At 43.8% G+C, this 137,419-nt stretch overlaps 3 protein-coding genes across 9 annotated transcripts in view; 2 read left to right on the forward strand and 1 right to left on the reverse strand.

The window, feature by feature from the left end:
* Positions 1-11,153: 11,153 nt before the first annotated feature.
* On the reverse strand, positions 11,154-16,709 carry LOC309667863 (uncharacterized protein; the record flags this gene model as incomplete). The annotated part of the gene is made up of 3 exons (XM_082476800.1): positions 11,154-11,590; positions 15,105-16,416; positions 16,577-16,709. 3 exons carry the CDS (start codon positions 16,707-16,709, stop codon positions 11,413-11,415), a joined length of 1,623 nt encoding a protein of 540 aa, XP_082332926.1. The 3' UTR covers positions 11,154-11,412.
* On the forward strand, positions 16,301-121,260 carry KDM2A (lysine demethylase 2A). Of its 7 annotated transcripts, none has more exons than XM_082478202.1 (21): positions 16,301-16,398; positions 18,521-18,644; positions 77,094-77,232; positions 77,996-78,074; positions 78,475-78,521; positions 83,227-83,405; positions 89,029-89,135; positions 89,504-89,597; positions 90,807-90,960; positions 91,820-91,935; positions 95,828-95,954; positions 98,388-98,782; positions 107,643-107,726; positions 109,174-109,443; positions 109,988-110,119; positions 111,700-111,789; positions 113,705-114,417; positions 116,314-116,477; positions 117,072-117,230; positions 117,811-118,026; positions 118,462-121,260. In XM_082478202.1, exons 2-21 carry the CDS (start codon positions 18,603-18,605, stop codon positions 118,641-118,643), a joined length of 3,489 nt encoding a protein of 1,162 aa, XP_082334328.1. In that variant the 5' UTR covers positions 16,301-16,398; positions 18,521-18,602; the 3' UTR covers positions 118,644-121,260. The 7 variants fall into 7 exon arrangements, with proteins under 7 accessions (XP_082334328.1, XP_082334331.1, XP_082334330.1 ...); XM_082478201.1 differs by lacking the exon at positions 16,301-16,398 and adding an exon at positions 16,462-17,295; XM_082478203.1 differs by lacking the exon at positions 16,301-16,398 and adding an exon at positions 16,462-17,295 and having other exon boundaries at positions 18,542-18,644.
* Positions 121,261-131,800: 10,540 nt separating this feature from the next.
* Positions 131,801-137,419, forward strand: part of GRK2 (G protein-coupled receptor kinase 2) — a 19,287-nt gene continuing 13,668 nt past the window's right edge. Inside the window, exon 1 of the mRNA XM_082409644.1 lies at positions 131,801-132,166. Coding sequence (XP_082265770.1) covers positions 132,054-132,166 — 113 coding nt within the window. The 5' untranslated portion in view covers positions 131,801-132,053. The remainder of the gene's footprint in view (positions 132,167-137,419) is intronic.

A 137,419-nucleotide genomic window follows, 5' to 3' on the forward strand; every position in this document is an offset into this window, starting at 1 on the left:
GTCCTTACAGCTGGACCACCAGGGAATTCCACGTAAATCTAAAACTTCTAAAATAAAAAGGTTATTTAAAAATTAGTCAAAATAGTCACCCGGAGAAATCTTCGGAGTTGGATGGCTGTCCTGTTAACTATGCCAGGGTGGGGCCCCAGGTTCTTTCAGCTGAGAGCCTCTAAAGACCCTCATTATCAGGGCCCAAGCAACAGCCTCACTTACCTCCACAGCGAAATGGCTGAGGGCAGGTCCCAGAGACTCAGTGACACCCCCTCGAGGGCTCCCTCGGTGCAGACAGTGTTCATTAAATGAATGTGGACTGCCTAAGGCCTGAACTGCTCTACTTCCAAGCAAGACAGATAAGATGGGTGCAATTCACACCTACTTGTGAAATTCAAGTTCCCACCTGGAGCAGAGACCCAAATGAAGCGGCAAGACCTCCTGAAGCTTAAACAAACAGAAGCTGGCGGCTGACAATAGAGATGTTAACAGCCCCTGATGGGTTTGCTCACACGTTTTCACTCTCACTGTGTCCGTCCTGTCTGCCCTGCCAAGGCCAAGTTTCCTTAGCCCAGGAGTCGGCTGAAGTCACCTACCAACAGTCAATTATCCAAACACAGTTTCAAATCATATCTAAGTACTTTGTCCTCACAAGCTCAGTTCGGAGCCCCAGGGCACGGCCCCGCTCCTGGGCTGACAACCTGCCTGAGCGACCCTGGTTTTGAGGGCCCAGAACACCGGCCCACCACTCCCAGGGTCTCTGGGCTTCGGGCAGAGCTGCTCCCAGGGCCTCTCTCAGCTCACTGACCCCTCTTCCCACCCCACAGCCAGCCTCATCAACAGAAAGGATTAGGCAGGTATTAAAAGCCTGCCAGGGCAGGGCAGAAGTTGCAGGGTTCCTGTCAGGGAGGCCAGGGCACCTGCTGGGGCACAAGGCACAGCGGTCCACTGGCCAGAAGAGGCCCTGGTCCCCTGAACCCACCTGCCCAGAGCCTCCCTATGCCTCTGGCCAAAATTCTACCCAGTCCAGCCTCACAGGGCAGGGGTCTGTGGCCACCTGTGCATGAGGCTGGGCCCTGGAATGGGGGTCGTGGTGGAGGTGAGAGAAGAATGTCAGGCTAAGCCAGGCGGGGTGGGGGGAACCCTGAAGAATTTCTGCAGCTGAGCTGAGGGTGGAGCAGGGCAAAGTGAGAACCACAGGCGGGATGGGCCTGCAGACCCACCTAGACAGAGGATGCTCAAGCCCGCGTTCAGGTTGAGAGCTAGTCAGGGCCAGGACAGAGGCCCTTCACCTAAGGGCAAAGGCCCAGTTTGTTCCCCCACCCCAGCTCCCTTCCCCCAAAGCTGCTCTGTCCAGCTCCCGCCAAGTACGCACCTGACACCTAGGACATCAAGGTCACCCAGAGCTGTGGACAAGACCCAGGCCAAATCTCCCTTTTGGAGGGACCCTGCCCACACAGCCACGTACCCCACTTTTTAGAAGAGACTTCTGCTCCGGTCACAGAAGCTGCCGGAGCCTTGCAGACAAGCCTGCCTTCCTTGCCCCACCTCCTTCCTCTCCTCCCCAAGAGGACAGCTTCCGCCCCAGTCCCCCAACTGCAGGGGGAGGCTGCTGGAACCCAAGGGAGACTGGAGGCAGTGTGTCCGTGGGCATGCAGCAGCCTTCTCACAGCCGGGCCACCCTCTGCTGCCTGCCCCTCAGCTGCAGCCCCTGCAAACCCAGGGCCCATCCGTGGCACAATCGCTGAAGAAGTTAAAGGCACCTGGGCCCCTGGCTGGGCTCTCACTCTCTCGCTCTCTCTCTCAGAAGGAAGCAGAACTTCAATTTAACAACCTTGCTCATGCCTACCTACCCTGGAGAATCTCGAGATGAAAGCAAGCTGGAGCTGGGCGGTCCAAAGTATCTCCAGAAGAGCATCCCGTGAGGCTCAGCTCCTTTTATCCGGTGCATCACCCCAGCACCCAAAGAGCCACCGCATCACCCCAGGCACAGCTAAGCAGCGAAGGTCCAGGGCTTTGTCCCAGGGACTGATGTCCTCAGACTTGTCACAAGCCCATGAGCTCCCAGGCCCCGGCTGGGCCCCGGAGAGCACATTGCTGCCGGCCCGTTGTCTGAAACTCGACGTCCTCATGCACAACATTGATCAAAGAGGACAGTAGACATCTGGGTGGTGGGGCATGGGGCATTTTCCAACTGAAAACTGCAGCACACATGTGTTAACTGCAACCTGCTGAACCTTGCGTGGAGAGAGGAGGGGGCAGAGGGGTGTGCAGTCGTGACTGCTGGGCCTGGAGCAGGCAGGAGCCTTTAGCCTGGGCGCTGGGTGGACGGGAGCCGGCAGGCAGGAGGGAGGGGTGTGTGGAGGGGGAGGATTTGGGAGCAGGGCCTCCTCCCACAAAGGAGGATTCGGATCACACTGCCCTCCTACTTCCTAGGTCCTCCTCCACTCCCAGGCTGCTGTCACCTCCCTCTGCCATTTGTTGTGGCCTTTTTGATCTCCTCCACTGGACTGTGGTTCTGTTTGAGAGAAAGGGCAGGCAGGGTCTTCCACGGCCTTTGCAAACCAAGTGCCTGCTGGTGCCTGACAGTGACCCCAGGTTGGGTTTCTCAGCCATGTCATGTGACGTGTCTCATCCCCCAGCCTGCAGCCATGCCCGGCACCCAGGGGAAACTCCTCACCATACCTCTACACTCCACCCATGCCTGGCCATCCTTCTGCAGCCATCCAAGCAGCCACCTGCCCTCTGAGAACTGCATTTTATGTCACTTGTCATTCAACACACACAGCCATCTGTGTGTTAACAGAGCAGGAACACGCTCAGTTGTATGTTTAAATAATCCTGCTGGGAACACAGGCCTGGGAACCAGGCTACCTGGGTTCAAACCCTAGCCACATGACCTTGGGTAAGACCCTTATCCTCCCAGTGCTTTGCCCTCAGTCTCTGAAGTGGGGTAATCATTACACCTCCTCATGGGGAGTTAAGGATCAGTGTGAAGAGCTGGGACAGGGTTGGGCCCTCAATAAAAGTGAATGGTTTATGGACTTCCCCGGTGGTACAGTGGTTAAGAATCATCCTGACGATGCAGGGGACACGGGTTCAATCCCTGGTCCGGGAAGATCCCACATGCCGCGGAGCAACTAAGCCCGTGAACCACAACTGCTGAGCCTGCACTCTAGAGCCCGCGAGCCACAACTATTGAGCCCGTGTGCCACAACTACCGAAGCCTGCGCACCTAGAGCCTGTGCTCTGCAACAAGAGAAGCCACCGCAATGAGAAGCCCACGCACCGCAACAAAGAGTAGACCCCGCTCGCCGCAACTAGAGAAAGCCCACGCGCAGCAACGAAGACCCAACGCAGCCAAAAATAAATAAATTAAAAAAAGAAAAAGTGAATGGCTTAGAGGGTATCTCTGGCAGCTGGTGGCAGCGGGTGGCCCCTGGGAGCAGGGGGTCTGGGGAGATGCTGCCGGGCTCGGGCCTCCACTCACCCATCTCCTTCCTCTTGCCCAGCAGTCTTCCTCCAGCTAGGCTGGCTCCTCTTGTGGTGGGACCTTGGCACAGAAGGTTTTCTCCTCATATGACCTTCCTTTACCACATCTGCAGTTTCGAATTCAAAATCCATCATACCTAGAAAGCCTTAGTGAAGGACTTTGCTCAAGTGTGATGACACTTTCTTTCAGGAGTTGACAGCTCTCTTCTGGGGCCCACTGTCCCTGTCCTAGTTCTCTCAAAGAACCCATAGAACTTTCTCTCCACTGCATTCTGCAGCCCTGGATGTGGTGGCCCACACATGGCCCCTCAGAAGTCCCCATTCTGTGCCTCTGCCTGAGGGCTTCTCAGGCTGCTCACTGCACATGGACCAGGCAGTGAAAGTGCCAGGGGGTCCAGGGCCTCTGGAGGCAGCCCTCAACCAATGGCAGGTGGCAGCTGGTGGATAAATGACACTTTGAGGCCTGTGCTACATGGTCTCCCACAGGCCCCAGCCAGGCTGAGCTCAGTGGCCCTCTGCAGTAGTTTTGATGATGTGCCCTCTGTTGGCCTCCTTCCCTTCCTTGTCTTATTTCCCTGCTCCCCTATCTGTGCTTCCCAGACCACTTCCCAAATAAACTACTTACACTTGAATCTTTGTCTCGGGGTTTGCTTCCGGGTGAACTCAAACTAAGACACACTCACTTGCTTACATGAAGAGCAGGGTCTGCTGTGTTTGTCTTTCTATCCTCAGTACTCAGCACACAGCATCTGGCACTTAGGAGACCAAAGAGATGAACCAAACTGCAGTCCTTCCAAATTTTTCCACAGACTCCACATCTGCGTAGGAATCGGACGGCGTTCTCAACCTTTAATTAATAGGATTGAACTCTCGGATTGTCAGGGTTCTTGGTTGCAAACAACAGAAACTGACTGCAGCTAACCAAAGCAGAGAGGAATTTAAGGAGAGCGTGTATGTGCGAGTGTGGAGGTGGAGGTGGTGGTAGAGATGGCTCCCAGAATTGACTGGGGGCTGGGGGACCAGGTTTGGGTTGGTGGGAGGCCAGGGAGCTCTGTGGTCCCACTGCTAGTGACTTAGTAGGAACAGGCTGCCAGGTAGGAATGATCTCCACTTTCCACCACATCCTAAGGTCTCCTGCTCGGCTGTCAACATCCTGCCACAGAGGGTCTGCTGGGTCAAACCTATGTCACAAGCCAGCCCCAGCTGCACCAGGTGAGGGGAGGAGGGGCTGGCCCCTTCAGCTTCCACAGAGGGAAGATGCCAGCACTCTCCCTCAAGACCACCGAGGGGGGGGATCTCCGAGAGAGAGACTGGGGTACCCGCAGGAACAACACCTTTGAATAGGGTTGGATGGAGATCACCAGAAAATGCAGTGTTCATTAGCTTTTCTTTATTCCTTCTCTCCCACTCACGGGGCGAAGCTTGGGCTCTGTGAGTTCCGCCACCCTCCTCACTCCGTGCCCTCTGTCGAGCACTGGTCTTTCTCTGCCACGTTTTGAGTCCTCTTCCAATCTGTCGGTTACCTTCTCACTCTCGTCGCTGACCATCAACCCTGCTCATCACCATCTCCCCCACTGCCCGGTGTCCGGCCTCCAGCAATGGATGGCCTGCCGGTCACCTAGTGCTGCTTTTTCCAGCTCTTGCCTGGAGCATATGATACACGTCTCTCTAGAGCCTTCTGTGGCTGTCAGTGACCAACCCATTCCCACCCAGGCTTAACTCGCCACCAGCTCCTTCTCCCCAGGCCCTCTTGCTTCCTCTTCCTCTTTCAACTACACCCACTGGCTGGGTCTTCCTGCCAAAGCGACTCAACATCCCCTGCCTCCCACCATTTCATCCCATTTGAATTACTTCTGATAGTTGATAGTTACTTTTACAAATTCCACCTCTTTCCTGGCAATCCCTCTCGTCGACCTGTGTCCTCAGCCACTACACGGTGGCCTGCTCTCCCACTATCTTCACGAGCATTTACTGAATGGCTATTTTCAAGGCCTGATTCCAGACACAGTGGAGGAAACAAGCACATGTTAAGCCTTCAGGGGGCTTCCTCCACTGGAGGGAGAATAAGACATACTAGAGGTTTTTAACTGCAAGAGGGCACGCAGTGAATGCCAAACTACGGGGCTTCCCTGGTGGCGCAGTGGTTGAGAATCTGCCTGCCAATGCAGGGGACACGGGTTCGAACCCTGGTCCGGGAAGATCCCACATGCCACGGAGCAACTAAGCCCGTGCACCACAACTACTGAGGCTGCACTCTAGAGCCCGTGAGCCACAACTACTGAAGCCCGTGCGCCTAGAGTCTGTGCTCTGCAACAAGAGAAGCCCCCGCTGGCCACAACTAGAGAAAGCCCGCGCGCAGCAACGAAGACCCAACACAGCCAAAAATAAACAAATAAAATAAATAAATTTATTTTAAAAAATGCCAAACTAGGTGGGTGGGCACTGCGGGAATTCACAGGGGGCAGCAGGGAAGGCCTGGTGCACACGGGCTTGGGGGCAGAGGAAGGCACAGGGAGGAGGGAGCATAGCCAAACCCTGTTTGGAGGGGAGGATCGGGTAGGAAACAGCGTTCCTCACAGGAGAGTCCTGCGGAAGCTCTAACAGTGAAGTTGCTGGCCAGGTGGTGCGGGAAGGTCAGGACAGAAACTCCTGTATCTGTCAGCTGGGGCCACCGTGTCCTGCTTTGGACTCTCAACTCTCCTTTCTGTGTAGCACACCTGCCTGGGTCCTCACCGACCTCTGGCATGACTAGTGGTCCCAGGAAGTGGGCTTCCTGCTATCACTGGCACAGCTTCTCCCTCCAAAGAAGTTAGGAGCAGTATGACATGGCTTCTGTCAGAGAGAAAGTGGTTGGAATTCAAAGCCTACATCAACTACACTGTCTTCTCCGCCCGAGACTACTATTCCAAGGGTTTTCAAGTGTAAACTCCCTCGACCTCTTGCACCGCACCCTCCAAATGCTCTCCCTCACGACCTCTCTCCGGGGTCAGAGGAAGGCATGTCTTCTCTCAGCTGGAGCTAATCTCGGGACCCGTCTGCCACCCTGACTGTCGCACACTGAGCACCTCCTACTCTATCCCTTATCCCTTATTTCCAGGTTCCATTTTCAAGCCCTTCATCTCTCCTGACACCTTCTTTTTTTTTTTTTTTTAATTTATTTTTATTTATTTATTTTTGGCTGTATTGGGTCTTCGTTTCTGTGTGAGGGCTTTCTCTAATTGGGGCAAGCGGGGGCCGCTCTTCATCGCGGTGCGTGGGCCTCTCACTATCGCGGCCTCTCTTGTTGCGGAGCACAGGCTCCAGACGCGCAGGCTCAGTAGTTGTGGCTCACGGGCCCAGTTGCTCCGCGGCATGTGGGATCTTCCCAGACCAGGGCTCGAACCCGTGTCCCCTGCATTAGCAGGCAGATTCTCAACCACTGCGCCACCAGGGAAGCCCCCTGACACCTTCTTGTAGGCCACACACAAGCTTGTTTCTTTCCTTCTGCTCTTCACTTCACAGCTGTGCTCCTTGAAAGAAGGGTGTAGGCACCCCATCTTTTCTTACTTCCCAATCACTGCATTCCAACTCTGCCACCCCCAACTGCACTGACACTGCTGGCAAAAGTTGCCAGTGATGTCATGGTGGCTCCCCATCCAGGTGTGGTCTTCCAGTTTCATCTCACCCCTCAACCCCTCCCTCCTGCTTGACACTCTCCTCCACTCTCCTCTACGCTGCTTTCATTCTCCGGGTCCTACCTCTCTGGTCTTTCCTTCTCAGCTATTTTCACAGGCTCCTCTTCCTCTGTGGGCCACTTCCTACATCCATTCATTCTTCAAGCAGTAATTGAGCGCCAAAAATGGGCCAGGCATGGTCCTCCCCGATGGAGCCCTGTCCCTGGGATTCTGGACTCCTTCTACACTTTCCATGGGACATCTTGTTCCCCCCACCCCCATGGTTTTAAGCTGTCACTGCTGATTCTTGAATCTCCAGATTGGTTGCAGACTGCCCTCCACTGCAGTCCTTACAGAGCCTCTCAGCCTCAAGTGCCAATGAGAACCCATCTTTTGGCCCTGCCTCCCCTGCTTCTCCTGGATTTCCCACTTCAGAGTTCTTTCTGAAATATAAATTTGACCTTGTCATTCCCCTGCTTCCACGACCACCATGGGTTACCCCCACCGTGGGAGTACATTCTCAGCTCACGGCAAGTTTTGTATGCCCGGCCTCGCCACCTTGGCCTCTCTGGTCTGCTGCTTTTTGAACACACCAATGCCCGTCCCACAGAGGGCTTTGGTCAAGTTGTTGCCTCTCCCTGGAATGTTCCTTTTTGTCATACAGTCACAACTGTATGACAGCTTCAACTGTAAGAGAAGCTTTCCTATTGTCTTTCTTTTTTTCTTTTATAGTCTTTTTTTTTTTTCCCCAGCCGCACCACACAGCATGTGGGATCTTAGTTCCCCAACCAGGGATCGAACCCATGCCCCCTGCAGTGGAAGTCTTAACCACTGGACCGGCAGGGAAGTCCCGCTTTCCTATTTTCTTTATAGACTTTATGTAATAAATTTGCTGTGGTTCTCCCAACTAACTATAAGCTCAGTTTACTTCACAGACTTGTTTATGAGCACCTACTATGTTCCAGGCGCTGTTCTAACATTGTGAATGTTAAACTCATTCAGATCCTGCAACAGTGACCTATGAAGAGGGATTCTTAACCCTTTTTATAAATGAGGAAACCGAACCCCTGGAGTTGTGCAGCTTGAGCAAGGTGATGTGTTCACTGCAAGGGTCCCTGCTGGACCACTACGCTGTGTTTCCTCTCAGAGCAGGTATCTGTCTTGCCCATGGTAGTGCCTACAGCAGTGCCTGCTACCTAGTAGATACTCAATAAATATTTGCTGCCTGGATAACCAAATAACCATCCCCTACAAAGGACAAAGCCCCATCCACTTGCTGAATATGGTGGGAGAAGTCCTCTAGGCTAGGATTCCCTCTGTAGGCTCGGTCCTTGTCAGCTGTTCTGCTGTGTCTAGAGCACACCAAAGATGAGAAGCACCCTTCCTCCACCATCTTCTTGGTGAACATCAAAACCTCAGTAACTTCAAGCATCACCTCCTCCATGAAGCCTTCCCTGCCTGGACACCCCTTCCCCACAGCGACTTGGCCCCTCCCACCTCTGTGCCCTCACAGTATCCTGTACAGGCCGTGTATATATCCTGCATAGACCTGGCGTCCATCAGGGCACTTGTCTTGGATTACACCTGATGTGCATATAGTTATCATTAGACCCTTTCACTGTTTCAAAGGGTCTCAGCTTGGTGGTTAATTTATATGGTCACCTGACCCGCCCCAACGTGGTCTCATTCGCACTCACCTTGCAACCCCAGTGCCAAACACACTGTCTCAAACAGGCAGGTGCTCTTTCTTAGGAAAGAACGAATGAACAAATATTTGATCTGATGGTGAAAAATGCCATCAATCTGAGGAGTAGCAGGAAAAGCAACTATCAGAAGACATGGTTTATGGTTCCAATGTCATTACTAAACTAGCTGCATGACCTTGGCCAAGCTGCTTAACATCTTTGGGCCTCAGACTGCCAGTTTTTTAAAACGAGCAGGTTGGATTAAATGACCTATGAGCTCCACGCCAACTCTAAGATTCTATAATTCAGTGCTAATAACCCCTTTAAATAGAGGAGGACCTAGTAGGCACCATAGGGAAAAAGTTAATGCAGCACCTGAGTAAACACACCATGAAGTCCTGGAGGAGAGAGGAGTACTGCTGCAGCTCCTGGGGCTGTGCGGGAACTCTCTTCACTCCTCCTTTCTGAGCTCTGCCATGCTGTTGCTTGTCGCTGCAGGTTGGCATTTTTGAAATGGTCATTTTTTTCTTCTCTAAACTGTAAGCTCCTTGAGGGCAGGGTCTAAGACTTATATTTTAAATCTTGAAGACCCAGCAGGTAGTTAGAAACTGGCATGTATTTTGTGGTTGCTGATGATAATGGTCATATAGAGATCCAGTCAAGTGTGAGACACTGGGTGGCAGATTTAATGAGTAATAAACCAGAGAATGAAGAGAAAGCCCTGGAAATTAGCGGCATTGTTCTACTATCAATAGCATTCAAATTGCATGCCTGTGTATTAAGGAGCAACTTAAATGCATATAGAAAGAAATATGGTCCCTTCAAGAGGAATAACGTGGATTCAGAACAAGGAAACCTCTGCCAATTCTATATTTATCTTCCAGCAAGCCGGAACTGAGAATTCAATTTGCCCACTTTTCTGAATTTGTTGACTATAAAAATGCATAAAATTTAGGAAATAGTAAATAAGTACTTAATAGTGAAATGAAATGGAAAATGCTAAAATATATTATAAAAATATTAACTTTTATACAAAACATAAACCTTCACCGGTATAAACATATGCATTAAAAACATTGATGTGTAAATCTTGTAAGCAGTTTCAATAATAAAGGACTAAGGTATAGATCTAGTATCTCCCACATTCCTTATACCAATAAAATTATACAGGAATAGAAAGTTAACTAAGGATATGCAGCTTACCAATAAGAAGAGAATTAGATCAACAGTAGCAGCAGATCTAGTAATTATGACCAAATCAAAACATGAACCCTAAGCCGTGGCAAATCAAGCATAGCTGCAAAAAATATGTGGAAATCTCACCTTAAATGCAGTCAATAATTTCTTGCAGTCCCCCAGAGAGGGTAAAAATAGATTTAGCCAGAAAGAAAAAGAAGACTGAACACATTTCATAGTTTAAATATTTAGCGAGCATTTTGGGAAAAAAGGAGATTGTCATTTTAAAATTACATACTTCAAAGATAATGAACAGTAGTATAATTAAGAAACGTTTTGAAAAAAAGTTGGCTGGAGATATTAAGTCTATAATATTACATCAAAAGCTGTGCTCTGATATGGACTCTATAGAGGACACCAGAAACTGGAGACGGCAGAGATAAGCAGAACAGAAAGACTAGATTACAAGAGAAGCTGGAATAAAGAGGGTGTAGTACTTGGCCTAAGATTTGCAAACTTACATTCTGGCTCGGTTTGCAGTAGTAGGGGTTTTAGTTTCTATCACCTCTATTCCAGCTGAAGTGACAGCTGCAGGAACAGTTTACCTGGAACAATTGCTGTTACACCAACTCTCTGCTGCAGAACATATGTGCCTCTCTTACTCTGTCAAAATCAAACTTTTCTGCAAGCGTTCAAAGCCCTGCAGCCTTCACACTCTTCTGTCCCTCAGAAGCATCACTGCTTTCTTCATTGATTCAATAAACACCAATGAGTAAGTGCCGACTCTGGCACTGTTCTAGGCACTGGGCATGCATCAGTGAACATGAACAAAATGAACAAAACTTCCTGCCCCATGGGGCCTACAGCCAAGGGGAATTCTATACCCAGTTCTTATTGTCTATATTATCTTCCAGTGATTCACTGTAATGACCAACGTTCTCTTAGTATGTCATATCTTCATGGCATCTCCTCCATGATACAAAGCCTTCAAGGGTAAAAGACAAGCTTTCTAAATTTTCAAATCTCCTTTTTCCATCCAAGCCCTTAATTTAGTGTTAAGCACAAAGTACTCAGTAACAAAACAAATCCTTCTTGTAGGAAAATAAATAAATAAAAAGAAATAGTAGAACCAGCAATCCTTTCTTTTTTATATATATATAAATTTATTTATTTATTTATTTATTTATTTATTGTTTGGCTGCATTGGGTCTTCGTTGTTGCGCGTGGGCTTTCTCTAGTTGCGGCAAGCGGGGGGCTACTCTTCGTTGCAGTACGCGGGCTTCTCACTGCGGTGGCTTCTCTTGCTGCGGAGCACGGGCTCTAGGCGTGCGGGCTTCAGTAGTTGTGGCACGCGGGCTCAATAGTTGTGGCTCGCGGGCTCTAGAGTGCAGGCTCAGCAGTTGTGGCGCACGGGCTTAGTTTCTCCACAGCATGTGGGATCTTCCCGGACCAGGGCTCGAACCCGAGTCCCCTGCACTGGCAGGCGGATTCTTAACCACTGCGCCACCAGGGAAGTCCCAATCCTTTCTAAATATATTGTCTTCCAGCTTCCATAGGAAGCTGTTCATTAGTCCATTTGACTCCACAATAATCCTAGGAGGAAACAGGGCAGGAGCCATGATCTCTGTTTTATTAAAGAAAGAAGTTCCTTATAGGTTAAGGGACTGGACTAATAACACACAGCTGGTAAGGCCCCTCACAAAGCAGCTGAAACAGTACCAGACTTAACCGAAGCTGACAAAAGGCAGTGAATGCCTTCGAAGAAGATGGGCAAAGATCAGACCCTCTGGGAGGATCTAGGAACAGGCCTAAGTGTTTAGGCAACTAGCCCTTTGCGGATGTGGCTGGGGCACCCCACAGCTAACAGCCGTCACCAGATGCCAGCAAACAAGCACAGGGTTGCAAACACACCCTGGAACTCTAGGGTGACAGAAACGTCCCCCTACCAAATACAGGTGTCATGAGGCACAGGGCTCAGCATCTTTCAGGCCCACTCTCGGAAAGGGCAGGAAGTCTCTCCCTTTTAGAAGTGGAAGTGAGGGTGGCCTGGCCCCAAGGCAAAGCTAAGGCTGCTAAAAGAGCGGGTGGATCCCAGATGCTGCTGCAGCTGCCCCACAGCCGGTCAACCCCATGACTCAGGAGAGGTGGGTCTGCACTAAAGCAGGCCAAATGCCTGGTGAAAATGGCAGCAAGGAGAGACTGGGCCAGGGAGGGCTTTTGTCCCATTAGTCCCAAGGAAAGGGTCAACCGTGTTCCATGAAATTTAAAAGAATCTCACGTGCCACTGATGTTCAACGATACAAGAAACTGCAGGGCATTTCTGGCTTCCTTTCTTTTCTTGATCAATTCAGATTTTACTTTCAGACTCAAAAGAAAACTTTCTATCCTTTAAAACTCACAATCACCCAACACCTAATTTTTATCCCTCCTAGGGTTGACACAGTAAGTATCTGATATTGATTTTGGAAGGTCTTTTGAGGGACTCAGATATGGCCTGGCCCCTGCCTTCAAGGAACTTACAGTCCAGTGAAGGGGGGTGGAAGAAGATGTTCAGGAAATGATTAAGTTACAAAACTAGAGAGCACATGATTAGGGTGCACCAAACATGGGTAAAGGGAAGTGGGCAAGCAAGGTCTACTCCGCTGATGACAGAGTGGATGACATGGGCATGGCTGGAGACAGGAATGAACACAGCAGGTGGGGAGCAGCAGAGTGATGGAGAGAATGATGAAAAGAAAGAGACCTCAGGATGATCAGGTGATGATCAGGGAGAGGCAGACAGAGTCAGGGACGAGAGAAAACTGGAGATCAGAGACACCAGGGGTTGGAGAGGAGAGACTAGGATCCAGGAAAGGAAAGAGGAAAAGCTATGAATAAGTCACTCCTTACACTCTAAATTTGCTTAAACAGTGAAGCATCTGTACTTAAAACTTTCCTTGAAACTGGAGGTCAGAAACACAGTAAATGCTCATAATCCATGGCTACTATGTGTCAGACACTGGGCTTTAAGACATTATTCACTTCATCCTGAGAGTTAGGTATTTTTCCCACTGTATAGATGAAAAACCCAGGCTTTGAGGAGTTCATTAGGACTGACTAGCTGGTAGCCAGCAGAGTAGACCTTCTGTCTTTGATGCCAAAACTTTTTAATTACTGGCTATGCTACCTCCCAGGGGCTCTTCAAAACCAATTCTTCTATTTTGGTTTAGACCTACACCGTCTGGGACATCCCTACTTCCTCCTGAACATTTAGGGAGTGCAGAGAAATCAGAAATAGCTTAACTTAATTGACCAGACTACAGGGTTCTCTTTTCTCTCACTAAAGTCTCTCCAAGGAAGTGGGTGATCTGAATTTTGACTCTCAGCATTTGATGGGTCTTAGCTTTGCTCAAGAAAGCAGAGGTTTGTTAATATCTTATTAAGGCACCAGCTTATTCCAGTCAGGGATTCTCTTCTCAATGCTTCTAGAAGGAATTTTTCTTTCCTTCTTTCCATCTACTACTCTCCCCCTCTCCCTGCAGCTGCAGGTGAAGTCAAATAGCTGTTCACAGGTCTAGCGGCCTTCTTGGGGAATCCCCAATCTCTGTTCTCCTTGAAAATGGCTCTTTTAGGGCAAAGCAGTGAGCCTCATGATATGCCCTTGCCAACCAGAGCCATTGTGATTTTGTGGGGAGGGGGGGAATCACTGGCCATCTGCCTATCTCTTATCTCACCCTGCACATCTGCTTTGGAATATTAACAAAGCCTGCCTGTGAAGAAACCACTGTGTATATGTTTAAACGTCATGTCGCCCAGTGCAGACTAGTTAACAAATGGTTTTCAACTGGAAAAGAGCTGGCTGCAATCTGACAAACCTTTACTAGCAGTCCTGTTCAAAGTAAGTATTACTATTATTGTTCTTGGAGCCTTCTTAGGTTTCGTCCCAGCATACCCACCTGAGTTAAACCTGTAGGAGGCAGCTGTTATCTGAAGGTGAGCAACTCAGTTCACTGATGGTTAATTACTTTAAGGGGTCCTGGATCTTAAGACCAAGTTGAGTTTCTGCTAGAGACCTCCTTCTCTCTCTCTTTGCCCCCAAGTATCTCATGGGTTTATAGGGATGAGTGGGAAGGAAATAAAGCCGTTTATTTTGCAAATAGCAATGAGGCCTGACACTTACTCAATCTGACAATGGCAAAAGTCTTTCTCTCCTTCTTAAAGACAAAACAAACAAGCTGCTGCCTTTTTCTATACCTGCAGAGAGCCAGATGCCTATGGGATCGCATCTGGTAGTGCCAATATTAAAGACTGCTGCCTTTTAAATATATTTTACTATAGTCTGAAAGGCTTAGGCTTTAGGCCTGATAATTTTGGGTGAAGCTCTTCATTTGCTCTGAAAATCTAAGAAGTCTGAACAAAACTAGTATTAGAATAAAGAATATTTCCCAGTGACTGGAATGCAAGAGGGTGATACCATGCTAACAAACCTTTTGTGTTGTTTGTGAGAAGTTGCAGTCTGGTGTGGCAAAGCACTAAACTCTTCTCTGTTAGAGTAGTCATGCAAGCTGTCTAGCCTTTCTGTACTTCAAGTGTCTATCTTTGAAATGAGTGTAATGCTACCTGCACTTTAGCTTGTCCCCTACGGATGTTGTGAGACAAAGCAGAGAATGTCTGTAAAGCTCCCCAAGTTTGCATGTAGAAAAACCTCATGTGCTAATAAATAATGATACCTTGGGTTTACATACTGCCTTTACCCTAGAGTCCAAACGTTGACAGAAATAGAAGATATCATTATTTCAATTACTGTCTTTCTCTAACGTATTCCTAAAAGAGTTCCATGTTGTTCGTGGAAGTTATATGATTCACTCCATGCCCTCCCTCTCTCCTACATCCCCGGATCCCAGGAATCAAGAGTTTAAAAGGTAGGAAACCAAGGCAGGAAGAAAAAAGATCTGTGTGACACCTCTCAGCAAGAGTGTAGTGAAGCCAACAGAGCTGACCCGGGTGCGTAACGCCCAAGCCACGGTCCTTTACGGGATTTATAATTTAAACGGGCCCCAAAGCACGAGATTGGCTGGGGAAATGCCCTGATCGCGGTTGGGCTGCTCGCATGGCGTTGCTCAGATACCTCTGGCCGGGCTCCGTCGACGTCCCCAGCCTGCTAGCCCGTCGGGCAGCTGTCGAGCCGCGGGAGCCCGTTCGTGGGCAGGGCTGGCGCGGCTCGGCGGCCGCTGCCCCGTCGCTGACCCTCGCGCGAAGCTGCGCGCACCGAGAGAAGACATCTTCCCGGCCGGGCCTCCAGCGCCCGCCGCGGCCCGGGGCGGCGGGGTCGGCCCGCGGGCTGGGGACAGCTCGCGCACCCCTCCATGGGGGGCGCCCCGACTCGCCGGGGGCGGGGTCACGTCCCACCCGGGCCGCCGGGGGCACGGGCGCTGCGGAAACCTGAGCGTGGCCGAGGAGCGGGGGCTTGCAGGGCCACCTCCCCGGGCGCCTCGGGCCCGCGGTGGGCGCGCCGGCCGCCACCGCCCCCGGGCCGTCGCGGCGACCACTCCCGCGCCTGGTACCTGTGGACGCCCTTGTCAAGCGCCCGGAGCTCCCCCGGGGGAGCCGAGCCCAGGACAGACATGCTACTCCCGTTTCCTGCCCCTTCGGAGCGGCGAGGAGTGGGTGAGGCGGGGCCGGGCTGCTGCACCGAGGAGCCCCCCGAGCCGAGGGCGGGCTGGCCCCGCGGCGGGGGCGCCAGGGCCTGCCCGGTGATGGCGGGCAGGCCGGCCTCGGCCCATCGGCGGGCGCGCGAAGGGAGGGCAGCCGGCGGGAAGGCGCCCCTTCCCTGCGCCCCCTCGCCCTGGGCAGTCTGGCCGGCCGGGCCCAGCAGCCTGACCCCGGGAGACCCCGCTTTGAGGCGGGCAACGGCTGCCCTCGCCCAGGCCGCCCGGCCCTCAGGTTGTGCGACTGTGACGGGCTGACTCGCGCAGAGGGCGGTTGAAGGGGAATGGGGCGCTTCTCCCCTCTGCTTGGGGGGGTGTTGTGCTTTGTGGGGGGTCGGGGGTCACCACCCTCCCAGAAGAGGTGGGGGAGGGCCGCCGGCGCAGCTGGCCGGCGAGGGGCGGGGTCACAGAGGCGAAGTGTGTGTTCGAGCGAGGGCGTGTGGGGGGCAGGGCGCGCGCGGAGGAGGATCTGTGGCCTGCGCGCAGGCGCGAGCAGCGGGCCGGGCCCGAGGCCTGGAAGAAGGCCGACGGGGAGCGGGGGCGGTGGGCCGGCGGGAGGGCGGGCAGGCTGACGCGAGGGGGGGCGGGGAGCCGCGTCGGCGTCGCGGGGGCGCGGGCGATTGGAGGCCGACGCATCCGCGCGTGCGCGCGCCGGCAAAGTGTCCGCGTTAGAGGGGAGTGACGCGTGCGCGTTCACGTGCACCCCGGAGAGCGGTAAGAAGCGAAGAGAGGCTTGAAGGGGGGTGGGGGCTGGAGAGGCTAGCCGAAGGAGGGGTGGGGAGACGGCGCCTGCGCAGTGCGCCGCGGAGGAGCTGTGTGTATGTGAGAGTCTGACGGGTTCAAAATGGCGGCGGCTGCTTCAGCGGCTCCTCCTGTGTGAGGGAAACAACACCCCTCCCCGGCAGCGGCGGCGGCGGCGGCGGCTGCGGCTCGCAGAGCACCTTCCCAGCGGCTGGGCCTGTCGCCGCTCTGTCTATCCTGGGCAGGGGGCGCTCCGGGAGGAGGGGCAACGCCAGGGGGCCCATCCCCCGGAATCCCTCCTCTGCGACTGGGGAGTAGCCGGGGGCTCGTCCCGCAGCGCGGAGCCCGGGCTGAGGGGGAGACGCGAGGGGAGCCGGGGCCCCCAGCCCGGCGCGCCGCGCCGCTCCCGCCCTCTCCGCCCCCCGGGGCCGGGGCCCGCGTTCCGGGGGGCCGGGGCGGCGCGGGCAGCCTCGGGTCGGCCGGTCTCAGCTGATCGGCCGCCGCTCCCGGGCTCCGGAGGTGGCCGAGCGGCTGCTTGTCTCGGGCACGGCGGCCCCGCGGCCGGGGCTGGCCCGGGGCTCGGGCTCGGGCTGCTGACCGCTGGCCCGGGGGAGGCGGGGGCGCCCCGGGCTCGGCGCCGAGGGGTCGCGCTCCCCTCTCCTGACGCCTCAGACTCCCGGTCTCCAAAGCCAGAAGAGGAGGTTTGATTCAGCAACTGTTTCCTCTCTTTTCCGGGTCGCTGTGACCCTCTGGATACTGGGTTGATCCACGGAAAAAACCCGAAGACGACGTTTGGGATTTAATTTTTCCTCTCAGTTTTTGGAATCTTTTACTTCTCACTTGGACAAGAACTCACGAGCAAAATCCCCGGTGAGATTCCCCCTCCTGTCGCCCCCCCCCCCTTGGAAGTTTTGGTTCGCTGTGTTATCTAAAGACTTAATGTAAAGTTTCTATTTCTTTTTCCGATGGGTGAACGAACCATTGAAACGCCTTTTCCTGGGGGAACCCGGCGAGATTTTCCATTTTTCCTCTCCGGCCCTGGCTGCTCTCAAGCCCGGGCGGTCTTCGCCCAGGGGGTGCAAACACGGTTTCCCTCCCGACTTGGGGCGAGGGCTTCCTCCAGGAGGGCTCTGCCACGAACTGCTCTTGCAAACTGTGTCATTAGGTCCAGTGGTCTCGTAGCAGTTTTGAAAGGATGCTGTTAACGTGGCCTTAATGTAGTTACAAAAAAGAAAAAAAAAATCTGCATTCTCTATGGAAGCCATTATCCCTGAGAATATTTAGGAAAAAGAAAAACCTTTCTTGGTATTAGGGATCGGCCGTCGCGCAAACCGGTCTTTAATGTTTGGAAAAGATGAATTTTACTTACGTCTCTAGGTAAAATCGTTTATTACTTTACACAGAAAGATCTGATAAATTTTTGTGTCTGATTTGCAACTCCCTTGAATTTGTTTCAGAGTTGTACACATCTTGTGTTGGGGTGGAGGGTTGGTTTGGGAATGAAAAGATCCGGGGAGTCTAGGAAGGAAGGCGACGATTGCATACGGATTTACTAGAGGTGTATGGGAAATTGTTTTGGAGTCTTTATTTAAATCCTGATTTCTTGTTCTCTTCTTATATAGTCAGTCTGTCCTTTTCTTTAGTTTCTAATTACGGGTGAGAGAGAACTAATTTGGTTGGGATCTGGATTAGTTCAGTGGCTGCTTCACCTGGCCAGCTCTCTAAGAGAGAAAACTCCTGTCCACCCCCCGCCCCCCGCCCCTTTCTTTTTTTTTTTTTTTTTGCTAATGCTGCCATGAAGGGGAGCCTTGCGTATTGTAATCCTGTGGGGAGAAACAAGTGGTATAGCCCGTCAGTAAGGAACTGAAACCAACATCTTCTTTTGCCTATAGGCCTCAGACAGTTGTAATGTGATTAATGTTGATCTTGACATGGAACCACTTACCCCAGAGCTGAGAGGTCCCAAACTGATGAAGAGGAACCAGATTTCTCAGGAAGCCTTTAACTTACACATATCCTAAACACTTCATTCCGAGGAAAGAAAGGTTGAGTTCGAGGATGAGTTCTCATCTCTGCTCATATCATTATTCTTTAGTGTTGCAATCTGGTTCCTAAGGAGGAAGAGGAAGGCAGCCCTGGAGTGGTTTCTTTCTGTAATTTCAACAGAAGAGTGAGAGATGGAACCCGAAGAAGAAAGGATTCGTTACAGCCAGAGATTGGTTAGTATTTTCTTGTCTTTTTTTTTTCTTTTCTTTTCTTTTTTTTCCAATTTTGAAGCAGAATAACTATTTTGTTTCCATTTGTGAACATACTGTGATTAAAAATTTCAGGTGGCTTTTCTCTGCACCAGAGGAGGAAAGGTGTATTAGTATCTCATTTGAATTTTAGGCCAAGTAGTTAGAGTCTTAGTAGTCATCCTATTTGGAAATGGATTTATAGGTAGCTTTTAACTTCTGCTGAAACCATTGTAAATCAAAGGATTTTGTGGATTACAGTGTGACAAGGATTCCTAATTTTGCAATACTGATATAGTAATAAATCTAATTGATTAAGTTAGATTTGAATGTAAATTTGAGGGGCAAAACTGTTTGAGGAAGGATAGTTCTGTATAATTTTTTTAGATTATTGTGTACCAAGATTTCTGGCTTTGAGCTGGGGAGTGGAACTGTGGATTTTTTTTTTTTTTTTTTAACACAAATTAACACTGATAGGGTTGAAGGGGATTGATTGAGAGAAGGTAGAATACTGGATGCTGGTAAAGTGCTGTATTTTGTAATTTGGGAGGGATGTATGTGATATATCTTATAGAAATACATTTTTACTTAGTAATGATTTGGAAGGAATTAGCTTGTATGTGCATATGAATACTTTGTCCTTTAGGCCCCCGCTTTCCTCTCAAGGTTTCCCTACTGGAGTTTAAGAATTTGATTTTTGTTTTCCCTAGTCAAAGAGAGCTTTATTAATATTCTCACCATATATTCGTTTCAGAAATTTGAATTTATGTTTGTAGAGTGGGGAATGAGGAAAGCCACAGAACTGTATGCATTATGTAAAATTTGGTGAACTGAAAGACCTAGAAAATTACTAAAGGAATTTATGCTGGTTTTATTTGGCTCTGCATTTTAGACTGAATTTGGAGGAAAAAAGAGTGATTCTTTAATTCATTTTCTGATAATCTCCAGACTCTTTGAGAAAAGGCTGTTCTCCCCTGCGCGCTGCACCCCCCCCCATGCCCCAGTGTGACTGTTGAAAAGGTGTGGTGTGTATTGGCAAGTGTATCCAGTAGGCAATATGTTCTGGCAAGCTTTATTTTAGAGATTTGCTTCTTGTCTCCTAATCTGTGTGTTGACATTATAATTCTTTAACTTTTAGAAATAAAGTATATCATCAGTGGAATTTTGTACGTTTAGGATTTATTTTTGTTTTGACATTTCTTGAATTCAGTTTTTTGGGGGGAAAAGAAAGAAGATGCTGCAAAACTCTTTTCTCGGTTAGTTACTGCTATATGGATTTTCATTTTTATCATGTCAGGCTGGTAGAGTTGCTGAGCTGTTTCATAAATATCTGAGAGATCTTGGGATCCAGTCTTTCAAAGCAAGTTTTCATATTTTTTAACAAGATAGGGAGGTAGTGGTAAGGAGATCCAAGGAATCTGTGATTTTTGTCCTGGTAAGATTTTTTTTTTTAATTGTAAAATGATTGCTACCTGTTGCACACATTAACCTTTTCCTTATCTAGCATATTTTTTCTTTTGGTTTATGTGCTTTTGTAGCAGTGTTGTGTAAGAGGGTACAGCAAATATTTTGGGAGAATCTTTCTCACTTAGAATTTTGGGCAATAATCTTGGAGTTTAGGGTGACTGATGTCTGTTTTCCTTTTTTAAATTACATGACAAAATTATATTCAAAGTGTAAATCCCTTCCGTAACAACTTTTGATATGAGAGCATATTGGTGGCTACTTTGAATGGCAGTCTGCCTACCAAACTTTTAAATTTATTTATTTTACTTTATTTATTTTTGGCTGTGTCAGGTCTTGTTGCTGTGCGCGGGCTTTCTCTAGTTGCGGCAAGCGGGGGCTACTCTTCGTTGCGGTGTGCGGGCTTCTCATTGCGGAGCATGGGCTCTAGGCGCATGGGCTTCAGTAGTTGTGGCTCGCGGGCTCTAGAGCGCAGGCTCAGTAGTTGTGGTGCACGGCCTTAGTTGCTCTGCAGCATGTGGGATCTTCCTGGACCAGGGCTCAAACCTGTGTCCCCCACATTGGCAGGCAGATTCCTAACCACTGCGCCACCAGGGAAGCCCTGCCTACCAAAATTTTAATGTCTCTGTGGCAAGTGCTTATATTACAGAATTCTCTATTGATGAAGTTAGATATTTGAGGAATTTTAAGACTAACATGAAGGCATAAAGGCTAATTTTTACAGTAGCTATAACACTGTATCTCTTTAAAGTAAGTCAAAGTATAGAATTTAGTTTTGTTTTGCAGTTACTGGCCATGGAACATAAAGTTTGAAAGAGAGACAAAATGACAGGTGTGCTAATTTGGCTTGGTGATTAAACTTTGTGTGGTCTCATACTATATGTTTGTCAGATTGAATTGAATTACCTAGTGCATTGATTATAGTGTTATTGGCTATTACTTCCATATTGTTTTAGAGGACAAAACCTAAATGGTTATCCCTCGGTGACATACTTTCAAAATAGCCTCTTGGGAGAGAAAATGTAGTATACCAGTATTAACAGTCTGAGGCCAAACTCGTTTCAGAACAAGAGTGACTTTTTAATATTGAGGACCTTTTACCTATCTTTAAAAAAAAAAAAAAAGTTGTATCCTTACTTATAAGAATATGTATTATTCATGATTGAATAGATCCTTTTTAATGCTTTTAACTGACATAGCTATTTCAAGTTCACAGACTAGATTTGATGAGATAAATTTTGATATGTTTGTATCATCTTTGTGACAAGCCATTTTTAAAAAAATCAGACATAGCTAGTTTTTAAAAATTGGCTTGTCTTTTGTCAAATAATATTTATCTATTACATGTGGAAGAGAATTATACCCTTGAATTTGGTATGTACGTGTAGATTTGGGGCATAAGCTCTTCTTTCTGGAACTAGAACATTTACTTATTTTGCAGTGTAGGCAATACAAGGGAGGGTAAACGCTGTTTTGACTTTTTTAAACAAGCCACTGTTTTGTTTTGTTTTTAATGAAAAGATTAGTAGTTTTGTGTATAGAGTCCTAGAAGAAAGCCAGATAGATCTCCATGGGAAGTTGACATAGTTGAGGAGGTATTCAAGTGAGAGGGATAGAAGATTCAGTTTGGTGATGGGTGGATATTTGGTTATCCTGAGGTAACGATGATTTATTTCTGTATTTCTAGTAAATTAAGATGTAGGACCTTACTGAGGAACATGGACAGGTACTAATTTTAGAACTTTTTTTTCTTCATTTGGTTTCAGGAGCCAAAGTGTTGGAGTATTTTTGAATGTTTGTCACAGCCATGTATATTTAAGTGTTCGTTTATAGGGACTGTTCAACATAATATCTTACAGTTTCTTAATCTAAAATGTTAGTTAAATCCTCAGCAATTGTAGTCAATGATCTTTTAAGTTTTTGAAATCACACCAATTCTGAGTAATCCTTATTATTGCATAGAAGAAAATCAAGGGCAAAATAATGTGCATCTGAAGTAAATGTTTAAGGTATAGTTACATTTAGTATGGAAAAAATTCACTAACCCCTGCCAAAGGCAATTGTAGAAACAAATGAATGCCTAAATCAATGTAAAAGAAGGTGAAGACAATATACTTCAGGGTAAAAGAAGTTATATGACCTGAATATCTTTTTCCCTTGACTTCACCTAAGCCTAGTGCTGTTATCTGAAGGGAGAGATGCTGATTTACTTGAGAATTCAGCTTGCTTGTCAATCTTGATGCTAAGATTAAGAGATTTTCTAAAGGATGTTATTATACTACTGGATGCTCAATCCTGTTAATGTGCCTTACATATGATTCCCTCTGAAATAGCTAAATCATTTATCTGTTGCAAGAAACTGAGGGCACTGAGTCCTTATGATAGTCTCACCTTTCTTTGGGTCATCCTTAAAATTGTCTCCCCAGATTCAGGAGCGATGAACAGATTATCCCTTTTACAAACAGTCGCACTTTGAATGTCCCCGCTCTAAGGTCTTTCTGCCCAGGAATAGACCAGGCAAAATAAAAACCTAATTTTAAGCAATTTTTTCCACAGTTTGTTAACAGTTAAAAAAAATTATAGATGGTCTAAATTGTTGAATTTGCTTATTTATCATTATTCCATTAGACTTAACTGTCAGTCTCTATTGGTGGAGGAGTACATTGTTCGGAGTGTTGCAGTCTCCTTCCTGGTGATGTAGGAAAAACTTGTTGCCCATTTTTGGCATTCAAAATGCAGGTGATGAGGGAGCTAATTCTTTATACTTACACATCAGTCTTCCACAGTTACCCGTATTTTGGGGACCCAGAATACAGGGCTGTATTTAAGCCCCATTACTTTCTCTTGTTTATTTTGCTGAGCACTAATCACTACCATACTTAAGTTTGTTTGTGCATATCTCTCCATTAGAGTACAAGCTCCTTGAGAGTTGGGACTTTGTTTTTGTTTATGGTGTCTACTGGATGCTTCGAATAGTGCCTGACACACAGAAAGTGCTCAATAATTAGCCTCGAAAAGAGAGAAGAAAGTACTCTCAGTCTGCAATGTAGAAAATGCTTAATAAATATTTGTTGATATTGTTGAAAGCCCTCATAAGTATTTACTTTTCTTTGCTATGAGTTTTCTTGACTGCTAGGAATAGATCACTAGAATGGAGGAGAGTTTGGTATACAGGGATGAACAAAATATCGGGGTATTGGGTTCTGTAGTATACATAAGAACCAGAAGGCCTAAGCTCTAACAAATAAAAACTTATGCTTAGCACACATGCCACATGAACACATTTATAGTATTTAAGCCATTAGAACAAATAAGAAAATATTTAGTTAACTGTAAAAGCTCAATCTGAATTTTAAGTTTCCTATCTCAAATCCTGTCCTAAACCCTCCATGTTAAGGTTTTTGCTGACTTTAAGACAGCCTTAAAGTTGTGAAGTTGCAAGCGACGGTGTTTGTGTTACTCTCAAGTCTTGGTTTTTGTAAACTGATACAGCCAATATGGAGAACAGTATGGAGGTTCCTTAAAAACTAAAAATAGAACTACCGTACGACCCAGCAGTCCCACTACTGGGCATATACCCTGAGAAAACCATAATTCAAAAAGAGTCATGTACCACGGTGTTCATTGCAGCTCTATTTACAATAGCCAGGACATGGAAGCAACCTAAGTGTTCATCAACAGATGAATGGATAAAGAAGATGTGGCACATATATACAATGGAATATTACTCAGCCATAAAAAGAAACAAAATTGAGTTATTTGTAGTGAGGTGGATGGAGTTAGAGTCTGTCATACAGAGTGAAGTAAGTCAAAGAGAAAAACAAATACCATATGCTAACATATACATATGGAATCTAAAAAAATAAAATAAAAGGGCTCTGAAGAACCTAGGGGCAGGACAGGAATAAAGACGCAGATGTAGAGAATGGACTTGAGGACATGTGGAGGAGGAAGGGTAAGCTGGGACGAAGTGAGAGAGTGGCATGGACATATATACACTACCAAATGTAAAATAGATAGCTAGTGGGAAGCAGCCACATAGCACAGGGAGATCAGCTCTGTGCTTTGTTACCACCTAGAGGGGTGGGATAGGGAGGAGATATGGGGATATATGTATAGCTGGTTCACTTTGTTATAAAGCAGAAACTAACACACCATTATAAAGCAACTATACTCCAATAAAGATGTTAAAAAAAAAAGTCTTGGTTTTGACCATTAAGTCAGGGAATGGATACATTTGCTGTATACCATGCAGAGGGACATAACATTCTTATTTTATATTCCTTTTTATTTTTCTTCTTGGGGAATGGACATCCTTAGTCAGGTTTTATTAATGTGCTCTCTTTATCTCATTTTTGGGATAATACAGTGTTTTTGCATTGTGCTTTCACATCAACAGAGGTTAAAATTCAATAAACATTTATCACATGTCAAATACTAGGCTAGGTTCTTTCAAATGCGTTACCTTATTTAATCTTCAAAACAGCCCTGTAAGGTAGATGGTATAGTTTCAAACCTTAATTTTTTTTATTATGGTAATGGAGGCTTAGGGAGCTGCCTTGACTTGACCAGGATCACAAAGTTGGTAAGGGGTGGAACCAGACTTTGAACCCTGTGTTTCTTCTTTCACACCTTATCATCTCTCTTGCAGTGTATTTCTTTTTTTTTTTTTTTTTTTTAAATATTCTTTTCTTTTTTTCTTTTTTTAAAAAAATTTTATTTATTTATTTATTTATTTATGGCTGTGTTGGGTCTTCGCTTCTGTGTGAAGGCTTTCTCTAGTTGCGGCAAGTGGGGGCCACTCTTCATCGCGGTGCGCAGGCCTCTCACTATCGTGGCCTCTCCCGTTGCGGAGCACAGGCTCCAGACGCACAGGCTTAGCAATTGTGGCTCACGGGCTTAGTCGCTCCGCGGCATGTGGGATCTTCCCAGACCAGGGCTTGAACCCGTGTCCCCTGCATTGGCAGGCAGATTCTCAACCACTGCGCCACCAGGGAAGCTTCTTGCAGTGTATTTCATACAGAAAACAAATGATAGGTACTCCTGTTGTAGGAAGTTGTAAACTGAGTACTTCATCTTTTTTTGAGGCTGCTGTTACAATTTCTTTCCTAACAAATATCTGCTTAATATCCTAAATGAGATAGCTACAAATATTTGACAGCTAACATTTGATTATGTTTTTTAAAAATTGGCACGTTCTTTCTTTTTTGTGAACTTTGAACTTACTGCACTTGATCTATTAAAATAGCAATATTCATGCAGTTTGTGTATATGTCAAGCCTTTTATTTATGCATGTCACTCATATCATTGTTTTCTGTTTCAAATTTTAGATTCTTGGGGGTTTTCTCTATCTGTGAGTACTTGGTAAAAACTTAAAGCATAAAGATAAAAGGCAGCAGATAGTGACCAAATGAGTGGTTTTGGCAAATACAGTGGTGAAGGCCTCCTTCAGGTAGGTAGAGAGGAGGAGGGAAGAGGGTGGTCTTGTAGGAGCTAAAGAGAGCATAAGCTTTACTATGGAGTGGGAAGCCTATAGGCTGTTAGATTAGTAGGACTAAAGTAGAAGATTTGTTTGGGAGGTAGTGTTGATAATATAGGGAACACAATTTAAACAATTACGAAAGCCAGGTATGGAAAATAGAGAGCCGTTAGAAGCTGTGGTTTGTTTTTAATTGAACACTAATTTGATCAAAGTGGTTTTTTAGGAGTAATATTTTTGTAGTTTTAAGTCAGGGAGGTGTCTAGAAGAATACTGAAATAGATTACCTCTTGAGGTGATAGGTTACCTGAACTCTAGGGCAGTGGTTCTTGAAGTGTGATCCACTTACCAGCATAGTAAACATTATCTGGGTGTCTGGGAACTAGTTAGAAATGCATATTTTTGGGCCCTGCCCCATACTTGCTGGATTAGAAACTCTGGGGTTGGGACCCAGTGATCTGTGTTTTAACAAGCCAGGTGATTCTGATGTGTGCAGAAGTTTGAGAACTACTGCTCTGGGGTATAGATAGTAGAAATGGAAAGGAAGAGATAGAAGCAAGACACTTTGGCAGTGAAGGACTGACAAAACTTGGTGAATGATAGATACCAGCATGTTAGGATGGAAAAGAGTGCTTGATTGGGGATCATGAGCCCAGAGTCCTAGTACCAATTCTATTACCAACTATAGTTTTGAGCAAGAGAACTGACCTGTTATTGAGGGAGTTGTACTAAGTGATTTCTGAGGATTTTGGAAGCAAAGACAAATGAATTAAGGTGGACTCTGGGATTAAGTCTGGATTATCAGGAAGATCAGAGGGAGGAGTGAATGTGGGTGGATGTTTTAGACATTTGGAACAGATTTGTTTAAAGCAGAGGTTCTCAGCTGGGGGTGATTTTTGCCTCCCCCCCCCCTCAGGAGACATTTGGCAATATCTGGAGACATTTTTGATTGTCAGATTAGGAGAGGACTACTGGTATGTTAGTGAGTAGAGGCTAGGGATGCTGTTAAAACACCCCATTAAACATTCCCTACAACAGAACCTGCCGTATAGCGCAGGGAGCTCAGCTCGGTCCTCTGTGGTGACCTAGATGGGTGGGATGGGGTGATGGTGGGAGGGAGGTCCAAGAGGGAGGGGATATATGTATACATATAGCTGATTCACTTCGTTGTACAGCAGGAACTAACACAACATTGTAAAGCAACTATACCCCCAAAACAAAAACAAATTGCCCATAACAAAGAATTATCCAATGTTAATTGGGTGAGATTGAAAACTCTGATTTAAAGAGAGCTATCCAGTAGATGGGTTCTAGGTTTCCATCCTGATTATCTGCTGTTAATCTTAGAGTTTTAAGTCCAACACAAAACATCTTGAAAGCATCTCAGATTGTGTTTCTCAGGGCTTTGCCCAAATAAGCATGAAGTGGTTTTTTTGTTGTTGAATTTTTGCAAAAGGAACTTCATGGTCATGGCAAATCCTCAACCTAGTTGCATATTTCTTTATTATTCCTTTTAATTTATTCTAAGATCCCTTGATTTGGGTAACCAAAGTAAGTACTCACTGTCTTGAGATGAATAGTTAAGTTATAACAATAAATCATTTTCTGGTATTCTCTTTGAAATATAGCAAAAAATGAGCTAAAAGCTGTGGGTGTTGATGTGAACAAATATTGAAATACTTTTGATTACCCTGTGGCTGAATAAACCCATGGCCATTCCTGAGAAACAACCTCATGAGCTGGTTGTGGCCCTCAGTGTGAATTTAAGGTAGCCCCAACCTTAATTTATCTCTTTATATCCCTGGATCACAGAAGTTACGAAGTCTTTTGTGTCAGGGCAGTAATCTAGCCAACCCTTTCTTGTTTCTGACAGTAACTTCAAGAGAATGTAGATTGATAAATATGGTGATTGTATTATAGTACTTTAATCATTTCCAAAGTACCTCTGTGTTTATTGTCTTTTGATCATCTTATTCTTTTGATCATCACCATTGCGGGGGTTGCTAGGACATGGGGATGGTGCTACCATGTTGCACAATTCCTGAGGGACCCATTCACTTTTCTTAATCTATGTGAAAGATGCTCTTGGAGTTGGGCAGTGTGCAAAAAAAAAAAAGGGACCCTTTCTGGGTGGATAAGATAAAGGAAGGGCTTCCCTCAAGGCGCAGTGGTTAAGAATCCGCCTGCCAATGCAGGGGACACAGGTTTGAACCCCGGTCCAGGAAGATCCCACATGCTGCAGAGCAACTAAGCCTGTGCGCCACAACTACTGAGCCCGTGCGCCTAGAGCCCGTGCTCTGCAACAAGAGAAGCCACGGCAATGAGAAGCCCGCGTACCGCAATGAAGAGTAACCCCTGCTCTCCGCAACTAGAGAAAAGCCTATGCAGCAACGAAGACCCAATGCAGCCAAAAATAAATATAAATAAAATAAATAAATTTCTTTCAAAAAAAAGATAAAGGGAAAGCCACCTTGTATATTTGAAACAAAGGGAGAAAAGAGTCCAGTCTGATGAATAATAGCACACATTACTTGAGTGTATACTATGTGCTTGGTACTGACCTTTTACATATATTAACTAATTTAATTTTCAGCAGCCCTTTGAGGTAGGTTCTGTGATTCCCATTTTCTGGTTTGGAGACTGAGGCATAGCACAGTTAAGTAACTTGTCCCAGGTTATTCAGCTAAGTAGGGAAAGAGCCAGGATTTATAGTAGGCAGTCTAAGATATACTGCCTCTTTTTCAACTTTGTTGGAACACAGTTTGTAAATGTTCTGCTGTTGAATTTAGGGTGTTCCCCAAGTCATCTTTTCTCACTCAAGAGATTCATTCACTTAAATGTTTGCTGAGTGCTTACACTGTGTCAGGCACTTAACATGGGCCTTGCTTTTTTAGAACTTCCAAATAACTGTGGTTTCAGGTAGTGCTGAATACTTTGAAGAAATTAAGAGGGGGATGAAATACTTGTAGGGTGGGGATCACTCCTTGAGTTGGGTCATCGGTAAAGGCTCCCTGAGAAGATGGTGTTTGTAACTGAGACCTGAGTGATGAGGAGCCAGTCTTGTGAAGGTCAAGGCCTTGGGGGACCAGATCTGGGTCAGCAGAGCTCTAGGTTGAGGGACCAGTTAATGCAAAGCCCTATGGTAGGAATGAGAAAATATTACAAGCACTTAACCACATGTCAGACACCATGCAGGGCACTTGGGATACGGATACAGTGATGAGCAAGATAGGCATGGTCCCTCTATCATCAAGATTACGGTCTGTTAGGGAAGTCAGACATTAAATACTTACAATGTTAATTATAGTTATGCAAAGCACTACAAAGATAAATATAGGAGGCAATGAAAGTGTATAATAGAGTGACCTAATCTAAACTTCAGGAGTGGGAAGAGGCATCAGGGAACACTTTTCCTGAGAAAACCTTTAAAGCTGAGACCTGAAGGGTGAGTAAGAGGTAACCAGGCAAAAAGGAGAAGTGATTATCATACGCAAAACCTCCGAGGTTGGAAGGAATCTGACATGTTTGAGGAGCCTACCAACCAAACAAAACCAAAAAGGACAGTGTAACTGGAGAGAGGAAGTAAGTGGTGGAGACAGTTAAAATCCTGACAAAGGTAATCAGGGGTCAGGTCAAGTAGGGCTTTATTCTTTTCTTTTTAAATAAATAAAATTTATTTATTTATTTATGTTTGATTGCGTTGGGTCCTTGTTGCTGGACGCGGGCTTTCTCTAGTTGCAGCTAACGGGGGTACTCTTTGTTGCGATACGCAGGCTTCTCACTGCGATGGCTTCTCTTGTTGCGGAGCACGGGCTCTAGGTGCACGGGCTTCAGTAGTTGCAGCACGCTGGCTCAGTAGTTGTGGCTCGCGGGCTCTAGAGCACAGGCTCAGTAATTGTGGCGCACAGGCTTAGTTGCTCCATGGCATGTGGGATCTTCCTGGACCAGGGCTCAAAGGGTAGAGCTTTATTCTGAAGGCAGTGGGAATGCAAAGTTCAGCAGAGGAGTATAACATGCTTGGACTAATATCAGTAGCTGCAGTGTAGAGAAGGGATCAGGGAGAGAGCAAGAATGGATTTGGTGAGAACAATTAGGAGGCTACTGTGGTTCTGGTAAGATAAGATGGTAGTATGGTTGAGAGTGCTGACAGAATTATAGAGGTCTTCAGGAATATTTAGGAAATGGAATCAAAGGACTTTGGTTCACTGGTTGTGTGGAGGGTGAGGTTAAGGGGTGCATATAAGCATGACTCCCACGTTTTTCTCATGTGAGTGGTTTGTGGTGCAATCCTTTTATTGAGATACAGGGCGCACTGAAGGAAGAGCAGGTTTAGAGATTGAGGGGAAGAGCTTACGTTCAGTTTCGAGTTAAGTTTGGACAGGTTGAGTGTGAAGTGCCTGTGAGACATCCTGGTAGAACTGTTGAGTAGGTAACTGGCTGCGGTTCTGGGCTTCAGGAAGGGCTTATTGGCATATAGCTGGATCTTACTGGCATACGTGTGGTAGTTGAAGTTGGGTAGACAGGGAGTGACTTACAAAGGGGGTGAGAAGGAGGGACCAGAGGGATATGAGGAAAATCAGGAGTAGTGATGCTGGGACTTCCCTGGTGGTCCAGTGGGTAAGACTCCTCACTCCCAATGCAGGGGGCCCAGGTTTAATCCCTGTTCGGGGCACTAGATCCCACATGCAGGCCGCAACTAAGAGTTCACATGCCGCAACTAAGGCCCGGTGTGGCCTAAATAAATAAATAAATAAATTCTTTAAAAAAAAAAAAAAAAGAGTAGTGGTGCCTTGGGGACTTCCCTTGCGGTCCAGTGGTTAAGACTCCACGCTTCCAAGCAGGGGCATGGGTTCAATCCCTGGTCGGGGAACTAAGATCCCACATGCCATGCGGTGGGGCCAAAAGATTTTTTTTTAAAAAAAAGGATAAACAGTGTTTATCAGGCACTGTTCTAACCATCAGTGTATTTTTACTCATTTAAAGCTTGTAACTCTATGAAGTAGGTGCTTTTATTATCTCTATTTTATAGATCAGGAAAATGATACAAGAAGGGACTGTATAATTTGCTCAAGACCACTGGGTAGTAACTGGAGAAGTTGGTTTTCGAACCCAGGTTTGTCTGGCTCCAGTTTGCATTCTTTTTTTTTTTGTATAAATTTGTTTATTTAGGTTTTTTTTTTTTTTTTTTTTTGGCCGTGTTGGGTCTTCGTTGCTGTGCGCGGGCTTTCTCTAGTTGCAGCGAGCAGGGGATACTCTTCATTGTGGTGCGTGGGCTTCTCATTGCGGTGGCTTCTCTTGTTGTGGAGCATGGGCTCTAGGCGCACGGGCTTCAGTAGTTGTGGCACGTGGGCTCAGTAGTTGTGGCTCGCGGGCTCTAGAGCGCAGGTTCATAGTTGTGGCTCACGGGCTTAGTTGCTCTGTGGCATGTGGTTTCTTCCTGGACCAGGGCTCGAACCCGTGTCCCCTGCATTGGTAGGCAGATTCTTAAGCACTGCGCCACCAGGGAAGTCCCCAGTTTATATTCTTAAACACCACTTTACACTAATAGTGTTTCAAAGAGGAGGGAGTGGTCAGCTGAGGTGGATGCTGCTTATGGGCTGAGTATACTGAAGGCAGATTTCCATTGGATTTGGCAACATAGAGGTTATTGGTGACTTTAAACAGGAGTTTTGGTGGCATTTGGGGGCAAAAGACATTCTTCAAAATAAATGTGAGATTAAACAGAGACAGTGAATGAAGAGAAGTTTAGAGAAGTTTGGCTGTGAACAGAGAAGTGGAGCAAGTCGTTAGCTACAAGTGTAGGATGCAGAGAATGTTCTCTTCAATGTTTATTTGTTTGCTATGCTTTGTTTTAAGATAGAAGAGACCACTGCATTGTTTTGTTAATGGTGTTATCAACTATTACTCCTTCTTCTGTTACTCTCCATATTTAATCAGTTGCTAAGGCCTGCTGGATTTCTGATATTCATCTCTTTGTAGTTCCTACTGCCACTTCTAGTTCTTACTCTTAGCCTGGACTATTGTAGTAGCCTCTTTCTTAGATTTTTTTTTTTTTTTTTTAAGTATCTATTCTTTTTTTTTTTAAAGTTTATTTATTTATTAATTTATTTTGGCTGCGTTGGGTCTTCATTGCTGCGTGTGGGTTTTCTCTAGTTGCGGAGAGCGGGGGCTACTGTTCGTCGTGGTGCACGGGCTTCTCATTGTGGTGCGTGGGCTTCTCTTGTTGCAGAGCATGGGCTCTAGGCGCACGGGCTTCAGTAGTTGTGGCACGCAGGCTCAGTATTTGCGGCTCGCGGGCTCTAGGGCGCGGGCTCAGTAGCTGTGGCGCACGGACTTAGTTACCCCGCAGCATGTGGGATCTTCCCAGACCAGGGCTCGAACACGTGTCCCCTGCATTGGCAGGCGGCTTCTTAACCAGTGCGTCACCAAGGAAGTCCCTCCATTATTTCTTATATTGTGCTTCTAAGGTTCTGATAATGTTATTCCCATCCTCTGTGACATTTCCATTCTATAAAGTCACTGGTGGCATGGGACAGACACTGGACCTTGGTTCATGAAACTTGGCTTTGAATTTCAGCTTATAAACTGTGTAATCTTGAGCAAGTTACTTAACCTTGATGAACTTTCATTTTTCATGTGTGGAATTAGTAAAAATAAAACTTACATTTTGGAAATAGCTTATTAGTGCTTGGTTAACTTTAAAGGTTTGCCACTATAGGCGCAAACTCCTTAGCCTGGTATTCAGGCTTTCCTGCACACTTGTGATATCCTGTCCCCTGTCCCTACCCTAGTTCTCATCCTCTAAAACCCATTTGCAGTATTGTTTTCTTAATCCTATATGTTGAAGGAAACCTCTTTTCTTAACACTCATAGTTTTTTCTCGCTATCTCTTGTGATATCTAACTGGATACAAGATAGAAAGTTTAATTATGTCTAGATTATATGCTCCTTGAGGATAGAGCATGGCACATAGATAGCACAGAACTATTTACATCACTGAGACTCTGACATTACGAGTTGGTTAACTTCGTCATGAACACAAGGTAGAATGTAATCAAATTAATTTACTGCATTCTCTTGTTAAGTGCTGACGGTACCGCTGTAATTATCAGGAGGGTGGTGGTCAGACAAAAGAGAAAGGAGCCAAGGAACAAGAATTTGCCACGTCTGGTTGCCCCACTTGTTCTGATCAGTAGAGAAAGGTGGAACAGACTGCTCCTGTTCTTGAGAGCATCCAGTTACCTTATTTCTTATACTGTGCTCACCAGGCTACTTTCATAATTAGTTTGGTTCCCCTGTTCCTTGATATTGGGAAATGGGTTCCCTGGATAATGGGCATGAGTATTCATAGTGCTAGGCATTGTGAAGAAGTTAACTGACAATCCTTTTATCTTGCAGAGTTGAGTACTAGCCTACCAAGATCTCTCCTCTGAACCTTAAAGGAGACAAAAATGTCCACTTAACAGTAGTAGTGTCTACACTCTTCTTATGTACAAAGGTTTGAACACGGTGTGTAGAATGCTAAGGTACCATCATACCTTAGCTCAGACTCTTTTCTCCGGGGAGCATTTCTTTGACTAGGTCAGATCTTCCAGTTATTCTTACAGTATAGAATACCTCTTACGCGTAGCACTTCTCAAAATTGCCACTTTGCTTGGGTTATTATTTGCTTGTCTGTTTCCCTTTTAGAATATAAACATCATTAAAGGCTGCTACAGTGCCTTTTCTCACCATTTTATCCCCGTGCTTGGTACAGGTCCTGGTCCACAGTAGGTTCTTGATGGATTTTTTTTCTGTGAATGTGCATATCTAAAATGCTTTCCCTCCCACCCTATTCTGTCTTCTTGGGTAAGCTCTTAGTAACCTCTTAATTGTCCTCTAAGACCCCCAGATGTTGCTCTTCTCTTGAGTTCTCCTCAGTTACACTCCCAAGACACTTCTTATGCATTTTTGCTCTGGGACTAGTCACTTTGTGTTGTAATTATTTGACCACGAGTCTCTTTTCACCCAGCTAGAGTAGACTCTTTTCCAGTTGTATTGAGAAATAATTGACATACATCACTGTGTAAGTTTAAGGCACACAGCATGATGGTGTGATTTACATATATTGTGAAATGATTACCGCAGTAGGTTCAGCTAATATCCATCTTCTCATACAGATACAATAAAAAGAAGAGAAGGGGACTTCCCTGCCGGTCCAGTGGTTCAGACTCTGCACTTCCAGTGCAGGGGGCCTGGGTTCAATCCCTGGTTAGGGAACTAAGAGCCCACATGCTGTGCGGTGTGGCAAAAAAAAAAAAAGAGAAGAAAGGAAAAAAAATTTTTTCTCGTGATGAGAACTCTTAGGAATTTCTCTTCTAACAACTTTCCTGCATAGCATACAGCAGTGTTAGCTGTAGACATCATGTTGCACATTACATCCCTAGTACTTTTTTTTTTTTGTAACATCCCTAGCACTTATTTATCTTCTAACTGTAAGTTTGTACCTTTTGACCACCTTCCTCCAGTTTCCCCTCCCCCCGCACCTCATCTCTGGTAAGCTCTAGAGTAGACTTCTTTAAGGCAAGAACCATGTCTTTTTCAAGTGCTCAAGTGCATTTTATTGTGCTTAGCTTTATTGTGCTTAACAAATATTGCAGGTTTTACAAATTGAAGGTTTGTGGCAACCCTGCATTGTCAGATGATGGTTAGCATTTTTTAGCAATAAAATATTTTTAAATTAAGGTATATATATATGTTTTTAGACAATACTTTTGCACACTTAATAGATTATAGTGTAGTATAAACATAACTTTTATGTATCTCCAAGGTATGCTTGTATGTCTGTTGAAATGAACAGAAATGTGTTGTGCACTTCCTTGAAAGCACATGGACCATCATATATAACATAATAACCCTAAAATTAAAAAAACCTTAGCTTGGTAATCAGGAAGCCTGTATTAGTTATCTCAGCTTTATTTTATTTACCTGCAAGGTCCTTCTCAGTTCTAATAGTTTAAACCAGTTGTTTTCAAAGTGTGACCCAGACCACGTCATCTGGGAACTTGTTAGAAATGCAGATTCACAGGTCCTACCCCAAACCTACTGAATCAGAAACTCTGGGAGCGGGACCTGGACTTGTTTCAACAAGTCCACCAGGTGATTCTGGTAGATGGTAAACAGAACCACTGAAATTATTTTAACAGTTAGTTTTTCTGTGCATTAAAAAAAAAAAAAATAGAGTTAACGACCTTAATTTAAACTTCATAGCTTAAAGTTATTTTTAAAACTTTTCTTTATATGTGTTTCGTACCGGTTGAATTTGAGGACATTCTTCTAAACTAGTTGTAGCTAAATATCAAGGTATCTTTGAATCAGAGGCAGTAGATTCAGAAGTATTTGAAGACTGCTGCTTGCACAAAGTATGAGTGTGTGTATGTGCTTATATTTATATCTGTATATATGCATCTAGCATACATACATGTTTTTCTCTCTATCACTGGAAAATTCTCCATGATGAGTGGTTAAAGGAAGGAAAGGGTACAGTACAGGCCTCTATTAGGCAGACTTGAATGAGTGGTATGGCAGAATAAGAAGTATCAAAAAGTAGAAGTTGCTTTTTTACAGTAGCAGATACACATATAGTCGGCCCTCTGTGTTCTTGTATCCTGCATCCATGGATTCAGCCAACCATGGATTGAAAATACTCAGGGGAAAAATTCCAGAAAGTTTCAAAGAGCAAAACTTGAATTTGCTGCGGTGGCAACTACTTACATAGCACTTACATTGTATTTACAATCATTTATATAGTATTGTATTAGGTATTATAAGTAATCTAGAGATGGTTTACAGCATACGGGAGGATTTGCATAGGTTATATGCAAATACCACACCATTTTATGTAAGGGCCTTGAACATTTGTGGATTTTGGTATCCCGTGGTGGGAGGTGGGGGTTAAGGGGAGTTCCTGGAACAAATCCCATGTGGATGCTTAGGGACAACTATATTTACCTCCTATACCAAGGAGCTCTCTTAGCAACAGATGTTTACCTCTGTGCTACCTGCAACGGGTTGTTGTTGTGGACTGAAAGGTACTGATTATTGTTGATGTTCATTTACTTCCTGTAGAGGGAGTTGCACACTTTACTATTGGAAACCATAATAATGGCATATCTCAGATGCATATTTTGTGTTTGGCACTATGCTAAGTGCTTTTATATGTGGCCCACTTCCACCACTGTTGTTTTGGCTTAATACCTTGAGTTTAAATTTACTCTCCGTTAAATAAAAGGGAACCTTTTGGAAATAGAGTTCCTAAAAAGAACTCCTTTTTTTTTTTTTTTTTAATAGATTTATTTATTTTTATTTATTTATTTTTGGCTGTGTTGGGTTTTCTTTGCTGCGCGCGGGCTTTCTCTAGTTGCGGTGAGTGGGGGCTACTCTTCATTGCGGTGCGTGGGCTTCTCATTGCGGTGGCTTCTCTTCTTGCAGAGCACGGAATCTAGGCATGCGGGCTTCAGTAGTTGTGGCACACGGGCTCAGCAGTTGTGGCGCACGGGCTTAGTTGCTCTGTGGCATGTGGTATCTTCCCAGACCAGGGCTCAAACCCGTGTCCCCTGCGTTGGCAGGCGGATTCTTAACCACTGTGCCACCAGGGAAGCCCAAGAACTCCTTTTAAGATACCTAGTTGAACAGTTTCAGGATTTAGTAAACAGTATCATGTTTGCTTCATTTACCTCTTGTACCTTTTGTGTGTGTGTGTGATTCATTATTTTTATAGATTATACTCCATGTAAAGTTATTACAGAACAGTAGCTATATTTTCCTGTGCTTTACAATATATCCTTGTTGCTTATTTATTTTATACATAGTAGCTTGTACCTTTAGTTTATTACCCATCTCACACTTTCTAAATTGAAGAAGCCTGTTTTCTTTCATCTTTCCTTACATGGAAGTTGCTTCTTCTTTTTTTCTTTAATTACTGTAATGGCCTTTCTCCAAGTCTTTTCTACCTATTAACTATCTCTTAGTGTGGTTACCAAAACTATAAGAATTGTCATAGGTTCAGAAGTTTTGTTGTTTTTGGTTTTTTGCTCATTTATTTATTTATTCAGCAAACATTGTTGGGTGTACTGTTGATGTTTAATGCATGTGCTGGGTATACAGAAATGAATATCTCTACCCCGTCTTCATAGTCTGGTAAGAGCCACATAAACAAATAATTATGCTCTACTGTGATAAATGAAATTTAGGAGGTATAAAGTACAAGAGGCAAGAGAAAGGAGGGTATGACTGAGGAAAGAAGGTCTTCAAAGAGGAGGTAAACTATTTACTAAGTTCGATATTGGAACATAAAGGGTTGTCCAAGAGGACAGAGGGTGAGGGGGAAAATTCCAAGCAGAGGAACCAGCATGTCCAGAGGCAAAGAAATATGAAACAGCACTACAAGCTCAAAACAACATTGCCAGTAGTTCAGTGTTACTAGCACATACAAATGGGAGAGGATCTGAGATCTGAAGACTCCTGTTAAGTTGTTTGTACCTTATGCAGTAGGTAGTGAGGAGACATTATCGGAACTAGAAACATGGGGATACTTGATGGTATCTGTTTTAGAAAGATCGCCCTGGAAGGGTGTTGTGGTGGATAGACTAGTGAGGGAAGAATTGCAGCGATAAGGATATCAGATAAGGATTTATGATAATATTTTAGAAAGAAATGATAACCAAACCTTGGTACCAAGAATGGAGATGGAGAAGAGACTGAGTCGAGGTGCTTTAGGACAGAGTTGATGGGACTTGGTGATCCTGTTAGATGCCCTCGGAGCGGAAGATGACCCCTGAGTTCTTGGCTTGTGTTCCCGGTTGATGGGTGGTGTCACTCATTGAGAGAGAATACCATGGTTCTATGCAAAGGCAAGAATGTAATTTTGATATATTTATATTGATCTTTATGTCTACATTAGCGTATTTATTTATTTCTTTAATTTATTTATTTAAAAAAATTTTTTTCTGCGTTGGGTCTTCGTTGCTGCACGTGGGCTTTCTCTAGTTGCGGCGAGCAGGAGGGGCTACGCGGGGGCTACTCTTTGTTGCAGTGTGCAGGCTTTTCCTTGCGGTGGCTTCTTTCTTTGTTGCAGAGCACGGGCTCTAGGCGCATGGGCTTCAGTAGTTGTGGCACGTGGGCTCAGTAGTTGTGGCTTGCAGGCTCTAGAGCGCAGGCTCAGTAGTTGTGGCTCATGGGCTTAGTTGCTCCGCGGCATGTGAGATCGTCCTGGACCAGGGCTCAAACCCGTGTCCCCTGCATTGGCAGGCGGCTTCTTAACCACTGCACCACCAGGGAAGCCCTACATTAGCGTATTTAAATCACCAATTATTTTTTGGGTCTGCTCTATGAAGAACCTTACTAGAGATTCTGGGCTAATGTCACGAGGTATCAACATAGATTTGGATGACTTTTTATTAGGTAAAACTAGTTCAGAAACCATTGTATTTTTTAATTAATTAATTACTTATTTATTTACTTATGTATTTTGGCTGCGCTGGGTCTTAGCTGCAACACTCGGGATCTTTAGTTGTGGCATGCAGACTCTTAGTTGCGGCATGCTTGCAGGATCTAGTTCCCTGACCAGGGATCAAACCTGGGCCCCCTGCACTGGGAGCGCAGAGTCTTACCCATTGGACCACCAGGGAAGTCCCAGAAACCATTGTATTTTAATTACTACATGGATTAATTATTTTTTCTCTAGGCCTTTTACTTTAAACTTGCCCAAATCAAGGGCAAATCGTATAATACTGATTCATGTGGCTTTTTAAGCCCTTTCTCAGTTCATCTCCCTCTGTTTGGAATATTACTCCATGTTGTCTGCTATATCATTTATGAAAATATTCGGAACTGTCCCAAACATTATATTGTGGGAAACATAAACATCTGGAAACATTCATTTACTTCTGTTCCTTCTTTTTAAGTTTTTTTACCAGTTCTTCATATATGATACAAAATTCTTCCAGATTCTATGTTTTAAAAATTCTATAGAGAAAATTTATTTGTTAAGAATTTTTATAATTCTAAATAAATTATATTTCTCTTGAGTTTCTCCCTTCATGGAATCCATGTGGCCATTCTAACAGCACATTTGGGAAAGCCCCTGTTGATACTTTGCCATCCTAAGTCAAGTTGGAACTGTGAGGAACTCTCAGTTACCAGCCATGAGCCAACGAACTCTGCTTTCACTGGGTAAAAGTAGAATAGGAGTTTATAGTGCCATGGTCAAGTGTCAAGTGGGCGGTGGTGGTAGTTTTAGATCTGGGAATGCATCACATCTCTAGGCCTCTCAGCCTTTCCTGTGTGAGAACAGGCTTCTTTCTCATTTTTTATAGATTGAGAGTTTTCTAATCACCTGGATACAGCTCCTTAATTTGATGACTTTTTTGATGGGTTTTTAAGACCCATTTGAAAACCGAAAACTATTGGCTAAAATCTCTCAATCTTGTTCTATGTTAATAATCATTTGAATGACTTATGTATGCCCACCCATATTAATCAAATTCATTGGCTTCTGCTGAAGCTCTAATGGGAATAGAATGGCAAGCTGACACATGTCCATTTGAATCAAAACCTGTCTGTTCATTTCACAAGTGTCTGATAGGTTCATTACCACAGGACTTTAAACTAGGCACACTGGCTTACGGGTGAAATAGGCTCTATTCGGTTTCTGAAAAGGAGGAGTTCCTTTGGGTATAATGCTTCTTTATATGCTATTAAATCCTAAAAATAGTCTATTGGTTAGTTGTACTATGGGATTAATATGACTCCTATTGAAATTGTAATTAAATACAGGAATAATACAAAGGAATGGAGAAAAATTCAAATAGGATTTTCCCATGGGTAAGATTTTGTTTACCTTTTCCCATACTGATCAGTCTTTTGGAATGTAATACTGATGACTCTTCCACAATTTATTAGTGTTTTTGCTTTCTTCCCTCAACTTTGATAGAATCGATATTTTGGGTGAGTAAATGAGGAAGAAGTTTAAAGGATTTTACCCTGTCTAGTGATAAAAGGTACACATGCTGGTTGTGAAAAATACAAGACAAATCATTCATAATCTTAAACTTAACCATCATCAGCATTTTAGCATATCTTCTTCCAGTTTTTTTTCCCATGCATAAAAGTATTTTTATGTAGCTGGGATAATGCTTGATATCATTTTATATCTTGCTTTCTAAATTTATCATAATCATTTTCCAGTCACTAAAAAATCTTACAAGAGTTTTTAGTGACTAAAGGTATGCTGTGATTTCCTGTAGTTTATTTGCCCATTTCTGTTATCGAACATTAGGTTGTATCTACTTTTGGGGAGCATTAAAAATAAAAATACAGTGAACTTATATATTTTTTTATGTTTCTGAGTATATCCTTATCATTCCTACAAGTACAGTAATTAAGGTTATGAACATTAAAAAAACTTACTGTTGAAAATTTAAACATACACAAAATAAATAATAGTGTAATGAGCTCCATCACCGGCTGTAACGATTATCAACATATGGAACTCTTTCTTCTGTATCCTCCGCTCCCTCTCAATTATTTTAAATTAAATCACAGATACTTTTATTTAAGTAATTTATTTCATCTGTAACATCCTTCAGTTATGTATATCTGAGTTTTTAGTAAAACTTACCTGTTTGTGAAATATAAAGCACATACAAAAAAGAATGTAAAACATAAATTTCTAGTTCAGTGCATGATCACAGAAAATACCCTTGTAACTACCACTCATCAAGATTTGGAATTGCCACTACCTCAGGAGCTTCCTCATGCCTCTCCCAGTCACTAGTTCATTTTTCTTTCCCAATGGAGACTTCTAGCGTTATAATTTAGTTTTAGTTGATTTTGAACTTTTAAAATTGGAATAATACAGTGCGTATTTTGTGTCTGGCTTGTTTTACCCAACATTTTGAGATTTATCCATTGTTGCTCTGTAATATAGACTTTTAAAAAGCATAACAGCATTACTGGGCTTCCCTGGTGGCATAGTGGTTAAGAATTTGCCTGCCAGTGCAGAGGACACAGGTTTGACTAAATTTGCCAGTTTTCTTCCCTGGTCCGGGAAGATCCCACATGCTGCGGAGCAACTGAGCCGGTGAGCCACAACCACTGAGCCCACGCGCCAGAACTACTGAAACCTGTGTGCCTAGAGCCTGTGCTCTGCAACAAGAGAAGCCACCGCAATGAGAAGCCCGCGCACCGCAATGAAGAGTAGCCCCCGCTCGCCGCAACTGGAGAAAGCTCACACGCAGCAACGAAGACCCAGCGCAGCCAAAAAAAAAAATGGATGAGAAACAACATTACTAGTATCACAGTAAATGCACAACTTCTTAATACCTTCATTGTTCAAATTTCCCTAATGGTTTTTCTTTTTTTTTTTTTTTTTAATTTTAATGATTGGTTTGTTTGAATCATGAGTCAGACAAGGTCCATCCACATGTTGTGTATGGTTGATATGTGTCTGAAAACTCTCTTAACCTATAAGTCACTATTCCCCCCTTTTCTTTTTCTTGTATTGTGGAAAGATCTAGTCACTTGTCCTGTAGAATTTCCCACTTCCTGGATTTTGCTGATTGCATATCCATGTTGTTGTTTTTTTTTTAATTGAGATATATGTAACATATAATGAAATATACAGGTCTTGTGTTCCGTTTGGTGAGTTTTGACAGAATAATCACTATTCAAAATAAGATATAGATAGAGAACATTTCCATCTTCATGGAAATTTCCTTTGTGTCCCTTTGTATTTAGTGTCCTCTTCCATCCCTATATCTGACTTCTATCACCATAGACTAAACTTGCCAGTTTTCATAAATATAGAATCACAGCATGTGCTCTTCTGTGAGGGGCTTCTTTCACTTAACATTACGTTTTTGAGATGTGTCCATGTGTTTCCAGAGTTTTTTCCTTTTTATTGCTGAATATATTCCATTGTGTATATATACCATAATTTGTTTATTCTCCTTTTGATGGACACTTTGGTGGTTTTCAGTTTTTGGCTATTATGAATAAGGCTGTGATAAATATTCTCGTATAAGTCTTGATGTGGACATGTTTTCATTTTTTTTTTTTTGAGAAAATACAGAAGAGTGGTTGCTGGGTTATATGGTAAGTATATGTATAACTTTATAAGAAATTGCCAAACTATTTAAAGTGCTGTTCCATTTTATACTCCCCCAGCAGTGTATGAGATCTGCACTTGCTCCATATGCTTGTCAACCTTTTTTTTTTTTTTTTTTTGGCCGCGCCATGTGGCAAGCAGGATCTTAGTTCCCTGACCAGGGATGGAACCCATGCCCCCTGCATTGGGAGCACGGAGTCTTAACCACTGGACCGCCAGGGAAGTCCCCTTAACCAACATTTTTGACATTAGCGATTCTAGTGAGTGTGAAATAGTATCTCATGATTATAATTTGTATTTCTCTGATAACTAATAATGTTGAGCACCTTTTCATGTGCTTACTGAGCATTTGTATATCTTTGATGAAGTATCTGTTCAAGTCTTTTGCCCCCTTTTTTATTGGTTCATCTTTTAATTGTTGATTTGTAGTTCTTTATATATTTGGATACAAGTCCTTTGTTAGACTTACGTGCTGCAAATATTTTTATCCAGTCTGTGACTTATTTTATTGTTTTAATGGTGTATTTTGGTGAACAGAATTTTTTAAATAATTTTTTTTTTGTTTTATGGTTTGTTACATGCTTTTTAAAACTTGATCTTTGAGATAACCCTTTGAGGGGAAATATGGTAGTGTCCTCATTTTGCTCATTAGGAAATAGAGGCCCAGAGAGGTAAAAAGACTTGTCCTAAAGTTATACAACTAATAAGTGGTAGAGCAAAGCTTGGAAACCAGGTCTTTTTACTTCGGGTTGAATTTCTTTCCATTACACCTTATTCTCCCTTTCTCTTTTCCCATTACCTGAAAATTATACTGTACTCAGCTACTTTCTTTTTCTTGAAGTTCTCTGTCCTATTTTACTTTGGGGTCTTTGAGTATGCAGTTCTGAGTTGAACACTTTCCTTCCTCTCTCGAATTTGATTTATCCTTCAGATTTCAGCTTAGATGTTAACATCCTTTGGGAAAATTTTGACATTTCTTTCTTTTCCTGCTAGATAAGGTACCTCTTCTCCCTGTTTCTTTAACATTAGATTTTTCTGCTGTCATAACAAATAATACCCTGATTGTCTTTCTACTTACTCTCTCTAGATTCTGAGGGCAGGAACCATTACCGTCTTATTTACCAGAAAATTGACAATGTCTGGCACATGGGAGATGATTAAAATATAATGAATTCGATTGAATATAATTCTCTCTTTATCTACTAGTGACAGATTTTTTTGTACCGTATACTTAAACCCTATTGTGTACTTAATTTAGCATTTTTGTGTAGTGTCATGATGTTTCACTTGTGATTGCTGAATTCCTGAAAGGATTGTAACATATTTTAAAGTGAAGATGATAAAAATTTATTTTTTATTCCCTATATACCTAAGGAGCATTAAAACTTACTGAATTGAATATTTGACTAGCTTTAGGAAGTTTTCTTTATCCATTTACTTTATTTTTATTCATTTACTTTTACTATTGACAATGTCTTAAACTGCATATTTAAACTATATAATTGCCTGAAAGATATTACATCTGAAAAACTAATTTATACATTTCACAGCTGCTATCTTTGACACTGAACAGCAGGCATAGACTCCATCTTTTATTCCTAAAGAGTAGATAGGTTCTTAAAAAGTAACTTACAGAATTTACTGACAACTGGTCTGTGGTGTGGTTAAAAAAAAAATCCTTATTCTTAGGAAATGCACACTTAAGTATTTAGGAGTAAAGGGCCATCGTATATACAACTTACTCTCAGATGGTTTGGGAGTAAGTGGGGAAAAAAATACACAGCTGTGGAATGTAAATTGGTGCAGCCACTGTGGAAAACAGTATGGCGGTTCCTTAAAAAACTAAAAATAGAGTTGCCATATGATCCAGCAATCTCACTACTGGGCATATATCTGGAGAAAACTATAATTAGAAAAAATAAATGCACCCCAGTGTTCACAGCAGCACTATTTACAATAGCCAAGACATGGAAGCAACCTAAATGTCCATCGACAGATGAATGGCTAAAGAAGATGTGGTGTGTAGGCACAGTGGAATATTACTCAGCCATAAAAAAGAATGAACTAATGGGGAGTTCTCTGATGGCCTAGTGGTGAGGATTCAGCCCTTTCACTGCCATGGCCTGGGTTCAATCCCTGGTCGGGGAACTGAGGTCCTGCAAGCTGCATGGCGTGCCCCCCCAAAAAAGAATGAAATAATGCCATTTGCAGCAACGTGGATGGACCTAGAGATTATCATATTAAGTGAAGTAAGTTAGAAAGAGAAAGACAAATACCATATGGTATCACTTATATGTGGGATCTAAAGAATGACACAAATGAACTTATCTGTGAAACAGAAACAGACTCATGGACACAGAAAACAAACTTATGGTTACCAAAAGGGAAAGAAGGTGGGGGAGGGATAAATTAGGCAGATACAACCTGTTATATATAAAAGAGATAAACAAAAAGGTCCTACTGTATAGCATTGGGAGCTATATTCAATATCCTATAATAACACCATAATGGAAAAGAATATGAAAAAGAATATGTATATATATGTATAAGTGAATCACTTTGCTATATACCAGAAACTGACACAACATTGTAAATCAACCATACTTCAATAAAGAAATAAATAAACAAAAATTCCACACCTGTATACACACACACACACACTCTTGTGTATATCCTCAAGCAGTCCCCACTTTGCATGGTAGTGTGGGACTATAAAAACGACCATGAAGACTAAGGCCATGCAAGATGACCAATGGGAAAAGTTATGATGTGCCCTTTAAAATTTTTGTCAAAATATTAAAAACGATTTCATTGTTGGTATGAGGAAATGAAAAAGTAAAACTAGTATTTATTTGATACACTGTAATCTAAAGCATTAGAAACATTGAATATTAAAGTGTTCTATATCTTTGTTAAAATTTATCAAGAGTAGTTTGAGCAGTGTTTGCCTGCTTCTTGTCCTATAACTTAAGATATGGAGCAAACATCTTTTGGATGCCTTGGTTTCCAGCATTTTATCCTTTGTACTTTCTTTTTTTTTTCTTTTTAATAAATTTATCTTATTTATTTTTGGCTGTGTTGGGTCTTCGTTGCAGCGTGTGGGCTTTCTCTAGTTGTGGCAAGCGGGGGCTACTCTTTGTTGTGGTGCGCGGGCTTCTCATTGTGGTGGCTTCTCTTGTTGCAGAGCACGGGCCCTAGGCGCGCGGGCTTTAGTAGTTGTGGCTCATGGGCTCTAGAGCGCAGGCTCAGTAGTTGTGGCTCATGGGCTGTAGAGCGCAGGCTCAGCAGTTGTGGCGCACAGGCTTAGTTGCTCCGCGGCATGTGGGATTTCCTGGACCAGGGATCGAACCCGCGTCCCCTGCATTGTCAGGCGGAGTCTCAACCACTGCACCACCAGGGAAGCCCCTATCCTTTGTTGTTTTTTTTTTTAAATTTAATTTTATTTATTTATTTTTTACAACAGGGTCTTATTATCTATTTTGTACATATAAGTGTACATATGTCAATCCCAGTCTCCCAATTCATCACACCACCACCACACCCCACCCCACCCCCTCCACTTTCCCCGCTTGGTGTCCATACATTTGTGCCCCCTATCCTTTGTACTTTCAATGTCATGAAATATCATTGAGAGTTCCTTTTTTTTTTTGCTGGTGTCAGTTCCTCTGGGACATCCTCATCCTTTTCATCATCATCATCATCACTTTCCTTATGTGTATGTTGATAAGTTTGCCTGTACTAAGCTCCTCTGATGCATGTTAACTCTGTTTATTTTCTATTCAGATTTTACTTTCAGCATTACCACTTTTTACCTCTTTGCTTCATTTTTATCTCTGTAGGCCAGTTCCCTTTTTTGATTATCCATTTTTATAAAATGTCACATGGGTTTATTACTGGAGACCAGGAGTCAACACAGCTACACGCTGTGCTGTCTGTGTGTGAACTGAATAGCATGCCCAGTGACTCATCACTAACAGACTTTGAAAGAAGTGATGTGATTGGTCACTGGTCACAATGCACATCTTCACTTACATAGCCATTTCTGGAGTGAAGAACTAGCAGTAAAATTTGTACTTGAACCTAGGGGCAGGACAGGAATAAAGACGCAGATGTAGAGAATGGACTTGAGGACACAGGGAGGGGTAAGGGTAAGCTGGGACGAAGTGAGAGAGTGGCATGCACTTACATATACTACCAAATGTAAAATAGATAGCTAGTGGGAAGCAGCCGCATAGCGAAGGGAGATCAGCTCTGTGCTTTATGACCACCTAGAGGGGTGGGATAGGGAGGGTGGGAGGGAGACGCAAGAGAGAGGCGATATGGGGATATATGTATATGTATAGCTGACTCATTTTGTTATAAAGCAGAAACTAACCCACCATTGTAAAGGAGTTATACTCCAATAAAGATGTTAAAACAAATTTGTACTTTATGCAGCTACTTGTGGTTCATATACCATGGTAACTGAAATTTGAACTATGTTGTTGGGAGACTGATGTTATTTAACTAAAGTGTGGCTACTGAAATTTGGGCGTATGGGATTGTGGAAAACAAGTACTACCAGTAAAAAGAGCATGTGTGAATGAGTGCAAATCCTTCCATTTTTATAATGTTAAAAGATTAATAACTCCTTGCAGGAAGATTTATGTCATTGTATTCACTTTTAGTGACTTGTAGCTGTTATTTACAGGGAGCATCAGATGATGAGACACTGTATGTATATAAAAGTTTTCTGTTAATCGTGACATATTATAGAGAACAATATATGGTATGATAGGGCAACCAACATTTGCTGAATCGCTCTAATATGCCAAGCAGTATTTTAGATATTTTACATTATTAGATATGCCATTTAATCCTTGTAACAATCTCTGAAATTGGTGGTATTTTATATAACCTCATTTTATAGAGGAGGAAACTGAGGCTCAAGGCTTACGTAGGCTTAGTAAGTAACAGTTCCAGGATTCAAACTTAGGTCTGCCTGGCCCCAAACCCACTCATTCTACTACCCCGTTTTTCATGGTGGTTGTTGGCGCTCCACCAGAGTCCCTTTGATCGTGACTAAACTGAGACTAAAACATCAGAAAGGAGCACTTTAGATATATTTCAAGTTTATGGAGCTTTAGATGATTAGCTTCAGGTTAAACACATTGGTAAAAATACTACATAGGTCACCGCCTGTGTTTATTTATTGCATCATACCAGGAGACAGTTTCAGGTTGTCTCATTTTTGGCATTGCTGTGTTTGATCACTTTGTTACAGGTACGACTGTCATATCTTTCCTTTAAAAATGTGTCTTCTCCTTTGTAATTAGAAAATAATTTGTGAGATGGTACTTTGAGATTCCCAACAACTTTTTACTAATCATCCGTTTATTGTCCTTGCTGTGGTATACTTTTTTTTTTTTTTTTTTGTAGCATGGATCAGTATGTCATTCCTTTTTATTGATGAATAATACCTCATTGTATAGATATACACCATTTTATTTATCCACTCATCAGTTGATGGATATTTGGGTTGTTTTCACTTTTTAGTTATTATGAATAATGCAACTATAAACATTCACATGCAAGTTTTTATGTAAATGTATGCTTTCAGTTCTCTTGGGTATATACCTAGAGTGGAATTGCTGGATCATATGGTAACTTTAATATTTTGAGGAATTGCCAACTATTGTCCAAAGCAGCCGCTGTGGTATACTTTTATTGATATCTTTAAAAGTTTATTACCAAAAATTTAGAAAATTAAACAAATAATGTATTTTTCATTGTAGGAGATAATAGGTGATCTCCAAAGAAGAGAAAAAGTTCAAAGGCACCGTTGAGCTTTTATTCTTTTATGATACCTTTGCAATTCCTAAATTATTTTTGAACTGTGTACTCTGAAGTATGTCAAAGGCACTGTTCTGTATTCTAATTGTTCTCTAGTAGAACACAGCACAACACACACACACATTTGGCCTGTTAAACCTTTCTGAGTTTTCTTTTTAAATAATAAATAATCAATAATCAGAATATAGCACTCAATTGCAGAAACTTTCAGGAGAAGACAGAATTTAAGATCTACTGATGTAGTGGCAAAGAAAAGAGAAGAGTTATTTTATGGTTATAAATAGATAGAGCTGGGTGATTGTGATGATAGGTATTCAAGAATCAGAATTAAATAATGGCTTCTCTGGAAATAGTGGATCTTAAACTGGTGAGGACAGAGAGCCAGAGAAATAATTTTAGAAAGTAAAGCACAAAAGGCACATCTTAGAACTTAGTTGTCTTGAAATTTGAGTGAATTTACTGAGACTCAGTGAGAGGGTGAGAAGGTACCTTGATAATGGGGGTAGGATGAAAGAGGCAAGGGTTGGCCCAACATTGTGGCGAAGAAAAACTATAATTGCTAGGTTTTAAAGTTTTGATGTTCTTTATAAAGTAAGTCACGAGGTCATCATTTGTAAGGAAAGGTGGTAGAACTGGGAACAGAGTTTAGGAAAGGAACTTGAAACAGCATGTGTAATATAAACCGAAGGCACTGAATACAGAATGAGCAATATTGAAATGGTGGATGGAAAATAACCATTTATTCTCTCTCTCTCTCTTTTTTTTTTTTTTTTTTTTTTTTTGCTGTAGAAAACTCTTCAGTTTAATATTGGTTATAAAAAAATTGGTTATAAACTATAATACCATGCTTTCCCCCCTCATTTTAGTGGGTTTTATCTATTGATTTCTTAACATGAGTATAAAAATGTTTTATAAAAGCTTTTAAAGGTACATAGCTTTTTTATTTCATTTGGAATTAGGTTAATATGTTTGAAACTCCCTCAGAATCTGGCCCAGGACTAAAGTTAATTTGTAGCACTGGCAGTAAAAATTTCCTGAACCAGATACGGAACTTGAAATAGAACTAAGATTTGTGAAAGTGTCTGACATATAAGTCCAGAGTATGTAATCAACTTAAAAACAATGTTGTGTGGAAGACTTGGCATATGGGAGTAGAGATAAATCTTGTTTATATTTCATCCAGGCTTAACCACAGCTCTTGTTCCATCCTGGGAAAGGTCAGGTTAAAAGAGATGCCCTTCACTGGATTTCAGGAGTCAGTGAACCTAGCTAAACTTGATTAAAGTGAGAAGGAAAGAGAATTTCAAGGATCATGAGCTTCGGAGACACTGTATATATTTCCCTTACATTAGAGATTCTTGTAGCAAGACTTCTAGCTGATCTTCTAGTGGTAATGTAAATTGACTGAATACACACATATCAATTGATTAAGTTAATTTTTACTAGATCAGTTATAGTTGGTACAAATACTTGTCATTGTTGCTGTCCTTTAAGAAAATTATGGGGGTTTTGGTAGTTAAAACTCAAATCATAGGGTTTTTCCTTTGTCAGAAACAAATAATCCACACCCTAAAGTGCAATCCAGCTGAATTTATCTGCTGTACTTTGCTTAGAATTAACCAAAAGAGCTGAGGTGGGGGCTGGTGGTACATGGCTTGTCACTACAGCTCTACTTATATCTCTCAAGCTTTCAATAGGTTCAGGACGCTGCGGCCACGTTCAGCGGAGTTACCGCAAAGTGGTCTTATGGCTTCTTTTAACTCAGTCTGGCAGATAAATAAGCAAATCTTTTTCTTTAACAATAGCAAAAGTTAAAAAGTGTTTTCTCTTTACTCCTGAATTAACTGAATATTCCCTTAGCAAGGCTATAACTAATCTGTCAAATTCCCTGTGGATTTGCTTTAGTGTGGTTTTGGGGTCCCTTCCAGACCCTGACATTTGTGTGACCTTAAACAGGGCACTTCTTAACCTCTCTGAGTCTCAGTTTACTCATTTCTAAATTGGGGGTAATAATGATACTTGCCTTTTTAGAGTTGTTTGAGGATTTAATGGGATAATGAATATAGACTGCTTTGCAAACAATGAACTTTGAATAAATGGTATCTGTTATAATTTTCAGAACTTAAGTTATATAACCAGCTAGTTCTACATATTTCAAATCTGACTTTTTTTTTTTCTTTTTAAACTTTATTTATTTTATTTTATTTTTCGCTGCGTTGGGCCTTCGTTGCTGCACACGGGCTTTCTCTAGTTGGGGCGAGCGGGAGCTACTCTTCGTTGCAGTGTGTGGGCTTCTCATTGCAGTGGCTTCTCTTGTTGTGGAGCATGGGCTCTAGGCACACGGGCTTCAGTAGTTGTGGTACGTGGGCTCGGTAGTTGTGGCGCACGGGCTTAGTTGCTCCGAGGCATGTGGGATCTTCCTAGACCAGGGCTTGAACTCGTGTCCCCTGCATTGGCAGGCAGATTCTTAACCACTGCGCCACCAGGGAAGCCCCCTGACCGGTTTTTAATTATACAAATAGAATAGGAACACATTATTATATAAAGTATTATAGATAAGGCTAAAGAGCCCCTTAAATGGCTCTAGTCCCAATCCCTTCCCCAGAAGTAACTATTTTATCAGGTCATGTATCCTTCCATGTCGTCTTCTTTGCCTTTAAACACACATACACATGCACATGCGCACACGTGTACACAAATAATACACAGGTATATATATTTTCTACTTCATAGATCTATAAAAAGATAGTTAGTAATTTTGTATATATTACAAGTACTAGTTATTAGAATCTGTATTTTATAAGCTCAGTAAACAAAGGATAGCAAAATTCAACAATTTTTAATATAGTGTCAGATCTTAGGCCAAATTATAGAATTCTTTTTTATTATTATTATTATTAATTTATTTATTTTTTGGCTGCATTGGGTCTTCGTTGCTGCACATGGCCTTTCTCTAGTTGCGGCGAGCGGGGGCTACTCTTCGTTGCGGTACGCGGGCTTCTCATTGTGGTGGCTTCTCTTGTTGCAGAGCACGGGGTCTAGGCTCGCAGGCTTCAGTAGTTGTGGCGCATGGGCTTAGTTGCTCCGCAGCATGTGGGATCTTCCTGGACCAGGGCTCAAACCCGTGTCCCCTGCATTGGCAGACAGATTCTTAACCACTGCGCCACCAGGGAAGTCCTAGAATTCTTATAACCCTGGAAAGGTTTATTCAAAGGGAAGAAGCTGGAAGAAATAAGAAATATAGTTTCAGTCATTTAGCTCAAAAATACACATTTGCTAAAAGGCCAATAAAAGATCAGAACTTATGAAATTCACTGTCTCTCAGTTTACCTGAAGCTCTACAATTGGGGGTCAAAGATACTGTTTGTTAGTCTGATAAGTAAGAAATGATGTTTCATTTTTTCAAAAATGTGAAAAATTTGCTCTCATCTTTGTGGGGCAAGGGAGACATTTGAGGGGGGATAGTAGGGAAGAGTAATTGAAACTACTATTTGTATATAATTGATCCTAAGTATATTTAAATTATATTTTGTTGCCTGTGGTATTTTTGAAATAGATAGACATTGGGAAGTGGATTCCAGGCCACTTATGGAAGGAGATTGATCTTGAAGTGATGTTAGTTCCTCTCCTAAAGCCACTTTCTGGCAGAATTTTCTTTTTAAGTAAGGGAATGTCAAGAGGAAGAGGCCACAGTTACTTCGGCAGCAGGAATCTAAGAGTTGGAGAATATGGATTTGACATGATCTCTCTTCTCTGGGGAATTGGAGGTCAGTTGGACAAAACAATGGGGGAAGGGGTTAGTAGACAAAGACAAATGCCAAGGTAAAATGGTGCTAATTCTAACCATTAGCACCTTTTTCTTTTTTCATCTGAGTCTTCAGACTGAACCTAGTAATGAAAGCCAAAGGACAGAATTCCCAGGCCCACCCAGTATGTGTGTAGAGGATGTGGAGTAAAGCCTCCCCTGCCCACATAGAGATGTGATAACCCCCTTTGCTTAGAGGATATCGTGGAGGGTACCAGAGCAGGATTGAGTTTAGTTTGTAAATTAAACCTTGGTAAATGGTTGTTTGGCTGATTATCATATGTAAATATAGAACAATTCCAGCATTTGTTGCTTTTGGAGATTCATATACATACATTAAATCCCTTTCTTGGTAGCTCACTTTCTAAGCTTTGCTTCTGTCGCTTCTTCCAAGAGCTAGATTGTTTTGTTCAGCATAGTAAGCCACTAGCCACATGTGGCTATTGAGCACATGAAATGTGGCTAGTGTAATTTGAGATGTGAGTGTAAAATACACAATGAACCCTGAAGACTTAATATGAAAAAATAAAGATCTCAGTAATTTTTTATAATGATAACAGTGAAATGATATTATTGATTACATATGAAATGATTTATTGGATTAAATAAAATATATTATTAAAATTAATTTCACCTTGGGCTTCCCTGGTGGCGCAGTGGTTGAGAATCCGCCTGCCAATGCAGGGGACACGGGTTCGAGCCCTGGTCTGGGAAGATCCCACATGCTGCGGAGCAACTGGGCCCGTGAGCCACAACTACTGAGCCTGCGCGTCTGGAGCCCTGTGCTCCGCAACAAGAGAGGCTGCGATAGTGAAGCGGCCCGCGCACCGCGATGAAGAGTGGCCCCCGCTTGCCGCAACTAGAGAAAGCCCTCGCACAGAAACGAAGACCCAACACAGCCAAAAATAAATATAAAAATAAATAAATAAATAAATAAAAGATTACTATTTTTTAAAAAAATTAATTTCACCTTAAAAATATGGCTACTAGAAAAAATTTACATATGTGGCTCACATTACTTTCTGTTGGAGCCCGCTGGTCTAGAACAACCTGCACCAGTGATGAGTACTTGCTGTAGAATTTCATGTGGGTCATTCCATAGACATTGAGTGATTTTAGTTCAGTAAGAACATTTAAGCCATCATTAAACTTTTATAGTCAGAGTTTTTCCCTTGGCTGGGGAAACAGCATTTGAAATTTAATTTTGTAAGTCAATGAGAATATAGGATTGCAGTGCCAAATTGTGTGTGTGTGTGTGTTACGTGCATGCACGTGTGCATGTGTTATTTTTCAGGAATTCCTCTTGCAGTGCTTGTGGTGCATCTTATAGCCATGTCCACAAGGAATGGGTCCTACCAATCTTCCTACCTGATTAAGCCTGTCCTTGGAAAAGCGATGCTTTTCTGTCCCAGAAAAGGATCCTGGAACCAGGTATATTCCTCAGTGCAGTTCTCATAAGTCCTTACTCCCAAGGAATTTGGGACATTAGGCTTAATATGTTGTCAACCTTTGTATTCAGCTGTCTAGAGCCAGTTTTCTACCTTCACAAAATAAAGTTGCTCCCAAACTTTTTTAGTTTGAAAAAGCTCTAATACAGAAAAGTTGAAAGAGTAGTATAATGAACATCTGTATATTCTTCCCCTAGAGTCCCCAAATGCTTTTTGAAAATTGCCACGTTGTTTCTATATATAGTTTTTTGAGGCAGAATTATTTGAAAGTAATTTGCACATCATGACACATATTTATCACCCCTAAATATTTCAGCATGTCTTTCCTAAGAATAAGGGTATGACCTTATCACAAATCTATTGTCATAACCTAAGAAAATAACAATAGTTCCCTGATATCTAATATTCACATTTTCCTAAATAGCTTTTTTCTGACTTTTTAAAACTCTGGATTCAGTCCAAGTTTATGATTTGCATTTAATTATGACTCTTTAGTCTCTTTTAATCTAGGATAGAGGTTGACATACTACAACCCTTGTGTCAAGTCTGGCTAGCCACCTGTTTTTGTACAGCCCTCTAGGTAAGAATAGTTTTTACATTTTTTTCCCATATCATTTTTTTTTTAATTGAGGTAAATTCTCATAACATAAAATTAACCATTAACCATTTTAAAGTATTCACTGCATTGACGTTTAGTACATTCAGTACATTCTATCTAGTTGCAAGACATTTTAAACATCCAAAAAGGAGACTGTTAAGCAGTGTCCCCATCAACCCCTCCTTTCAGCTCCTGGTAAGTACTAGTTCACTGTCTGTTCCTGTAGAGTAACCTATTCTGGATGTTTCATATGGACGGAACAATATAATATGTGACCTTTAGTGTCAGGCTTCTACTCAGCATGTTTTCGGTTTTTTTTTTTGTTTTTTTTTTTTGCCTGCGTTGGGTCTTCGTTGCTGGGGCTCTCTCTAGTTGCAGCGAGCAGGGGCTACTCTTTGTTGCGGTGCGTAGGCTTCTCATTGCAGTGGCTTCTCTTGTTGCGGAGTACGGGCTCTAGGCTCTCAGGCTTCAGTAGTTGCAGCATGCGAGCTCCGTAGCTGTGGCACGTGGGCGCTAGAGCACGCGGGCTTCAGTAGTTGTGGCATGTGAGCTCAGTAGTTGCGGTGAGTGGGCTTCTCAGTGCAGTGGCTTCTCTTGTTGCAGAGCACGGGCTCTAGGCGTGTGGGCTCAGTAGTTGTGGCACACGGGCTCTAGGGCACACGGGCTCTAGGGCACACAGGCTCAGTAGTTGCGGCGCTCAGGCTTAGTTGCTCCGCGGCATGTGGGATCTTCCCGGACCAGGGCTCGAACCTGTGTCCCCTGCATTGGCAGGCAGATTCTTAACCACTGCGCCACCAGGGAAGTCCCCATCAGTGTGTTACATTTGTTACAATTGATGAAACTACACTGACACAACATTATCACCCAAAGTCCATAGTTTATATTAGGATTCACCCTTTGTGTTTATAGTTCTGTGGGTTTTGACAAATGCATAATGTCATGTGTCCACCATTACAGTATCATACAGAATGGTTTTCACTGCCCTGAAAATCTACTGTGCTCCACTTAGTCATCTCTCCTCCTCCCTCTCACACCAGCAGCTACTGATGTTTTTATTATCTCCATAGTTTTGCCTTTTCTAGAATGTCATGTAGTTGGAATCCAAATACAGTATTGCAGCCTTTTCAGACTGGCTTCCCTCACTTAGTAATAAGCATTTAAGGTTCTTCCATGTCTCTGTGTCTTGATAGTTCTTTTTATTGCTGAATAATACTCCATTGTATGGCTGTACCATAATTAGTTTATCCATTCACCTGTTGAAGGACATCTTAGTTGCTTCCAGGTTTTGACAGTTCTGAGTAAAACTGCTGTAAATGTTTGTGTGCAGGTTTTTGTGTGTGGACATAAGTCTTCAACTCTTTTTGTGGATGTTATTTCCCAGTCTGTGATTTCTCTTTTCATTCTCTTAAAAGAGTGTCTTTCACAGAGCAGAAGTTTTTGATTTTAATGAAGCCCAACATAACAAATTTTTATTTCATGGGTTTTGCTTTTGGTACCGTATCTAAAAACTCATTGCCAAACCCAAGGTCACCTCGGTGTTTTCATATTATCTTTTAGAAGTTTTATAGTTTTGTGTTTTACATCTAGGTCTATGATCCATTTTGAGTTTATTTTTGTGAAAGGTATAAGGTCAGTGATTGTATCTTTTTTTGTACGTTGACTGTCTAGTTGTTTTAGCCCCAATTGTTGAAAAGACTGTCTGTTCCACAGGAAAACGTTGAATTGCCCTTGGTCCTTTGTCAAAGATCAGTTGACTGTACTCATGTGAGTGACATTGTCTTTTAAAAAGCCCTACATTCTGGATTTGTCTCTTTCCTCATTGTATACTTTAATTTGTTTTCCTAAACTGTATTCCTCATCAACTAGAACTTGAGTCTAGAGGATTAGATTTATGTTAAACATTTGGGCAAGGATGCTTCCTGGATGATTGAGCACTTCAAATTGTATCAAGTCAGAAGGTGCACAGTGCTAGGTTGTCCCACTGGTAGTGATGGTTAAGACTGGTTAAGGTGGTAACCAGCAGATCTTTCCATTGTAAAGGTATATTTTTCCCTTTGCAATTAGTAAGTACTCTAGGGATAACTTTGGCCATGTAACAGATGAATATTTGAATCTATATTTGTCAGGCATGTGCTAGATTCTTGGGAGGCAGCAGTAAAAAGAAAGATTTCTGCTCTCACAGAATTTGCCTTTTCCCCTCCCAAGTTTGAAGACAGTAGTGGGATTGGATCTATTCTTGGACGGGGTGCACTTGGAACTTAGGGTAGGCTGATATCAGAAAAATAGGATCATTGAAAAAGTATATGTCAGTAAGTATAGAGTTGCAGTATGGGATGATGTAAAACTTCTGGCTGGAGAAGGATAGTGGTGTTGGTTGCATAATAACGTGAATGTACTTAATGCCACTGAACTGTACATTTAAAAATGGTTAAAATGATAAATCTTGCATTATGTGTACGTTACTACAATTTTTTAAAAGTATATGCCATTATGATGCATCACTGAACTCAGCCCTGCCTCACTGCCTTTTCTCTGATAATTTTCATCAGGCTTTTGTTAGTCTATTTGGACTAATTGAGAGAGAAACTGTTTCTGAGATAAAATTCTGCAGTTCAGTTCTGGTAGAGAGGAAGAGGCAGTGATGTTATGTTTCATTCACTGCCTCCAGTAGAGTTTGTCTTTGTAGCCTCTCAGGGAGACCATTGTTGAGATCTCTGGGTGTCCTGGATTGTGCCCAGGCTGTGGGTGGAGCTTCAGCTGTTGGTGCAGACAGGCTCTGCCTTTCACTATCTGCTGTTTCCATTTGTTGCAGTTTGCCAGATGCAGGCCTGCCTTTGCCAGGATACAGAGAGAGATCTACAACTTGAACCATTGTCTGAATGCTGCTGTTTTGACCCAGGAAATCCTATAGATTCAGGATGAGAGCAGTAACCATAATGCCAGCAGCGAAGTGATTGTTGACCAGTTTGCTGTGAAGGCAGGCCCTTCATTTAGGAAGTCAACCTGTGATTAAGAGCAAGAGCTCTGTGTAGAGGAAAGGGAAGAGCACCTTTATTTGTGGCTGATGGAGCTTGGATAACTCTTGCGTTCCTATTTACCTGAACTGACTGTGGAAGCAAAGGTGGTAGGAAGGCTTTAGTGGTGGCTGTGGCAACAGCATGATAGCGTGGTGAGGTGACCTGTGACTATTCAATTTATAGAAATTGTATCCACCTGAAACCTTTATTTGCCTTCATGTTGGAGAATATCTAGCTTATCACAAATTCTCAGTTTTTAGTATACAGATTGTAGGTTATGTGTGTATAGCCTCTGCTTTGGCAGTAGTATAGGGAAATTAGTATGTTGTACAGTGTTTTTCAGATTTTGACTGAGCTGCAGTAGGAAATACATTTTCTTTTTTTAAAATTTATTTTATTTTTGGCTACGTTGGGTCTTTGTTGCTGCACGCGGGCTTTCTCTAGTTGCGGTGAGCAGGGGCCACTCTTCGTTGTGGTGCACGGGCTTCTCATTGCAGTGGCTTCTCTTGTTGAGCACGGGCTCTAGGCGCACGGGCTTCAGTAGTTGTGGCACACGGGCTCAGTAGTTGTGGCTCGTGGGCTCTAGAGCGCAGGCTCAGTAGTTGTGGCTCACGGGCTTCCTTGCTCTGCGGCATGTGGGAACTTCCCAGACCAGGGCTCGAACCCATGTCCCCTGCTTTAGTAGGTGGATTCTTAACTACTGCGCCACCAGGGAAGTCCAGGAAATACATTTTCTGTTAGGACCTAGTGCACTCATACACATGGGTGTACATAATTTTAACAACAGTTTCAGGAAATGGTACTTAGCCATACTGTGTTTTCTGATACTCTCCATTTCATTCTATTCTATTATTTCATTTTAAAAATGCATATCTGACCTACATTGATTTTTATGACCCATGATTTAAAGAAGATTGGTGTGGAACAGTGGTTCCCACAGTATGATATATACTCAGGATTCTTTTATGTATAGGGATCTGTGAAGTCAAAACTATTTTCATAGTAATACTAAGATGTTATTTGCCTTTTTCTGTCTCATTCACTAATAAGTGGAGATTTTCCAGAAATACAGTGGAGTTTTCCAGAACTTACATGATGTGTGATGACATCACTCTCAGGGTTAATAGAATGTGTATTTGTGTATTCTTGTGTTTTCTAAAATTTTGTAAAGTAGTAGGATTTAAATGTGTTTTTTCAGAGATTAACTCAGTTTTCAGTACTCATATTGTGCTCTTACTAGCTACTTTTTGATTATACATGCTGTAATCTCTGTAACTTCATTGTGGTCCAGTGAAATCCTGAAGTTTTCCTTGAGCCTTTGTGGAAATACAAGACATTGTCTTGTTTTGCAATTATATATTTAGAAAATTCTTCCATTTTAATTTGTAATCACTAAATATTGACCTATGTAACCCACATATACAAAAGCTATTTGGGGTCCTCAGTAATTTTTAAGAGTGTAAGGGATTCCTGAAACCAAAAAGTTCGAGAACTTCTGGCATAGGGGTAAGAATGTAGGCTTGTTTTTTTGGTTTCGTTTTATTTTTTGTCTGTGTTTTTTTTTTGCAGAAGGGGAGTCACACTTTTTTTGTGTGGTTTAAAAAAAAATGTGTATATATATATATATATATATATGTGTATGTATGTATAAAAAACCTGAGATCTGTACTCAACAAGTTTTTATTTTTTATTTTTTTATTGTTATTTATTTATTTATTTATTTATGGCTGCATTGGGTCTTCGTTGCTGCCGCGCGGGCTTTCTCTAGTTGCGGCGAGCGGGGACTACTCTTCCTTGCGGTGCGCGGGCTTCTCACTGCAGTGGCTTCTCTTGTTGCGGAGCATGGGCTCTAGGCACATGGGCTTCAGTAGTTGTGGTACATGGGCTCGGTAGTTGTGGCGCACGGGCTTAGTTGCTCCAAGGCATGTGGGATCTTCCTAGACCAGGGCTTGAACTCGTGTCCCCTGCATTGGCAGGCAGATTCTTAACCACTGCACCACCAGGGAAGCCCTCTCAACAAGTTTTTAAATGTGCAGTATTGTTAATTATAAGCACAGTGTTGTACAACGGATCATCTTGCATAACTGAAACTTTATACACACTGAACAGCAACTCCCTGTTTCTTCCTTCCCCCAGTCCCTAGCAGCCACCATTTTACTTTCTGCTTCTGTGAGTTTGACTTAGAATATAGGCTTTTTTTTATAATAGTTGGCTGGATTTGAGTCCCAGCTTAGCTACATATTGAGTAATCCTGGCTTGTTACCCAACCTTTTTAATTCTTTCTTCATAACTAAAATTGACATTTTACTGTCTTCATAGGGTTGTTGTGAGGATTATAAATGAGCTAGAAAAATGGGCTCGAAAATGCTTAGCACAAGGAAGCGTTCATATGTTAGCTATTATTATGATAGAAAATGTAGTAACATCTAGTCACATTGATATTTAGCTGTAGCATTTCATAGCAACACTCACCTGTGTGAAATTGGATTGTCTAAACCTACTCTTAAGTTCTTGTTCTCATTCTGCTCTTGCCTATGCCTCTAGTCTTTTCTTAATTAAGTGGGTTCTGTTTTCCAAACAAATTATGAGCTTCTTGAAAATAGCCGCTCTCTTCTATTTATTTCTGTTCTGTCTTGGACAGAACTCAGCCTATAGTAAGTACTCAGGATATGTAAGTCCTGTAAGTCCTAGTACAAAGGCTGTGGGACACACAGGCTTAGAATCTCTATGAGGATGATGGTGGGAAAAGAGCTTTTTAGGTCCCTGTTCTGATTCTTTACTCTGTCTCTCTCAGGAACTTCCTTCCACTACTAAACAAGCTTCCTAACAAGTATAGTGAAGGATGAATTACAATTTATTAAATCATTTCAGTTTATTTGGTTATTCCCCTTTCTCTTGGCAGTATTAAATTCTAACATAATTGTATGCTTTTCACCAGGGTTTTCTTTCATTACATCCCAACAATACAAGAGAATCATAGCAATAGATGATTTAATTCTTGTTTTCTGTAAATGTACATGATTACTTCTATAGCACTTTCTGAGATTTTAGAGCAACACAGGCAGGCAGGTGTGAAATTTATTTTACGTCAAGAATTGAACTGTGTTCTAAACCTTCTAGTTTTGTTGGTCAGTTCTCTTTTCTCCTTTAGTCTGTCTTCAGCCTTCTGTCTGTCTTAATGTCCAAAAACTTGTTCTTATATAAGCACATAGCTCCTCTGTCTTCTGGCTCTGCACTTCCCCTGTTCACATAATGACCATTCCTTTAAGTTCCTGCTACCCAGAAATCAACAACAGTAGAGCCAGCTCTACCGCTTAGGCTTTTAGGCTTCTCCCAAATAACACCTTCCAGAAATGACCACTTCATATTAAATTGCTGACAGTGTGGGGATGGAGAGGGTACAGTTGCTGCATTTCCTGAAATTTCATCCCTAGGATTAGATATTTGATGTAAGGAGATAGAGATGGTGAAACCATAAAAGAGCTCCTGAAAGGGATAGACTTAGGAAACTTATTAGAAGCTTTGCCACTTGGGATGATAAGGGAGGAAAAAATCTTATCTGATGTTTAATGCTGTTTGAGAAAAGGCATGTGAGGTATGACTTGTCTCTAGCCGCATAAACCGCTCTTTTGGGGAAAGATAGTTTGTTTCCCAGTCCAGTGTTGATTCCTGTTCAAAACCATAATTGCTAATATTTTTTGGACATGTGCTGGCTACTTCACGTCTTTTATCTCACTTAATCGATTACTCATACAGTCCTGTGTGATGGCTTCTATTTTAATTATTAATGTAGCTCATGTACAGTGAGAGGCAGAACCATTATTTGAACCCTGGACTCTGCCACTACTACATTCAGCCTCTTTTTATGTATGGGATGCTTTACAGTTTGAAGAGTACTTCTGCGTATGTTCTCATTTAAACCTCACCACAATCCTGTGCATTAAGTGAAATTCTTGACATTTTCACACAAGAAAATGGAAGCTTCGGGAATTTGAAGCTCAAAGTACCAGTACCTAGACCAGGCCCACACCCACTCTGACTCCAGTTCCTTTGTTCTCATTATGTAGTTTTGCTAAAAATAATAAGTAATAAACAGGGTCATATCTGAAGGTGAATTTTCTAAGATTGTTCACTTGGTTGAAGGTGATTGGTAATGTTTTAGATGTCTGGAGAAGTTAGCAAATATGTGGTCATTAACTTGCATTATTGGTTTCTCTCATAGCTTGAGTATAACTGCTTTATCTAAGTATTCCTTTTGCTCTTGGGCTTCTCAATGCTATGGGTCAGTTTACCACTCGTATACTAACATTTCTAGGTAAATTCAGAAGTGAAGACATAGTTTTCTGTGCTTTAACCTTAGTTGGCACAAATGAGTGACTGAAAGATGAGAAGGAAAAAGGTCTTGCCAGGATTATAATATAACATGGTAGTGGGTGGGCTTCCCTGGTGGCACACTGGTTAAGAATCCGCCTGCCAATGCAGGGGACACAGGTTCGAGGCCTGGTCCAGGAAGATCCCACATGCCTCGGAGCAACTAAGCCTGTGCGCCACAACTACTGAGCCTGCGCTCTAGAGTCTGCAAGCCACAACTGCTGAGCCCACGTGCCTAGAGCCCGTGCTACACAAGAGAAGCCCCCGCAATGAGAAGCCCCCGCACCGCAATGAAGAGTAGCCCCCGCTCGCCGCAACTAGAGGAAGTCCCTGTGCAGCAACAGAGACCCAATGCAACCAAAAATAAAAATAAATAAATTAAAAAAAAAAATCATGGTAGAGGGAAAGGGGAGGAGTATATGTGTTTGTGGGGGACAGTTTAAAATACCAGCTCTTCATCTTTTGCCAGTTCCTTCCAGAGCTTCTATTCCTAAACATGAAATTTCATTACATTTATGTAATATCATCTGGCTTCAAGTGACTGCTTGCTGTCTCCCCAAACTCACCTAAAATTTAGGAGAAGCAGCATGTGGGACACATTTAATGGTTCATATCATTTACTGAGTAAATGTCTAGAGTTAGTGTTTTCCAGAACAAGCTGTCCTTTTAGGTTTGCAGTACCTTTCTCAGTGACTGGCAGAAAGGTCACACTCTTACTTCCCCATTAGATTTAAGGTAAACTTCTAGGGGCTTTTTCTTTTTCTACAAATTGTTTTGCCTAACAAATACACTAGTCTTTATCTTCTAGGAACTGAAATGGCATGGCTTGTGCCATGTATCATACTAATGACTTACAGTTGCATCAGTTACAGAAGATGGTGAAAAAACTAGGCATTATCTTTGTTTCTGGATTCTGGGTGTCTGTTGCTATAGAAACAAACCAGGCAGTAAACATGAGTGTTTAGGGAGTATTTGAATCTCAATGGATGTTCATTGGCTAATGAAAATGAAGTTAAGAAATTTGTTGAGTTGAGGGAGAAGCTGAATATTTCTGAGTTCATTATTGTTTCCATTTTTGGTGGGTGGTATTATCCATTTTGGTTGTGTGCAGGTCATTTGAAGATTATTTCCTAGTGATTAGGCCTTCCAAAGTTCCCTTTTCTGCTCTAGGAGGTGGACAATTAGAAAAAGCAAACATTTTTATATTCCTTTTGGGTAATGATTTCCCTTAATTCAGATTAATTTTGAGGGGGGGGTCTGGCAATGAGTAGATTAATTTTTGAGTGTCATATAGTAAGAGTGCTGAGTTTAAAAATCATTCTATGGTTACTAAACGGAGGTGAAGATTTGAAAGCGGGATAGAAGGTAGAGTGGGGAATTACACATCTTTATTTCCCAGTTATTTAAGAAATAAATCCCCCTTGGGACTTCCCTGGTGGCGCAGTGGTTAAGAATCTGCTTGTCAGTGCAGTGGACACGGGTTTGATCCCTGGTCCGGGAAGATCGCACATGCCGCGGAGCAACTAAGCCCGTGCGCCACAACTACTGAGCCCACTTGCTGCAACTACTGAAGCCCACGTGCCTAGAGCCTGTGCTCCAAAACGAGAAGCCACCGCAATGAGAAACCCACGCGCCACAACGAAGAGTAGCCACTGCTCGCTGCAGCTACAGAAAGCCCACGGGTAGCAACAAAGACCCAACACAGCCAAAAATAAATAAATAAATAAATAAATAAATAAGTAAGTAAGTAAGTAAATAAATTTATTTATTTATTTATTTATTTATTTTAAAAAGAAGTAAAACCCCCAACATGACTTGGACATTGACAAATGTTGTTACTTATTTCCAGTTTCTCTGATGGCTTGACTAGGCTACTTTGGGAGGATAAACGGATTGAACATTTGCATGTTGATAGTGTAATATTGCTGATTACTACTTTTGCCAGTATCCAAGAAGAAGAATGTATGTATATTCTAGTAAAAACCTTTAGGGGAATAAAAATGTGCTTTTTCTATAATGTCTGAACTCAGATTATTTCTCTTAAAGATGGTGTTGAGATGCTTGTCTTCATCCTGAATTTCAGAGAATGATTTTGCTACTTGTAGCCACAGTTTTTTTCTTTACAGAATTGTGGCGATATCATGGTTACTTGTGCAGCAAGCACACTGAACAGTTGATTATACCACATAGTACGCAGAAAAGCAGGGAATGTTGGTGGAAGAGATCCAGCACTTTAACTCATTTCTCAGCCAGTTGGTTTTTTGGAGGACATGTTTGTGGTTGAGTAACTGTATCCTGACTCAGAATTTTAGGATCATTCTGTATATAGTAGGTATTTGACATTAGTTCTGAGGGAACTTTTAGGGGAAAAGTTCACTTTGTGTTATGTATCCCTCTTCTTTGGAGCATTGTGCCTTCTCAGCTATCTTTTTTTTTTTTTAAATCAAAGAGACTTAGGTGTGAATAAGCTTCTTGCCAAATTCTATTTATGGATTACTCTGCCTTGTTGGAATTACTGTGATCTGCTAACGTTTTTCATATATAGAGAGTGCTCTATGTACTGTTGATCTCTGCAGAAGGTGATCTTCAGTTAGCCCAGAAAATATTTGAAGGCTGAACTGTCAACAAAAGAAATGCAAGCTTTTCAGCCATGTCAGTTGATCAGTACACATTCTTTGTAATACATTAAAGCAGTGGTGTTAAAACTAAGCATGTGCCTTCCTTTATCTTTGTGGTCAGGCCTCTTATTTTAAGGCCAGTAAGTGTTAAATCAAAAGGTAAAAACTTGGGCCCAAGTTTCAGTCACTGTAAGGCAGTGGTTCCTACTGTTTTTGTACTACCTTAGGGTGTTCCCATTAAAATCCCTCATGAGGTGTGATGAAATTATCACATTTTCTAAACAAAGATTATAAGCTTTTATTTTTGAAAAATGTTATCCACACCCTCTCAGTTAATAAGGAGGTCCTGAGTAATCCAGTAGGGTGAGGGGGAAACCCAAAAATGTTTGAAGAGGTCACTGCTATAGAGGAGCAATATAGAGTCTGTATCTATAGTCCTTGGCAGTTAGTAGGTGTTCAGTAAAGTTATTATGAATGAACAGACATTTCTTCTCTTATGTGGAGCCTTCACCAACCATTCTGTTACTTCTTCCTCTTGGACTTTAATAACATTTGTATCTACCTATCTTAATACAATACATATCACATTGAATTGTAATACTGTAATTTATTTACATATCTGTCTCCCCCTACTGGCCAGCAGTCTCCTTCAGGGCTAGGACTGTGCCTTTTATCTTTGTATGCAGAGCATCTGGCTGTTACTCCATGTTCAGTGTCTTGTTTTATGAATGAGTAAGTGTTCAAATAATTTTTTTTTTAAGAACTTATTTTTCTCATTCTTTTTTTTTTTAAGATTTTTTTTTTTTGATGTGGACCATTTTTAAAGTCTTTATTGATTTGTTCTGGTCTTTTTATGTTTTGGTTTTCTGGCCACGAGGCATGTAGGATCTTAGCTCCCTGACCAGGGATCGAACCCCCACCCCCTGCATTGGGAGGCGAAGTCTTAACCACTGGACTGCCAGGGAAGTCCCCTCAAATAATTTTTATAGCACAAACCACACATACACACATAGGAAGGTGGTAGGCAACGATCCATCTACATACGTACCTGTCCCAGTGTGTGATCTTACAGTAATGACGGGTTTTCAAAAATATGGAAAGAAAGAAAATGAGAACAACACTTTAAAGTTCAGTTGATTTTTAGGATATGTATACGTTCATACTTTTGTGATAGAGGCTAGTTGAGAACCTCAACTTCTTTCTTTAAAGATGTATAAGAGCTTATTAAGCACTTATCAAATAGGGGTTTTGGTATATGTTGGAAAGATTCAGATTTAATCCACATAGCTTTATAAATTTATAAAAAGATGCCCCCAAACTTTTTTTTAAAGCAGTATTATGATGTGGGCATGAAAATCTAGTTATTACTTGGCTTCTTATACCATCACCAGCAAAGAGGCTGTGTAAATAAAAACTTTTCTGTCAGGTAGTGGGGTAGATCTATCCCAGATAGATCAGAATCTTAGAGAAAATAGGAGACATAGAAATGAATCTTGGTAAAAAAAAAAAATGTTGGCAATTTCATCTTTACAGAAGGTGTATAATAAATGTCACTGACTACAAATACAGAGAATGAGAACAAATTTTAATACCATACACAATAAATGTACTAAGTTCAAAGCACTCTGATATAAAATGGTCTCTGGTTAGGAATAGCAATATTTTTATTTCAGCCAGAATAGCTGAATGTCCAGTAAGATAATTTGTCAAGTAAAAGCTAGAATTAGAAGTCAGGAATGGTGGAATGTTAAATAAATAGTGGCATAGCTAGAAATGTAGTATCCCTTAGCAAATATCAGAAACCTCCAACCTTAGGGAAGATCTTTTGCTCATCTTCTTTCTACCAAGCATGGTTTTCTGATTTATAGATAGTCTCCTTTGTTGCCAGTAGGTCCCACCACTTTACCTCCTCTCGCTGACAGAGCCATTTCAGCTGTCTGGGTGTCTCCTTCCTTTGACAGTTACTTCCAGCTGTCTCAAGCTACTGGTCTGGCTGAAGTTTCATTCCAAAATGATTTCAGTAGTATAGGGTGGTTAGACCATTGGTTCTAAAACCAAAGTGCCTGGGTTCCAATCTCAGCTGCACCAATTACTAACTTTGTAACTTGGGCAAGTTACTTCTATCCTACATTTGCCTTTTTTATTCTTATAAAGTAGAGAGGATAATATTCTTATATGTGTTAATACATGCATAGTGCTTATTACAGTACTCGGTATGTGGTAAGCACTCAAATGTTAACTGCTATTACTACTGTTATTTTGCCCTGGCATCATAGTTCACCTTCAGAGCAGTAACCCTTGTGGGTGTCATTAATAAAAAACTAACTGCCTTTTCATACTTTATACAATTTCTTCATTCTCTGACTCCTTTGTATCCCTAGGGGAGTGGGAATTGCCTAAGCTCTCCAGAAAGAACTGCCTCTAACATCTGGTTGATTGAGATACACGGAGGTTTGTTTAATATGGGGGGGTAGGCAGACAGCAGGACGATGTGGAAGTCCCTAGGAGGGCTACCCTGCCAACCCACCACTGGTCTCTCTCAGTGTCCCTGGTCAGGACAGAGAGGGCTAGGTCTGGAATTTAGATAGTCTATGAATAAGGGCAGACAGACTTGGGGGACCGGTATGTAGCAAAATTTCAACATGGTATAATGTAAAAGGGAGCAAGGCTGATATCTTAGATGGAATCAGATTGTTGAGGACTTTATTTTAGAACACAAAGGGACCTTGAATTATTTACCTCCAGGGGAAAACTAGGATCTAGAGAGGTTAAATGATTTACTTAAGTGCCTAAGATCACACAGCAAAGTAGCAATAGTAGAATTGACACTAGATAAGTTCTCCCTTTAGACACTTTTGCTTTCTTGTTTTTCTGCTGTTTTCTAAGAGGGTTAACTTAGGTCAGTTTTTTTTTTTTTAAACATCTTTATTGGAGTATAATTGCTTTACAGTGGTGTGTAAGTTTCTGCTTTATAACAAAGTGAATCAGTTATACATATACATATGTTCCCATATCTCTTCCCTCTTGCATCTCCCTCCCTCCCACCCTCCCTATCCCACCCCTCTAGGTGGTCACAAAGCACAGAGCTGATCTCCCTGTGCTATGCGGTTGCTTCCCACTAGCTATCTATTTTACGTTTGGTAGTGTATATATGTCCATGCCACTCTCTCACTTTATCACATCTTACCCTTCCCCCTCCCCATATCCTCAAGTCCATTCTCTAGTAGGTCTGTGTCTTTATTCCCATCTTGCCACTAGATTCTTCATGACCTTTTTTTTTTCCCTTAGATTCCATATATATGTGTTAGCATACTGTATTCATTTTTCTCTTTCTGACTTACTTCACTCTGTATGACAGACTCTAGGTCCATCCAACTCACTACAAATAACTCAATTTCGTTTCTTTTTATGGCTGAGTAATATTCCATTGTATGTATGTGCCACATCTTCTTTATCCATTCATCCGATGATGGACATTTAGGTTGCTTCCATGTCCTGGCTATTGTAAATAGAGCTGCAATGAACATTTTGGTACATGACTCTTTTTGAATTATGGTTTTCTCAGGGTATATGCCCAGTAGTGGGATTGCTGGGTCGTATGGTAGTTCTATTTTTAGTTTTTTAAGGAACTTCCATACTGTTCTCCATAGTGGCTGTATCAATTTACATTCCCACCAACAGTGCAAGAGTGTTCCCTTTTCTCCACACCCTTTCCAGCATTTATTGTTTCTAGACTTAGGTCAGTTTTACCTTTCTTTTTCTTTGTAAAATAATGCCGTCGTATTTCCTGATTCTCACAGGTTGATTATCTTAGCAAGAAAAACTATTTGACATAAAATGATAGAATTGTACAGTGATTCTTTTTTTTTTTTTTTTTTTTTTGGCTGTGTTGGATCTTCGTTGCTGTGCATGGGCTTTCTCTAGTTGCGGCAAGCGGGGGCTTCTCTTGTTGTGGAGCGTGGGCTCTAGGCGCGCAGGCTTCAGTAGTTGTGGCATGCAGGCTCAGTAGTTGTGGTTTGCGGGCTCTAGAGCGCAGGCTCAGTAGTTGTGGCACACGGGCTTAGTTGCTCCGCAGCATGTGGGATCTTCCCGGACCAGGGATAGAACCCGTGTCACCTGCATTGACAGGCGAATTCTCAAGCAGTGCACCACCAGGGAAGTTCCTGTACAGTGAATCTCAAAGGGAGATTTTTGATACATTACATTACTAATTTTTAGAAATTGTAAAATATTTATAACAAAACATGCCATTCTAACCATTTTTAAGTGTATTAATTCAGTGTACTACCATCATTACTGTTTCCAAAACTTTTTTTCATTACCCCAAATAGAAATTCTGTAATCATAAAGCAGTAACTTCCCATTCCTCCTCCACCCAGCCCCTGGTAACCTCTAATCTACTTTCTCTATGAATTTGTCTATTCTAGGTACTTCATAAGTGGAATCATATAATATTTTATCTTTTTATGTCTGACCTGTTTCACTTAGCATGATGTCTTCCAGGTTTATCCATGTTGCTGCGTGTATCAGACCTCCATTTCATTTTATAGCTGAATAATATTTCATTGTATATATAAACACCACATTTTGTTTATCTGTCAATGGAAATTTGGGACTATTTCCACCTCTTTTTTTTTGACCATTGTGGATAATGCTAATATGAACGTTGGTGTCAAGGTGTCTGAGTCCCTGCTTTCAGTTCTTTTGGGTGTATACCTAGAAGTGGAATGATTGGATCATATGGCAATTCTGTGTTTACTTTTTTGAGGAATTGCTAGACTGTTTTTTTACACAGGTTGCAAACAGCAATGCATAGGGTTCCAATTTCCCTACTTCCTGGCTAACACTTGTTATTTTGTGGTTTTTTGATGATAGGAATCTTAATGGATGTGAAGTGGTATCTCACTGTGGGTTTGATTTCTAGTGATGTTAGACATCTTTTCAAATGCATGTTGGCCATTTGTGTATCTTCTTCGGAGAAATTTCTGTTTAAGTCCTTTGCCCATTTTTGAAGTGGGTTTATTCTGTTGTTGAGTTGTAAGAGTTCTTTATATATTCTAGATACTAATCCCATATCAGATATATGATTTGCAAATATTTTCTCCCTATGGTTTCTTTTCACTCTGTCATTAGTGTCCTTTGCACAAATTTTTTTTTTTTAAAAATATTTATTTATTTATTTAATTTATTTGGCTGTGCCGGGTCTTAGTTGTGCACGCTGGATCTTCTTTGCCACATGCAGGAACTTTAGTTGCGGCATGCAGGATCTAGTTCCCTAACCAGGGATCAAACGCAGGCCCCCTGCGTTGGGAGCACGGAGTCTTAACCGCTGGATCACCAGGGAAGTCCCCAAATTTTTAAAATTTTGATGAAGTCCATTTTGTCTGTTTTTTTTGCTTTTGCTTTTGATGTCGTTTAAGAAATCCTCGTTAAAGCCAATGCTGTGAAGATTTTCCCATGTTTTCTTCTAAGAATTTTATTATAGTTTTAGCAGTTATGTTTACGTCTTTGATCTGTTTTGAGTTAATTTTTGTACTGTATGGTGTCAGTAAGGGTCCAACTTGATTCTCCTGCCTGCAGATACCCAGTTTTCCCTGCATCATTTGTTGAAAATGTATTTAATCTTAATTAATTTAAGTCTCATAGTCACATGTAACTAACATTTTGGATAGCTCAGATCTAGCTGATCATGTAATTTTTCTCCTTTAATCTGTTAATATGGTGAATTATATCAGTAGATGGAATGGAAATTCTCAGAACTAACAAACTGCTTCTGCATTTTTGGCACATCATGGTAGTTCATTAAATACTTAATAACTTTTTTTAGTCACTTGTCTGTGTGTCCTTTCATATAAAATCAACTGAAATGTCTGGAAATTGTTTAGAAAAAGATTTTGCTTTCTCAAAAAAATGATATCAGGCAATGTGTCTTCTATTGGTCTACATCAAACTTTATTCTTATATCATAAAAATACATTGCTTTACTTAAACATGTACGTTGTATTACCTTTATTCTTTTACAGCTTGCCCATCATTATTTTGTATTGAGATAGAATTCATATGCTAGGCAATTCACCCTTTTAAAGTGCGTAATTCAGTAGTTTTTAGTAAATCCACAAAGTTGTGAAAACATACCAGTATCTAATTCTAGAACATTTTCATTACCCCAGAGAAACCCAATACACATTAGCAGTTATTCCCCATCTCTCTTCCTTCCAGCCCCTGGCAACCACTACTGTGTTTTCTGTCTTTATAGATTTGCCTATTCTGTACATTTCAGATAAAGGTAATCATAAAATATGTAGTCCTTTGTGATTGGCTTTTTTCACTTAGTGTGTTTTTCAAAGTTCATCTGTGTTTGTAGCATTTATCAGTACTTCACTCCCTTTTTTTGCTCAACTGTATTCCATTGTATGGATATATACTATATTAGCCATTTGTCAGTTGATGGACCCTCGGGGTGTCCATCTACTCTGGTTATAATGAATAATGTTGCTATGAATGTTGGTGTACATGTTTTTGTGTGGCATGTTTTCATTCTCTTGGGTAAATACCTAGGAGTGGAATTTCTGGGTCATATGGTAACTCTAACCAGTTTGAGGAACTGCCAGACTGTTTTCCAAAAGAGTTGTTCTGTTCTCCATTTCCACTAACTGTGTATGAGGGTTTTGCTTTTTTCACATCCTCACCAGCACTTATTACCTAGTAGGTGTGAAGTAGTATCTCATTGTGGTTTTGATTTGCATTTCCTTAATGACTGATGAGCTAAAGACTAATGATGTTTCATGTGCTTATTGGCCAGTTACATATCTTTGAAAAATACTCTTTCAAACCTTTGCCCACTTTAATTTTATATTTTGTCTTTTCATTTTTCAGTTGTAAGAGTTCTTTATATATCCTAGATATTAGACCCTTATGAGATATGTAATTTGCAAATATTTTCTCTCATTTTATAAATTGCCTTTTACCTTTCTTGATAGTGTTTTTGAAGCACAAAAAGTTTTAATTTTGAAGAAATCTAGTTAATCTATTTTGTTGTTGTTACTTGTACTTTTGGTGTCTTATCTAAGAAACTGTTGCCTAATCCACAGTCATGAATATTTACACCACAATTTCTTCTAAGAATTGCATAGTCTTAGCCTTTACATTTAAGTCTGATCCATTTTAAGTTAGTTTTTTTGTATAAGGTGTGAGGTAGAGGTCCAGCTTCATTCTTTTACATGTGGATATCCAGTTGTCCCAGCACCATTTTAAAATTTTTTTTAATTTTTAAAATTTTTATAGTTTTAAAGGTTGCTTTCCATTTACACATGTTTAGAAAAGAGAATGCCAGATGTTTCTGTGTAATAGTGGATACCTGTTTGCATCTACTCTTGCACCATTGTCTTTTTTTTTTTTGGCCACACTTTCAGCTTGTGGGATCTTAGTTCCTCCACCAGAGATTGAACCCGAACCCTCAGAAGTGAAAGCGTGGAGTCCTAACCACTGGACTGCCAAGGAATTCCCACCATTGTCTTTTCTACAGCTAACCATCTAGGAGAGTATACTGAAAAATAGTATAGTATAGTATAGTATAGTATAGTATAGTATAGTATAGTATAGTATAGTATAGTATAGTATAGTATCTGTAGCCCTTCATCTTATCTGTCAGTACTTGAGTTAATCTAAATATTCCATTTATGTGGCCGTTTTTACCATTTAATATAGTTAATTACCACCTGACCAGGAGTGGTAAATATTTTTTAAGGCAGTTTAAAAATTTTTTTTTTTTTGGCTGTGTTGGGTTTTTGTTGCTGCGCGCGGGGTTTCTCTAGTTGCGGCGAGCAGGGGCTACTCTTCGTTGCGGTGTGCGGGCCTCTCATTGCAGTGGCTTCACTTGTTGCAGAGCACGGGCTCTAGGCGTGTGGGCTTCAGTAGTTGCAGCACGCAGGCTCGGTAGTTGTGGCTCATGGGCTCTAGAGTGCAGGCTCAGTAGTTGTGGCACACGGGCTTAGTTGCTCTGTGGCATGTGGGATCCTCCCGGACCAGGGCTCGAACCCGTGTCCCCTGCATTGGCAGGCGGATTCTTAACCACTGCGCCACCAGGGAAGCCCCTAAAATTCTTTTTATTATTTGAATTCTGGAAAACATGAGTTTGCTATATAGTTTGGTAATCTAAATAGAATAAATGATAATTGGTTATTCAGGAGTAAAACTCACTGTTAACCCTGGAAAGTACAAATTGCTTTTGAGTGAAAATGTGGTTGGAATGGATTTCATAGTTCAGTTTGTGCCTGCTATTTACTGTGACACTGGGTTCAGCAAGGGCTGGTGTCTGTGGGAGGCCAAAAACCTCCTTTAGGTTGTCAAAAAGCACCTAGAATTTAAAAAAGCACAGCATGCTAGTTAAACCATTTAGAATTATTTGGTAATGTTGGTAGGCTGGAGGAGATTGGTGGCTGCTTTCCTTAGTGTTAAAGTGGCATTGCCTTGAGTTTCACCTGTAGCAGATTGTGTCATTGACTACTGATTTCCAGGGTTATTTTGAGGATTGAATATGTTTTTTAAGCACTTAGAGATTTGCCGCAGATGTTTACTTTCACCAGGGTTTACCTATAGATAGGAGAATGGAGGCGGGGAACCCTTATCCTTGACAGTGTTAAAACCAACACAAATAATTTCACATTACTGTTGACCTCCCAATTGCAACAATCAAAAGAAAACAAGAATTTAATTTTTCTGTAGTCCTTAAGAAATGGGCATAGCTTGGCTGGGGCAGGAGTATTCCTTATATCCTTACACTTTCCATATTGAAAGTACAAATGGAAGAATAATTCTTCTTGAATATAGGAAGAATAAAAGCATGTAAAAAGAAAGAAGAGACAGAGAACTTCTGGCTACCATGTTAGAAGTGTTGGGATAATCAAGATGATGATTTCTTGACTGAAAAAGAGTAATAGTTGACCTAGGAAACGTTAAAGTTTGAAAATATGACTGGGATTTTTTTGATGTGCATATTAGAATTTATGCAAAAGAATGCTTTCTTTTCTCTTTTAAATTGAGGTATAATTGACATACAATATTATATTAGTTTCAGGTGTACAACATTCAACATTTGTATACATTGCAAAATGGTTACCACAATGGTTTGTTACCATCTGTCACCTTACAAAGCTAATACAGTATTATTGACTATATTCCCCCATGCTGTACATTACATCCCCATAACTTGTTTATTTTATAGCTGGAAGTTTGTACTTCATAATCCCATTCACCTGTTTCACACCACACCCACCCCTCTGGCAACCACCAATCTATTCTGTTTATGACTCTGGATTTTGTTTTGTTTGTTTTGTTTTTTAGATTCCACATACATGCAGTGTGTGTCTTTCTCCACCTGATTTATTTCACTTAGCGTCATACTCTCAACCCTCATGTTGCTGCAGATGGCAAGATTTCATTCCTTTTTATGGCTGAGTAGTATTCCATCGCGCGCGCGCGCGTGTGTGTGTGTGTGTGTGTGTGTGTGTGTGTGTGTGTGTGTACACACATGTACCACATCTTTATTCATTCATCCATCAGTCAAATCGACACTTAGATTGCTTCCATATTTTGGCTATTATAAATAATGCTGCAGTGAGCATAAGGATGCATATATCTTTTCTTTTTAAAAATTATTTATTTATTATTTATTTTTGGCTGCACCAGGTCTTCCTTGCGGCACGCGGGAAATTTAGTTGCAGCATGTGGACTTCTTAGTGGTGTCATGCAGACTCTTAGTTGCGTATGTGGGCTTCTTAGTTGCGGCATGCGAACTCTTAGTTGCGGCACGCATGCGGGATCTAGTTCCCTGACCAGGGATCGAACCCAGGCCCCCTACATTGCGAACGCAGAGTCTTACCCACTGGACCACCAGGGAAGTCCCACATATATCTTTTCAAATTCATATTTTCGTTTTCTTCGGTTAGATACCCAGTAGTAGAATTGCTAGATGATATGGTAGCTTGATTGATTGATTGATTGATTGATTGCTGCGTTGGGTCTTCATTGCTGCGTGTGGGCTTTCGGGGGCTACTCTTCGTTGCGGTGCGCGGGCTTCTCATTGCACTGGCTTCTCTTGTGGAGCATGGGCTCTAGGCACGCAGGCTTCAGTAGTTGTGGTACGCGGGCTCACTAGTTGTGGCGCACGGGCTTAGTTGCTCTGCGGCATGTGGGATCTTCCCGGACCAGGGCTCAAACCTGTGTCCCCTGCATTGGCAGGCGGATTCTTAACCGCTGCACCACCAGGGAAGTCCCAATTTTTTTTTTTTTTTTTTTTTGCCATGCTGTGTAGCATGAGGGATCTTAGTTCCACAACCAGGGATCAAACCCACACCTCCTGCAGTGGAAGCATGGAGTCTTAACCACTGGCCGGCCAGGGAAGTCCCTGTTATCTTTTTGATAATAGCCATTCTGACAGGTGTAAGATGATACCTTACTGTGGTTTTGGTTTGCATTTCCCTGATGATTAGTGTTACTGAGCATCTTTTCATGTGCCTCTTGGCCACCTGTGTGTCTTTTTTGGAAAAATGTTTATTCACATCCTCTGCCCATTTTTTAATCAGTTTGTTTGTTTGTTTGTTTGTTATTGAGTTGTATGAGTTCTTTATATATGTTGGATGTTAACCCTTTTTCAGATAAATGATTTGCAAGTAGCTTCTCCCATTCAGTAGGTTTCCTTTTTATTTTGGTGGTAGTTTCCTTTGCTGTGCAGAAGCTTTTTAGTTTGATGTAGCCTCATTTGTTTATTTTTGTTTTTGTTTTCCCTTGCCTTTGGAGTCAGATCCAAAAAAAAATTGCTAAGACCAATGTCAAGGAGCTTATTGCCTATGTTTTCTTCTAGGAGTTTTATGGTTTCAGGTCTTACATTTAAGTCTTTAACCCATTTTGAGTTAATTTTTATATATGGTATAAGATAGTGCTCCAGTTTCATTCTTTTGCATGTAGCTGTCCAGTTTTCCCAGCACCATTTGTTGAAGAGACTATCCTTTCCCCGTTGTATATTCTTGCCTCCTTTGTCATAAATTAATTGACCATGTATGTGTGGGTTTATTTCTGGGCACAAATGAATGCTTTCTAAAAGTGATTATTGTGGGAAACTACATTTATTCCGATGGTATTGTTCCTGCTTTTTGACATACTTGGAACTCATCTTTTGGAGTTCTCTTCAAACACACATACATGAAATAAGGTGAGGAAGAGAACGGGGTGGTGTCTTCTAAAAAACAAACCCATTTAAGAAATTGTCAGTGAAAATACCACTCCCCCTTTCAAATATAAAGGTAACTAAAAATATTTTGAGCAGTGATGGCATTTTTAGAGTGAGAGGTCTACTAAAATTAGGTCTTTTGGCCTTTGAGCTGTGATTTATGGCAACAAAGTGCTAGGTAAGAGTGTTATAAAGTTTTTTGTGGTTTTTTTTAAAAATATTTATTTAATTTATTTATTCTTTTTGGCTGTTGGGTCTTCGTTGCTGCACGTGGGCTTTCTCTAGGTGCCCCGAGCGGGGGCTATTCTTCGTTGCGGTGCGCAGGCTTCTCATTGCAGTGGCTTCTCTTGTTGCGGAGCACGGGCTCTAGGTGTGCAGGCTTCAGTAGTTGTGGCGCGCGGGCTCTAAAGCGCAGGCTCGGTAGTTGTGGCGCACGGGCTTAGTTACTCCGCGGCATGTGGGATCTTCCCGGACCAGGGCTTGAACCGTGTCCCCTGCATTGGCAGGCGGATTCTTAAGCACTGTGCCACCAGGGAAGCCCAAGAGTGTTATTTGGTTTTTTGCCAAATATGGAAAAGATATCAGGTGTCTATCAGTGTTTCTACCTAAAACTGGTAAATTGAATCTTGTTCTCCTCTGGTGTGTAACAGTCAATTTTATTTCCTGTAGTTTTTATTTCTTATGACTTATTTCTGCCCTTTCCCTGATCCCATTCCCTAAGAGACCTTTCTACAGTGTCTCATTTTCTTATGTGTTTATATAAATTCAGGTGCCATGTAATCAGTTCTAGATCATCAATAACTTTAAATTCCAGGTTTGGTTGTTCTTAGCACATACTGGAGTAGGGCTACTTTACCATTCATTGCCTCCCACGTGAATTGTCCTACGTGTATGTATTCAAGAAACTTCGACAAATTTTAACACTGGCTAAAGTAAAATATACCAAAAGGTAAATTTGCAGCATAAGCAACGTGTTATCTTTAAAAAAAAAAAAAAAAGCTTACAAGATTATTCACATACCATAAAATTCACCTGTTTAAAGTGTACAACTCAGTGGTTTTTAGTATATTCACAGAGTTGTGCAAACATCACCACTATCTAATTCTAGAACATTTTTAATTGCTCCCAAAAGAAACCCATACTGTTAACAGTTACTTTCTATCTCTCCCTCTCCCCAGCCCATTGCAAACATTAATCTACTTTCTATCTCTGTGGATTTGCCTCTTCTGGACATTTCATGTAAATAAAATTATGACTTTTTGAGGGCGGTGACCGAGTCTGGAGCTGCCCCAGGAGCCGGATCTGTCGTATCTTCTCTCTTCCACTTCCTGTTGCAAACAATAAAGGGCGTTCGTACAGTAAAAAAATAAAAATGTGATTGTGGTCTTTTGTGTTTGGCATCTTTCACTTAGCATGTTTTTAAGATTCTTCCATATTGTAGCACATATCAGTACTTCATTCTTTTTTATGGCCAGATACTATTCCATTGTGTAAATATACCACATTTTGTTAATCCATTCATCAATTGATTGACATTTGGGTTGTTGCTGCCTTTTGGCTATTATAAATAATGTTTTGCTGTGAACATCTGTGTACAAGTTTTTGTATGGACGTGTGTTTTTAATTCTTTTGGATATATACCTAAGATTAAAATTGCTGGGTCATATGATAACTTACTCTGTGTTTAACTTTTTGAGGAACTGCGAAACTGTTTTCCAAAATGGCTGCAACATTTTACATTCACATCAGCACTGTATAAGGGTTCCAGTTTCTCCACATGCCCTCCAACACTTGTTATCGTCTACCTTTTTGATAATAGCCATCCTAGTGGGTGTGAAGTGGTGTATCGTTGTGGTGTTAATTTGTATTTCCCCTAATGACTAATGATCCCGAGCATTTTTCATGTGCTTTTTGGCCATTTGTATATCTTTCTTTGGCAAGACATTATCCTTAATGCTAAGTATTGATGGTCTGCTGTTTGGAATACTATTGTTTAGATTAACTTTCTTTATCTGCTGTAAAAGAGTTTCTGTTTCATTAATTCAAATGTTTTAGTCTATTCTTGAAGGTTGTTTTAGAAAGCTAATCTAGAAAGAGCCTTCCCCATGAAAAAATTATGTTTTGTATCCTGGCCTGTAATGTCTATGAAGACAGTTTAAGCAATGATAGACAAATAAAATGTTTAGTAGGCCCGATTTGGTCATATTTTCGTTGTAAATTTATATCTCTAGGCTCAAAGAGTTAGCAGTGGTAAAATTTACAAGTAGGAAACCTAGTGACTCATTTAAAATTTTGTACATTCTGAGAATATTAGCTCAACTTTAGTTGAGAAAAAGATCTATAAGGCAAGGAAAATTGATGCTTAACATAGCAACTGAAAGGCATGAAAAAGTACGTGATTTCATCCTTATGTCCCTCTCTCCCCAGCGTGGTACCATGCGACGACGCTATGAAGATGATGGCATTTCAGATGATGAAATTGAAGGAAAAAGAACTTTTGACTTGGAAGAGAAACTCCACACCAACAAATATAATGCAAATTTTGTTACTTTTATGGAAGGAAAAGGTCAGTATCATTTGGGTTTAGACCTGCAGCCCCTTGATGTAGGAAGTTGTAGACTCTGGAAGCTGTGGGCTCAGCATCTCTGCAGCCAGAATGCTGCCTGTTGATGCTGTGATGCTATTTATCTGTATTTTCTCTTACTACTCAATGCCACTCATGCACACACGCCCCACCCCAGTCCTCCCACCCTGTGAGTCATTCTCTGCTATATTGGAAAAAGCAAGCGTTTATTAGGGCAAGAATGTTGGAATTTTCCCCTAAAGGCCTCTTCCTTCTTCTCCCATCCCTTGGTTTGGGTTTAATTAAGAATAGTATAATAAAAATCCTTTTATGCATGTACCTGCCCCACCAAAACTGAGCTCCATGTGTATCATGCAGCTTTGTTCCTTGGCAAACTGACAAGGATGTCATGGTATGTATTGTAGTGGACAGAGTTACATATTTAGGCTATTAAGTGACAGGGTGATGATTTCTGCTTAGGATTTATGAGATGACTCAATAGTACTATCCCCTGTTGGTTAAATTCTGAATTACTGTGGAAGTAAAGATTTAGCAAACCCCTTGAGCCCTGCTTCTCAGTGTGCTCTCCCTATACCTTAGGAGGTGCTTCTTCATAACGAGCATGTATTATCTAACAGCAAAACTGTATACACAGAAATAGCAAATACCATCTCTACTTTATTACTTAGGATCCTTTTTATGGTCCTTTTGTCTTTTTCCAGCTAAACCTTTTGCCTTTCTAACAATTGTTTTCCTATGGTGACAGATTTTAATGTAGAGTATATCCAGCGGGGTGGCTTAAGAGACCCTCTGATTTTCAAGAACTCCGATGGACTTGGAATAAAGTAAGTGTTTGTTGTTTGATTGGATGTGGTTGCAAAATGGCCACGTTACACCCAGGGCTATAGACAATGCAGTATTGATAATCCAAGGCATAGATCATTGAAAATATCTAGAAGTGTGTTGTTATAGGTAAGTGAGAAAATATAGATGAGCTATAAAGAAAATAAATTTAAATTTCCTAAAATCTACCACCCTGAGATAATCCCTATTAACCTTTTCTCATATATTCTTTTTTCTTATGTATATATGTACATATATATACATTTATATTTAAAATATATTTTAATCCTCAATATGAAGATTGATATGTCTTGACTGGGGAGTTCTTAGTTCTTTAAGAAAAAACTCACCTGACTAGAGTAGTTGTGCTTCCCATTATACTTACTAGTGTTTGTTTCATAGGATGCCAGATCCAGACTTCACTGTGAATGATGTCAAAATGTGTGTGGGTAAGTATTAAACTTGAGGCCTTTGAGTGTCTTTGAGGCAAAGATCTAAGATTTACAACTGAGTCTTAAATCTCTTACTGAGATTTAAGGCTTAGGAACATTGAACTATATATTTGATTGAAGTATATACTACTTGAAATAGTTTCTTGATTAGAAACTACTGTTTAGCAACTGAGGATTTTCTCAAAGGCAGTTATAGAAGTTGCTTCATTTAGTACTACTCATTAGACATACAACATCTGAACATCTGCTTCTTTCCTACCTACTATTTTTATCATTGTGCATCCTTCCTTCTCTCCATGAAGAGCCTACCTTCCAGGGCAAAATTTCAAAAGTGAAATTTTATATCTCTGAGCCAAGAATGAAACTTCATTTATAATTCTCTTCCTTTCCCTAAAAGCCATGGAGAAATTTCCAGGAAATTTTCACCAATGCTACATTTGGTAACTTGGCTAAGGTTTGAAACTTTGTAAGCTGAGAAGTAGATTCATTAAAATTTCTCTTCATCAGTGATTGGTTAACTTGAGTCTTAATCAGAATTGTATTTCTTTTCTTTCTTCTTTTTTTTTTTTTTTTTTTTTTGGCTGCACTGGGTCTTCGTTGCGGTGTGCGGGCTTCTCTAGCTGTGGCACGTGGGCTCTGTAGTTGCAGTGTGCAGGCTTACTTGCCCCATGGCATGTGGGATCCTAGTTCCCCGACCAGGGATCGAACCCTCATCCCCTGCATTGGAAGGCAGATTCTTAACCACCGGACCACCAGGGAAGTCCCAGATTTGTATTTCATTATATTGAAAGTTTAGAGAGAAAAAGCAAATTAGAACAGTCTAATTAAAGAAGAAAACTTCCTGGGGTCAGTAAGGGTTTGGTCAATTTTTTGCAGATCATTGGTGTTCAGTGCGTCCCTGAGACGTGCCAGGATCCTTAGGAATTCAGAGATGGTTATTCTCCTATACGTGATAAGGCAGTAAAGTGGATTAAAATATTTTAGAAATGTTTCTGGCAGGACATGAAACAAAAGAAGTTTTCAGATGCTTTCCGCCTAACACTACAGCTTCTATTATGTTTTGTCCTCTATGCTGAAGCTCCAGTGCAGTCTCTCCCTTTGAAATTAAGTATTGCAGTACTGTCTCTTGGCCACTTGAGGGCTCTTTTTAGACAGCTGGATAACTTCCGTTTATCCAAGAGATAAATGTCCAAGGTAGAGGAAGTTTCTCTAATTCCCTGTATTTTTCACTCCCCTACCTGTTTCTATGTTAGATTCCAGCTATCTGCCTGTCACTATGTATTTCCTATTACTTAGCACAGTCTCTGGAGTATAGTAGATACTCAGTAAATCTGTTTAGTAATTAAAATGCTTTCCTACTCTTCACAAGGCAGGGTTCTCAGGGGGCCTCAGAAAACCTAGTACTTGAGTTCTTATCGGTCCATCGCTTGACTTTTTTTTCCTAATGGACCTCCAGGAAGTAATTCCTTGGATCCACAAGTTAATAGACCACCACAGCTTTTCTCTATTGGTCAGGCATTCTTAGGGGTTTGTGGTCCACAGATGACCTGCAGCATCTGTGATACTTGTTAAAAATATAGACTTCTAGATCCTGTCATAGACTTACAGTATCCTAATTTCTGAGCTATACAGCTATAAGGACTGATTCACTCACTAGCCTTCTTTTGCATTCCTTCTCACTTATCACTTTCTCATGTCCTCAATATGTTTTCTGCTAATAATGGTCTTTAGAGCCCTTCCTAACCTTATATTTTCCAAATAGACCTGTGGATGGTCTCAGATATCTTTGTTGTGATTTAAAATAAAGCAGTGATTATATTTAAACTGACAGACTTATCCGAAATTTCAAATGATGATTGTTAAAATGCAGTGAACAACATATTGGTGATTACAATAACCCATTATTACTAAATGTACTTTGGCTGATCCATTCTTCTTTTCTACCTAAAGTAGAATGTTACATCTCCAGTTTCAGTTCATGTCCCCAAAAGATAGTACACGTGTTCTATTGTGTAAACTTTATATAATGGGATATATTGATTTTAAAGTGTGGACTCAAACAAAACTGGCTGGTTTCAAATCCCAGCTCCACTAATTACTACCTGTGTAACCTTGAGCAAGTTACTTAAATGTGAAGAACAGTGTCTGGCACATAGTATGTGCTCAGTAAAAGTTAGCTATTACTATGACTGTCATTATTTTATCTGAGTGCTCTGGTAGCATTGGCAGAGTGGAACTGTGTTTGCCTTATCTACATTTCTAAAGGAAAGCATTCACTTTTAATTTTTTTTAAAATTATGGTAAAATACAAATAACCTAAAATTTATCATTGTAATAATTTTAAAGTATCCAACTCAGTGGCATTAAGTATATTCACAGTGTACAACCATTACTAATACCTACTTCCAGAACTTTTTCATCACCCCTAACAGAAACTCCATACCCATTAAGTAGTCATTCCCTGTTCTCTCCTTGCCTCAGGCCCTGGCAACCACTAATCTACTTTCTGTCTCTGTAGATTTGCCTATTTTGGATATTTCATGTAAATGGAATGATAAAATATGCAGCCTTTTGTGTATGGCTTCTTTCACTTAGCATAATGTTTTTTAGGTTTATCTATGTTGTAGCGTATAACAGTATTTCATTCCTTTTTATGGTTGAATAATCCATTCATTGTATGGGTATACTACACTTTGTTTTTGGTTTTGTTTTTAATTCCTTAGTTTTTCATTTATTTATTTGGTTGCACCAGGTCTTAGTTGCAGCATGCAGGCTCCTTAGTTGTGGCATGCATGTGGGATCTAGTTCCCTGACCAGGGATCAAACCCGGGCCCCCTGCGTTGGGAGCACAGAGTCTTAAACACTGCGCCACCAGGGCAGTCCCACCACACTTTGTTAATCGATTCATCTGTTGATGGACATTTGGGTTATTTCCACCTTTTTGCTGTTGTGATTTAGAGCAGCTAAGAACATTAATATGTAAGTTTTTGTTGGAACACTTGCATTTGATTCCTTTGGATATATACCTAGGAGTAGAATTGCTGGATCATGTGGTCATTCTCTGCGTAATTTATGGAGGAGCTACCAAAGTGTTCCCATAGCACCTGCACCATTGTACATTCCTGCCGGCACAGTCTGATTTCTCTGCACCCTTGCCAGCCCTTGTTATTTTCCCTTTTTCAAAAAATTTAAATTGTGGCCATCCTAGTGGGTGTGAAGTGGTATTTCAAGACAGTTTTGATTTAGTGTTTGCCTTTTCTTCCAAATAATGAAGAGTAGGTTCAATCCGTTGTCTTACATTATCAGTTATCTTTTTATGTGTATTCTGCCATATCTGCTTCATTATGGCCATATTCTTGTCCTCTTGCCTATTATGTCTTATCTCTAACTAGACTATAAACTCCTTGAGGCAGGGGACCAGGTCCTAACACTACTTGGTATATCCACCAAGCCAGGTATATATAGTAGGTGTTTGTTAGTTTCTTACAAATTGAACAGTATTCTTAATATTTCAGGGGCAACTTTTTATTCTCTCTCTCCCCTCCTTGACCACCATTTTCTTAACTTTTTTGGTGTACTGCCTCTCCATATCTTCTCTTATGCTGTTGCTTCTGCTCGGAATTCTCTCTGTTGAATCTTGTTGAAATTCTATTTATTCCTCCAGGCTCAACTCAAATGTTTCTTCTTCCCCTTCCTTTTTTTCTTTTTTTAAATTTATTTATTTGGCTGCATCAGGTCTTAGTTGTGGCATGCGGGATCTTCGTTGCAGCGCTCAGGCTCTTCATTACGGAGCGCGGGCTTCTCTCTAGTTGTGGCACGTGGGCTCTAGAGTGCGCAGGCTCAGTAGTTGCGGCACGCGGGCTTAGTTGCCCTGCGGCATGTGGTATCTTACTTCTCCGACCAGGGATCGAACCTGTGTCCCCTGCATTGGAAGGCAGATTCTTAACCACTGGACCACCAGGGAAGTCCCCCCCCGCCCCTTTTTCTAAAATCCTTCTCTGGTCAGTCTAGTTTAAAAAAATTTTTTTTTAATTTTTTTTATTTTTACTGCTGTTTAACTGAGCACCTTTTTTGTGTCAGACATTTTACCTCATTGACTAAATCCTCACAATGGCCCACAAGGTGATATTATTCCCAAGTTACAGAAGAAGATATTATGGTTCAGAGAAGTTAAATAACTTGCCTAAGTAATATTAGAGCTGAGGTTTAAACTTGGGTCTCTGGCTCTGAGGCTATTGTTTTCTCCCCCCTGCTATTTTATGCTGCCTCTGTGACATTCTGCTTTTTGTTGTGGTTGTTATAGTTGGTTGAGAATCTGATGCACATCTTTGTATCCATTAAGATGTCTTTATCATTCAGTAAATATTTATGGAATGAATGAAATTTCTCATCTATGAATGGTACTTAGTATTTAGAATTGTTAGGATTGAGTGAGATATTGAATATAAGATTCAGTGCCTGACCATATAGTAAACATGCCATAGGGAGTGATTGTTGTTTTTAATATTAACCATTGTCTTTGTCATTCTTTATGATTTGATTTTCTGTTGATTTCCTTGAAAGTGATAGCTATAGCCTGTCTATTAGTGAACACTGTAAAGAAGAAAGGATAGTTTGTTTACTTTCACTTGTGTCTATATTCTTAATATATTTAAGGATATTAGTGGCTCAGTAGAGATGATCAATGCATCTTTCATGGCAGGGAGTCGTCGGATGGTGGATGTCATGGATGTGAACACACAGAAAGGCATTGAAATGACCATGGCTCAGTGGACACGCTACTATGAGACCCCAGAGGAGGAGCGAGAAAAACTCTATAATGTCATCAGCCTAGAGTTTAGCCACACCAGGCTGGAAAACATGGTGCAGCGGCCCTCCACGGTTAGTCTAATCATTTTCTCCACATTGTCTTTGTCACCAAGAGGGTTGATTATACACTGGGAGAATTTATAACTTCTTAAACATACCAGGATAAGGATGAACAAGACAATTTGATAAGAATAACTTGTATTTTTAGAAGGTTCATCATTTTCCAACATCACTTAGTTTTTGATAGGGAGAGGCCATTCTGATAATTTAAGAACATTGGCCTTTGCATGTAATGGAGAAAAGTCTTAAATTCATTCTGATAAGAACTGTGAATAGGAAGTTTGCCTAATAAATTTCTATCCTATAGGTTTATACTTGCAGAGATGCTTGGGAGAAAACTGATTTAGAGCCAGGTGATTGTATGAGATGGTTTCTTGAGTAGATTCTGTTGGATGACTAGTAGCAATAAATTGACAACCCATCCCGAGGGGAAGTTAGTTTTTTTTTTTTTTGTTTTGTTTTTTTAATTTTTATTTATTTATTTATTTATTTTTGGCTGTACTGGGTCTTCGTTTCTGTGCGAGGGCTTTCTCTAGTTGCGGCGAGAGGGGGCCACTCTTCATCACGGTGCGCGGCCTCTCTTGTTGCGGAGCACAGGCTCCAGACGCGCAGGCTCAGTAGCTGTGGCTCACGGGCCCAGTTGCTCTGCGGCATGTGGGATCTTCCCAGACTAGGGCTCGAACCTGTGTGCCCTGCATTGGCAGGCAGATTCTCAACCACTGCGGCACCAGGGAAGCCCGGGAAGTTAGTTTTTGATGCTTAACTTTCCTGAGGTAGATACTGATTTAACCCATCTCTTATGAAAGTGGCTGTCTACAGGATGCTGAGAACACTCATTTCCGTAAGTGGGATTGGTTTCACTTTTAAAATATACCTAGTTATTTTTCGACCACTTTTGTTCCTGTCTCAGAACTCACTTGAGTCAAGTATTCCACCTGGAACGGTGGAATTTGGAATGTACTAATGGAAAAAATGTACATTTTTTTCGAAGTCAAGTAATCAGTGTTTTATCCTATCTCCATTTAAATTATCCTAATTGTACCCTTTGACTTTCAAAGTTGAAATGTGGTATTAATTGGTTATAATACTGTTTTATATATACATTTATATACATACATAACCTTCAACTTACTAGTTAGTTGCATTGTTTTTATCACTAACACATTGGTATGTACAGACCAAAGGGAAAATGTTGTCAGTGTTATGTGAAGAGACAGTATAACTTTTGTCATTGTTTCTTGTTATTGGAGGTGCTACAACAAATACAGAATTTCTCAAGAAAACTTTTCCCCCCTAAAATGACAAAAATCCTTTTTATATTAATTGTCATGTGGAAATACAGGAAGACAGGTGGTTAGAATTTAGACTTGTTATTAGCCTAACAAGGTGAACTTAATAAATAAAGAATTCAATAAGAGAGATAGTAAGAATCATAATAACATTGTTTATAAATGTGTTCCTTAATATTTTTAGAATTTCAATTTAAGAGTAGTAAGATTGTAGCTGTGAAAGTAAAACTTGGCCTGGATCATACTTTTCCATTCTTAAAATTTAGAAATGTGTTATTCACACATGAAGCCTTCTTTGTAACATCCTTAATTTATTCATTTTGCCCCTAGTTTTAATGATAAAAATGCTACATCATTTTATAAAAATTAGAAAAGTACTCCACCATTAAATGGAGGAATAGAACCCATGGAAGAGCTCAGAAATAGAAAATTTTCTAGAGGGCAGAGAACAGTGCACCAGTATCTTCTAGAGACCTAAAACAAGTCCAGAAAGATTGAGTGAGCTATTATTACCAAAGTCACCTCCTAAAAGGAAGCAAGCTTTTTATGACCTTGCTATGTAAGCAGCAACATTCTTAATCTACTAGGGTGTTATTTATTTACTGGGGTATTTTCCCCCAAGTTATATCCCTCCATTTATCTAGGTCTTTTCTAATATATCTCAATAATGCTTAATAAAAAACCAACTTTATTGAGGTACAATTGATATACAATAAAGTGTACCCATTTTAAGGGTACATTTCAGTGAGTTTTGACAAATGTATTCATTCATGTAGTAATCTTTTACATAAATTACATAATTTCTTGTTCACTATGATCTTCACACCTTCAGAGTGAGCTTATTGGTTTAAGTGCCTGTTACATGCTAAGTGCTGTGCTTAGGTGCTAGAGGTACAGTGGAGAACAAGATCATTCTTGTCCTCAAAATGCTTAGAGTCTCATGGGGAAGAAAGACCAGAGAATTGGCATTTATAGAAACTACAATGTGGTAAGTGCTTCAAAAGTGAATAAGTACGGAATGTTGTGGGAGCCAGTAGGAAGGACCCACCTAACCTAAACTGGAGGAGAATTGGGCGAAGTTTTTTGGAGGAAGCGGTACCTAGGCTTGACATGAAAGAAAAAATGAGGCAAAGAGAAGGAAGACCAGAATCCCAGGCAGGAAGAATAATATGTGCAAAAGTAGGTGCAGGGAAAGTAAGGTGGGCAACTTTATTTTTAATAAATTTATTTATTTTATTTATTTATTTTTGGCTGTGTTGGGTCTTTGTTGCTGTGCACAGGCTTTCTCTAATTGCGGCAAGCGAGGGCTACTCTTCCTTGTGGCGCACAGGCTTCTCGTTGTGGTGGCTTCTCTTGTTGCGGAGCATGGGCTCTAGGCACACAGGCTTCAGTAGTTGCAGCACGCGGTCTCAGTAGTTGTGGCTCGCAGGCTCTAGAACACAGGATCAGTAGTTGTGGCACATGGGCTTAGTTGCTCCGCGGCATGTGGGATCTTCCCGGACCAGGGCTCGAACCCATGTCGCCTGCATTGGCAGGCGGATTCTCAACCAGTGCACCACCAGGGGAGCCCAAGGTGGGCAACTTTTAAGTGCCCATTGTGGGTGGTAGCATAAAGTGGGATTCTCTAGTGAAGAGAGAGAGGTGATTTCTGCTGTCATCCCAGCAGTAACTGAGAAGTAGATGAAAAATAGCAGCAGGTGTAATGTGCAGATTTGTTTGGTGATGGGGAAATTAGTTCGTGGAAGGCCATGAGCTGTTTTTGCACAGTGTATGAATAGATTATGTCTTAGGTATTGCACTTCTTGCCAGTTTGGCCCTGTATTAGTACGGGACAGGTAGAAACTGTGATTATCCCTGCTGGAGACTTGCTATCATATGGATGAGGCCATTTAGCAAAAGGCCTATCCAGAGCCTAAAGATTAACCTAAGAAAAAAGTATGAACACCTTACCATAATATTCTCTTGATAGTCAGATAATACCCAATAATATCAAATAAAGGGAGGCCAGAGAGTGACTTATTGCTGCAGGTGAGAAATTCTAGCCAGAGAAGTTCATCTATCTCTGAGTGAACACTTGACAAAAAATACTCATGTGTTCCTAACTTTTCCTCTCCCTATCCAGATATAAGAACTTACAGTGAGTATATTGAGTGAGTCACAGTTTTTCTTTATTCTGTTAAAGGCTTTCCAAAGGACAGTACCAGGAGATGGAAGAAAACTAGCCACTACATTAAGAGAGCAGAAAGTAGATTTTGTTTGATTGAAAGAAGAATCTGGGGCTCATTCAGTGTTCTTAGGCCCAGTGGCTGCTTGGTTAAAACTGTTGGATCCCTGAGTGGAAATTCTTTGAAATGGGGCAGCAAGTTAACCTTCATAGTTGTTCCTCATCTTGCTTATTTAAACTCGCATATTGGGACTTCCCTGGTGGTCCAGCGGTCAAGACACCGTGCTCCCTATGCAGGGGGCCTGGGTTTGATCCCTGGTCAGGGAACTAGTCCCACATGCTGCAACTGAAGATCCTGCATGCTGCGACTAAGACCCAGCGCAGCCAAATAAATAAATAAATATTAAAAAAAAAAAAACAACCTTGCATATCATCGGTGACCCCTTCCAAACACTCTCCCACAGTTTACATCTGAGTGTCCACTGGACATTTGCCTCATATCATTACGCACAGATTGTATGCATTTATCTAGATCTATGTTGTAAGGAAATAAATGATCAAATGTATACATACATAAGTTGTAAAGCTTACCAGGTACATGTTTTTTATAGCCATAAGTTAGATAATTGGAACACCAGTGCTATGCTGAATCCATGGTTATTTGACTCACACTTTATCTACCTAAGACTGTTTCTTGGAGTTCAGTGGTTGGGTGCAGTCATTTGAAGGTACAGGGCACGTTACAATTCTGTGTAAAGTGTTTAAATAAGTTCATACTGTTTTCATTTCTCATTTCTTTCAGCACATATTGGGTTGGCCAAAAAGTTCGTTCGGGTTTTTCTGTACGATGTTCCGGAAAACCTAAACGGACTTTTTGGCCAACCCAATATTTAAAACAGATTCCTGGACTTCCCTTGGAGGTCCAGTGATTAAGACTCTGCACTTCTACTGCAGGGGGCATGGGTTCGATCCCTGGTCAGGGAAGTTCCCCATGCCGCATGGTGCGGCCAAACAGATTCCTAAACTCTGATGACATTATTTCAAAAAAATTTTAACATGTATTTACATGTAATCCTCACAATATTCCTTTGTGGTAATTATCCTTATTTTACAGATAAGTTCCAGAGGCTCACATATGATCTTCAGAAAACAAGATAGACCCGGAACTTCTGATTCCTAACCCAGTAGATTCTATAGCACATTGCTCATGCAAGCTACAAACCCCTACTGGAATTCTTTTCTCTTCCCCTCCCCTCCCCTCCCCTCCCCTCCCCTCCCCTCCCCTCCCCTCTCCTCCCCTCCCCTCCCCTCCCTTTTTCTTTCTTTTTCTTTTAAATTTATTATCTTAACCATTTTTTTTAATGATTTTATTTTTTTAGATTTATTTATTATTTATTAATTTTTGGCTGCATCAGGTCTTTGTTGAGGCACGCAGGATCATTCGTTGCAGCATGTGGGCTCTTCGTTGTGGTGCGCGGGCTTCTCTCTAATTGTGGTGTGCGGGTTTTCTCTTTCTAGTTGTGGCACATGGCCTCCAGAGCGCGTGGGCTCTGTTGTTTGTGGCACGCGGGCTCTCTAGTTGAGGCGCAGGAGCTCAGTAGTTGTGGCACACGGGCTTAGTTGCCCCACGGCATGTGGGATCTTAGTTCCCTGACCAGGGATCGAACCTGCGTCCCCTGCATTGTAAGGCAGATTCAAAAAAATACAGCTGATTATACTTCTCTCCTCTTCTTTTTTCTTTTCTCTTCTCTTTCTTTCTTAAATGATATCTTAGCTGCTCTAACAGTATTTATATCTTTTGGTAAGTTTATAGGTACCTTCCAGACAGTGCCTTTTATTGGACCAAAAAAAAAAAAAAAAACATTACAGCTGATTATACCAGTACTGACACAGAAGAGAGGGCTTGGTTGGATACTACTGCATCATTTAATGACTTTGTTTTGATTAGTGCTACTTTTATGATCATGCTGATGGAACCATTAGTCTTTATTTTCACTTAATAATTATTTCTAGAATGTTTGCCTATTGATCCTAAGATTCACCAACATATTATTTGTTTGCTTAAAATTAAATTGTAGTCTTTCAGTGTGTGTTTTGAGAATTTCTATTTTTCTTGACTTTAGAATTCTCTTTAATCCCAACCCTTCCTTTGAAGCCTAAATGTCCCTCCTCCTTTTTAAAGGTGGATTTCATTGACTGGGTAGACAATATGTGGCCAAGGCATTTGAAAGAAAGTCAGACTGAGTCAACAAATGCCATCTTGGAGATGCAGTACCCTAAAGTGCAGAAGTAAGTGGCTTACCCTGCATTTTCCTCAGTGTGCTGTGGGAGACCAAAGTGATAGCAAGAAATGGTTCCTCCCTTCGGAACCTTGCTCTGGGTCCCAAGTGATCAAAAAGGTGAATTATTTAAAGAGTAGACTTTAGTTCCAAAGGGAAGAGTGTATGTAAGAGTACCATAGCCCATGATGACATAAAGACAAAAAAAAGTATCTTCTGATAATATGATGGCTTGAGATTGCATTCCTCTCACCGACTGGAGTTTATTAGGTGGAAAATAGAGGGAGTGGAGTACACAAGGGGAGAGTGTGGCATTGTGGTGGGAAAAGTTCTCTTTTTCTCATCAGTGCACTAATGCTACTGCTTTTTTTGGGTCAGGTACTGTCTGATGAGTGTTCGAGGCTGCTATACTGACTTCCATGTGGACTTTGGTGGTACCTCTGTTTGGTATCACATCCATCAAGGGGGAAAGGTACGGTCATAGTTGTGATGGGGGTTGGAATCTGAAGCTGGTTATATGAGTTTCCTTCAGTTCCTGCATGCTTCATATACCCTGGAAACGAGTCTATTAGGGGATTGTCCCCACTCGTATCTGGAGAGAATTGTAGATTAAGTTGACCTTCTTGGCTAGAGTCCAGTAGGAATTAGTATTCATCTAGTCCATTCTTATTTTACCAGTATTGACACCACTACTTAGTAAACCTCAGTGGTCCTGTTTCTAGATTCCCAAAACAGAATTCTCCAAATGAAGGCAAGGAACTGGTTTTAGGAGGACAAGATAATTTCTCTACATGAAAGTGTAATAAAGTAGTAGAAGGGAACACAAATTGTGGGTAGATTCACAATGAAATCAGCAAATTGGGATCCAAACCACTTTTCCCTATATAGAGGCATTGGTCTGAAATGTAGCCATAGGAAGCCTTTAAGTCCTGTCAGAGGATATAAATAGATTTTGAAAGATTATCCTCATTCATAGAGACCTTTGTTCCAGCTTCTCAGAATGCTTCTGAATGCTGTGCAAGAATGGAAATGTAGAATTAATATCAGAGGTTTATAGTATTACTATATTACTATTATTATAGTATTACTCTTATCGTTACCCTTTTTTCTTGTAAGAAGTGAAAGCATTTGTGAGAGAAAAGTAGAACTGGAATGAAAACAGATGATGCTTTTAAAATATGAGGGCCGAATCTAGAACAGCTGTACCTCCAAATCCAGAGTCATTTTGTTTACTTTGGATCCATTTAAGTGGTATCTTAAGTTCTGTCCTTTCAGTCTTGGTTACTACCTTGGAATAAAGCAACTCAGGCCTGTGTTTTGGAGGTAGTGTACCTAACTAACTATGCTTCTCAGGACCATTTAGGCCAGCCAGCCAGGGGCAAATAAGGGACTGCCTAGGTGACAAGCTAAATGCCCTCCTTCTCTCTGAGTCCTGTATAGGTTCCGGGTTCTACAATCAAACCCCAGGGAAGCCCTAATGCTGTTTGATCAAGTGGAGGACAAAAAAGGTTTACTTCCTTGAGGCCTCTAGAATTTCCCAAATGGTCAAGTTCTGTAGGCTGGGAGGATTGCTTGTTTCTCTTCTACCTGTTGGTCTTAAGTTTGTACCTGTTTATCAGTTGAGGGAGACGACTGGGTCATGTCAATGGCTGTTAACAGACTGAAGTTTTTTAACTCACAGGTCTTCTGGCTCATCCCCCCTACAGCCCACAACCTGGAGCTGTACGAGAATTGGCTGCTGTCAGGGAAACAGGGAGACATCTTTCTGGGTGACCGGGTGTCAGATTGCCAGCGCATTGAGCTCAAGCAGGGCTATACCTTCGTCATTCCCTCAGGTAAGCAAGATGCAAAAAAGTGGGTTGTCTACTCTAGCCACTTTCTTTTCTTAAAAATAAATTGATAGATTACCACCAACACCAAGAATGGTTATGATGCTGGAGTGGGCAGAAAACAATGGCGTGTTCTTTCTTGTCATTACTGAGTAGATGCTAAGAATTTATCTTCTTTTTTAAAGTCTATGATTTTCCACTAAGAGTATGTATCAGAATTGCCAGTGGCGGCTTTTCAGATCTACATGTTTGAGCCCCACATTAGCCCTAGCTCTTCAGAATCCTAGGGATAAGACCTGTTTTGCAGGTGATAAACAGCCCCCTATTAAGAACTACCTACTCTGCTAAGGGATAGCTGTGAAGGCTAGAGTGCTAAATCAGTAACAGTTTTTATCAGGTAACTAAGTTCCAAAATAAGTACTTAGAGGGAGCATAGATTTTGGAGTCACAGACCTGTATTAGAATTCTGACTATGCATTTACCTGCTAATACTACTTTGGTCAAATATTTAAATCCCTATCTTATTTTGTTGTGAGGAGTAAATGACAATACATGTAAATTCTCTTGTACTGAGCCTGGTTCATATTAGGTGCTCCAAAAAATGCAAGCACCGTTTATTGAAAGTTTGTTATAAACACTGTACATGTACTTTCTCATTCAGTGCTTACCAACCACACATATAAAGTATAATTTATCCTGGTTTTATAGAGGATATTGGGGCTGCAAGAGATTAAGTAACTTGACCAGCCGTGAAGAGGCAGAATTAGAGTAAAAAGTGTGATCCAGAAGTCTTGTACTAATGCTCTGAGAGAGCCATGTTACAACGTGTGCTTATAGCCACTGCCCTCCATTCCCTTTCTTCTAGGCTGGATTCATGCTGTGTATACTCCTACAGACACATTAGTGTTTGGAGGCAATTTTTTGCATAGCTTCAATATCCCCATGCAGTTAAAAATATACAACATTGAAGATCGGACACGGGTAAGTAACTCTATGTAATAATTGGATTTGAAGAGGTTTCTTATATCTTTCTTTACTCTGCTTACTATGTAACACTCAAACTGTTATACTTTAATATATAAATGTGTATACTGCCTTTCTCAACTGGGGTTCTGTGAGAGAATTAAGCCCTATAGAAAATGATTTGTGTGTCTTGTTTTGTCAGTTTTCCATAGGATGTTACATAGCTGATAAACCATTCTGGATATATAGGGGGAAAGTTACATGCAGTGGATACCTTAAGGCAAGAGTTGGCAAACTTTTTTTGTAAAGGATCAGATAGTAAATATTTTAGGCTTTGTGGGCCATACAGTATGTCACAAGCACTTAACTCTGCCTTGTAGAATGAAATACTTAAATAAGTGAGGATGGCTCAAATAAAATAACATTTTATTTATGGACACTGAAATTTGATTTCATGTAAGTTTCTCATGTCACAAAACCCTCTCTTAGTTAGGTTTTCTTCCCACCCCAACCCCAGCCATTGAGAATGTGATATGTTAACAACTCGTGAATCTTGGAGACGCTGTGGAAGTCTTAGTGGTACTGCTCTTTAAACTTTTTGGTGGATTTGAAAGTTTTCAAAATCAAAAATCAGAAAATAACAATTAATGAAGAATTCACAACTTTTAGAAGGAGTAGTCACTGACCAATTTACTGTGAACATGATCAGTTAACCATTTTGGTGCCTATTTTGAAACATTTATTCTGGTTGGAGCTATTATACTATACGTTAGACATAAGATTGGTATTGTTGGAGTTATAGGGATTGCCCTGTTAGAATTGAGAGGATGCAGTGCTTTTTTTTTTTTCTTTTTTTTTTTTTTTAAAGAGAACCATCTCTTTTTTTTTTTTTTTTAAATTTTATTTATTTATTTATGGCTGTGTTGGGTCTTCGTTTCTGTGCGAGGGCTTTCTCTAGTTGTGGCAAGCGGGGGCCACTCTTCATCACGGTGCGTGGGCCTCTCACTATCGCGGCCTCTCTTGTTGCGGGGCACAGGTTCCAGACACGCAGGCTCAGTAATTGTGGCTCACGGGCTTAGTTGCTCCGCGGCATGTGGGATCTTCCCAGACCAGGGCTCGAACCCGTGTCCCCTGCATTGGCAGGCAGACTCCCAACCACTGCGCCACCAGGGAAGCCCGATGCAGTGCTTTTTAAATAAATTTTATAGAAGTGAACTTCTGCTTGTTTGTTAAAAGTAATGAAACTACAGGAAACAGTAAGTAGTTTAGTAAGTTTTAAGTTATAGTAACAGTAAAAATAGTTTAAATGTTTCAAAAGAGAAAAATTACATAATTTCATAGTAAAATACTCTTATTTAACTCAAAATCATTCTAAGAGGTAATACCACCTACACTGCTGTAAGATTCAATCTGAAAATGTTTTTAAAAAACATTCCCTTTTTTGGCTAAAAATAGCTATTATACCCATAGCTTAATTGTTTGCTCAGTTTGAGGGAAGAAAGGGAGAATATATATTCAGCGGCGTAGGTAAAATGAGCACCTTATCTCTGCATGAAAAATTTCCTTCAGACAGTTAAACTGGTAATAACTGATGTTGATTTATCTGTCTAATTTTCCTGGACTTTGTTTATCAGAAAATGTCAAATTTCAGTATCTAACTGCTATATTATTCCATTTTTCCTAAGAAGGGCTTAATTCTTTCATTCCAAATAGGAACCCTTCCGTGTTTCTATAACATTTCATTGGGTCCTCTACATATGTACACACAGAGCTTTTTTTTTTTTTTTTTTACTTTCTACACCAAGCTTTTACGTTGCCAATACCAACTTGACATATGTTTATTATGTTACTAACTTCTATAAACTTACAGAATTTAACTTAAAAGAGAATGTGTAGAGAATGCTTTAGGAAAGAAATATAAAGTGTTGTAAATTTAAGACAATGTTCTGGTTACTTTTGCCATGCCAGTATAGAAATATACTATTTGAACTTGATTGTTGGTAATTATTCTATTGATAGCTCTTAAAGGCTCAGTAATTTTATAATGAGTATTAAAATTTTTTCTTCCAAAAACATTCTAACCCAGTCTTAGAAGTTGCTGTGCTCTGTGGTGTCTAGCAGCGTAGGTAAAATGTAATGGCACAGTTTGGGTGTGTGATGTCTTGGCTATTATTAGTACAGTCTCTTGAGTTCCAAGTGAAAAATCAAAAGTTTAATGCCCATTTTATATTTTATTTATTTATTTATTTTCTGTCAGTATTACTCCACTCTCAACAGAGTCCCAGAGGTTTTAGAATTTTGGGTTGTCCTGAACTTTTAATAAAGACCTTTCAGAAAAGTGTTAATAAAACTTAAAAGGCGAGCAGAGAAGCCCAGTATATTATGTTTAATTTGGGGGGGGATCAAGTATCTATTAATTCTTGTGTTCCCTCCTACTGTACCAGAAGTAAATTAATTTGATTTTCAAATAAGGGTGGATAAACCTCTTATAGTTGTTAAAGATGTAGTGGCAATAAGAGACCGAGATTCTGCGTTTTAAAGCTAATGAAAAGTACATGTGTCTCCTGCCTTGCAATGAGGAAAGTGATCTCCTCATTCCACAGTGATGCCCTGTGACCTAGTGAAGGGTTTTGAAAAGGGACTCCCATCTGGGTCTCCTTGATTGGGGAAGACTGCCTGACATGGAGCTTTGAAAGGAGGTGGGAACATTTTCAGGAGTTACATATTCAAAACAATCCTAAGAGTATTGTTTGCCTTATCCTTTTGAGAGATGGCCTCTCTAAAAGAAGGCGGGCAGAATATACAGACATACCTCAGAGATATGGCAGAGTTGGTTCCAGACCACTGCAATAAAGCGAATATTGCAGTAAACTGTCACATGAATTTTTTTGGTTTCCCAGTGCATATAAAAGTTATGTTTACATTATATGTAGTCTGTTAGTGTACAGTAGCATTATGTCTTAAAAAAAAGTAGATACCTTAATTAAAGTATACTTTATTGCTAAAAAAATGCTAACCGTCATTTGACAGTGCAGCGTTGCTACAAACCTCCAATTTGTAAAACTCAGTAAAGCAAAAGCACAATAAAATGAGTTATGCCTGTATTTAGGATAGTCCCCATGGTTGATCTTCCTCACTCGTTGATCCATGCTGATTTGCCATTTCCTTGACTATGGTAGATCTAAAGGGCAATTATTTTTATTATAATTCAGCTGGAATAATTTCATGCTACTTTTGGGGAGAATTGGAAAGAAGACTAAAGATAGCAACTGATTAGGCCACGTGGAGTAGTAACCTGATTTGTGGACATACCATCTTGGTAGACTACAATGTATGAGACAGGCAAGCTGAGAGTTAATAGTGGGGGAAGTACTCAGTCTCATGTCCTAGACTAGATATAGCTTGAGAATGCATCTCTAATCATACTTTCATATATGTAAGGACATAATAAAAACATATAACTTTATCTCGTGTCCTGATTTTCCATTATATTCTGTGTTTCATGGCCTTCTGGTTCAGGGTAAAACCATAGTAAAGGCAAGAGTAGTTGGTATGCCTTTGTATCCTAAGAACCCTAAAACAATTTTCTCAATTAAGTATATTGTGTCTTACTAACATTTTACTCTCTGTCTCGAAACTTGTTTTTGATGCTTTCCCACTCAACAAGACAGCTTCTTGATAGTTCTAAATGGTCTTTCCAAGTACCTTTTATCTTCAGTGATTATTTCCCAAGACCAACATTTTCTAAGTTGACAGATCCACTTAAGTTCTTGCTCCACATGACAACTTAGGTTTACAGGTTAACTGGAGAGTGTTTTTCCTGGGCTAATTATTGCAGTGATTGTTTGTTACTCTCTTTCCTTGAAAATTGTTATCAGCTTGATTTTTTCATTATTTTTTTCCTGTATAGGTTCCAAATAAGTTCCGCTATCCATTCTACTATGAGATGTGTTGGTACGTGTTAGAGCGCTATGTGTACTGCATAACCAACCGTTCCCACTTAACTAAGGAATTTCAGAAAGAGTCCCTTAGCATGGGTAAGTGTTCCACCTACATGAACTTTCAAGATACTCTGCAGGACTGAGGGTGAGACTGGGACTATTCCGTAGGCTGTTGCTCAGTAGTTTTGTTTTGCTTTGTTTTTAATTAATTAATTAATTTACTTATTTATGGCTGCGTTGGGTCTTCACTGCTGCGTGCAGGCTTTCTCTAGTTGCGGCGAGCAGGGGCTACTCTTCGTTGCGGTGCACGGGCTTCTCATTGCGGGGGCTTGTCTTGTTGTGGAGCACGGGTTCTAGGCACTCGGGCTTCAGTAGTTGTGGCACGTGGGCTCAGTAGTTGTGGCTTGCGGGCTCTAGAGCTCAGGCTCAGTAGTTGTGGCACACAGGCTTAGTTGCTCCGCAGCATGTGGGATCTTCCCAGACCAGGGCTCGAACCCGTGTCCCCTGCATTGGCAGGCAGATTCTTAACCACTGTGCCACCAGGGAAGTCCAGTAGTTCTGTTTTTATAGTTTGTCTTTTTTACTTATCTACTTAGAAGTACCAAATCCATTCACTGAAGCTGAACACTGGTTACAGCTGATCCTCCTACCCAGATGTGAATTACTAGGGCTAAATGAAATATTCTGGATCTCATCTTTGTGTGAGTTGTTAGTACTTAGCTCCTCATGAAAGTAATCAGTTGGAAATTCCCTGGTGGTCCAGTGATTAGGACTCCGCACGTTCACTGCCGTGGCCCAGGTTCAGTCCCTGGTGGGGGAACTAAGACCCTGCAAGCCACACAGCGCAGCCAAAAAAAAAAGAGTGATCAGTTGTCTAAAGTGTTTTATTGTATAAAGAATGGTCTTTGGCACAATAAAAACTAGGATCGTATCATCATAATTACTCTTACTATATTCCAGGCACCAAACTAAGCAGCTTATATACATTAAGTTATTATTATTACCTGTGAGGTGTAGGTATTATTGTGCATATTTTACAAATGGGGACATTAAGGTTCAAGGAGATTAAAAAACTTGTTCATGATCTAAGAGTTAATAAGTGGGAAAGCTACAGCTTAAACCATGTTGGTAAGATTCTAAAATGTATTTTCTTAACATCTGTGCTTTAATGTTTCCCCAACTTCTATCAAGAGAAATATTTTATTGGATGTCAAGATAGTTTCAGTTTTACATTTTTAGGCTATTCCATGCCTTAAAAATAAAGAGGAGCCAACACTGTAGTATCCTGTGGTCATATATTTAATGGAGAGTCTTCAATCCAAGCAAGATACTTTTTGCCTTAGCATTTCGGAAACATGCTCACCAATACATGAAAGCAAGATACAGAATTGTACATACAGCATGATCCTAATTTTGTTTAAAAATACATCAAGTCGGGCTTCCCTGGTGGCACAGTGGTTAAGAATCCGCCTGCCAGTGCAGGGGACACGGGTTCGAGCCCTGGTCCGGGAAGATCCCACATGCCACGGAACAACTAAGCCCGTGCGCCACAACTACCGAGCCTGCGCTCTAGAGCCCACGAGCCACAACTACTGAGCCCAGGTGCCACAACTACTGAAGCCTGCGCCCCTAGAGCCGTGCTCGGCAACAAGAGAAGCCACTGCAAAGAGACGCCCACGCACCGCAACGAAGAGCAGCCCCCGCTCGCCACAACTAGAGAAAAACCCGCGCGCAGCAATGAAGACCCAACGCAGCCAAAAATAAATAAATAAATAAATAAAATTATAAGGTTTACAAAAAAAAAAAATACATCAAGTCTTAGTCATACACACATGTATAGGAAAAGATGGAAAGAAGATACATCACACTGAGTTGTTATCCAAGGGTGGAGAGATATGGGCTGACTTATTTACTTCTTTGCACCTTCCTGTATTTTCTAAAAAATTATTAATAGTCAACATGTGTTACTTTCATAATAAAAGATCAGTTAACATTTTAAAATTCTTCTTTCATTAAAACTTCTATTTTCACTTTGTTTTGATTATCAAAATCTTTCTTTTAAAAAATATTCACTTTGTTTTATTAGCCATGTTGCTAAGATTTCAATTCCAAAGCTTAATTTTATGGTGAAAACTTCGAACAAAACTACTTTTTAAATATGCTTCATACTATTTTTTTAAAAGATAATGAAATCCCATAATAGCCAAATTAAGTTTGAACTTGAAACTAATTTACAGCTGTTTTCATAGGTAACTTATTTCTAGCACACAGTTTAAAGACTGCACCCTTCCCAATCTTTTAAAAATCTAGTTGACTGTTACCTCAGTTGTCCTGCTAGCTCAGGATCCTATTTTTACCTGTAAATGGTTTTCAACAGTGGAAAAATGGGTTGGAATAGGGAAGACCATTTTTAAAATGTGACAGCTTTGTCATTTATAACCTCAGGGCCCCTCCCATACTACCTATTTCTCTTGTTGATCACATGGCCATGTGTCATGTTCTTACTGCATTTTCTCTTCATACTGGCAGATTTGGAGTTAAATGGGTTGGAGTCTGGAAATGGGGATGAGGAAGCAGTAGATCGAGAACCCCGGCGCTTGAGCAGCAGGCGTTCTGTCCTCACTAGCCCTGTAGCCAATGGGGTTAACCTGGATTATGACGGACTGGGCAAAACCTGCCGAAGTCTTCCAAGTCTGAAGAAAACTTTGTCTGGGGACTCATCCTCTGACTCTAGCCGGGGCTCCCACAATGGCCAAGTATGGGATCCCCAGTGTAGCCCCAGAAAGGACCGACAGGTGCATCTGACCCATTTTGAGCTTGAAGGCCTTCGTTGCCTTGTAGATAAATTGGAGTCTCTGCCACTGCACAAGAAATGTGTCCCTACAGGGATAGAAGACGAAGATGCTCTCATTGCTGATGTAAAGGTAAGGGTTGGTTATTTTGCATGACAGCTATTGATCTGGCTAGGGCATTCAGTTTCTGGATTCTGAGAGAAAATTTGGGAGTTTTGAGTAGTCTTGGTTCAGCGAGAAAGAAGTTAATTGTGTGTGTGTGTGGGGGGGGGGGGGGGGGGGGCTGTGCAGTGTTTCAATTCCTAGAATGAGGTAGTTCCCTGTTACGAAAATACTAACATTTGTACGTTCAGTTAGGACTTAAATCTAGTCCTAAAAATGCTGATTTCAGGCTGACCCTAAAAAAAGAAGAGCCTGAGAAAATGTTTGTATTAAGAAATGTTACTTTGAACTTAAGTTACACTAAGATAAAGAGGCCTATTGCAGAACAAAAGTGGCCAATAACAATCTCTAGCAGTCTTACCCCAAGCAGATTTAGAGGAAAGAAATAGAAATGTTGGGTTATGTTGAGCATGTTTAACATATTTAGCTTCAAATTTATCTAGTATTAAGACTTAAATACATTGGGGCAACTTTTGAGAAAAGTGTCATTTTAAACATAATTCATCCTATTGCTATATCAAGTTTCTTCTTGTTGTATATTTTTCTTCTTTCTCAATAAGTCTCCAAGCATTAGTAATCTTCAAAGCCCAGCCCACCCCTCATGTATTGGTCTCAAAGAAATGAGCTTATTTTTAAGGAATCCAGATTTGAGCTGTCTGAACTGGAGAGAGTTCTATTAAATCTTTCGTTATACATAAACATTGGGGACTTCCCTGGTGGTCTAGTGGTTAAGACTCCACGCTGCCACTGCAGGGGGACATGGGTTCGATCCCTCGTCAGAGAACTTAGAACCCACATGCCACCTGGTGCGGCCACACACACACACACACACACACACACAAAAGTAACCTTTAATATGAACACCAAAAAGTCTTTAAATCACTGTTTGGAATTATGTCTTGGATGCAGGGCATGGGTATGTGTATTAGAAAGCTAGTTCACCATTTGTAGTAAGTGTTATTTTTCAAACCTGTCATATAGATTGTTTTAAGCCACAGAAGAATTTATAAGGAATAATTTTAGTGACCTTAAGGAAGATGGGCGAAATATCTCATAGTACATCTTTTCCATTCCTGATTCCTGATTCAAGTTTTCCCTTGGCCACCACTAACCAACCAGCTGAGGTGCTCCCTACCTTCTGCCAGATACCTCAGGAAAGAATTCCAAAGACTGGGATAGGACCTAGACTTTTAATTTTTTTAATTTTTTCTTTCTTCGATTGACATTTTAATTATATCTTACTGTTTATGCATCAGTGAAATGGTAAAAACTTTAAGAGACTAAAAGGGGTGGTACCCTAGTGAGGTTGGTCCTCTCCATAGTGATAGAAGCTGGACAGTTGGTTTTATAGTTTGGTTTTATAAAGCTGTTCTAGACAAGGCAGGTAGTTATCATTGTGGCTTGTATTTATGGGAGGAAATAACAAAGTTCCAGGTGGGTGTGGTCCTATATCTGTAATGATTAATGTGCAGCAAAACAAACTTAGCCTACTTTTCCAGACTCACAAACCAGTTCCCAAACTCACTTCCCACCCCTGAGTGAACAAAGGGCACTTACATTTTTTCTTTTCCATTGTGATGGGACGTATATAATTATGTTTCCCTGAGACTTTGAGTGTAACATCATCTTTTTTTCTGGAGAAGTTTCTCCTTTTTTGGCCGCGCCGCGCGGCTTGCACGATCTCAGTTCCCTGACCAGGGATTGACCCCAGGTCACGGCAGTGGAAGCCTGGAATCCTAACCACTAGGCCACCAGGGAACTCCCCAGAAGTTTCTTTTTTCATGTAGCTATTCCATCATGGATGCATGTAGGAAACATTAAATCGTGACTTTGGCGACTTATTAACTTGTATAATTGCCTTTAGGAACCCTAAGAAGAAAGATTTGTAAGTTTATCTCTCACTAACGTTCTTGTGGCCTGGGGAATCTGTATCTCTAATTCATGAAAAAGAAAAATATCTTTTTTTTTTTGAAAAATATCTTTTTAATCCTAAAGGATGTCTATAGATGGATTTGATTTCATTGAATTCAGTTGTAGGAAGTCATATTATAATTCACTAACCAGTTGTACAGGTCCAATGTCATGATAGAAATACACAAACTCCCTTAACTAATGTAGTTGAATAAGGATATTTGCAGAGGCAGAGTGGTAGGGGAAAATGTAGAAAGATTTGTGTCAAATATTAAGCAGAGTAAAAGGAGGCAGCAAGAAAGGGAATGAGTTAAGAAGAGCCATCTAAAGAGAACTGTTAACACTGTGAAAAGTGTCTAGAGAGAGCTTCCTGTTTATCAGGAATCATGGAAAATATGGCTGCCATTGCTCACTAAGACAGAGTGGCATAGAGACCAGAGCATGAGGAACGAGTGGCCCAGTAGGATGACTGCATAGACTGACCGTGTTTGAATTCTTCCTTCTCTTGTTTACCCAATACCATAGTCAAAATGTAGCTGATAACAGAAGACAAAAGATTTAGAACCCAGTTCTGCAGGTAGTTTCACTTAAGATCAAATGGATTATTCCTACATTTGACCAGTTATATTTAATCTGAGCTTTAGATAACACTGAGTTTATGGCTTAAATACTTCAAGAATCTAAGCATCACCAAAAAGAAAAAAAAGCATTGGATTGGGTGGGTGCCGAATCACTGCACAGCTGGAGACTGCAGTGCTAGAGAACTTGGTGCTGTGGTAGCACAGAAGGCTACACTGCAGCAAAGGACAAAAGCAAGCCCAGAGTTTACCCTTCCTGCAGAGAGAGGGATTGTTTCTTGTTGTAGCCTATATGACTCTCACAAATAACTAGGAGAAGAGATGAGAGGAAAATTGGTGGATATCTCGAGACATCCGTAATTACCTATTCCCTGGGAGAAAAGTCAATTTTACTGATGTGGTAAAAGGGCTTTGAAGATTCTAAAATGTTCTACAGTGTTGAAGAAAGATCATAGAGTATAGAGTTTGAAGGGAATTAGATGAAAAATGGGGCATTAAAAAGTGTTGATTTATTGGCAGAGTTCAGGGGAAAGTAATGAGCATGTGTAAAGTCCTATTTGGGAGGGGTGTGAGTAACCTTGGCTCCTAATCTAAAATTGAGAGGCCATGTCCTTGAGAAATGTTGAATAAAGAGGCAGGACCTGGAGCAGTATGTATAGTGCAATCCCATTAATGTAAGAAAAAGTGTCTTTGTTTGTATGTGTATTACAGCGGGGCTGGAGGGGGGCCTATCAGCTGCTGACAGTGCGTCATAGCAAGATGGTGGGAGTCGGCTGGAAGACTGAAGTTTTAATCAGACTTTACTGTTCTGTTTGTGTTTATTTTGGTAATAAAGGAGCTCTTTGTGTGTGTGTGTGTGTGTGTGTGTGTGTGTGTGTGTATATATATATATATATATATATATATATATATATAAAGAAGCTTTTAATATATCAATACATTTGGCTGCCCAGCTCACTTAATGAAACAATTTCAGGGTTATTGAATATTTGTCTACTTTCCTATTTTCTCTAAAACATTTTGATAAGCTTGGCAAACATGTGACTTTTGGGCAGGATACTAGATCTATAAAAGCATGTTTTCTCCTCTGTAAAATAACATCTACCTCAGTGGGGATGTTGTGAAAATTAATGATAATGTTAGTAAAGTACTTAATAAACAGTATCATTATTACAGAAAAAAATTAACTGTTACAAATCTATGAAATTCACTTATTCCACTAATGTGAATAATGCCTGCCTACTCTCTGCCAGGAACCAGGCTTAGAGTTGGTAAAAATATGCGAACATACTGTGGACCAAACCCTCAGGGAGCTTACAGTCCAGTGGTGGAGCAGGCATTTTAAGTGGGCTAAGAAAGTAGTAAGTGCCTTCTAGGTTTACAGGTGGTCGATTCTGTTCTAAGGGAAGGAGGTGCCAGTCTTTTTAATTTACCAGTTAATAAACTTTCCTGTTAGATGATACAGATTGATTACTACAACATCATCTAAATGATGAAAGCTCTCAATTTATAAATTTGAAATTTTTTCTTTGTGGTACAAGTGGCTACTGCTGCTCTGATCTAAGATTCTAACATTTTATTTTGTAACTGTGATGTAAAAATTTACACTAAGCTCCATCCCAGGAGTATGATGGGACTGAAGCAGAGAGTTACGGTTGTGAATAAATACAGAAACACTAATCAGAAATTTCCTTCATCTGACACTTTGGGAGTGATTCTGCCACTAATAAAGAGAAGAGCTGATAGAGGACCCAGTGTAATTAGAACTTAGTCCATTAAGCCAGATGAGGAGGAAAAAAAAGAACTTGTATAAATAAAACTTCATTTGCAATTTTTACTGACAAGATATTTGTAATAATTCACATAGTCTTACTGACTAAAAAGTTTTAAATAATTTAACTCAGCTCCAAGGCATATAGGTTAGGTTAAAATAGATACAATTCTTTAAAAATATTTTCATTATATTCCTGTATTATATAACGTTATATTCTTATTCTCATCTTTGTTGCCTATCTTTTATTCTGAATTAATAGGAGAAAAAAATTAGGTCTTATTTAATGTGTGATTTGAAAACTTACCAGGAGTGAGTTTCCTAGTGCCCTGTCTGGTTTTTGTCCTTTTCCGGTGGCCTTTAGAATTTCTGCTTGCTACAACTTGAACTTGTGTTTTGTTTTGTTTTGGAGTAACTTGTTTCTCAAGTATTTGTGCATACTTCATCATCCCTCTAGGTTAGATAACACTAAGACCAAAACAGGCATTTTCCAAGAAGACCTCTCACACTGTTAAGGAAGGTTTTTCTAACATAATAGGCTAGGGACTTCCCAGGCAGTCCACTGATTAAGACTAATTACACAGGGTCTCTGAGTCTTAAGATAAAGTGCAAATGAGGTTTAGGATTAGAATGACCATTCAAACATTTCCAGGAAGAGCTCCACAGAAGAGCACGAAAGTCCCTCCTTTTCCTTGGTAAACTACTGTAAAAATTAAAATATGCAGTGCCCGGCATCCAAAGCCCCAGGCCCCAGAGAGCCTATTAGGCCATTGACTGCACCAGAAACTCACTGAAACAGCTGTCCTGGAATAAGCTAGAATAAATAAGCATGTTTCCAGTGGTTAAGAGCTAGGTTCTCAGTGGCCTGAGATGTTTATTTCAAAGCAGCTTCTGTCATTTCCAAAAAAGCCAAGTTACATTTATTAGAGTCTAAAAATTACATAAATCTGGCCCCAATATATGGGACACTGTAGCCTGAGAGAGTGCTCATTCCATCTGAGCTTAACCCTGACCATGGATCGGTGCGTGGAGAGTGGGTGACACGTGTCACTCGAGTGGCTGTCAGAAGTGGCATGAAGGTGTCTGACAGGATGTGAGGCTGACTGCTTCATCCAGGGAATATCAAGAAAGAGGCAGGCAGAACAGACGACTGGCATAGGCATAGGAGATGTGCGGGAGGGCTGGTGTCCTGAGGGCGGGGTAGTCCAAGGGGCAGGGTCCCAGGAGACTGGCAGGTGTGGAGTTGGCAGCTGCGCTTCCCCTGGTTCCCTGTGCCTGGTTCCGAGGTAGGAGAGTAAAGCTCCTTGACCTGAGATTGCACCTCAGCTGGTCTGACTTGGTCACGAGGGAACTGCCAGCAGAGCTGCCCAGGCGGTTCTCTCACTGTGGGAGGCTCCCCGGGTGGTGAGCAGAGGCCGGGATCTGTTGTGGAAGTAGCTGATATTAAACAGACGTACTGTATTGAATACCTCAGTATTGGTTGAAATGTGTCATTCTGAAGGTTTTTCTGGGAACGTGTGCTGGTTCTGGATTCTGGGCTGGGGGAGGGGCAGGTGAAGCAGGCCGGTTGTTCAGGGAGTGAAGGTAACTCCAGAGGAGCTCAGCTCCGGGGCCTGGCTCAGCTGCAGAGGCTGAACTTCGGGCGACTCGCTGTCTGCCTGAGAGTGGGGAGAGATCGGTGTGTGCAGCCAGTGAGAGCACCAGCCGTGACCATAAGAGGTGACCCTGAGGGGAAGGGTGTGGACCTAGGCAAGGACGAACGCGGGACCAGACTTGGAATGGGTTAAAGCCTTGCCTTTGCTGGCGCCTTCCGAAGTCAGCCAGCCAGAGCCCTGGGGGCCGGCCCTGGGTTCTCCTCTTGTGGTGATGGTGGGAGGGAGAAGGCGGGGCGTGGCCGGCTCACCTCCCCGGCAGGCTCTCCTCCAATCGCCGGGCAGAGAGCGCCTGCCCAGCACACCCCCTCCTGACTCTGCCGCAGGACGCTGGGCCCTCTGCTGGCTCACTCACTCGAGCTCGGCTCCCCTCCTGCCATCTTCCGTTGCAAAGCATTTCTGGGAGCTGCATGTGGGTGACGCAGCAGCATTGTTCGCAGTCACAGGAAGCCGCGGCTGAGCTGAAGGGCTCGAGAAGGAGCTTAGAGCACTGCACGCCGCTCCCTCTGGGTAACCTGAAGGGGTTAGCCCGACTGTCCTGCCTTAGCTGCTCTGGGAGATTTCAGAATTTTCAAGTAAATTGGGATTTTTCCTAGAGGCAGAAAACCTAAGTCCTTCAGCACAACTTCCAATACAGAAAGCAAAACAAAGACGCTGGGGAAACTTCAACCAAGAGCCTCGGCAGCTCCAGAGCGACGAGAAACGCAAGGTCAGGCAGGCGGGCGGCAAACCCTTTCTGGTTCGGGGTGTATGTAACTGCAGGGACTTTGTCTCGGTGAAGAGGCAGAAGAACTGCCTGCCGAGCGAGTCCGGGACAATGCTTAGGTGTTGGTTGTGCCGTCACTGCACTTGTTCCCTCTCCTGGTGGGATGTGCTTTCAAATTGGGTCGTTTGGCTTTTGGGAATCTTTTCCTCTTCTCTACTCAGGCGCCCGCGGTTCTCTTCCCCTTCCTGGGCTGTGTCGGGTGTGGGCTTGTGCTTGAACATTCTCTCGAATGCCAGGAGCCTAGATAGGCGTCAGCCTTTCCGCACTCCACCCCCGCTCCCTGTCCCAAACCCCCTCTGGTGAAGGGTGGTGGCTTCTTTATATGGTTTCTTGAAGGGCCTCAGCTGGAGTCTGCCTTTTTTGATGAAGGCAGGACGTGCTTGGTCGTATGGCCCCGGTGAAATAAGGCTTGGAAGGAAATCTGCATTTCCCTCCACACCCACACAGACCCTAGTAACTGAGTCGTGTATGTGTGAACAGCTGCCCCCCTCCACCCGCCCCGCACCCCAACACAGACACAGTTCCTCCACCTACCCTTCCCCGTCCCCCACAGAAGTCTTGCAGGTAGACTGCTTTTGATGAATAGTTAGGTTCCTTTTCTACTCTTAAACAATTGCGGATCTTTCTGTGTAGTCTGTTCTGCTGAGAGTGGAAAGTCCCTGTTTGTGGACAGCTCAGTGCTTGCAGGCAGAGGAAATGGGCAGAGTCCTCCTCCTCGGCAGTGCGAAGCGGGGGAGGGGAGCCGTGCACTCCCTAGCACACATTTTGAATGGACCTGAATTTTTCACCCTGGGGAGATTAGGAGCCCGTACCAGAGCCTAGTCCCACGTGGCACTGCACCCCGCCTCTTCACCCCCACGCAGTGTGGTGCTAAGAGGAGGCTCCAGAACAGGGTGCCATAGCAACTCGAAGTAAATAAAACGTCTGCAAATGAAATCAGTTTGGGGGAGTGTGAGAGGCATCTGGAGATTTGGCAAAGGGGATCATCGTGGAGGAGCTTCATGGGTATGAGTTAAAGGGTCTTTCTGAGTCCCAGCTCTGGATTTGGAGCATGATCCTTAGGTTAAGGATGAAAAAACTTGGTAGAGAAATGCCTCATGCTTCCAAAAGTCCTGGTCTCTAGGCACAGACCCCACAGGATTATGAGAATTATTATTAAAAATGGCCCAGGCATGCTGGCCTGTCCAGGATCAAAGTTTACTTTTCCCTGAAACAGTTAATATCCTGTATACACCTAAAGCAACCAGAAAGAAATTGTGTAACTTGTCTTCTGGATTTGTGTTTTTTTTGCAGTTGCCATTGCTTTAGGGCTCATGCGGTCAGATGAGGAGGGATTTTGTTCGTTCTGCTAGAAGGTTTGGGACTCAGAAATTTCTGTCTAAAACATAAAAGATTTGTTTCAAAATAACACTCAACCAGTGTGACTCACTTGAGTGGCAGTTTCTTACTGTAGAATTGTACCTGAAGTCATTCAAACTAGATTGGCTAAAGTCATGGGAACTATTGCCCCTAAGGTTGTTCCTGCCCCCCTTTATGGGAATAAAGGCAAATAACTCTGTGTGTGTGTGTGTGTGTGTGTGTGTGTGAGAGAGAGAGAGAGAGAGAGAGAGAGAGAGATTTGAGATTGAGATTTCTGTAATCAGCCTTAGAAGAACAGAGCCCGGGGTTGAATCAAGACATTAAGACCCTGCTGTTCATATTATTAATTCAGTATTAGCCAATCCTTTTTTTTTGCCACTTTGCCAATAACATCTGCAAAATGAAGGCAATATTTAAATACATGATAATACTCGTTAACTGGTGTAGAAGAGTAATGGGGTGAGGTAAAGTTTTACTGTCATATATAGAACTGTGTGACAACACTTTTCACAGCGGTAGCGTAAGTGGTTACAGTAAGTACACAAGTATGGGGTTGGAAACAAAAGTAAATTTGAAGTCTTGATAGTACTGCACTCGTTTGAGTTCTTTTCCATCTTCGATTTGTTTTGCAGTGAGTCTCTCTCTATATGAAGGGAAAATGTAGACAGTTGCCAGCCTGCCCTTCACCTTGGTGCTTAGGGGGACTGAGGCTAAGTCTGGATGCTGTTAGGAGTGGTTGGCTCTTTGTTCACTGTGTCCTTTTTTCCCCTCTTCTCTCCTATCTTACCCTTAGATTTTGCTGGAGGAGCTTGCCAACAGTGATCCCAAGTTAGCCCTCACTGGAGTCCCTATTGTACAGTGGCCGAAAAGGGATAAGGTAAGACATTATTCTTCAGGCTGCTGAAACATTTTGCTGGCTAACCATTACTGTTCCTGGAAGAAAAAGAACAACTAGAGGCAGACAGCTTTGGTTGCATTAGTGTAAACTGACAGAAAATCATTACTCAGTTCTGTTTTGCCTCTTAAGTCAGGATAATTGGCTATCTTTGGAGGTGACTCTCTTAACAGAACTGTCAAACTAGGAGACCTGCCTCCAGGTTCAGATGCCAAGAATGGATCAGTTCCTATCCTTCTGGCCCAGTGACTCAATTATTTTCATACATCTGATGTAAAACTAGTTAAAATAATTGCATACACATTTAAAAGGCTAGAATGTGTCTATATTGGAGTGAGACCACACTCTCAAGGTTCCCCTTAATTTGGACTTTTAAGTATTGAATTGAAAAGAGAGGAAAACAGTTACCCATTAGTTAATAAATTGTCAGTTATGAATTTTCATGCCTCTTCAGTCAGGTCCTGTATAGTTTTTTCCCATATTGTTCTTTGTCAAGGTCAGTGATAGCATTCTGATCCTGGTCGTGAGTCCGGCAAATAAATTAGGCCCTTCTTTGGTTCCCCAGCTAAAACTTGCAGAGCCATCACATTCCAGGAACGTTTAGGCAGAATATAAAGGTGTGGAGCTAAAAGATGTCTTTGAAGAACCACTTCCTCCTTCCTAAGTAGTGTCATCCCACTTGGCTCATGCATGGCCACATGGGACTGCCTCAAAACAGCATTTCTGGCCCTGGCTGTTGAGTGTTCTGTGTCAGAAAAGTACTTAAGGCACAGTGGGAAATTAAAGAAGTGGAAGACATAGTCCTTGTTCTTGAAAAGATAACCAGCGGGGTAAAATACAAGTGCTAAAATTATAAACATATACCTTAGAGATTTATTCCACCCTTAACTATTATTGGAGTGTCTCCTGTGTACCAGGTTGTAAGCTTGGATTTGGAATAATAAAGAACAAGACTCGTCTCACCCTCAGGTAGTTTACTGTCTTCTTCAGGAATGTATTCTGAGTAGTAATATTCAGGATAAGGAAATATTAGAGTGCCCGTGGAATGACTTTGGTACATAGAAAGCTTCAGGGAAGGGCAGCTCAGCAGAGTGTGAGGGATGGGGCTGAAGTAGTCTGAAGGGATTGGCAAACTTTTTCCATAAAGATAATATGTAGGTAATAAATATAATAAATAAAGATAATTTTTTTAGGTTTTGCAGGCCATACAGTCTGTTGCAGCTTCTCAGTTCTGCCACTGTGCTTGAAATCACCCACGGACAAAACATAAACAAAGGAGCATGGTTTTGTTCCAATAAAATTTTATTTACAAAAACAGGCAGTGGGCGGTTTGCCCTCTGGCCATAGTTTGCCAAGCCGTGTAATGTTCTACCCCCTCCAGTCCTTAAAGCTACCTGATATGTTTGACCTCACTGCTTTCTCTTTCTAGCTTAAATTCCCGACCCGGCCAAAGGTGCGGGTTCCTACCATCCCCATCACAAAGCCTCACACTATGAAACCAGCTCCACGCTTAACACCTGTGAGGCCAGCTGCTGCCTCCCCCATAGTGTCAGGAGCCAGGCGGAGACGGGTGCGATGTCGAAAATGCAAAGCCTGTGTGCAAGGAGAGTGTGGTGTCTGCCACTACTGCAGGGACATGAAGAAGTTTGGGGGCCCTGGTCGCATGAAGCAGTCCTGTGTTCTCCGGCAGTGCTTGGCAGTGAGTGATCTGCTGGGTAAAGAATATGGGGGAGGGGGGGTGGTACCAGGGGACCGAAATACACATAGTGTAGACTTCAGAGTTGGGAAGACAAGGTTTTGCTCTCTTTATGGCTTTCTTCATTTTGTCCCTTTTTTCTCTGGGTTTAGAAGGAAGGTATCTAATATTTAAAATAATCTAATTTAATCTTTCAGCCTTAGCCAATTTTCAAATGAGGGACCAGCATTTGAAGGGCAAATCACTGCTGTCTGTCCCCTCTTTAAGTGGATTAGAAAGGAAGGACCTGAGAGGCCAAGGACAGGCCAACTGAAAATAAACTGATCTCTTTTGGTCTCTTGTCCTCAGCTAGTTGACGCTCCCCATTTTCTTCCTTAGCCTTTTTTCCTGCCAAAACCTCTCTTCTCACCACCCGGTCTCTGTGCTCTCCAAGTGTTTACTAGAGAATTACAGGAACCAAATCGTCCCATCTTCGGTTAAAGGGAAGCTGAAATGATAAGGATCTAAGCCTGCTCTTTTCTTGGTTTCTGTCTTTGTCCTCTTGTAGCCCAGACTGCCTCACTCAGTCACGTGTTCCCTCTGTGGAGAGGTGGATCAAAATGAGGAGACACAGGACTTTGAGAAGAAACTCATGGAATGCTGTGTCTGCAACGAGATTGTTCATCCTGGCTGCCTCCAGGTGAGGAGAGGCCTAAAGGGCCCATGAGGTCTCGGCTAATAGAATGTCTAAAGATACTGAGTGGAGCAGGGGAAAGTGGAACATCTGTCATGAGAGGCTGCCAGCATCCCTACTGTGGGCCACCAGCTGTGGGTCATGTAGTGGTCTGACATCTGCTCTTGATTTAGTGTCTGTATTCAATGTCAGGCCCTGTGCTAGACCCTGAGGATAAACCGGTACACAAAATAGTCCTGGTTCCTACCCTCATGGAGCTTACAGTCTGGCCTCTGGTGGGTATGTTTGGAGTCCCCAGGCCATCATGGAATAGCCTAGTCTGTTTTGGAATGCCTCATGCCTTTAAGCGCCTCTGTTACATACTTCATTGTATCTCTGGACATTAGTTCCTGAAAGATGGTGAGAGTAATACTGTCAGCTAACATTTAATATGTGTTCAGTCTGTATCAGGCTTGGTGCACACCTGGAGAGCTTTAAAAAAAAAAAAAATTAGGAACAGGAATTTCCTGACGGTCCAGTGGTTAGGACTCCGCACTTTCACTGCCGAGGGTCTGGGTTCAATCCCTCGTCAGGGAACTAACTAAGATCCTGCAAGCCGCACAGCACAGCCAAAAACAGTAGTTAGAAGGTTCAAAAAAAAAAAAAAAATAGGTTCAGACCTCAACCTCAGAGGTTGAGTCAACTCTTCTATCATGGACTCTGGGCCCAGGCATGTTCAGAAGCTCCCCGAGTGATTCTAATGTGCAGCCGGAGTGAAGAAGCACTCTTTTACATGCACTCCCTTGTTTAATCTTTAAGACAACGCTGTGAAGTTGGGTCTGACCTGTTTCTTCTTTAAGTTTTCTTTAAATCTAAAGTGCATTGGTGCTGGTACTTTCTTGGTCTTCCTGAAGGTGTCAACTATGTTATGACTGCCACCTGGCTGACAGTGATTATAAGACACTGTTAATTGTGAGAAGCAGCCCAATTTCAGAAGATTCCAATGTGAAAATATGCATCTTAGATTTGATAAAATAAGGTATTATCTTCATGATGATGGCAATGGTTAATACAAAGTGTTTACTACATGCCAGGCATTTTTCTAAACATTTTACATAGTATGTAATTCATTTAATCCTTACCACTACCCTATAAAATGGGTATTGTTATTTATCCTCACTGAACAGTTGAGTCACAGAGACCCCAAACCATGACTAAGTCATAACCATTATGCCCCACTGTCAAGATCACACTGGCACTGTTCCTGTGTGTCCAGTTCCTTTTACAAAGTGGCATGAGACCCTCAGGAGAATGTATATGTCAGGGGAGGAAGAGACCCCAGATTGACCCAGACTCTTCGGAATCTTCTCTTGGAGTCTAAACTTGATCAGGTAACCAAGAGTGAGGATGGCCAGTTTCCCACTGTCTGGGAGTGAGGCCAGATGGTTCTCTATCTTTCTCCCCTGTGGACCAGTGTGTTAAAGAGTGGGTAACTCTTCCCAACCATGTGGCTGTGTTATTGTTTGATAAAGGAAGCTTAAGAGACAGGTTGGGTTTTGTCTGTTTTTTAAATGAGACAGATTTTTAACATCGTTATCTGCCTACAGATGGATGGAGAGGGTTTGCTTAACGAGGAATTGCCAAATTGCTGGGAGTGTCCAAAGTGCTACCAGGAAGACAGCTCAGAGAAAACCCAGGTAAGGGAACTTTCTCCAAACTTGCACTGTGAGAAGGAAGGAAGCATCAAGCTCAGGATAACGTTTGCCTTTGCATCTTTATTTGCAAGATTATTTTTTATTCTGTTTTGTTTGCTATCTTTTTTTTTCCTTTGGTTAATTATATTTCTTTTGAATTTTAAATTTTGTTTTTTTGTATTATTGAATATTGTCCCCCTTGGGGGTCTGCAAATTTCTGAGGTTCTTTTACAGTTTGGGGCCCTTGAAAAAGAGGAGCCACAGCTGGGCTGTTTGAGGAGGGAAATGAGGTGAGCTTGGGCTGCTCATGAGGAATGAAACTTGAGGGGAGGCAGTGACCTGAGTCAGCTGGTAAATACGGTGGTATACTGGAGTTTCCAGTTAGGCAGGTTACATTTTTGTCATCTTCACCTTTGTGGCAGAAAGCCCTGCCCTCGTGCCCAATTGTGTCCTACAGAGGCCGTCCCTCCTCTGGAGGGGATCAGTGCCATGACCTTGGCCCCAGGCTACTACTGTTGCTGGTCCAGTGGTCACCAGTCATGTCAAAGGACCAAAAAGACACTGGTACTCCAGCCAGGAAGGCAAGACCTGTTAAGGGCACATACAGAGGAGGCCGTTGGCCTCGTGTCAGTCATCCATGCCCTGGTGGATGATTCCAGGTACCCTGCGCAGGAGTCGGGACACGTTTCCTTGTTTTCTTTCTATTTCTTCCCACTTAGGCACTGAGGTCATTGAATTTTCAGTCTAAATATCTTTGAGGGCAAGGATTTCTGGAGTTGACTAGTGCTAAAGTTCTCCTTATTCCAAGTTCTTATACTAGCAGCAAGTTCTTTTAGTAATAGCTTTTACATGTGTCTTCACTGGTGGTGGTGGTGGTGGTGGTGGGCGCTTGCTGTAGCAGATGGATTGGCAGAGACTGTGTTTAGTATTACCTTCTAATGCATTGTAAAAGCCAGCACCCAAAAGTTGGTCATTCTCTTCCAACCATAGTGATCTAAGAATATAAGGAGAAAAGGGAGCAGAATTCTTGCATAGGGACACAAAATGTCTCCTTAAGGAAAATCTGAACTACTGCTACGATACCTAGTGGAACACATTGGTTAGGCTTCATTGCAGCACAGCCAAGGTGGGCTCCAGGAAGGGACAAGTGACCGGTGAGCACAAGTGGCAGAGGGTGAGGTTGTGCTTTTTTTGTGAGATGTTGGCTTCACCAAACTTGAATTCCTCATTTTCATCCTGAGGAGATTCCTCTGGGAGCAGTGCAGTTTCTCGTTCTCGGCTTAATCTCTCACCTGTGGTTGGTCTCCCGGGACAGCGTGGGGCGCTGAGTGGAAGAAGCAGCCTGGTAGGGTCGAGCTTAGACCCTGGTAGAGCTAAAAGTCAGTAGTGTTTACTGCTATCACAATCAGCATCCTAGTTCACATATATATGTAGGCTGCTTTTCTTCCGACAGAAGCATCTCTTGGGTGTTTAAAATGGTCAGATGGCATAGGGGTAGAGTTGTGGCCTCTTTAAAGGATTTCTTTACCCAGGGAATTATAACCAAAAAATTGGGACAAGAGATGAATAGGGCAGGCTATGGAATCATGCAGCCCAAATTTGGATCCCACTCCTCTATACTTGGACACAGACCTTTCTGTCACAGGTAGATTTCCCAAGTGACCTATTTCGAGGGTTTTGCTCTGTAATCAGCTTTCTCCAGCACAGATGTGAGCTCAGTTGCTGATCCTGGCAGAGTCTAGATTGCAGACGGAGGAGATGACCACCGTGCAGCATGCAGAGGTCCCTTTCCCCATAGAAAAGCAGTGGCCTGCCTTCTCGCTAGGCTTCTGAGAGCAACAGTGAGGTTGACCCTGTAAGTGTAGAGGGTTTTGAAGAAATGAGGCACTGACGTGGCATTTGGGGGCCTGTTTTGCAGAAGCGGAAAATGGAAGAGAGCGACGAAGAAGCCGTGCAAGCCAAAGTTCTGCGGCCCCTGCGGAGCTGCGACGAGCCCCTCACGCCCCCACCTCACTCGCCCACCTCCATGCTGCAGCTCATCCACGACCCGGCCTCCCCCCGGGGCGTGGTGACTCGTTCATCCCCTGGGGCCGGCCCCAGCGACCACCACAGTGCCAGCCGCGATGAGCGCTTCAAACGGCGGCAGTTGCTGCGGCTGCAGGCCACAGAGCGCACCATGGTACGGGAAAAGGAGAACAATCCCAGCGGCAAAAAGGAGCTGTCTGAAGTTGAGAAAGCCAAGATCCGGGGATCGTACCTCACTGTCACGCTACAGAGGCCCACCAAAGAGCTCCACGGGACATCCATTGTGCCCAAGCTGCAGGCCATCACGGCCTCCTCTGCCAACCTTCGCCATTCCCCCCGTGTGCTAGTGCAGCACTGCCCAGCCCGAACCCCCCAGCGTGGGGATGAGGAGGGGCTGGGGGGAGAGGAGGAGGACGAGGAGGAGGAGGAGGAGGAAGATGACAGTGCAGAGGAGGGGGGTGCAGCCAGGCTGAATGGCCGGGGCAGTTGGGCTCAGGATGGAGACGAAAGCTGGATGCAGCGGGAGGTCTGGATGTCTGTCTTCCGCTACCTCAGCCGCAGAGAACTTTGTGAATGTATGCGAGTGTGCAAGACGTGGTATAAATGGTGAGCAGGGATACAGGGATCAGGAATAGGGGTACGGGAGTAGGTGGCAGGTTTCCATATGAGAACAGCATGTGTCTTGGCATCTGGAGGCTTGTCGGGTCCTAAAGGATTAAATCAACCCAGTCTGTCCCCCAGATGGTGGGTCCTGTTAAAGATGTGGCCAGTTGTGCCTGCAGGTGTCATCAGGGAAATTTGGCCCTTTGCCTCCTCTCCCTGCTACTTTCCCATCTCTCTTTACTGGACTTAAGAATGGATTTGTACATTTGGACCTGTGGGATGGATTTGTAGTTTGTGCTAAAACTTCAGAGTCATAATCCCCCTACCCCACAGTCAACTGAACTTGTTATGCATTTGCTGAGAGCCTGTGATACGCCAGTCACTCTCCTGGTGCTGGTGACACAGATGACTGCTGTTAAGCCCCTGCCTCAGTTATGTCTCCATCTAACGAGAGAGGTATACATGCTTTTAAAAAACTCTGAAGGTGCTCACAGGCTCACAATTTTCCATAGTTTTAATTCTCATCCTCTAAACCTGGATCGGAATTCCTTTCTCCAGCAAGCAGTTCAGTTTTGAAGCTTCCTGAGACTTAGTTGTCCTTCTTAATGAGACCTGCCATTTCTTCTCAAGTTAAACGTTAAGACAAGGGAGGGGGGGGATCCCTAGAGGTGATAAAGATTTCCACTGGGCATTGTTTTCCCTTAAGCTCCTGGACCCTAGGACATATCCTTTATATCTGGGTCAAATCCCATTGCAGTAGTTTTCAGAGTGTGATGCCTGGACCAGTGACATCACCTGGGACCTTGTTAGAAGTCAGGTTTTCAGGGCCCATGTCAGACCTACTGAATCAGAACCTCGGGGGCGGGGCCAGGCAATCTGTTTTTAATAAATTCTCCACCAGGGGATTCTGATACACGTTAAAGTTTGAGATCCCCTGCTCTATTGTAAGCAGCCTGTTTCTGCCATAGAAGTTTCATGTGCCATTGGTGAAGTTTTTTCAGTCTTTAAATAAAGACTCCATTCTTTGCAAACTTTTTATTTCCCAAATCTGAATTAATATGTGATCTACCCAAATTCTCCTAATATTTCTCTTCATAGGGCTAGTGGGCCTGCCTGGCTCTATTCCTCAGTTTCCAGGCCAAGCCACATAAGACTCGCATTATGTGCCGTCTCCTCTTCCCCTGCCAGCCAGACTCTGAGCCAGGCTGGGGAGCAGGAACTGTAAAATATGAAACAGAAGCCTGCATGTTGCAGTGCTATTTGTGGCCTATGGACTTGTAGATTGCAGTGGAAGGGCAGGCCTCTCCCTTTCAGTTCTGGTCTGGACTGGCTAGAAAATGTAAAGATAGCACTGAAACCCAAGGGTGGTAGAGGACTCTCCAGGCCTGATTTTAATAAAGAGCCTCTTTCGACCTGATACAGTAATGGCTCTTTGTGGAGCTCAAGGCAAAATGAACTGTGGATGTGCCACGTAGCGCCCTGCGTCTCAGGCAGCTGGGAGAGACTGTGATGAGGGAGAGAGTAGAGGGAAGCCTAGTAGCTTCCAGCAGTGAGAAGTCAAGAAATTTTTTAATGTTCCCTTATATATACTTTGATGGGAGCCATACCATTTTAATGCAAATGAGGGGTTATAGTATAATGTTTTATTGTGTGTCCCTAACAATTGTGCTGTGTTCTCAGCCCATCCAGAGTAAATCAGGGTGAACTGGTCAAGTAATCCCTATTCTCTGAGGCAAAAAAATGACAGGGCATGATCCTTGTATGCATGTAGAAGAATCTAGGGAAGGTGAGTCCTCCAGGTGCTCTGCTTTTCCCAGAAGCCTCCAGCAGCCTGTGGTGAAGTTCCTCTGACAAGGGACATCAGGTATCGACAGCTAGTTCTCTTTCCTTCTGTCACAGGTGCTGCGACAAGAGACTTTGGACAAAAATTGACTTGAGTAGGTGTAAGGCTATTGTACCCCAGGCTCTCAGTGGCATCATCAAGAGGCAGCCAGTTAGCCTCGACCTCAGTTGGACCAACATCTCCAAGAAACAACTGACGTGGCTCGTCAATAGGCTGCCAGGTGAGCAGCCCTGCGCCGTCCTTCCAAGGGTAGGCAGGGACAGCTGCGTTGTTGGCAGCGCTTCTTAGAATTGCTTTAGGGCAATTTAGGGCAGCAGTCTGTGCCATTGTTGCCTTTCTGCTTAGCAAGAGACGTAGCCTGGGCCACCTTAACTGCCAGTCCCCACGGTGCCACTCTGGACTGGCGGGCCAGTCACTGCGGTAGACGATGAAGGGAACGGGGTCAGGTGCTGCTGCCAGCCCTGCAGGCCTGCTCAGCGTAGCCACTGAAGAGGAAATGTGCGTAAGATGTTGCCTCAATCAGCCCCTTGTAAGGCCTTGTTCCCTTAAGCATTTTGAGGTCTTGGATAAGGAGGAAGTCACTCACACTTACATGACTCTGGTAGGAACTAAGCAATCCATTTTACCACCAGAGTTAGATGTAATTTAGGAAAGCATAGGAGTCTTTGAGCTGGATTACTAGAGTAAGATTAGGACATGGTCCCTCTCTCCATTAGACTGGGGATCTGTTTACCTTGGTCTGATCAGCTGGTAGTTGAGGCTTTGGATGGGCCGGTAGAGTGTATTATTGCGTGTCTGTTTCCTTCCATTGCAGGACTGAAAGACCTCCTCCTGGCAGGCTGCTCCTGGTCTGCAGTCTCTGCCCTCAGCACCTCCAGCTGCCCCCTTCTCAGGACCCTTGATCTTCGGTGGGCAGTAGGAATCAAGGACCCTCAAATTCGGGACTTGCTGACTCCACCGGCTGATAAACCAGGTATGCTCTGGGCCTGACTTCTCTGTGCTCCTCTTGGGGTAGTTTTGTCTTTCAGCTGAACTTCATTCCCAGAAGCTAAGGTTCTGATGCTGTTGAAGAGTAGAAAAATGCAAATTGAAAACAGAATGATGGACTGCGTACAAGTACAGGTTACCTGTTTATAGATAACTACCAACAAAGAAAGGAGTAAGTCCATTTTGTGGGTTAGTGGAGCTTGGGGCTTAGAGAGTATAAGCCCGAGGAAGTCCAGGAAGGCTTCACGGTTGAGGTGGAACATTGAAAGCTGTTTCCATGATAGTCTAGAAAAGTGCGGGAGTGTGGGAAGGAGAGGAGCATTCCACACATACCCCTTTGCTGTGTAAGTGAGGCACAGTCCAGCAGCTGGGAAGAAAGAAAACGTGTCTGGTTTCCTAGAAACGGCCCCCACGCACTGCTCACTCCCTGAAGGGAAGCGTGTGGGCAGTTCTGCTTATTAACCCCTGCAGGGGGGCCTGGCCAGCAAGTAGCTGAAGCTGCCTGCAGCTTTGGAGCTGGACTAGAGTTGAGAATTTTGATCTAGGCCCTTCTCTTGCCTGTGCAGGTCAGGACAATCGCAGCAAGCTCCGGAACATGACCGACTTCCGGCTGGCGGGCCTTGACATCACAGATGCCACGCTTCGCCTCATCATTCGCCACATGCCCCTCCTGTCTCGACTCGACCTCAGTCACTGCAGCCACCTGACAGATCAGTCCTCCAATCTACTCACCGCTGTTGGGTCTTCCACTCGCTACTCCCTCACAGAGCTCAACATGGCAGGTATGGCGCTGTGATGTTTTGTGACAAACTGCCCCCTGCCTCCCAGAAGCCCAGCCCTCCTTGGAGCTTGACCAGTAGAACAGAAAGAACATGGTCTGTTGACTAAACCATGATAATTTGTTTCCTGACATCTGGACAAGGACATGGAACTCTATCCCTTGTGTAGCTAGCTGATGGGAACTAAGGCCTCGAGCAGTTGTCAGGTGCCTAAGAGCACGGACACCACCCAGCTGTAGTTTGGTGAGCCTTGCAGCGCAGGGAGTGCGGTGGCAGGGGGCCTTCAGAGGCCGCCGTGCCGATGGCACTTCTGGTCTCTGAGCCAGGTAGTTATGGGAAAAAGGGGGCTTTTGTTTAGCATTTTGAGGGAAAGCTGGGAAATTGAGGCTCCTATGGCTGTGTGTACATAGCATGTCCTTGTGGTCACTTTCCCCACAGGTTGCAATAAATTGACAGACCAGACCCTGCTCTACCTACGGCGCATCGCCAACGTGACCTTGATCGACCTTCGAGGATGCAAGCAGATCACCCGAAAAGCCTGCGAGCACTTCATCTCAGACTTGTCCATCAACAGTCTCTACTGCCTGTCTGACGAGAAGCTGATACAGAAGATCAGCTAAGACACGCCCAGCCCAGACTGAACAGGAAACCGATCTTCCCCTGACTCCCCAGCCAGGAGAGCCTCTCTCTCCGACCCTGCACGGGCTCTGAGGCCAGTGTCACACTCCCTCTCTGCTCTCCTGTCCCTTGAGCCCTTCCCTTACAGGCGGGGCAGAGAGGGTGGTGGACACCAGGCTTACCTGCCTGTTTCTCTCCCTCCTAAGGAGAAGGGGGTAGCAAATTGATCTGAGGGGAAAGCACAGGCTGTGTGCTGTCACAGTGCCTGCTCGCTTGCTCACCCACTCGCTCACTCGCCTGCCTGGAGGCTGGGCTCTCAGTTTGGGGTGCCTGTGTAACCATCATCTGCACTGGGCCCTGGGGTCCTCCTCCCCATCCATGGTCCCCAGCAGTGCCTGGTTCTGAGCAAACTCCCAGGGAAGAAAGTGGCCCTGTCTCCGTGGCCAGGTTCTCCTTATGGTGTCCAGTGCGTGTCTCTCCTCCGTCACACTCTCCCGGCTTATGCAGGAGGGGCCAGCAGCCCCAGGAATGCCAGCCCCATGCAGATCACACTGGTGCTGTTGAGGTGTCTAAAACCTCTTGTTGTGTCTGTGCTCTCCCTCCTCTCCTCTCCTTTAGCTTGATCCTGTCCGATGCTCGTGGTAGTTCACATAATGAGGTTCCCCCAGCCCAGACTTGCCTGCTAGTTTCTGTGAAGTCCTTGTTGCACTTATTGGGGTTGAGGCTCTTCAGAGGAGCTGGAACTGTCTACCCCAGGGACACCCCCATTTTATTGCTTCCCAGGCAGATTCTGAGACAGGCACCATCTCCCCGTTCCCCTCCTTCTTCGGCCTGCCCTGCCCTGCCCTTTTCCACACTTACCTTATTCCCGCCTGAATAGGGCTTTCCCAGGATGCGTGTCCTCAGAGGGAGCAGCCTATCTCCCCCAGCTGGGGGGGATCAGAGAACTAGGCCAAGTCCCCACCTGCCTCCCAGCAGGCTCCGGGCCTCAGGTGTCCCGTAGCCACCAGAGCCCAGGCCTGTGTCTAGCCCCAGTGGCTCACTGATGTGGCACCTTTGGAGGGGTGGGAGGTCCTGCCTAGAAGCCAGTCACCTGCCCTCTGCCTGCAGCCATGGAAGGGGGTGTGCATGTGCCTCTGTGTGTGTGGCTGAGTGTATTAAGCGTGTGTGTGGAGGGAAGGAGGGGAGCGTGGTATCTCCCACTCCACCGCCCTGTGTCGAGCCCCATCAGCTGCCCCCTCTTACTTTGCATTGAACGGCCTGTCCAAAGATCCTCTCTCTAGGGCAGCAGAGAGCTTTTTGCACTTTAAAAAAAAAAAAAAAAATGGAAAGAAAGGTCGGAATTTCTTTTGGGTCAATATTTAAGTGTGTGAGGAGATGCTCAGTAGCAGCAGCGTGTGGCAAGAGCTTATAAATGATAGACGCGGATTTGCACTCTGCTCCCCATCTGTAAGGATAGCGATAGCACAACCTTGCCCCACCTTCTCGTCCTCCAGCCCATCCCTTCCTGGCCCCTTTCCTGCAGCCCAGTCTCAGGCTCTCCTCCTCCTGAAGCCCTCGGGGGGAGGGGAAGGAGCCCAGGCACCAGGGGTCTGAAGTGTGAGCCACCCCAAGGAGAGACGCCACATGCACCCTTGCCACTTCCAAAGCAATAGAGGCAGAGGAGCTCCTTCTTTGCCACCTAGCCCAGCTTTGACCCTGGCATTGACAGGCCTAAGAGAAAACTGGGTCTTGGGAGGGGGTGGCATTGTGTCTGTTTCTTCCAATCTGCTGATTCTCTTGGCTGCACCTTAAAAGCAGCAGTCTGCTCCCGTGACCCTCTGCCCCTTCCATTGGTCTCCAGGCCCCAGCCAACTGGGGCTGAAACTTTGAGGAAATGCCAGTGACTTATTCCAGAGTGCCTCAGTTAGGGGAACTTCTCTGTAAAGAACCCTGGGTATTGAGCAAAAACCTTATTAATATTATTGTTAATGACCTATAATTGGAAGCTTCCTGCCTTTTTTTGGTTGCTCCTGTGGAAAATACTGAAAAGATTACTTTGTTTTGTTTTCTTGTCTTTTTATAAAAGGGGAGGTGGAGAGACCCCTTCAGAGCAGGGATTGTGCCGGGAGAGTGCCTCTGACTTTGGGACATTTCATCTACAGAAATTTCCAAGCTGATGGTTTGTTTTGGGTTTTGGTTTCTATTTTTGTTGTTTTTGGTTTGGAAAAACAAGCATTTTTACCGCGCACGTAAATTGGTCAGCAGAAAAGGGAGCTCACGAGTGGCAGCCAATGGACCTGTGCCCTTGCTGGGTTTTCCTTTTCTCTGGGACTGTGAGGGGGAAAATGGTTTTTAGAGGTGAGGGTTGGTCCATGTGGAGGAAAGAAATGTCTGTCTTTGGGGACAGAGGAACCTGGGAGTTCTGCCGAATTTCCTGCAATCTGCTCTTAGACACGGCCTTGCCAGGAGAGCCTGCCTTCCTCAGACCGCGGGACCAGACACCCTGCCTCCATCTTTCCGAGCACCGGGGCGAAAGACCACAAGGAAAGGAAGAAAATTTATATATATATATAATATAAAATCACTTGGTGATTAAAAAATAACTGCTCCATAAATAAAACTCCTAAAGTCACTATGTTTAAAGGGTTTGGTTGTGTTTTTGTTTTCGGAGAAATATTGTAAATATATATTTTTTGTTGCTGATTTAGAGTCAATCTCCAATGTTGTGCTAAAAAATTAAATTAAATGTAAGCATTAAGGGGACAAGTCATGCTATCTCAGTTGACACATTGGGGTTATTTTGGGCCAGGGAAGGAGGGAAGCTAGTTGGACTTTTGTTTTCTAAACGTTCTCCACTATTGGTTTTAGAAAGAGCAAGGACATCTTTCCTCTGACATGTGGGAATGGGAGATATTTGTGTAATAAAATTTTTCAAAGACAAAAAATGAAATAGCCTCCAATGGGAAATATTTTGATTTGGTTTTTTTTTTTTTTTTAAATAAAAAGGTTTTAAAAGCAACAACAACAACAACAGCAACAACACCTTTTCTGCCTTGGTGTGTGTGTGTGCGCCCATGTGAAAGAGGAAGAGTCAGAAGGTCCTGCAGGCTCTCGCCTCCCACTCCCCCCCTCCCCCCACCCCAGGCCCGCACTTCCTGCTTCATCCCTGAGTTAGCAGCAGAACTGCTATGTGCCTCTACTACTTGTCTTGCCTTCTTTTTTTGAATGTCAAAAAGCAGCACTTGCTTATGGAAACACCAAAACATTTTACTTCATGAAGGGGAACTTCTTAATAGATGTGAAAATTTAAGTATGAGGTTACTGGACCCCCACCCCTTCCCCACAAAGCAGTGCTTGGAGTGGCCCTACAGAGTCCTCAAGGAGAGCTGGGAAGGACGCCTGTGATGCTCTCCTGAGAGTGGGCCTGGGGGTTTGTAATCTTGCCATCCTGGACAGCCATTAGCCAAGGCCAACCTCCAACCACTACAGCTGTAGAACAGGCCTCTCGAGGACAATGCTGTTCGCGGTCACCGCACAAGGTGTGTGCCAGACAGGCTCCATTCGGCATTTGTCCCACAGTGTCTTGCTTCTTATTGAGTACAGGCTTCCAGCCTTTAGACGACTGTCCGACGTGCTGCCCTCAGCCCTGACTGCACCATCTCAGGAGAGCTGAAATCCCACCCGGGAGGTCCTGAGGAGGCTCTCATCACTACCTTCAGGGCATCTGGGGATCCCTGCCCATCCGACTCACCAAGCTGTTAAGGACCATCTCCAATTCTGCTGCACGTTCTGGAAAAGCACGGAGTCCTGGACGGTGAGCTGGTTCCCAGGCCACTTCCTGAGGTTGGATGTGGATGTGGCCATGTTCCATGTTGCAGGGGGAAGGCAGAGTGTCAATTCTGCCATCTAAATATCACAAGAGCCCCATCTTCCACCTCTCGATGACCTCATGCCTACCACCCTAGGTGAAGCCAGCATTGTCCAGAACCTTGACCCCAGCAGGAGCCCTGAGGCTTCCCAGCCTCTAGGCCAGCCCCCTGTCCTCCATGTTGGCAGCCAGAACATTTCTCTTAGATTTGACTACTTCTCTATTTAAAACCCATTAGTGTGTTTGTCTCAGGATGAAGTCCAAGCTTCCTCAGTCACCATTTGCCCCTCCTACTCCCCTCCACCCTCATAGCTAACTTCAGTTCCACCATCTCTGGGCCTTTGCTGTTCCCTCTGTTGGTACACCTTCCGTAGTTTACACGTTACTTCCTCTGGGAAGCCATCTCCCCCCCTGCTCAAGACGGGATCATATGCTGCCATAGCACCCTACTGGTTTTTAGGACTCCTTTAAAATCAGTCACCCCAGCTAGCTGGGAAGCTCCACCAGGACAGGGGTCAGACTGTCGCTCACCATGTCATCCCCCACAGCTGGCGCAGAGCTTGGCACATAATAGATGCCCAAGCAACAGTGTTGAGTGTTCCCAGTAGCTTGGATACCCAGAGGCCTGTGCCTCCGCAGTACAGCCAGTTTGTTGCCATGTTCTCCAAATTCACTACCTCATACGTCTTTCCCCTCCTTTCTTGTGTTAATGCTACCAGCTGTTTATTTTTTTTGGCCTGTTTCCAATCTAACCTGTATTCAGCTATGAATTAATCTTCCTAAAGCACGCACAAAAATCTTCAGTCTTCATGTGTAACACTCCAGAGTCACGTGTAAACTCATCCTGCCACTGGCATCTGTAAAATGAGAAGCACCAGGTTGGTGGTAGGTGCTCCTAAGAGGCCTCAAACTGGACACCTCTGTAGTCACCAGGCTTGCTGTGTTCAGGGTGTGTCACCCTCACAACTATGAAAATCTATCCTTCCTTCAAAACACCTCTTCCTCCAGAAGCCCTTCCTGCTTCCCCACCAACCAGAAGGGATTAACCTGGACATACTGTACCTTTCACAGGCAACAACACAGTAAAAACAGCTGGCATCTACTGAGCCTTACTATGTGTTGACCACTGTTCTAAGCACCTACATGAAGTAACTCCTAATCCTCGCGGCAACTCTACTTTTTTTTTTTAAGGATAGTTGATTTACAATGTTGTGTTAGTTTCTGGTGTACAGCAAAGTGATTCAGTTATACATGTATATATACATATTCTTTTTCATATTGCTTTCCATTATGGTTTATTACAAGATATTGAATATAGTTCCCCGTACTATACAGTAGGACGTGTTGTTTATTTTATATATAGTAGTTTCTGTCTGCTAACCAAGCTCCTAATTTATCCCTCCCCCACCCCCTTTCCCCTTTGATAACCATAAGTTTCTTTTCTATGTGAGTCTGTTTCTGTTTCATAAATAAGTTCATGTCATATTTTATTTATTTATTTATTTATTTATTTTGGCTGTGCTGCGTGGCTTGTGGGGTCTTAGTTCACTGACCAGGGATTGAACCCGGGGCCATGGCAATGAAAGCACTGAGTCTTAACCACTGGACCACCAGGGAAGTCCCTTGTGTTATATTTTAGATACCACATATAAGTGATATCATATAGTATTTGTCTTTCTCTTTCTGACTTAATTCACTTAGTATGATAATCTCTAGGTCCATCCATGTTGCTGCAAGTGGCATTATTTCATTCTTTCTTATGGCTGAGTAATATTCCATCGTGTATGTATGTACCACATCTTCTTTACCCATTCCTCTGTCGATGGACATTTAGGTTGCTTCCATGTCTTGGCTACTGTAAATACATAGCAGTCTATTATTATCTTCATTTTAAAGATGAGAAACTGAGTTATAGACATGTGCCTAAAGTGTCTTTGCTAGTAAAACCTGGAGACTGGCTGCAGAGTTGGTCCTATCCGCCCTGCTCCCTAGCCTCTGTGTACAAGCAATGGCATTTCACGCCCATACCCCACCTGGGGAAGGGGGTGGTGGGCAGGTGCCTTCATTCTATAAAGCCAAGGCTCAGAGAGGTAGAGTGAAGGGTCAGTGGCAGGGCTGGGACGTACGTGAATTCTGGGCCTGGGACTCTGGAGCTTGAGCCTTTACCCCAGCTCCCTCGTGCCTGCTGAGCAACCAGGCTGGGTGTTTGTCCACACCCCCTCCCATGGCACTTTTTTTTTTTTCCATTTATTTATTTTTGGCTGTGTTGGGTCTTCGTTGCTGCGCGCGGGCCCTCTCCAGTTGCGGTGAGCGGGGGCTACTCTTTGTTGAGGTGCACGTGCTTCTCATTGCAGTGGCTTCTCTTGTTGCGGAGCACGGGCTCTAGGCGCACAGGCTTCAGTAGCTGTGGCACGTGGGTTCAGTAGTTGTGGCTCACAGGCTCTAGAGCACAGGCTCAGTAGTTGCGGCGCACGGGCTTAGTTGCTCCGTGGCATGTGGGATCTTCCTGGACCAGGGCTTGAACCCGTGTCCCCTGCATTGGCAGGCGGATTCTTAACCACTGCGCCACCAGGGAAGCCCTCCCATGGCACTTTTAACTTCTTAAGGGTGGGGCTAGACTTAGCTAGCTCTGCTTACCCCCTTCATCTGCCCCGGGAGTGGAGGGATAAGGAAATTTACTGAGCATAATGAAAAGCGGATTTATAGGAGAGGGAAGCAGGACCAATTTCATGGGTGAGTGACCCACGCAGTCACACGGGGCCCTGCCCTCAGATGGACCCCACACTTAGTTTAATGCACTGTTGTCACCATCTTGAAATTCTTAATTTTTGAGCAAGAGGACATGCATTTTATTTGCAGTGGACCCCACAAATGATGTAGCTAGACCTGGGGAGAGGGCCAATACCAGCTCCCCCCACCCTACCAGGCCACCTCTGTGCTAAGTGCCATTTGGGTGGCCAGCAGCAGAGCAGGCCTGGCACTTGCTGGCTGGGGAGACTCGCCCTACCACCACCTTTCCAGGTGCCAGGCCGGAAAGGAAACCTCAGCGCTAACACCCATGTACGGGCAGGAAACAGTGAGAGCAGACACCCAACGTCGGAGAGGACCTGTTTTGCCCTCAGCCTGGCGCTTCTGCCTCCCCACCCGCCCCACTCCAGAGAGCTACAAGGGGGGCAGGAAGTCCAGCTGCTATGCCCCCAGACTGTGCCATGACAGTGCTAGGATGGCAAGACAGAGGGAGAGAAGCAGAAAGAGACCCAGACCCAGAGAGAAACACCCTGAAAGACCCAGAAAAGGAAAGGCAGAGAAAGAGGTAGAGAAAGGAGGAGGGGAGAAGAGAAATGAGAGAAAAGAGACCATGGAGGACGCTGAGAGAGAGGCACAAGTGAGGCCCAAGTTACTCAGGACAGTGGCCACTCAGCAAGCCATCTCCCTCGGCTCAACACTGCACACACATCATCTCCGTTTATCCTCAAAACAATCCAGTGAGGCCAGGAGGGAGGCGCCCCGGGTACAGATGAGAAAGGCAGTGCTCAGAGAGGTTCAGTAACTTGCCTAAGGCACCCAGAGCGGCAGCAGGAAGTGGCACTAGCATTTGACCCCAAGTCTTTTCCGCACACATCCTCCCTCCCTGCCCCTGACACGGCAAGTACCAGTCGCCACAGTGGGGCCGGTGGGGGCTACGAGACCCTGACTGGGACACTCACAGGCGGACTGAGAGGGTCAAGGCACAGACACCCACGGCGGGAACGCAGCAAGACCTAGCGCTAGGCTGAGCCTCGGACGTCGAGGCGCATGCGCGCTGGGACTGGCCCCCGGGCGGGAGCTGGGGGGCGGGGCGGGGCCGGATTCAGGGGCGGGGCCACGTCGCGCTGAAGCTTCAAGGCGGAAAAGGAGACTGGGGCTCGGGGCAGCCCTGGGGCTAGTGACCTTACGGAGGGTTCCGAGGAGAGCCGCTGCTCCAGGGAAGTGCGTCGGGCGGAGCCAGCGGTCTGGAAGCCTGGCCCAGAGTTGTGGGCCATCAGAGGTCCTTGGACTGTGCGGGAGGGAGCAAAGAGCCTGTCTCCTGGAGATGTAGGAACCTCCTGGATAACCAGGCTCTTTGCTCCCTCAGGGCCTGTGCACTTGCTGTTCCACATGCTTGGAAAGCTCTTTTCCCTGCCCCTAACAAAGCTGCTTCCCTCCTAGCCTAGCTCTGGCAAAAGTGCCAGTCCGCAGAGGTTTCCCCGACTTCACCTGAGGAGGCTGCTGGCTCTTACAATAACTTGTCACTTGCCTCATAAGGATGTTTTGAGCATTAAATGAGATCATCTGGGTTCTAGGAACAGTGCCCTGCACGTGGGGAGAACCCAGTAAGTGTCAGTGTTTATTATTATGTATGGTTTGCCCACAGATTCACTGTCTCTCTCTACGTTGGATCCCCAAGGCCAAGCACCAGTGCCTGGCATGTAGTAGGAGCTCAACAAATATTGTTGGATAAGTGAGTGAGTAAATGAGGTGAAGTCCCAGCAGCCTAGCCAGAGCCTGGCACTGTCTGAGCCCCGGACATCAAAGAGGTGGCTGTCCACTTTAGGCAGGAGTTTCTCCCGGTCAATCTGCACACCCCTGGTGAGGTGTACAGATTGGGAAGCCCTCAAGCTCATCCTCCTGGATCTGCAAACCCCAGGATGGAGACGAAGAGGTGAAGCCCCAGCAGGAGGAAACTTGCACCCCTGGGCCTTGGCACATGCCAGTCCTCACCCCCAAACTCACTCATGCTCACATGCATACAATGTCAAGTTCAAGACCTTCCCCAACTCTTCCCCTGACTCTCTTCTCCTGAGCGCCCCATCTCCTCACATTATAGCTCTTGCCAGGTTAATTAGAGGCATTCATTTAAGGGTCTTCTTCCTCACCAGACTGGGCCACCACTGAATCCTGTTTCTCCTTGTGGCCCTAACTTTGTGCCCAGCGCCATGGTGGGGGTTGAAGAGTGCACCAGTGACCACAACAAACGGGGGCACCCGGGGAGAGCCCCCTGAACAGGAACTTTTTTTTTTTCACTAAGAATGAACAGGAAGTTTTCAGCCCTCGGGATGCAGGGTGAGCAGGAGTCTTTCTTGCCGGAAAGGAGGGAAAGGAAGGTCATTCCAGGCAAGGGGAATTCTAAAGTCAACACCCAGAGGTGGAAATGAACTTGGCTTGTTGTAGTGACAGAAGGAAGACCAGAGAGACTGGAGAATAAAGGGCACAGGGAAAGGCAAGTGGACTGAGTTAGACAGATGGGCAGGGGCCAGACTGCAGGTCTCACAGGCCACAGAGAGGGGTGGGTTTTCTCCTAAGTGCAGGGGTGGTCACTGGAGACGGGGTTAGATTTAGGCCTGTAAAAATTCTGGCTAGAGACTTCCCTGGTGGTCCAGTGGTTAAGACTCCACACTCCCACTTCAGGGGGCCCGGGTTCGATCCCTGGTCAGGGAACTAGTTCCCGCATGTTGCAACTAAAGATCTCCACGTGCCGCAGCTAAGACCCGCCGCAGCTAAGACCCATTGCAGCCAAAATAAATAAAATAAATAAATAAATAAATAAACAAATAAATAGGGACTTCCCTGGTGGCGCAGTGGTTAAGAATCCACCTGCCAATGCAGGAGACATGGGTTCGAGCCCTGGTCCGAGAAAATCCCACATGCCACAGCGCAACTACTGAGCCGGTGCTCTAGAGCCCGCGAGCCACAACTACTGAGCCCGCGCTCCTAGAGCCCGTGCTCTGCAACAAGAGAAGCCACCATAATGAGAAGCCCGTGCACCACAACGAAGAGTAGCCCCCGCTCACCACAACTAGAGAAAGCCTGCGCGGCAACGAAGACCAGTGCAGCCAAAAATAAATAAATAAGTAAATTTATTTATTTAATAATAATAATAAATAAATAAATAAATAAACAAAAAAACTCTGGCTAGAGGAGAGGCAGAGAGGAGGCTGGTGCAGGCATCAGCGCCAGGCAGCGCCAGGTGATGGGACTCAGATCGGGTTTAGCAGGGCACAGTGGAAGGATTTGGGGTGACACACCAGGTAGTCGACAGGACAGGCTGGATGACAGCATGTGTATGTGGGGGCGGGGGGGGGCGCGGCACAGGCAAGTGAGGGAAGAGAGGAATGGAGGATGACTCCTGGGTTTTTTCGGAGGACGAAGGAGCCACTACTGAGATGGGGAGGCGGGAGAGGAGCAGGTGGGACCGGGCTGGGTGCGGAGCCAGAGCTCAGTGTGGGACGCGTTAAATTTGCAACACCTATTAGTCATCTGGGCGAGATGCTAGGTAATGATGTATCTGCAGTCCTGCCAGCTAGGCAGAGATGGGGTTCCACTCCTCATTCACTCCCAGCATTCCAGCCAGAGGCTGGCACGGTCTAGGCACCAAAGTTGGTTGAGAACGACTGAAGCCAGCCTGAAAAGGCAAGTTGACAATCGACCTTCCCTCAACCACCAGAGGGCAGCACTACCCAAAAAAAGCCTCCCTAGGCCCACGCTGGGACCAACCTGTCCCCAGCCCAGGGCTTCCAAGAGCTGCTTTCCAGGGTCCCAGGAATCAGTGAGGGGTGCCTTGGAGACTCTCTCTCTCTCCCCCCACCCTCTCTCTCTGTCTCTCTGTCTCTCTCCCTCCCTCCCTCCCTCCCTCTCTCCCTCCCTCAACCCCAGCTTCAGGCCTGCCTGGGTTGCCGGTTGGGCAGTGGCTGGGAAGGGCCTTCTGGGCTTTCATGTGGTGTCGGGGAGGTAGGGCCACCTCCGGGAGCAGGATGGCTGGCTTTTCAGAATTCATGGGGACTCTGGTCTGATGAGTTCTTTGGACAGGATGTTTTAAATAGGAGTGGTTCCAGAAACCCCAGGTGGCCGTAGTTAGAGTGCCGAAGAGTTAGGGAGAGGTGGGAGGAGAGGAAGTTAGAGGCCTTCTGGCGCGTCCTTCTGTGCCTCTGGCCGTCTTCTGCCCCAAACTCCATGTGCCACCTTGGGCTGTGGAGCTCATTCACTCAGTCACTCATTCATTCATCAAACACTGACTATACCTTTCTGTGCCAAGTCCCATGGTGGGCACTGGGGGCAAGAGGTGAACTGGGAGCTTCAGTTACAGTGGGAGGAGGTAGGAACCCTTTTTCTATACGTTAGCATTTCTAACATCAGGACGCATTTTCCAATGGATGCAAACATTTAATACAGCTTCACACACACACATCCCACCCCTCTGTCAAAAACTTGAAATGATGCATCTTGCAGTTGATGATGTTTTCAAATCAAGGAAGTAGACAGTAAGTGCAGAACTGGAGATGAACAGAATTGGAGGCAGGGGATTGGGGAAGGCTACCTGGAGGAGGTGGGTCTTAATGGATGAGCAAGAGTTAGCCAGGGAAGAGGGCACACAGAGTGCTTCCAGACACAGGGCGGAAGAACAAAGGCACAGAGGTAAAAACTGATGGGTAGGCAGGTGGGGGGACCCCAGGCATAGGGGATGGTGGCAACACAGGCCTGAGAGGGGAGCAGGACCCAGTCATCCAAGACCTTGACTTCCAGGTTAAGGAACTTGCTCACCTGATCTGCTTTGGGCAGAGTGGGCCCCCTCTGATTTCCCACTCTCAGCAGCCCCAGAAGGCCGGGAGCACTGCTTCTCAGTGCTAAGCAGGCAGTAACCCTATCAGATCTAGATTTGGGAGAGGCATTTCTGGTCAGGGCCTGCATCAAGGCAGCAGCTGTGGGGATCCTCAGAAGCAAACAGGTTTAAGAAGATTCTTATCTGGAGGCCAGATAAGAGGGTGTGGTGACAGATTAGGGAAGGGGGAGTTGGAGAGCCAAGGATGATGCCTGGAGTTCCGGCTTGAGTATCTGGGTGGATGGTGGTGTCGCCCACTGACGAGGAGACCTCACCATCCTGATGTGCTCTGGTTCCAGGCTCTGCCAAGGCTGATCTCAGAAGGTAGCCTGAGAAGTGCAAAGAGCGGGGGCGGGGCGTGGGGATCCTATGCTTTGCAAAAGGGTTCTGATTACTGGCCCACCAACTGGCATGAGGCTTTGGCTCCATGTGTCCAGGACTGGGAGGGGATCTTGTCACCTTGGAAAGCAGAGAGAGGCTCTCGAGGGCGTGTTGAGTAAGGGGTGCCGATTTGAGATACATGGATCCCCCCCACTGTGGGCTCTCAGCAGAGTATGTTTCCCTTGCCAGGCAGTACAGTGACCCGGGTGCCCTCCCAGGCTGAGAGAGGTTTGAGCCTACTTTGTGGAATCATGATGATTCTTGTCCGGGGTGGGGGGTGGTGTTGGTGCAGGGTCCTTGGTCCTGAGTGGGAGTCCTGGGGGCCTGGATTGGGTCTGGAGCAGGAGGAATGGGGATTGGGACTGGGGTAAGCCTGGAGTCTGACTGCAGTTGTCAGGTCCCGGGTCCATGGCGGCCTGTTAAGGGTTCTAGGTCCAGTCTGGGTCCTGGTTGATGTCCTGGTCCTGGGTCCGCGTCCAGAGTTTTTGGTGTTGGGTCTAGAACCCTGGTCTGGGATTGATGGTCCAAGCCCAGGTCTGGGTCCTGCCCCTAAGTCCAGGGTTTAGAGTCATGGTAGTGGTCTGAGTCTGGGGGTGGAATCAAGGTTGGGGTCAGTAACCAAGATGGGATCAAGGTGGTGGTCTGTGGTTGGGATCAGTGTTTAAAGTCATGGTCCAAAATCTGGATCTGGGGTCCTGTTGCGGGTCAGGGGTCAGTGTCAGGATCTGGGTTTGAAGCGGGTTGGGCCCAGGGTGGTGATCTGAGGTCATGGTCAGGGTCTGAGGTTGTGTTCCAAGGTCTAGGTCTGGGGTCCTGTTTAGAGTCTGGGGTCAGGAATGTTATCCGGGTCTGGAGTCAGGTTTCTGACTCTGTCCAAGGTCAGGGGTCAGGGGTTAGAGCTAGAGTCTGAGATCCAAGTCCCTGGGATCACGTTCTGCAATGGCAGTCTGGGGTCACAGCCATGGTCTGTCGTGGAGTCTGGGATCCGAGTTGTGATCTGAGTTGTGGTCAAGGTCTGGGTCTAGGGTCTTCTGTCCAGGGTCCCTGTCGTGTTCTAAGTCTGGGGTCAGAGTCATGGCTGGGGGTCAGGGTCAGAGAGTCGAGGACCTGGTTGGGGTCTGAGGCGGGGTCTGGGTGCCGCGGGGGTCAGGCTCGGTCCAGCCCGCGCGGCCTCCAGGGGGCGCCGCCGCCGCCCGCCCGCCCGCCCGCCCGGCCCCTCGCGGGCTCGCTGGCGCTGTGCGCGGCAGGCGGGGTCGGAGGCGGCGGCGGCGGCGGCGGCGGCTCCGGGGCGCGGGCGGCGGCGGCGGCGGCGGCGGCGGCGGCGGCGGCGGCGGCGGCGGCGGCGGCGGCCCGACTGCAGTCCCGGCGGGAGCCGAGCGAGCCGGGGCCGGGCCTGAGCCGGCGCCATGGGGCGGCGCCGCCTGTGAGCCGCGGCGAGCGGAGCCGCGGGCGCCCAGCGGGGCCAGGCAGGCGGCGGCGCCCGAGGCCGACGGAGCGGCCGGGCCGGGCCGAGCGCGCCGAGCGGAGCGGAGCCGAGCGGCGGGAGAGGCCGCCGCCGCCGCCAAGATGGCGGACCTGGAGGCGGTGCTGGCCGATGTGAGCTACCTGATGGCCATGGAGAAGAGCAAGGCCACGCCGGCCGCGCGCGCCAGCAAGAAGATCCTGCTGCCCGAGCCCAGGTGAGGCGGGCGCCGGCCCCGGCCCGCCGGGCCCTCGGCCCCGCTCCCCGAGCCCCGACCCCGCAGCCCCAGACCACTCGGGCACTGGCCCCGAGACCCCCTCTGCCCCGCCAGCTCTCCGCGTCCCGCAGCCCTGACCGGACCCCTGCGCCCCAGGCCCTGTGCACCTGAACCCGGAGCGCCCCAACGCCGGGGCTTTCCAGTTGCACTGGCTCCCCGACCCGCTCAGTGCCCCTGCCCTACTCTGCCGCCTTTCCCTTCACACACTCCGCCTGGCCCCCTTCTCCGTCAGCCCATCGCTCTTGCCTTCTTCCCCAGGGCCCCTGTGCTCCCCTTCCTCCTCCTCCGGGTGTCCCCGGGTCCCGTGGAGTCCCCTCCTCTGCCTGCCCATCGACCTGGCCTGACTATATCGCCCATCCTTTCGCTGCCCCTACTCTCAGCATCCCCGCCTTGGGGTTCCACCACCCCCGCCCCGGGCTCCCCTCAGGTGGACACTTCTGTGAGGTTTGGGGCAGACAAGTCTTCCCGGATCTTCCCCATTCTTCTGGCGGGTCACTGGCCTGGGGTGGGGATTGAGAGTGCTTTGGGGGCCGGGGTAGCGTGGGGAGCAGGGTATGGTGTGCGCCACATCCCTCCGTCCCTCTCCCCTCGAAGCCCTCCTCTGCTGAGGCCCACCTGTGGTGCCCCGTGGGTGCTGTTTGCCAGGGGACGTCGCAGTACCCCTGCAGCAGCTGGACCACAGCTGCCACCTCTCTGTGAGGTAACTGATATCATTGCACCTGATATCCAAGTTTCAGCTGTTCAGGATTTGGGCACAGGAGTGGACTGGATACGGACAATAGCTGAGGCTGTCCAGCGTTTTACGGCTTCTAGAGTATTTTCCCATTGCCTGAGCCTCACAGCAGCCCATGGGCGGGTAGGTCAGGTGTGGTTTTGTCCCCGTGGAACAGGTGGGGAAGCTGAAGGCCCAGAGGTGAGTGGCCTGCCCAGTGTCACCGGCATCCAGGGTGGTGGCTGGCCACCAGATTGGGGCTTCCGGCTTCTGGTTCCACACTGTGTCCACCACTGTGGTCTGAGCCAGGGGGCCCTGGCCATTCTGCATCTACAGGAGCCATGTGCCCACCACGATCTCTCATGCTGAGTAGTGAGGCCAGCCCCAGAAGCTCCTCCATCCCTGCCTGAGAGTTGCCATGCTGGTTCCCTGCCAGCCCAGGAGCCTGGGCCCGTCCTAGCTCTCTTGGTCTAATCATGTGACTTTGGGCAAGTCCCTTCCCATTTCTGGGCCTCGGTTTTCTCATCTGTGAAATGTGGATGGTGTGAAATGAGGACCGTGACTCTGTGGCACCCTGAGTGTTTGAAGCGGCACCCAAGGCTGCGGCGGTGGGGAGGGGGTGCGGTGCCCACGTCTCTGGTGCCCTCCTCTGTGACCTGTTCTCTGGGTTTCAGATTGACTGAACACCAGGCCTGGGAGAGGAAAATTGGCCTGTGTTTTGAAAAGGCCGTTAGGGCCCTTTTTTTCTAAGAGATTTGCAATCAGATTTCTCAAAACGGGAACCAGACTGACTGTCAGCTGCGGGCTGTCCAGGGAGCGGCGACAGTTAGAACAAAAATGAGTTCAGAAATGACAAAGCCACGAGGGAGGAAATGGGGGAGTCACCCTCTGGGGCTCACAGCGGCTCTCCTTGGTGGCTGTGGCCTCGAGACCCTCTGGCAGTTTGGACTTCTGCAAAGTATGAGGCGGGGCCTTTTCTGGAACTCTCTGCGTTTGGGTAATCTCGCCCCAGAATGCATTGCTCCTGATGGGGCCCCGCCTTGGGTTGGCACTGCAGGTGTTAGAACCGTGAGCAACAAGATGTTCCTCTTTTCCTGTCCCCTTTACATCCGTGATATTGATGGTGGTGATAGGAATAATGGTGGAACTTATAATTATTTATTTTTGACCTTTGTCATCTCAGTCGATCCAAAAACCAACCTGTGAGGTTGGCAAGGCCATGCCTTGCATGTAGTAGTTGCTCAAGAAACATCAGGACTGTGTATAGTGTCTGAAACCAGGTGAGCTGTGAGTTTTAGGGGAACACAGCAGGAGACCAGGAGCCAGGTGTCATGGGTTCTCAGGTAGGGTCACCGTCTGGCGGCGCCGCATTGGGCAGATTGCCCACACCTGTGAGATGGACCAGAGGCCCTAGCAGTGACGGTTAGTGAGCTAAGGCCGGGGAGGGGCCTAGGAATCCAGGCCTCCCACCTCGGAGGATATGCCACCCTTTGCTTGATGCTTCGCCCACCCCCTGGGTCAGATGTCTCCTGCCCTGAAGATCATTATGACTGTATCTTACGTCTGCCTGGCACTTCCCAGTTTGCAAAGTGCTTTTTACTCCATTTTATCCTTTTCACGACTGTGGGAAACAGGCATGGCAGGTGGTATTTTCCCACTTGATAGTTGAAGCAACTGAGGCTGGGAGAGGGGAAGAGACTTGGTCACGGAGGCGAGGTGGCACTTGAACTTGGGGTCTCTGGACTCCCAAGTGCTCTGTCCCTGCTATACATCATTTCTTCCACACACCCCTCTGTACCTCTGCTCTCAGCCCGGTCCTTGTTTTGTGGAATGTGCCAGCTGGCACCCCTGGCCCGGAAGCACAAGGGCAGCCCCCGGCACCATCAAGGCCCAGCCCCTCGCCGTCGGCTGGGACAGAGCTGGGCTGCTCTGGTAAAGCTAGTGCACGGAGGAGACGGCTCCATGCCTGGGGTCACGTCTTCCCCTCACCCGCGAGGTCAGGGCCAGGGACGAAGGCCGCGGTTTGTCTATGACAAGGTGCCATTTGGAGTCGTTCCCACCTTGGGGTGGTCCCTCTTGGCAGCCTCCCTGCGGCTGGTGCCCAGGTTGTGGCTTGGCCGGGAGCTGGGGCTGGCATCACAGCTCTGACTTCTGAGCACTGCGGAACAGGAGTTGTTGGGCACAGTGCCACTCTGAGTTGGCACGGGGGCCTTCCCTTCTGTCACCCTAAAGAACCCGAGGAAACAGACCCATTTCTCACGCTTCTCATGGAGAGAGGCAGCTGTGCAGCTGGAATCAGGAGACCGGCTTCTAATCCCACCGCAGTCCCAGCTCACATGGGCCCCAGCACGTCCCTTATGCTGGCCCAGCCTGCCTCCGTTTCCACCTCGGTAAAATGAGGGGCTGCCCTTCACCGGTGAGCTCTCCGCTCCTTCGGCCCTCGGGGTCTGTGGTCTGGGCCTCTCCCTGAAGGAGCCGCTGTCTTGCTTTCCGGGCAGCGGCAGCAGTCCTGCAATTAGCGTCATTTGCTTCATGTGACCACGGAGGCCTCGTGTAATTAATCTCTGGGCTCCTGGCAGAGGAGACCGGCCTGGGCGGTCCCAGGAGATGTCCCTGCCCTCCCTGGTGACAGTGGCAGCCCCAGCGGCAGATGTCAGAGCCGGGTGCCTCTTGCAGCCTCCCATTCTCTCGGCTCTTCCTTTCCTGGTCCCTCCCCCACCGTGGATTTCCTCCTTCCTGCCCTTTTCTGGCTTCCCCGGCTCCCAGACCCGCAGCTCTTCCTCCACTGCTTCTTCGTTCCTGTTAACTCTTTGCTCCCAGGACTTCCTGCCCTTGATTTGTGGAGAGGGAAGAGGTGCAAGGAGTGGTTTTCTCCCTTCCTTCTCCTTCCAGTTCTGCATCACCAGGAGAAACCCTGCTGTTTTCAGCCTTTATCCCTTACCCAGAACTTTCCACTCCAGTAGCAGCGTTCTCCGCCCCCGCCTCCCCCCACAAAACAAGATCCTCTTTTGGGCAGTCATTCCCTCTGGGCCTTTGAAGCCCCCGCGTTCCCCAGGAATGGGTCTCCGGGACATCTTTTCCCATCTGTTCTCCTTTCCAGATCATGGGGTTTCACATTTTTGCCATTAAGTTGCTCGCCCGCCTGCCGTTCCCTCAGTAAAAGGATTTGAAGGGCGCGTGAGCATGACAGGTTGGAATCCGTGTCGGGGAATCTGGGCTCTGTCAACCCAGGAAAAATGTGTCCTATTAATGCACGATTAATTCCTAGTAGTAAACTCCCGGTGACATCAGGTGTAGGCAGGCTCTGCAGCGGTGTTTCCTGCCTGCCCCGGGCACCCAGGGAGGCTCTGCAGGGGGGCCGAGCGCTTGGGAGCCGGTGGGGTCAGGCTGCGTGCACACGGCTGGTGCTTCCAGGATACTACGCTCCCGCCTCAGAACAGACAGCAGAAGCCACGAGCACGTGAGTCTTTGAGGAACGCACAGCCTCCAGCACACCTGCCCTTTGTTCCTGTGGCCCCGAGGGGCCAGTGTCCTCTGCTGGACACATAAGACAGAGTCACACTCGAGTTCTCACTAATCTGTTTCAAACAGGAGGTACTAAAAATGAGGCGTTTGGCTGCAGCCTTTTCTGAAACAATAACCTGCCCTCTCTGCATCACTGCTAACAGGGAGGGTAGCGTCTCTGCGGGCCAAAGAGAGGGGTTTCAGAAGTGGGTTTTCAGGTGTGAACGTGTTAGCGGCTCTGTTCTCTGAGCGGGGAGTTCTCTGACTCTGGAGGCCATTCTGGGTTTGGGGTCGGGGATAGCCCCCTTTCTGGGAGCTGCAGGGCACGGAGCCCTGGAAGTTGTTCTGGGTTTGTTCTGAGGTGATGGCAGCAGTGAATTGTGGGGGGTAGAAGGCGTGATGTGTGACAAGGCCGCCGGAGTGCCTTTTCCCGCACATCCTGCAAGCTGTCACTTTGTGGCCACCGTGCCCTGGGGAACCTGGGTCGCTGCGGACATTCGTGGTGGGCTCATGTGTGTGGTGCGCCGTGCTGTCGTTTTCTCTTCCCCGGCCCGGGACTTGCTCCAGAGTTGGCCGTTTGGGTTGGTCTTTCCCATTTGGTGTGTGGCCCTGTGTTCAAGCTCAGAGGATGTTGTCAGCCCCAAGGAGAGTCATTGAGAAATATTAATAAGAAGCCCCAGGGGACTTCCTTGTGCTGCTGCCACCTCGGTGCCAGGTTTCCTGGAAATGCCACGGAGGAGCGCCCCCGCCGCGGCTGCAGCCTCTGATCTGCTGGCTTAACCGTCGTCGTCTCCCAGAGCGTGACGGTTCCTGGCGTGGCTGCACCAGACCCGCCAGGCCCAGAGTCCCCGGGCCAGCTTGCACCGTCCTGAGGTTTCGTGGCTCTGGCATTCCTGTCACACGGGAGCACAGGGACCATGGCCCTTGGCCAGCCAGGTGCCGGCCAAGGCTGCCCCCAGCCTGATGGGCTCCCGCAG

This window comes from Balaenoptera physalus (assembly GCF_965194825.1).
Source record: "Balaenoptera physalus genome assembly, chromosome: 10".
NCBI classification, from domain to species: domain Eukaryota; kingdom Metazoa; phylum Chordata; class Mammalia; order Artiodactyla; family Balaenopteridae; genus Balaenoptera; species Balaenoptera physalus.

Coding starts and splice junctions, on each gene's coding strand:
- KDM2A (XM_082478202.1), top strand. CDS start 18,603: ATGGAACCCGAAGAAGAAAGGATTCGTTACAGCCAGAGATTG. Junction 114,418..116,313: donor TGCAAGACGTGGTATAAATG/GTGAGCAGGGAT, acceptor CTTCTGTCACAG/GTGCTGCGACAAGAGACTTT. Junction 117,231..117,810: donor TCCACCGGCTGATAAACCAG/GTATGCTCTGGG, acceptor TTGCCTGTGCAG/GTCAGGACAATCGCAGCAAG.